The 119,323-nt window shown below is 38.6% G+C and overlaps 1 protein-coding gene and 1 long non-coding RNA gene across 4 annotated transcripts; one reads left to right on the top strand and one right to left on the bottom strand.

Annotated features, from left to right (window-relative positions):
* Positions 1-7,111: 7,111 nt before the first annotated feature.
* On the bottom strand, positions 7,112-42,105 carry ZNF366 (zinc finger protein 366). 3 transcript variants are annotated; one of them, XM_080572913.1, is made up of 6 exons: positions 42,056-42,105; positions 24,610-24,679; positions 20,540-21,862; positions 18,160-18,351; positions 12,088-12,262; positions 7,112-9,423 (listed from the first exon to the last, which is right to left on the bottom strand). In XM_080572913.1, exons 3-6 carry the CDS (start codon positions 21,836-21,838, stop codon positions 8,888-8,890), a joined length of 2,202 nt encoding a protein of 733 aa, XP_080429039.1. In that variant the 5' UTR covers positions 21,839-21,862; positions 24,610-24,679; positions 42,056-42,105; the 3' UTR covers positions 7,112-8,887. The 3 variants fall into 3 exon arrangements, with proteins under 3 accessions (XP_080429039.1, XP_080429037.1, XP_080429038.1); XM_080572911.1 differs by lacking the exon at positions 42,056-42,105 and adding an exon at positions 40,772-42,000 and having other exon boundaries at positions 24,606-24,679; XM_080572912.1 differs by lacking the exon at positions 42,056-42,105 and adding an exon at positions 40,772-42,000.
* On the top strand, positions 18,368-98,488 carry LOC308185144. Its single transcript, XR_013943153.1, has 4 exons — positions 18,368-20,243; positions 20,337-20,461; positions 91,930-92,004; positions 97,103-98,488. It is a non-coding gene; the product is annotated as an uncharacterized lncRNA (long non-coding RNA).
* The last annotated feature ends 20,835 nt before the right edge of the window (positions 98,489-119,323 follow it).

Below are 119,323 nucleotides of genomic sequence, written 5' to 3'. Positions count from 1 at the left end.
CATCTACTTTCAACACCTCTGCCCTGGGCAGGGATGCCACCCACTGGATCAGGCTGCTGAAAGCCCCATCCAGCCTGGCCTTGAACACCTCCAGGGGTGGGGCATCCACAGCTGCTCTGGGCAACCTGTTCCAGTGTCTCACCACGCTCTAAATGAAGAATTTCCTCCTCACATCTAATCTAAATCTCCCATCTTTTGGTTTAAAGCATTGTCCTTTGTTCTATCATTATCTGTCCGAGTAAAAAGTTGCTCTCCGTATTTTATATGTCTCCTTTAAGTACTAGAAGGTTACATTGTGGTCTGTCTGAAGCCTTGTTGTCTCCAGGCTGAATATCCACAGTTCTCTCAACCTTTCTGAGAGGTTTCTCAACCTTTTGTTGACTCTCATTAGGTTCACATGGGCCCACTTATCTAGCTTGTCCAGAACCCTTTGGATGGCACACCTTTCTTCTGTTGTATCAACTGCACCACTTAGCTAGGTGTCATCTTGCTGAGAGTTCACTCGATCCCACTGTCTGCATCATTGATAAAGATATTGAACAGTACTGCTCCCAAGATGGACCCCTGAGGGACACCACGCATGGCTGGACTTCACCTGGACTTAGAGCCACTGACCACAACTCTCTGGCTGCAGCTATCTAAACAATTCCTTATCCACTAAATAGTCCACCCGTCAAATACATATCTCCCCAATTTGGAGATCAGGATGTACTGTGGAACTATGTCAAAGACCTTGCAGAATTCCAGGTAGATGACATCAGATGGTCTTCCCTTGTCTACTAAAGCAGTTACTTCATCATAGAAAGCCACTGTTTACCTATGGTGAAGCCATGCTGGCTGTCTTAGATCACCTCCTTGTCCTGCATGTGCCTTTACATTGCCTCCAGGAGGATCTGTTCCATGCTCTTGCCAGGCACAGAGGTGAGGCTCACTGGTCTGTAGTTCCCCATGTCTTCCTTTCTACCCTTTTTGAAAATGGGAGTGACGTTTCCCTTTTTCCAGTAACTGGGGACTTCATCTGACTGCCAGGACTTTTCAAATATGAAGGAGAGAGGCTTGGCAACTCCATCAGCCAGTTCCCTCAGGATCCTGGGATACCTGTCATTGGGTCCTGTACACTTTTACCTGTTCAGTTTCATCAGGTGGTCTCGAACCGTGTCTTCGCTTAGATTGGGTGCACCTATTTAAGTTGCATTTGTCCCTCAGCTACTTGTTACAGAAGAATGAGCACAAAAGGCTACTTGAGGACTCCTCATCCCATTCAGAGTGAAATTAGGCAGTTTTGCATAATGTTGGGATGATATAATTTTAATTGGACTGATTGTACTGGAGTGGGTGACATTTGTACGATCCATTCACATGATTCATTCTGCTGGCTGGCTGTGGGGTTGTCACCTCCCACATGGTCATGGTAGCAAGCATGTATGAGCTACTGTTATCGTAAGCAATCCCAGCCATTTCTGTAGGAAATATTTGAGAGTGGCATTACTTTTGCCAGTGCCTACTTCCAACTGTTGGCTCATGTGAAGTCTGACTCATGCAGTCCTTGTAAGTACTTGCGATGTAGTTAATCTCAGTTTAATAAAAATTTTTATGAGGGGGTAGTTTTTAATTTTATATTTATTTTTTTCCTTAGTAAAATCACATTTATTTCCAAGCTACTTGGCAGTGTTTGCAAGTGTATTTTTCAGACCTACATTATCAAGGACTTTTCTGGTCTTAGTGCTACTCTCACAGACTTCCAGCTACTCTGCACAATCCTGTTTCAATTCTTGTGTAACTTTCTTTGCAGCAGGACTTCACCATTGTTATCAATTTTCATTATCCTCATGTGACTGGCAGGAGAGCTGATTCTCTCTCTTGTATAAATTCTTTACCTACTGGTTTCAAAAAATTCATCTTGGCCTGTGAAACAACTCAAAGAGATAAAGAGTTACATACTTCTAGGAAAGTCCTTTAATTTGTAGCATAATGTGGCAAGGTCTGTGAAGAATTAACCATCTTGCAGTTTTCCATGGCAAGATATCACTCTTGTACTTTTTTTTTTTTACTTTTTTTTTTTTTAAGGTTTATATCAGCCTCTTATCTTGCTAAATTATCTATATTTCTTTTAGAATCATTTCTGTGATACCTTGTCTATCCTTTTTATGCTGTTTCCATCTTCACTATTTTATATAGTAGCTTTCCTTAGGGTAGGAACGCATTTCTTATTCTCATACAAATATATCATTCTCATTTAGCACACCTTGTCTTTTAACAGGTGAATTAGTGACTCGGTCCTAACTTATTCTTTAATGATTTTCCATTGAGAAAGATAAGGGTAGTAAAGTACTGAAATAAGTACAGTATAAGCAGAAAATCTCATTTCCAAAAACACAGGCAAACATTCTCCACCTAAGTAAATTGGCAGAGGCCTGCTGAAAAAAATGCTCACACTACAAGAGATGTTTCTATGCCAGAAGTAATTCACTGAAAGGGAATGATTTCTGGTTCTATTCAAACTAAATTATTTATAAGACTGGACTGGCTATACAATATTTTTTCAGACAGAGAAAAGAGAATGATAAGACATCAGAAAGTTTATTCACATAGTGGCTTTTCTCTGTTCAGTTGTGTTTTCTTTGTAGGTTGATCACTGGGAAAATTTATGGAATATGATCCAACACTGCATCATATCTGGGTACAGCATTACCAGTAATCCCTTCTTGTTTCAACATCTATAATTCTTGAAATGACTGGCACTCTGTATATGTTTTTGCATGGTCTGTATTTTGAACCAGTGTGCAAACACATTTAGCTGTACCAAACTACACAAGATGCAAAGTGTATGAGTGGGACAAGTTTGACAAGCAGTTCTGTATGCTGTCACGGTACTTAAACTAAAGTTTTAATCTGTTCAAGGTCTACCACCCTGCAACTTCATAGTGACTGTATTCATCGCTCCTGTCAGAGATATCCTATCTTATTGGCAGCTGTGTCAGGTTTTTTTCATTTTAATGGTTCATTAACTTATGTCATAATAGCTGTATTAATTTGTCTGTCTCCATAGCAATGCTTTAGATACACTGAGCTCTTCCCTACTTTTCACTAAGGCACAGAAATGACCTGGAAAAATCTCAAAGGCTCTCTTTCTCTTCTATTTCTTCTTGTTTGTTTGAAGACCCAAGTGAGCACAGTTAAGTTTTCAACAAAAATGAAAAGTAAGACTGTAAAAAGGACCAAATATACATCTTTTCTAAATTATATTGTTGCAACTGAAAAAGAGGAAACTGAGAATCAGTTATACTGAGTCACATGGGAATGAAGCAGGTCATTCCCCAGCTAAAGAAACATATCTTCCTCCTCATGTAGAACTAGTTTATAATCTTCATTGTGTTTATTAATTGCAATCAGAAAGAAAAAGAGAGGAGAGAACGAGAGGGAGGAAGAGAGAGAGATAGAGAGAAGAAAATAAGAAAGAAAAGGTTTATTTCTGTTTCATTTGGCCTCAATGTATTTCTGGTGTTTGTATGACTCTTCTGTGTTTTTTAAGATGCATTCCTCTTAGAATTGGAAACCGAATATCTCTATCTTCTTTATTACTTGAATTATTTCATAACCAGTATTCCAGTTGCTTTCTCTCTGTGTCCAAAAACAAATGTAAATGGTCCCTGTGAAGTCTGATAATGCTAATTCCGTCCAGATCTCATTAAAAAAAACATATCCAATAATTTACTCATCACTTAGAAGTGATGTTTTCCATCAACAAAAGAAACTCCTAACCTCTGAGTTCTGAGTCTTCTGCTTATTCCTGAAATTTAAAGGAATTCCTAGTTCCTTAACTTCAATACTCTAACACATCTGTGTTTTGTTCTCTCTTTTTATAAGATGAATATCTTTGAAACGTCTTTAAGGTAAGGGTTACACCTTTCTTTTTTTAGCTTCTCTAATGCTAAATTAACAAATGTCATGATCATTCCAAAGTATTTTTGTGTTCTCCTTGCAGTCTGTAATAATAAAATGAATTTGCTGTCTCAAGGGACATGGCAACCCTTCTTTCCTTGTCTCCTAACTACTCTTCTGTCATTCTTTTAGGTTTCCCTTTAAAAGGACCACCCTTCAATGGTGCTGAGTGAAGTATGGCCTTGTGAGACCAACTCCATATGTTTACTGTATAAAATAGCTAGGGTGCCAAGAGCTCCAGATCAATTTCAATAGTACAGCAGCATCTCTGGTATATATTTATTTGTTTAAATTAATGCAATGCATCATATATTCTTTTACTATTGAGATGGAAAGAGAGAAAATAAATATTCACCAATAGTTGGTCCATATTTTGAGTTGGGCTTTTAAATTATAGCCCAGTGTTCTGTGTGAAATATATATACACCACATTATCTGCAAAATCTGTTAGAAGTACTAAATGTTAGCTTTGATACATCTAGTTCAGCAAAGCAGACATGGCTTATTTTCAAAACTGTTAATAATTATGAAAAACTTCTTGGTTTAATAGCAATGGTACTTTTATTACTTCTTAACTGTACACTCATAACAACAGAGTCCAGCAGCACAATGTGAAGAGAGTAATCAAAGAATAGCCATGAGACCGAAACAGAGTTAAAAAAAGGCAAGTATAACAGAATTAATTAGTCTTTCTGGTATCTTTCCAAGAGTGTGTTTTGCAATACACAGCACAGGATAAAATTATGTTATAAAATTAAAATAGAGAGTTTTATCGTTTGAGCTGCTGAGCACATTGCAGTTGTCTTTGCCATCACAGGCTAGAGGCTGCCCAGCAGCCAGGAGAACTCCAGTTCATACGGAGATAGCTGAGTCCAGGTAGCCACACACAAAACATCATTTCAGAGTTACCTACAACTCATCTTTCTCAGTAAATAGGTCATATTTCTTTATCCGTAAATTTTACTAACCCAACTTCTGATTTTTCATCCACCTATGCTGTTCTGCAGTGTCTTGCTGAGTTCTCCTTGCTCCTCTTAACAGCAGAAAAATCTCCAGCTTAACAATCTACATGCCTTCATTTACTCAAACTTATGGTGTTGTCCATTTACTTTTACTCAGTGGGTCTTCTTGAGCATCTGGTTTGTAACGTATCTCTGCTGTATTAGTTAGTGGTCATTCTTATTTGCTCTGATGCGCTCTAAGAGAATGAAGTTAGGCTTCTTGTAGTAATGGAGGGAAGCAGTATGAACGTTATTTAATATAGATATTGTCGTGAAGACTGTTTTTCAATTTCATATGGTATCACAAGTTGAAAACTCAAATCACAAAGAAGAGTCAGATAGATGCATTTTGCCTACCATGCTGTAAGAAGAAGGTAGGTAGACTCAGATTAGGAAGGAGTAAAGAAAATAAATAAATAAATAAATAAAGATTGCCCCAAGGTCCAGGAGCAATGGCTCTACAGGACTTCTGGGCCTCTGTTCAAAGCAAAACAAGGAAGCTAATCCCTCAAAAATTAGAAATGGGAAGTAACTTCATTATGAGAGCAAATTTCAATAAAGCATTTTCAAAGCTATTAAAAAGCAAAGGCTGTTACTGTCTGTTCCCAAAATGGTGCCAATGTAAATAGTGTGAAAATAACTTATGTTTGGAAAGCAAGGTGCTTCACAATGAAGGCTGTTATTTCACTTTTAATGTGTCCCCCGGGGCCTCTGTATAACAAGTGTCATAAACTCAGCTGTATTATGTTCTGCAGTTGAGAGGACTATCATCTAATCCTTTTGCCTGGGTCACTTGACACTTGTCTCCTTATCTCAGTACCAATTTTGTTTGCAATTCTTCTTAGGCTTTTGGATGAGTTGTTTACTATTCTAATATGAATTAACCTTGGGTGCTTGTGAATTAGCTTAGTGTGACTATGTGACTGGGCACAGTCTCAAAGTCTTATTGTAATATAATATTCTCTGCTTTCTAGGAAAAATGTAAGAAAAGTGAAGCACATTACAAATTAGTCACAAATAGCACTGCTACTCTCCTGTCTACCTTCCTGTATGTATATGGTTGTCAATTGCTTTTGCTCCAGTGAGATGTGGAATTGGAGTAGATAAATTGGCTGCAGAGGAAGTTAGATTGAAAATGTGTGGGTTAATCATTCAGACAACCAGAATTTTTTCCAGTGATTTCCTTTCATGAGGACACCTCTGGCACTTTTCCTTATGGGGGAAATCCCTGTAGGGGTACTCTGGACTGTATACTTTTAGAATACATCATTTTCATGGTTAGGACGTTATCTGCTACAGATAGATTTTCCACGGAATTCAAGACCAACTCCTGTAATATATAGTACTTTCAACTACAGAGAGAGACTATTGAACTCCACTAGGCATTTCTGAAAACTCTACTCACTAGTTCACATAAGAAAATGGGAGTTGAACTCTGCTGAAACTGACGTCTTTGTTCCATTTTTCTGGAATGGTCTTGATATGTAACCACTTGTTTCTTGATAAGGATTGTCTGCCTGTCCTGTAACATTCTCCATTTTATAAACAACAATGCTTTGCTATGAAAGGGTTGCATTTTTGCTCTACTCCCGGCAGAACTGCAGGGCCTTGCTCAGTTCAACTCATCTGCAATACAGAAATTACAGAAAATGCATTATAATATATATATATATGTATATAGGTTCCAGATTTTGTTGCTTATTTGTTTTATCATAGGAACTAATATGGCTGTAAAGGTGGAGAGGACTGATCTTAAAAAGTGCAGAGCTGGGAACTACACCACCTTAAAGAGACATTTCTGAGAGTAAGTGGGATTTTTTTCTGGCAGAGGCAAGATAATTACAAGGAGGGTAAATGCAGGACTTCGTCCCATTTCTAAGAGACAATCTCATAGATCACGCTGAATATCTACTTGGTCTTTTCCCCTCTAGTCCTAGAAAGAATGCAGCTGAGCATATTACTCTAGAAAATTTTCTGATTCCTCTGCTCAAGATTTCCTTGAAAGACAGCTCCTTTTTCAAATGAGTTATTATGCAGCAAAGAACAAGTTAAATGTATATAATAAAATAGCTCTTCACTGAAAACAATGGCCTGTGTACCTCTGAAATATACCTCATTTTGAAAGACATCATTCAGTTGTCCTGAATTCACTTACATTCCACATCAACTTGGTATAACCTCTTTATTTTTAAAAAAGTATGTACATCAGCTGTAGAGTTAATTACATGTAGAAGAGCAACCCGTACATTAAAGCTTCACACATCAACAGTTTTTTCTCCTTTTCATTCAGAGTCTTTATTATGCCAAGTTTAAATACTGAAAGACGGAACCATCTCCTGCAAGCTCAGAGTGCACAAACACAGTTTTATATGATTGATTAGCTGGTAGGTGTGAGAATTGTTACTTCTGTAAGGTGAGAAGTTTCTTATAATGGTAGAGAGCTGCAGCAACAGGTTTCTAGCCTTAGCAAGCCATAAGAATATGACTTTATATTTAATTATAACTTACTGTATATTAAGCATTACAACAAGGTATTCTGAATCAAGAGCTTGGCAGGTAAGTGAAGAAGGTAGTAATATTTGGAAATGATGTACCATATATAGGGATTTAAACTATTGAGCTGTGATCTCAAAATTACATAGGAATAATTAAATGACTTATTAAATCTTTATTTCCTTATAAGCAATGGAATGGTTTGGGGCCATTTGTCTTATATCTTGAAGATGTGGGAATCAAGGTGCTAGTCAAACAACTCATGCAATTGATGGAGTGTACTTAATGAAATGTAATTTCAACATCTTTGTTATATTGCATGGGAATCACAGGATATAAAGCTGGGAATGACTCATTAAAAACAGCATGAGTGGAATTCTTCTGTAAGGCTTGGAGCTTACTGGTCAAGCTGTGTTAATGAGGGAAAAAATCTGACTCAGATAGGAGGAAATCTAAAAACTGTTTTTCTCTGTCAAGTATTGCTTGCCCTGTAAGGGCTCTTTTTTGGCATCCCTTCCAAAATAAAGTCTGATCAGACTTCGTAATTTCAAGCTTGCTAGCCAAGATAAACTGGAAGAGATAAATGGCAAAATTACATCATTTTCTCAATGAAATGACTCTCTTTGTTTTGTGTGTAATTACAGCAAGACTTGCAAATGCTACATGCTACTGCTGCTCATTAAATGCATTGGTGTGAACAGACATTAGAATAAAATGTCAACATTGTCCATGCTATTTCACTTGAAGAATTGATGAATACTTCCATACTGACTGAAACATAGCAAAATACAAGCATCTTCTTTGCCAGAGGAAAAGCTTCTGCGACCATAACAAAAACCAAGTCTTTTCAAAGCCATAAAAAATTGCACTTCACTATCTCACCAAAAGTTAGCATTTCTTCTTAATTTGTTTCCCATTTTTCACTGTAAGTCGTTAAACTAACATACTCACTGCAGTAAATGAAAGTATGTGCATGTGTTAGTTCTGAAAGGGATAGCGCTTTCGTGCACTACATATTTAACAGTTCTCTTGCTTATGCTGTGAAATGTTTACTATTTTCAGATTTTTTGACACCTATGGTTAGAAGTGTTCTTATATATTTTAAACAGATAATAAATCAAACACTAAAGTATGTTGCTTTTGATAAGTAGAAAATTGTGTATAAGTCTCTACCACCACAGAAAAAGGAAAATAAACTTTTGTACCCACCCCATTGTCTGTTTATACATCAAATGGATAAGTATAAAAATGTTATTCTTTAAAACCTAGTGCATTTCTTTATCCCCTTTAACTGCTTTATTGTTTTCATGTACATATTTTACCTTAATTTATTTTTATTGATTTAGCCTGTTGATTTCTAAAGACTACTACAAAATTTCAGGCTTTGGTAAATTACAGTTCATGCTAAAAGATATCTGTTTCTCGTTTTCCAGCTGTTTTAAAATGTCCATTTAAATGCCTATAAGCATTGTTTGTTTTTCCATTTTTCTTTCCAATAATTCTTTCAAACTTTTGTTCCTGTGCTTGAAATACAAGTAATCAGAGAGAGAATGGCCAAGTCTGGCCTTTTCAAAAGATCTAAAGCTCAGGTGTTCTTTATTGTTTGCAGTGTCTCTCTCTCCTTGGCTCTCCTGGTTGTCTGAATCCCCTATTCTTTTCTCCAGTCCTCCCTCACTTAACATTTCTTCATTCTCATTGCAGTAGGACTCTCTGAAGCCCTTCATCATGCAGTCTGGTTTGCCAGACAGATCTTGAGGTGTATATAGCTTGTTGCTGTCATGATGATACATGCCAGGGCTGTACTGCTCTGCTTCATAGCAGTTGTCTTCCTCTTCTTCCTGGCATGAGCTTCCCTTGGCACTCTCGCCATCTGAATGAAATGAGATTCCTTTCCCTTGGCTCTTCTGGGAAAGATCAAAGGGCTCTTCCTGTTCCAAGCTTCTCAAGACATTTGTCTGGGACAGAGCAATTCTTCCTCTTCCAAAACCTTGTAGTGTTAAGAGGGGGGAGAAAAGGAACAATTTATATATAGCAAATGGTACTATGTGATACATGGTTAAAACAGAAAATTTGAGGTGGCCTTCTGTTTGATATTCTACCTCTGTCTTCCACTCAGCTATCTCCAAACACTTTAATGTTTACATCTCATGACATCCCCTTTGAGATGCTGTTAAAAGAAATGCTATTGGATTCACCTCACAACCAGGTCAAGACACACAAAACATTCTGCTGTTCATGCCAGACATTTGGCGAGAGAGCTAGGAATAAAAGTGAAGTGTCTGGCCTCTTGTAAACTATTTTTGCCCATGAACCTACCCACTTCCTTCTTCCTATTTTTTTTAGTGAACACTTTGATCTAAACCATCACATGCCAAAATCAAAGTTCTAGTTTTTGCACACTCTTTTCCAGAGGAGTGGGAGAGATTAAAAATGTGTTAATATGTTTGTTCTGTGGACACTCCAGTTCAAAGTTACTACACTAAAATGAAAACACAATCCTGTCTTATCAGTCCACTACGTCCTCTCTCCTCAACTTTTTTGCTCTCATCCAGTGCCACTGAAAAGCTTCATGACATAGTTAGTGCTTCAGCTTGAGGAAAACATCATAGCCAAATGAAGATTTTGAACTGCACTGTATAAAACTGCGTGTGGTCCTGGGTCTGTTTTGTCTTAGTATTTGTCAAAGCATCTCCTCTCTGTTCTTGCTAGAAACCGAGTCATTGCCACCAGGATGCAGAGAAGATTCAGATATTACAGGTACAGTCTGCCTTAACTTAAAAAATGGTGACACAACTGGGATGAGGATTTCACTCAGCAGCAAAAATCTATAGCAGAAATTATTTTACTTGCTTAGCTTTTTTTTTTTTTTTTTTTTTTCTTCTCAGTAATTTGATCCATTGTCTGCAGGATTTATACAGCCTCCAGCCTCTCTAGATACAGCTGTTACTTTGCAACTGTGTTGTGTTTGTTAAAACGGCTCGTGAGCAGGTGGCAGCCTTTGCAAATTTTCTTGTGTCTGATGAGCCTAAAGGACTGAAGAATTGCTGTACACTGAAAAGCACTTAGGCTGTCTTCAATTACAAGTAATCATGTAACTAGCATGGTGTGGTAGGAGAGGGGGGGGGGAAGAAAAAAAAGAAAAAAGAGATATTTACAGCATTACTTGTTAGGATCTTTGTAAATTTTGTCCCAAATGTCATTACAAGACGTGTTTTCCATACACATTAGGATGCATTAAAGCCTAAATTTTAGGCTGCAATAATTATTACCCTCAAGAGAGTTATTTATCCAGACAGTCTAAACAAACAAAATACCTTGGATACTCAAATGATCAAAACAATCCTCCCTAGTATCCTAACTTCTCTAGATAGCATGTGTGCACATGATTTTAGGAAGTGTATGTGTTGGGTCAGAGGTAGGAAATACTTTGCCGGATACCCTGAACTGTCAAAAGCCCATAAACTTTGAGATGAGGGAGGATTGCCTTCCTCCATTCACATGTGTCTCTGTAAATTGGATATGAACTTACAGTCTTTGATTAATGTCAGATGCATCGATATGGCACAGAATAAATGCATCTTGAACAGAAAGGCTCCTGTACATAGAGCTATTCAGGCTTCCATTCCAATCTGGAATTCAATAAGCAATGAGAAAGACCAGTGAAAGTTTCCAGACTTTTTTCTTCTGTCAGCTTTGAATGGATTTTTGATTTATTCTCATGTTAAAAACATGTGGATGTACCTCAAGCATGAGAGAAATACTATAAATTCCTAACCAGATATGTCTGAGGAATAATGTGTTCTTGTCAATGGTTGCTAGGGTGTGGTCTGTCAGCATTCAGGAGTCAAACTGGTCCAAAACTGAAAAATTTATTCAGAAATGATGGAACTACACCTTCAGTCAGGAATGTAGTTGAGTCATCCCAGGGAAGTGGTTAAGTCCCTATCCCTGGAGGTATTCAAAAGACATGCAGGTGTGATGTTTAGGGATATGATCTAGTGGTAGACTTGGCAGTGCTAGGTTAACAGTTGGACTTGATGATTTTAGAGGGTCTTTTCTAACCTAAATGATTCTACGGTCAATGCATTTTTAGCTACATCCTCCAAGCATACCCTTGGCCAGCTACATGTGCTAGTCTCACTAAGGATGAGACTCCACCAGCTCACTGTCATTTGTGTGTCAGGGGTACCCACATGCTAGAAGAAGCTCTGCAGTGCTGTGGATATTGCACCATCCCCACAGTGATGAAGACGGGGAGCCCTCTACTTAAGTACAAGAACATTTGGTGTGGCTTCATAAATGCTTTAGCACTACTGACTGTATTCTCCCTAACACCTGAAAATGGCAATATAGTGTGCTGAAATGACTTCCTTTGTGCTCACAAGTGCTGTCTCATTTTTTCTCCGACTATTACTCCATCTCAGTCTGCATCTCTGTCTCATTAGAAATCTAGTTTGATGTGTACCTCTGATCTGTAGCACTGCAGTAATATGGATAGTTAATGATAACCTCCCAGGCATCAGGTTTCAATTTCTTCCAATAGCATTGGATCTATGATATAAGATTGTAGATCTGTGGTACAAAGCCTTTTCAGACTTACTGATATGTGTTTTCAAACCTCTTAGAGAACAATTTTGCTGATAAATATTACCTTGAGAATGAAATCCTCTTTCCATGACCCCATGTTTGACTTTCATGTGCCTTGTTAGGTTCCCCTTCAAGGTGAATTTGCTGGGACAGTAGAGGCACTTGAAAGGCTTACTGTCTGAGTGCAAGTGCATGTGTCCCATTAAATTGTGCATTCTGTTAAACTCCTTTCCACACAGCTGTCAAAAATAGTAAAAATAAAACTGGTTAGTTTTTGTAGGAGTATTTCCAAGGGAGAATATTTTAAAGGCAAATGTAACCTATCCTTCTCATCTTGAGCCTTAGCTGCTTCTGGCTGCATCTTGTTTTTTCAAAGACACAAGTGAAACCATAAAGACAAGAATATGTGGTTGAGTTTGATTCATCTAGGGCTTTCTGCAGTGCTGCCATTTTAAAAATTTGATGACTAGGAGAGACACATGGTCAAATATTCCCTAAAACCAGGGAGTGTTGTTTTAAGGAGGGGGGAGACTTCAGTACGTAACCTGAAAAGCTCTTAACTTGAATGAAATTCAGTTTAACTTTCTGTCTCAGTGAGCTATTTGGTTTGTAGTCTGTAAATCTGGCCTGTAATCAAGAAGAATGTCAGACAAAGATGGAGATACAAGATAAAATGAAAGGTTTTTATGAAACAGTCAAGCAGAATATCACTTCTCCTTTAGTGTAATGGAAATGACTGCACATTTTGCTTAAAGCTAGAAAAAGCAATTCCTTTTTTTTCTTTGCTTCTTGCTCCCCACATTCTTCTCATCTTCTGTTTACCAGCTTTTATGTTTTGGTGTCTCTGGTGAGTAAGCTGGAATTTAAACAGTCATGGAGCCGCAAGAATGAATCAGCTTTCCCTGAAACACATTCCTGACAGCTTGAGACATTGATCCTTCAGGTTTCCCTTTGATGAAACAATAAGTATTATCTTCTTTGTTGTTATTTTTCTAGATGGGTCCTTTTGTAGTCTCCTTCCTTATAAATCAAATGTACTCAAGACATGGAATTTTGACATCACTATTATAAGCTTCTAGTCTTACTTGTCTTCTGGTCTTTCCTTATCAGGATTTATAATTTTATTCATATTCAAGTGGCTGTTTCCATCCCATGTAAACTTCTGTGTTTGCTTTCTACTTTTACCCCTTTTTTGGATTGATTTTAGATAAATAGTCATACCATCAAAGTCATCTTGTTACCATCCCTGTTACTATGTAAGCCAGAATCCCTGAGTAACAGATTAATTTATTTTATTTTAATTTTCAAGGAGTGTACTCTTCTGGGAGAAAATGATTAAAAAGTGGTTACTGAGGTTCCACCAAATTTTGGTCTAATCTGACCAAATTTTGACTCAATTTATTTTGGCAGTAGAGAAGGTCAGGCATAGTACTTTTTGATTCAAATTCACACAGCCATCAGCTGCAATATCTGAATGAAACCTAAGTAGTGAAATGAACCTAGGTGAAGTAGTATTGAATCATTTGCTCTTGAAACCAAAATGGAAAAACAGCTAGCTAATAAAAAAAAAAAATCAGGGGTATTATTTTTAAATAAAAACTAGTGCTGAATGAATGCTTCAGAGAGAAAATTTCTGGAAATACTCACTTGCTTAAAAATATTTTTTCTAGAGCTGCATTATTTCTATAATTTTCTCTCTGTGATTTTGCTAAAATGAATGTTCTAGCAAACAAATTTATCAGCAAAGTATTCACAGAGAAAGTGGGGAAAAAAATAGCCACTGAAAATGAGTTAGTAATCTATGAAAATAAGATGTCAGATTCCAAGAGTCATCCATCCACTCAGGAAAGAGAACTGTCTCTCCTTTGCATTCAAAGAGAGCTGATGACTTATATTCAGTGAAAAGAATGCACCAAAAATCTTCTGAAAGTGCTGTGAGGAAACAAACAGAAGAAGCACTGAGGAGCACAGAAAAATCACAAGGAAGAAGAGCAGCTGATTGGATCTTGACAGCTGCTTAAACTGTATTCAGTGTGTCAATATTTCTCTGTCTATAAGAATGTCAATAATAATACTTCTCTACAACCTCTTAGCAGAAGGCTTCTGGTTACCTGCTTGTATTGTGGCTGACCTGCATTCTCACTAGCTTTTGCTTTCTGATAGCTAGGTCTTCACTTCTTCATCTATATTGTTAAGAAAGGAAAATCCGATTGAACAGGTGAAGGGCTAGAGTACTTCATGAAAACCTATTTTTCACATAAAAATACTTTATGAAGTATTAAGTTTGGTCTAGTAGGAGCAAATTTATATTTTTTTTCTGGATAATCAACATTTATTCCTCTTTCTTTATAAAAAAAATAGAGGGGACCTCCTAGAGGATAGATCCTTACAGCATAACGTTTTTTTGTGTCTGAATAAAGAGGGTAGGCTTTCCATTTCCCAAAGTCATGCACTGTCTTAGAGACACATAATGTGTTACCGTCCTGCAGTGTCCTCTGGGGACATGAGGAAATGGTGCCAGAGTAGAGAGGTGTGGCAGGAAAATGAAAGAAATGCAGATATGGGAATTGTTTTCAGAATGATGGTTCTATGTGGCATGGTATCTGGGTAAGATGTCCCTTTCAAAAGGCACAAGATGAGTTTTGGATGAATGTCCATGATTTAGAGGGTGAAGGGAGCTGTTCTGAAGCTCACATGCTGGAAGACAGCAACTCAGAGCTAGCTGAAATTCACAGCCAGTTCTTAAACAACTGCCTGAATCTGAACACCAAACTAGGAAGGGGAAAATGTTTTCTTCCTCTCTGATGGGACAGGGTTGGGACCACTGGTGAGCAATGTGAAAGATGACCCAGAGCCATGGGAGAGATCTCCAGAAGTCACCACAGAGCATCTTAGCACTCAGAGGGATGTAACGTTCATGCAAGAGAGCTTGGAATAGCAGAAACAACGTAGTTGCTTGTGGACCTTAGGCTTTCCAGTGAAGACAAAATAAAATTCACATCCTGAAGAGAAAAACCTCAGCTGTAAATCTTCTGAACACACTTTGATGCACTGGCTGGTGAAAAAGACTTCAGTATATTTTGCAAGAAATGCTGGATTAGTTCAACAATAGACTTCGTCTTCTTAAACTGCTGCATGGAGTGTCACCCTGCTACTTTTGCCAGTCTTGTTTTGTTTCTTCCAAAAGTACTTATAGCTCATATTTTCTTTGGGTTTAACTCCTGATCTAAACCCACAATTTTATGAGCAATGGGCAGAAGTGGTATGGACTGGAACTTCTGAAAAAACATTACCAAATGGGAATGAAGATGGAATATGCCTCATACTACCTTGCTTCAACACCGGAGCAGAGCCCAATTCATCTGAAATATGTAAGCAACTTCCTACTTGGCAAAGAAGATATTTTGACCTGTGACCATAAACCAGAATTGTTTAGGCTCACCTTTAACTACATATTTACAGTAGTAGAAAGAGATTTCAAAAATTCTGCTGCGAAGTGCATTTGGCTGGCTGCACTGGAGAAAGCTTGATTACTTTCTTTATTATGTGTCTGGAACATTACTGACTGTATCGCTTAAAGCAACTGTTAATTTCAGAGGAGCTTCCTTTACAAATCAGAATTAGCAATTCTGAACCATTTGGTACAACTCTTTCAGAAGTAGTGATTTTGTTTAAAACAAAAATAAAGAAGGAAGCACGGACTCAGGCCTTTAAGAGCTAAAGAGATGTTCACTCTTCAGAGAAAAATCAAACACAGATCCAGGCTGCAGCTGGATGCGGAAACAGAAGGGACAGCTCTTTGCTACTCCCTCATTTCAGATAGTCTGTGCTTAGCTGTGATTAGACACATAGGAATGCCTCCTTTTTTTTTTTTTTTTCCTTTCTTTTTTTTCCTTCTGTGAGAAAAAGGTAAAGAAAACCATTGCATGTGGTGAAGTAGAAAGACTACTGCTGTGCTCTCTTTCCCTTGCATTCTTTTTTTTTTTTTTTTTTCTTTCTTCATAAGAAGGGTGTTCCTTTCCTCAAAGAGAGAGGGAGAGGGAGAAAGACTGTAAACTGTCCAAAAGGACCGTGAGAAAACAGGAAGCTTTGAAAAGTACAAGAGAAAGCAAGATGAAATCTATTTGCAGGCGGTTCCCCGGGGACATGTGAGCCATTGTTAAGCAGGCTGTTCATACAGCTATATCCTTCCTTCTGCCGAGGAGGAGCTTGGTGCCAAAAGGCTGCTATCTGGTCATTGCCTTAACCCTCTGAATACCAGCCAGAAATACTTGTGAGACTTTCAAGGGCTCTGACAGGGAGGCAAGGGATGTTCCTAATGCCATAGAGCAAACCCTGGTTCTCCTTTTTCTTATTGGCAAGATCTTCACTAAGTTCAGGGACACTAATGTTGATTCATAAACCAACAGCCACAGATGAAGCTGGTTCACTGTGCTTACTTGTTTCTTCTCTCCTAGGAACATTGGGTGGGGACAAAGAATTAAAAAATGTATAAGAAAAACAGGTGTTCCGCAAAAGCTTTTGTTACTGGCTGGAAAACATACTGTTGGTACTCCAGTTCCTGACTCACACTGTTGACATCTCCAAGTTTTAATAGCCTGTCATCATCAAATCCTAGCATGAACACAAACTTCCAGCTAACTGACACATTTCTCAGAAATAGCATGGATTCTAATGATTCTGTGAAGATACTACATCCAGAAAAGCTTATCAAACAATAGATTTTCTTTTCCGAAATGTGCAGGGTCAGAGGATGAGTGACCAAAAAGGAAAAAAACCATAGGGTTACAGGTGTATTTAAAGAATGAAAGTCTCCAGCAGACTCGGCATGGAACTACCCAAGTATTTCAGCAACAAAAATTATTTTATCTATATAGAATAAGTGTTAGTATAGAAAATAACATTTTAATAGGATATAAATTTAAATGAAAAAATGGTAAAGTTGAAAGGCTTTGTTTTTACTTTTTTTCAAAGTGAAACACTTCAATGTTATCAAAGCAAAATGAAGAATTCAGAAATACTAATTCTGATATTTTTCTATTAAAACTACTGCTGGAAGCAGTATTTTCCTATGACATTTTGAAGGTCTATAGTTTTCAAGAGAGAATTGTTCCATTACAAATTCTTCGTCCTCCTTTGCTTCTAAATGAAAGACTCAATTTAAGAAAATATTTAATTCCATAAAGATGTTGGATGAAAAAGTTCTAGAAATGGCTTCCAGACCAATCTTCTGTTACTTAGGTGTAAACAGAGTAATATGCTCCTCTCCATATTTACAGCCCTCTTAGAGCAGATAAAAGTGGGAATAAAACTCACAGTCTTTGGCTTCGCAAGGTATGATTACAGTAATGAACCAGAAAGACAGAAAGGAGAACAGATGTAGTGTCCAATACTGAGTAAGAAAATAAACATGAATAATTCATAAGGAAGAGATTAGAGATGACACAGTCAAGAAAACCAAGGCCTCCAAAGTTTATTGGGATGAGAGGCAAGAGGGGATGGAAAGGGAATGTCATCCTCCAAAGTGCTGGAGGAATGTAGCAATCTGGCATTTCCAGACGGTCTTAGAGGCTGATTTGTTATGATACTGATATCCTGCCTTGAATTTTAGTCAGGTAATTACATTTGGCCCATTCTGCACTTCTGTTTTGCTGTGGTTTTCTTTGAGTCTTTTCCTGAACTGTTGCATAGCATCACTGTGTGAAGTGCTGGCTGCTGCTTTTCCATGGTCCTCTGTGGGGTGCAGGATCTATGTGTTTAGTCAGTGTTTCAAGCTATTAAGCACTTAAACTTCTGTTTGGGTGGCTGTACTAGGCAAATGTCAGATATGTTTTTTGTCCTCAAACCTCAGTGGCATTTAAATGCTCACTAAGTGGAAAAAAGAGTACTACAGGACGAAAGTTACTGATATTGAAGGGGAAGGGAGTAAATCACAGATATTTAACTCCATTTTTTTGTGCTACCTAAGCAGAACCTGGATCAAGAAAGGAAACTGGACTATTTTATGCTAATTTAAATATAGCCATAGAATGTGTTAGTGAGTCTTGTTTTTCTAATTCTTTCATATCACAAGGTGGTAATATTCCAGAAACATTCAGTGAGTTTATGCCTCTGCCATCAAAGGAGATACATTTACCTTGCATTTAAAAGGCTTGACATCAGAGTGAACAATCATATGTGCCTTGAGAGTCTGCTTTTGCACAAAGCTCTTGAAGCACAAATGACATTGATATGCTCTGATATTGGTGTGGATCAGGACATGTCGCTTCATGTTGGCCAGCAGAGTAAATTCCCGGCCACAGATTCCACATTTGTGCTCTTTCACACCCTGTAACAGGAAAAAAAAAAAAGGAATAGTTTGTAGATTACATTTTCAGTATGGCAATATATGAATTGTTCATTCTGCATTAGCAAAGCAGGTAAGCAATTATTTTGCCTTTAACATCATTTGCTCTAGTAATGGACATATTTTTTTTCCTGGCAAGTTCTTACAAGAGTCTGAGAAGCAGAGAAGGAAAACAAAATCTAAGCTTAATGAAATAAGGAGTTTTGTTTCCATTGCTAAATTTACAAATCCATGAGACATAGTCAATAGCACAGCTTCTCTTTCCTTCTCTACAGCTTATGTAAGGTACTGGTCAAATGTGAACACTTGTGGACCAAGAATAAAAGTTAACCAGTTAAGAGACTGAAGAAGTGCCTGACTATGGTAGTTTAACATCACTGGCTTCTAACAAAGATCTATCCCTGTTTTGAAGAAACAATTGAATAATCAGAGATAGCTGAGAAGTAGTTAAGCAATATCACCAAATAATGATCTACATATTATATTCACTGAAGAGAAAATAATTTTTACTCTTTGCGGGACTTGCATTAACCATAACGGAGTGACCTGTTTTATCTGGTGTTTACAGGATGTTTCTGTCCTGTTTTATGTGGTGTTTACAGAATGTTTCTGTCACTCTCTTTACCATACAATCAGTTTGCCAATAAACAGGTAAGTATTCTTGGTCATACTTATATGGTCTAACTGCCAACTTCTCAGAGTCATTCACATGCTACAAAAATCAATGAATTTTCCACTAAACCTTTTAGGAATTCGAGTATAACTTGCTGCAAGTAGTCAAGATTTACCAGTGAAGTGCCAAGAGCAATTATTCATCCTGTAGGCCGCATTTACAAAGAAGACATGAAATGCCAGTCTCTTTTGTGCCAGTCAGTGGTTTTTATAGAGTTAATTGCAGATCTGAAACTGTGAACACCCACAGCGACTCTCAGCATCCAGCTATCTGATTTGAGGCTGCATTTGGGCAGCTAAGTACTGTTAATTATGTTCACAGCTGAATCCACCTGCAGCTGTGGACAAAGAAGGAGAAGCTCTCTAAAGGCTCAAGGACATTGCATTTCCTATGACAAAAAACTACGATGTTTTAAATTAATAGAATTTTGTATGGTAAATCCAAAGACCAGGGAATCTCCAAAGAGGGCAGAAATGGTAATAGCATAGTAAAGAAGAAAAAGCAAATGTGGAAGTAGAGGTTGTTCAAAAGAAAATGTGCCTGTAAGACTGAAATGCTGTAGCTTTCTGTATTTTTAATGTTTTTCATATAAATCTAAAATGGGTGTTAAAGGAAAAACATACTCAAAACTAGAAACAATTTTTATAAAATATGTCATTTTTATGCATTTATCACATTTTTATAATGGTGGATAATAATTTCAGACATTCTTGAATGGAGCATTTATATTTTCACATTTTTTTAGGTGGTGTTTTCTGGATGTGTTCCAAAGCCTACTCCTAGTCAAAACTGACATAGCTGTCATTACTGACAGCCATGGTAAGACTGCCACTTAATACAAATTGGCTGGGATTACGGTCCTATTTGTCCACTTCCATTAACTGGCATTTAGAATAATTTCTACACAAACAGGAATTTTTCTTAGGTTATTTTTTTCCCCCTAAATGTCTCATTATAATGATTCTTCAAAATCTGATGAGTAATAATATGCTTTCTTCTGCTGCGTACATACAGCCTACTGCATACCACCTACTTCCCAATTAAGGGAAGCAAAAGAATACATATATATTTCAGAAGAAAATTTCTGTTAAAACTTTTAGGAGTTAGACAGCTCTGCAAAATCAAATTATTTCACAGAAGGTCATTCTGAAAATAAATCCCAGAAACAGAGATGTGAACGCAATTATGGGAAGCAATACAGGTGGTTTAATTGAAGTCCTGTTTATAACAAAATGTTTTTGCATTTTTACTTTTATAAAGTAAACTTACTTTTACTTTTCTGTTTTTACTTAAGATTTTCAGAGACATCTAGCTTCCACTGTTGTCAGTACTGCTAAGACTTCTGCTCTGCACAAAATCCTACTGCCAGCAAATCGCCAGCATGAGGCTTTATAGACTGGTCACCTTCCCTCTGTGGAGGTAGGTGGATCTTTAGCATTCTGTAATCTTTGTGCTACTGTCTGATACAAGGTGAGAAGACAACATGTGATGGCTTACCTTGTGAGTTAGGGAGTGCTGTTTGAGGTGGTGGGGCTGCACAAACTCCATGCCACATTCAGTGCAGATATAGGGACGGATGTCTTTGTGCTTCATCATGTGGTTTTGCAGCTGACTTGGGTACTGGAAGGTCTTATCACATTCAGTGCAATTGTACTGTATTGGGCCACGGTGGGTTGTTAAGTGTCTCTTCAGCTGGGCCAGGGTGGGGAAGTCCAGACCGCACTCCACACAAATGTTCTCTCGGCCACTCTCATGCTTGGACTCGTGTGCTTTCAGCTCGCTGGGATAGGCAAAACCTCTGCCACAGATCCTGCAGTTGTAAGGCTTGATATCACTGTGTTGCATCATGTGTCTCTTAAGGTGACTGGTTTGAGTGAAAGCCTTGTGGCACACCTGGCATTTGTGTGGCCTCGTGCCCTGGTGTGTAAGCATATGAGTGTGCAAGTGGCTCAGCTGCTTGAAAAGCTTGCCACATCGGGAGCAAGCATGTGGCTTAATGCCGCTGTGCCCCAAGATATGGGTGACCAAATTGTACTTGGATGTGTAGGACTTCTCACACATGGGACATTGCCAGCGTTTCTGTTCACCCCCAACATCAACGTAGTAGCTGTCATCTATCTGAAGGTTGACATCTACTCTTTCCACTTTCTGTTTATTTTCACCACTTTCTCTCACTTCTGCCCTCCTGAAGGGTGGCTCTGGAGGCCTTTTCATTTGAATGGGGTTCCTGAAGTGAAGGTTTGGGGGCACAATAAAGGGAAACATTAAGCCAGGATGGACTTTAGGATAATAAGGGTAAGGAGCCTGCATGAATGCTGGACTACTGGGCCATGCCATGTTAGGCTTTACTGGTTCTTGCTTAATGGGCTTGGCTCCAAAATGCTCCAGAGTTCTGTAGAACTGAAAACCAAAGTTGCAGAGGTCAATCATCTGGGAACTGTACTTGGGCTGTACTGGCTGTTGAAACACCAAGGGAAGACTGGAAGACCCTATATCATTTTGATCTTCAGGTCTGTGGGGTGGTGATGAGGAACCCTCAAGAGCAATAGAAGGCGGCATTTTTGTTGGCATGCTCTTGCGTTTCCGAGACCCTCCTTCCAAGGACCCCTGAAAACTTTCCATGTCTCCAATAGGAGGAGGGCCATAGCGGAAATGTGAGAGGTGTTGTCTGAATTCTTCACCAAATGGTGTCGTTCTGTGTGGCTTTGTAACAGGGCTCAGTGGCGGCAGGCAGCGGGAAAAGGGAGAGGCTTGTGTATTGTCCACATTAAAACCTGTGTCTTCGTTCTTCAACATATTTCTTTCTTTCTTTTTTTTTTCCTTAAAAAAAACAAACAGACAAACAAATATATTTATTTCTTCCTGTTCTCCTGGGGTTAACAATTTATTGTCTAGTTCATTGGTTTGGAGGTTGCATTTTTTTTTTAATTAAATAAAACTGAGCACGTCCTGCTTAGGCCCATATAAGATGAAGAACATTTAAAGCAGAATTAAATTGTCTAGTGGAGAAAAAAGAATCTTTGGTCTTCCTGTGGTGCTAATGGTGGTTTAAATCAGGTTTGACTCATACAACATCTTTGAAACATAAACATGTTTTAACATGACACTCTACTTAGCAGCTGATTCCGTGTGGCAACGTTTCTGATTAATTTAATTTAGCCAAGCTATTTGTGGGCAAAGTCCTGTCCTTGGCTGTACATGCACAGGCTCTAGAAATTGGCGGTGCATCTAAAGGATATGGCAATACAAACAATAATGTGCACATTTATTATGGTTGTGACATGAAAAATCAAAGCCAAAAACTTTAAACTTCTTTGTATCATTAGCATGTGCTGCTGTGAGAGAAAACAATGGCCAAGTGATCTAAGGACACTGTGTACCATCAGGTTTTGTGCCGTGTTTCCTGGCTTCTCTCACTTTGTATTGTAATAAGAAGGTGGAGATTAATTTATTTTCTTTGTTTTAATCCCAGCGATATTTACCTGGCAGATTTAGGGGAGGAAAGCCTCTGACCACTGTCTGAACTGCATTATGGACATAATCTAAGTTTTTTTATTTGTTTGTTTTTTTTGATTCTTAGCAGGAGCACAAATTTCAACAATTACTGAGGTTTCCAGAATAATTGACACCTCAGAATGCTCAGATACTTTCTAATGTTACAGTGTGACAAAGATTAATAATTGTCCTCTGACAAAAATTATGTATTCCACTGATTGTATAGAAAGCTTCTTCTGAATTTGGAGTTAATCTAAAATACTAGTTTTGAATTTTGCTTCATCTTAAACAAGGCTGCTACCTTTTGCCTTGGCTCTGTAGCGGTGGTCTTATCCAAATGTGTATGTGTATATGCCTGTGTCTATGTACATGCATCTGTCAAACCAAGCAGGGGTTACTTTGGAAAAGTAGACATATTTTCCCTCTATCACTTGTGTCATGTTGATGCAATTTATAGCACCATTCTTGGCAATGTTGGGTGGAGAGTATGAAGGTGTTTAGAGTAATAAAAACACTCATGTTTCGTTTTTGGGAAGATCCATGCTGGATAAACTGGCTCCTAAAGATAGATAAAAGAACATCTCTGTGACCTAGTTAGGCTGTAGACAACAGAAGGCATCTTAAAAACCTGTTTGCAAACAGAGTACTTCCATTTAATAGAGTAGATTTTCAAACTATCTTTGAAATACTGTGTGAAACCAAGATTCAGTGTCAAAACTTTAAGATGGAAACTTTAGACAAAGGGATCAATTAATGCACAGAAAAGGAACAAAGAAGGGAAAATTGTAGGATCTCTAAATTGATGATTATTAAAACATTTGGGATGAAAGGAAAGGAAAGGAAAGGAAAGGAAAGGAAAGGAAAGGAAAGGAAAGGAAAGGAAAGGAAGGAAAGGAAAGGAAAGGAAAGGAAAGGAAAGGAAGGAAAGGAAAGGAAAGGAAAGGAAAGGAAAGGAAAGGAAAGGAAGGAAAGGAAGGAAAGAAAGGAAAGGAAAGGAAAGGAAAGGAAAGGAAAGGAAAGAATGAAAGGAAAGGAAAGGAAAGGAAAGGAAAGGAAAGGAAAGGAAAGGAAAGAAAGGAAAGGAAAGGAAAGGAAAGGAAAGGAAAGGAAAGGAAAGGAAAGGAAAGGAAAGGAAAAGGAAAGGAAAGGAAAGGAAAGGAAAGGAAAGGAAAGGAAAGGAAAGGAAAGGAAAGGAAAGGAAAGGAAAGGAAAGGAAAGGAAAGGAAAGGAAAGGAAAGGAAAGGAAAGGAAAGGAAAGGAAAAAGACCAATTAAGCCTAGGGTCAACTAAAGCTAAGGTAACTATGTAATAACTGTGCCAAGATGTGACTTTCTGTCCCTAGATCATTGAATTTCAACATATGTATGTGTACACACTATATATATACACATATATGTGTGTGTGTGTTTGCACATGCATATTTAATATATATAAATGTGTGTATGTGTATATGCACATTTCATAACAGTGAGGACTGTTAGGGAGTATGCATTCAGATATGTTTCTTTGTCACTCTAACTCCCTAGGCAGAATAAGGAACAGGTAGATCTTGAAGATTCTTTAGATACAAAGGCTTGACTTATTTAAAAGGGAGAAGTGGAAAGAAATCCTCTGAATACCAAAAAAGATTCCACTTCTTTCCAAAATGGAAAAGTATTTTTTCAAATTTCATTATACGCAATATTAAACTCACACAGTTTGAACATAAAATATACCTGTAGATCAAAATCTCCCCTTCAAAGTATGGGCTTGTCCCTCAAATGTCTTTCATCTTGTGTTTCTGATTCTTTAGCAGCAAAATGAGTATAAAACACTTCAGAAAGCTCACAGCAATTGAGAACCCAGCTATGTTATTTACTGGCTTTGTTAGGTTATTGAAATGCTGCCAAAAATACACAGAAGTGACAGTGAGTTCTGTCTAATTGCTCTCTTGTCTCTTGGCTGCCAGTTCCTCCTTTATTCCACAGTCTATTTTATGCAAAATTTCAATCTATCTGGAACACAGAGTTATGGCAAAAGCTGTAGAACTGCTTGCAGTTTCTAGAAAGTAGTAATTTCCATGCACTACTAACCTTTGGTGGCTTTCACTGAGTGTATGGTTTTATTCTGCTGTCCATGGCTACACACATTGTGGGACCAAGCCTACAAATGAAAGTTTTTAAAGTTAGTGATTAGTACAGTCGGAGTGGTTATGTATAATCAGACAAAAGTGTATCCAGGAGGGGGGGAAATGTACAGATTTACAGTCTAAAAACATATTATCTTGCTGCTTTTATTTTTACCTCCAAAATGCCAAGCCCCATATCGTAGAAATCCTCTGAGAAAAGATTAAATCTGGCCTGTCATTTCATCTCCTTTTCTGTTGGTAGCAAACCTTTGCTGATTTAAATTTGAGACCCGATCTTCACTGTGATCAGAATTTAATATCATAAAAATGTGAGTCCTGAGGAAACGCCAGAGACTGCAGATTTGACCACCATGCAATAAATAGTTCTCTCATACATAAAGAGTCCTAAATGACTACTGTACAGAACTTTAAGCTCTTAATAGTACTTTTACCATTATTTTTGTTTTATCTGATTCTGGAGTAGCTGATCTCATGTTAGTACTTAATGATAAGTAAGGGAGTAGGAAGTGATGAATTTTTGTGTTAAATATCTCCTAGGGACATTTTTATTTATTTATTTATTTATTTATTCCTATATAAGCACTTTAAGGCATTGAATCATTTAGGTTGGAAAAGACCTCCAAGATCATGAAGTCCAACCATTAACTTCAAAAGTCTTTCCTTGCTCAACACGTAGTTATTTAGGATGGAATGCTATGTAGAACAGTGTCGTGATTCTAAACGATGAGTTCAGTTTAAATATGGATAACATTAAACATTCTAACTTTTATGAGCAGTATCCCAGCTTTTCAGTTTTGAAAATTTGGTGTGGAAAGTTCCCTGAGACAAAAGTTTCCATGCAATGTTGGCAGTCAAACATTTAAAAAGCCTAAACCTAACTCTCCAGAGCAAAGGGATAATTTCTTCAGAACAGACAGGCACACTCACACGTCTTTATGTCTACATAAGTAAGTGTATTTTGAAATACATTATTTTGAAAAATAGAGCCACAAATAAGCTTTTTTCTATGACCTTTCAGAAAAGAAGGTCTACAGAGAGTTCAGATAGTTGTGGAGGTATTTCCAAATTAGACTATCTATGCAGCAGCTAATAATGTTAACTTCCCTGAAAGAGGAAGAGATTTTAACACAGAATATGAATCACCATTTACTTTCTCATTTCCAGCCATCGTATTTCTAAAGACAAAGGATAACAAAACAAAACAAAACAAAGTGTGTAAACCATGCTATTCACTCTGCAAGTACACTCATTGTTATAGTCCATAGTTAATATTCCCTACTGAAGTCAACAGTAAAATTTCTTTAGACTTCAGGAGAACCAAGATTCTGCTTCCTGTATGAAAGTGCCTTCTATCTATAGAATAATAATAAGCCCAGTAATACAAATGTGAGGCTATGAAGCTGCTCCAGCTTAAATACAGATTACTACTATTCTGATTTTTTTTTCTTGGGCAGTGGAATTGTTAAAAAAAAAAAAAAAAGGGAGACCAAGATGTGTGAGAGTGATATGTACCTTCTAACAAGGGGAAACAGGTTAATTAGTACAAGGTTTGGATTTGTATTTGCTATTTCAAATGAAGGTGAAAGAGAAGAGTTTGTAAGAAGTTTAAAGGTGGCTGAACAGGCCAGTTTCTCTAAGCTGGAAGAGATATTCTGTGTTTGATGAACATCTATGACTGTAGTTTCCTCTTGGGGCCTGAAAGATTGGCATCTATAAGAAAAGAATGAAATCTAACATCTGTCCCTGTATAGGATGTGGTGAGGATCACTGACAAATAACACTCTATTAGATTCCTTGGGCCAAAGTTGATCAGTTGAAGAGCTTGAGCCTCCTTGAGCAACCATATTATTTTTTTTTTTCAAAAAAATAACTGTTATTACAGAGATGATTACGGTTGGCTTAATAGGTTTTATGGGATCTCCTTCATTTGGTTCACCCTTCAGTCTAGTTTTTGTTTTTAAATGTGTTCAGTCATACAGTTGTTCAATTAAACACCAGTCTTTACTTACTTTTCACTCACGTGTTATTTATGCAAAACTTACATCAGTCTCCAGATCTGACTAATGGGGCTTTACTATGCTGAAATTAATCTCATTTCAGCAGCGAAGCAGTGTCCCCTACCAAATCTATACTTCTTTGAGCTATTTGTCAGACTTTGAAAATCCCAGGAATACGTATACAAATGTGAATATATCCATTACTGGTAATCAGGTAATATTTAGTTGGTACACATCTGATCACGCCTTAAGATTTTCCCTGTTACTTTCCTTCAATGGCAACATGAACCTTCCATAAGCCCCTTTTTTCTTTCCCTTTTTCTTTTTCTCATATCTTCTTTCGTGCTGCTTTGTGTGTATGAGTGAAGTCCCACAATAACGTTGCCGTTCCCCATTTCCTTTTCTTTTGGGAGTTTCATAATTTCAGAGTTGGAAAATAATGAAGTGGATTTTTTAACCTTTAGTTTTCAAGTGTCTCTTATCTGTTTTGCTGTTTTTATGGCCTGTGTTGAGTAAATAGTTGGATTAGATTACGATATTTTTCTGTATCTGTAAAATCCATGCATCTGCTTGTCACTTGTACAATCAGATTGTTATTTGTAGGTACTGCCTCCGTGAACAATGCAAAAGCTGTAAACATGCTCAAAAGATTTAGAGTTATTTCTATACTAAGCTTTCTAGATATTGGTTCAAACTATCACTGTTCTTTGATAACTGGTTATTTGTACAGCTTTTTTCAAATAAAGGCATTTTATTTACTCTAGGCTTTAGTGATTGTACTTACTAGAGGAAGGCCAGAGGTAAAAGATCGTGATCAAATCTAAACCAGAATTTCTCTAAAATCAGAGCCAACCTTACACTCTTAATCATTAAAAAAGTCCATGGAAAATTTGTTTTTCATCTATCTTTTCTGGCTTCAATGTCCACATTTTCTTGCACACAAATTGGAAAAATGTGTTCCATTAACATATACTAAGTATATAGTAATATATTCAAAGTGAGTACACAAGCTGAGTATACGTTATATCCAGATTGACTGTATGTTAATATACAAATCAGCCCTGAAGTCCTTATGCTGTATTATTTGAAGCTAATGTAAAAGATCATCTACATTTTAAAATATGAGAACACTTTTTGTGCCACAAAGTGTAGCAGGGAGGAGGCAAAATTTTGGACTACCTTGCAAAAATAAACATGAATTTAGGGAAAGTATCCAAAATCAATGAGTGTAGATACTGATTAGGGACACACAAATATTGGGGAAGCCTTAAAATAATAGGCTTGAACTTGGAATAATAGACTTTGTGGAGTTTGGTCAACTCTTTTTCAATACCATTTCTACAAATATTTGTTTTCTCTCTCACATTCAAGTAGATCTGGTGTCAGATTAAGTCCATGGTTTAATCATCATCTTAATTGTATTCTGAGATAAGGTTTCTTGTTCCACACCTTTTATGAGACAGATATGTCTGCTTAAATGGAGAACTCTATCAAGATGAAGGTATTGCCATATATATTTCTCTTCACCTTTTGTATTGCCATCATTAATACAATTGGAATTGGGAGCAAGTAAACAATTGTTTGTGAAAATGGTCTGGAATAACTGAAAATGAGAAGTGGATGAGATCAGTTTTTTTCTTCCTACATTAATATGATAGTACTAAGGAGCTCAGTGTCTTTTCACTTCTCCCTGGGAAATTACCTTCATCTGCTGATATCAAGCTTCAGGATAAAACTTCTTCTTTCCAGCAAAAACATATTTGTCTCAGTAAATGCTTAGCAAATTAAAACTAATAGCTTTGGTAGCTCTTAATAGGACGTAATTCAGAGCTCAGTATAGTTTATGGCAAGATTTCCAATGAACTCTGAAAATGATCAATCATGATTTTCCATGCAATTTGTTACGGATTTTGTTGTACGATGGGATATGGAGTCATCTACACCATGACCAAAAATTGATACTTTTGGTAAATGCAGTGTATACATATGAAAAGTAATACCTGCCATCCTGAGACAGTGTGTTAACAGACAGAAACCTTTTCAAACAAAAAATGGAAATCATACAATTACACACCTAAGAAGTTTAACTGATTTAAAAAATCTGACACATTTAAAGTGCTGAACATGACACAGTAAACAGCTGCAACAAAAAGTGAACTTTCAAAGATATCTCATATATATTATATTATCCTTAATTATTATTTTTTTCCTTCAGTGATTCTGTTCTGGCGTATCTTCCTGGCTTCTTGTTCGAGGTTTGATCATTTTAGATACTCTGTCTGCTTTAGGAGCTCCTATAGCCACATACCTGCATTTTTGTAGTCTAGGAGATCATGCAAATGTAAAGAAATGGGTCTCTCAGCAAGGTGTGCAAGAGCTCCCTGCTTTGTTTGAATTTCATCTTTGTTATTCCCAAATTTTAACATTTTAATTTACATCGTTTTTCTTTATTTTAGCTTAGAAATACAAATGTTTGGGAAACATCTTGCCTGCACTTCTGCTAGAGCGGCTTTTGGAATCATCTTAGGTATATGTGCAACTTATTTTTCTACTCAGTTTTCAGGGAGCAAGATGTTATAAGCAATTTTACAGGAGTATAGTTACTTTGGTATCTCTTATAGTAGATAAAAGGCATAAAACAGTATAAAAATAAATGCATCTTTTTTTTCTTTCTTTTTTTTTTTGTAACTTACATATCATTTTTTTGTTTTGATAATAAATTGAAAATATTAAATTAGATTTGAGATTTCCTTTGCTGAAAATCTGGAACAATCCTACCACCTACCCTGCCAAAAGCCAGGGCACTACCGGTGGCATCAGATATGTCTATTGAGTGGTATTATTGCACAGGGTAGTATATTGCATAATTTGCTTTTCAGTGGTGACATTGATTATATTCAAAGAAAATTGCCAGGTGCATTAGGGAGGTAGCCATAGGTATTTTTCTTCCATCCAATATGAGTGGTCTGTTCTCAACGCAAAAGTTTAGCAAAATATTTTGCGTTCACTCTTATTGCTCTTACTTATGTTTTGTCCTCAGTTTAGCCAAACTTTTGCTATCATTCTCATCTTTTTGTTGCTTTTCAGTTGCCTAACAAGACAGTTGGGTGGAGGTCACAGAGCAGTATGACTGGGTTAACCACTGAACATCGGCAATATTGTATTATTGGTAATGACCCTAGCATCCTAGCAGTACTTTACCCTCATGGATCATCTTTAATCACTTCAGTATCCATAAGAAGTGACTTTTGAATACAGTTTAGGCTTGCTGCTCTTTTGGCTTTTATTTCTCTTTTCCTTATCCTCCTTTCTCTCGTTTTTTTTTTTTCTTCCTCTTTGTGAGTTTTCTTAGTTCTTCTCTTATGTTTCCTTCCCTCATCACTTCTCTGTTCCATCTGTGGTTCACACCCTCTCTGCTTCTCTATTCTATCTACTAAAATGGCCAGTAACACATAGATAACCTGGATAATGAAGTGGATGTTAAGTTCACAGGCTTCGAAATGTTAGCTGGTTACATCACCCCAAACCACAAGTATGTATGGTGTGATCCTGCAAGGTACGGAAGATTATGAAGTCTAAAAATGTCTAAAGGGACAAAGATCATATGTCCTCAGCTGAACACCTTAATCTCCCCAATTCTCTGCTACCAACAGAGCATTCAAGGCTATGTTTGGGTGGGGAGGGAGGGAACAGCCATTTGCTGGCAGATGTCTAGCTCTAGACCCACAGCACAGCCATGCCCCACCTCTGCCTACAGCAGGGTAAATTCTGGCCCAAATTCTTGCTTTTCTTTTTCCCTCCACAGATATCTGTTCAGTGTAGCCTAAAATTTAGATGTTGTTGAGATGCAAGAGGATGTAAAAACAGCCATATCAGCTCTGGGTAGTAAAGTAGCTAAACCAAGGTCTTGTGAAGAATATAAGAAACAGGAAAAGGTACAGTGACAACTTCCCAGCATGGTCGTTGGGCCTCCAGCTCTCTGTGGATCAGAAGTTCCCTGACCTAAGAATGGTGTCTTCAGATTTATTTTTTTCTTCTTCCATGAAGGGTGGATTTGGACTAAAGGTACTTAGTATAAAAATGTAAGGCTTTTTTTTTTCTTTTTTTTTTTTTTTTTCTGGTGGGCTGAGGGATGTACAGAGATAAGGAGCAGAGGTAAGTGTCCTGGGGAAGTGAGGTATCTTTGACAGCTTTGATGGAGTGTCTTGTGCCTTCAGAGATTCAGGGAAGTGTCAGGACAGTGAGAGCTGCACTGTGCAGGAGGAGAGGGTGTAGGCATGTCCACTTGCACTCTTCCTAATGTACATCTCTCTGAAACAGTTCTATTTCTTCTCCTTAAAGACCCGTGAAGCCCGTGGATACTGCAAGTCACTCCATTCGTGCCCCACTTTCCATCTCCCAACCACCCCCAAACATCACACCTCTTTCAGTTTCTCCCATCTTTAGAAACTGATCTTTTGCCACTGTACAGCTGGATCATTTTTGTTGATAACTATTGAACTGCATAGTCTGTATTGGTTAGCATTTTTCAATGTGCAAAGCCTGTTTTGTTGTTGTTTTTTTTTCAAGAAAACAAGAAAGCTAAATATATTCATACTGTGACTGAAGGTCACGAGGTTACCTAGTGGTGAACTACTGCCTCAAAAACACTAACAAGCGTGTGGCTCTCAGCTATTTTTGAAGGCATGCACGTGCTTAGGTCAAGAAGAATTGTCTTAGGTACCCCAGGCTAATTTTGTCTATTTTAAAAAGAGAACAAAAAAGCAAGGGCATATTTTCTGAGAGAGTGAATCCAGCAAGGGTGAGTCCTGGAGATGAGGATAAATCAGTCTTTATACTGAAAATGTTTCAGTCCAAGAAAAGTACCTTAGCGAATTGTGCTCAACCACACCAGTCAACCTGAATGACTTCTTCATTGAGAAGAAAAAAAAAAAAAAAAAAAAGAAAAAAAAAAAAAAGGAAGCTGAATATGTAGCCAAGCAATAAGTGCAATCACCCAGTAGGGCGAAGTACCTCAAACTTCCAAGTTTTCAATAGACCTCCTCCGGAAGAGACACATGGAGGAGTGTCCAGAGCTATCTCTAGAGAGGATGGAGTCTATAGCCCATAACTACCCTTCCTGACTTCTCTCTATTCCCTGTCAGTTGGCATTTGCATTTTTGGCTGTGTAATGGACAATGGCATTAGAGCATCCTCCTATAGCCAACAAAGAGCAGGGTTAGCCTCACAGCCTTGGGCTCTAGTCAGAGTGCTCCCTTAAGAGGTTAGGGATGGGAGTCCAAATCCTTCATGGGGGAGGAGGAAAATGAATCAAAGTCTCTCACTTCATCGTCGTTATATTTTGCACTGTATTTGATGCCACGGTTCTATCTTTAGCTTCATATAAATATTTTTGAAGGACTGGGTCCCCAAAAGCTTTTGGGCATAGGCATACTGAATTTCCAGACCCTGTGCAAACTTCAGGGCTGGCAAGAAACGATTGGGCAGGACAGTGGTATCAGGAGCACATACGCTAGAAGAGCTTCAGTTGTGCAAAGCTTAACCTGTGCCAGCAGACTGTGTGGAAATGTAACTTGATTCTACTATCACTAGAAAGAATGACAGGTTGGCCAGCTGGTTTAACTACTCACAGAATCACAGAATCACAGAATCACAGAATCACAGAATCACAGAATCACAGAATGGTTGAGGCTGGAAGGGACCTCTGAAGATGATCTAATTCTTCCTAAGTAACTCTCCTAATTTTTTCCCTGGTCTCATTCATGTCATACTGAAATCTTTATGGAAAAAATGGTGAGTAGCTGAGAACAGGATCTGGGATTTGGCTACTATATAGTGATGTCAATAAGATATATTTCTTCCTTTTTTTAACTTGATAAAGAGTTCTCATGTTAGAGGCTGGAACCATGGATCTGCCTCTGCCTTTATAAAGTATGCGAAGTCACTTTAATCACTGTTTATGGAAGTCCTATCAATTCATCCCTGTTTCCTATCTACTTCCATATCTGCCATTGCAAATTAAAATTGTGCATTTTGGCTGATGACAGGGATCCTAAGTATTAAATAGTTTTTCCTCTGGAAAGTTATCAAATTGCACTAATGAAGTTTTAGGATTTTTTTTTTTTTCTGAATATCAGATATTATGAGACAGGGTGAACTGAATAACAAATACATAATATAAGCATAAAGAGAGATCTGCTGGTAAAATAGTAATATTGAACAAAGTGCTGAGTTCTTGAAAGCATAGTTTGGACAGAATCTTTCCACCTACAAAGCACAACCGTTATGTATGGTAGAGTGAGGCTGAGAAGAGAGAGCTTTACTGTAGTATTACCTCAAAACAAATAATGGATCTATGCAGAACACTCAAAATAAGAACGATCAAAAAAGCATGCCCTTCCATAACCCTCATGCTGTTGTGCTAGGGGTGTTGTTTTGAAAATAAACCTTTCACTAGCATTTATGACCTTTAAAAAGGAAATAGATTGAGCTTTCCTTCCTACTGGAGTCCCAGTGTTGTTATCACCTCTATGGAGGCCAGAGAGATGGTCTGGTCTCCTCCCACCTCTTTGTTATCTTGAAGGGTAGCTGAGGGGCACTTTCAGTCCTGGTTCTTCAAGCCAGCCCACTGGCATGCTTCCATGTCACTAGCAGTTAATGTATGAGAAAGCATCGGCACCTTCTGAATTCTGCATGTCATATGTGTAAAGCAACAGATACCACAAAAAAGAAAGTAGCAGGTAAAATGTGTGCATATGCTTGGACAAAGGCAGAGGAAAAGCGTATAATATAGGAGAGCTTTCATACAAAGTTTCCAAAACAGGTTATATTTTTAATGAAAACTAGTTTTAATTAAACTTGGAGAATGTTGTTAGTCATCAGCAGGACCAAGATATTTTTATATTTATTTTTCTTTCAATTTGTTTCACACAGATCAAAATTCATAGTGAAACTGAAGGTTGATAAAGCAGTAATTATTGTGTGTTCCAGTAAGACACGCTTTATCGTACAAAAACTGAAAGAAGAGGATTTCATCCAGAAATTGACAGATATAGGAAAAATGTGTCTGCTACCAAACACTTCCCTTGGTGTCCAGTTCCTTAAAAGTAATTTCCCGATGATGCTTTCCTAGTCATTTAGTATAAATAGATTTGGTTTCAGTTGAAGTTCGAACAGACTTCTTGCTGGAAAAGCTGCTTTGTTGGGAAAAAAAAATATATTAATCTCTATTAAACTCTGCTAGATACTTCCAGTTAAGGTGGCTCAGTAGAGACTTAGCAATTTCCATCTGAACAGAAGTTTCAAGGAAATACAGCAAAAGAATTAGAGATGTGAGTGTCATTCCTAGGACACCATTGAGTTTATTCCATTGATACCCAAATAATAGTAGAGAACCCAAGAACCGTGGGCAATGAGACAGAGTTCAATATTATTCTTAAGGCAAATTACTGGGGCACTGGGAGGAAACTACCTGTGATCTGTCTCCACTGTGATTAAGGAGCATTGTTTTCCAAATCTGTGTTAAAGCATTCAAACCATGCAGAACTAAAATATGTATTTATTGGTCAGAAAAAATCATCGTCATGTACATCTCACAATTGCATTCAAATGAGGGTTCATTATTTAAAATCAATTAAAATCAATTAAAAATCAATTTATTTTATTTTGTTTAATGAGCATTGTTCTTAGTTCTCAGTACAAAATTATATTTTTGACTATCATATGCCTCCAAGGAAGTAATTTAAGGTAACATCCCCTCTGGCTTTCCCTTCATCTGTGATGCTAAACTTGAATCTTCTCATTGCAAGAAGCAAATAGCAAGAAGCAAATGCTTTTTCCCTCTGATCCCCCAAAATTCATCCAGCATATAGCACTTAATTATTCTGTTAACTTTGAGAACATTTTAAAAATAAGAGCTAGTTTGTTGCCACATCTAAAGGAGATCTGAAATTTAAAACAAATTTTGTATAGCTTCTGTGATTTTGATCACTTGGAAAACAAGCCCCTGTGTAAATCAACTAAAAGGGAGAAATTCTTGAGGTTAATTATTTTAAACTGAAACAGATTTAAAATGCCAGTTTTACTGAATTCAATAAACTAGCATACGGAGTGGGAATGGCAGCTCAGACGTAGCCAAATGTCATCAGCAGATACTGGAACAGAGACTTGAGCTACAAACAAATAAAAAATTACTTTTTGCCAAAAAAAAAAAAAAGTCAACACTGATATTTGAAATGAACACTGAAGTCTGAGATATGAAATTTTCACTTTAACATTAATCCTTCACCATTCGTGATGACAAAGGCTTATTTTGGTTACCAACTCAATTCAGATTTTCATCACGAGAAAAAAAGAAACCAAAAATCCATTACACCAAAGTGACTCCAATATAACTCTCTCAATCCCTTCCTTGACATAAGCTTGAAACAAATCATTCTATTCAGAACTCTTATTCTTGAAAATCAAGCCAAGTGCCATGTACAAAAAGCAGAAGATTTGAGAGGAACTTTTGTTGTATTTTAGTAGGAATGGCAAGTGAGTTCATTCTTACTAAATGTCAGGCAATGGGACAGGTACTGTGGGACAGTACCCAAGGGTAAACATTTATATGAACCACGTTGTGACTTGCTGGCCCAATCACGTTCAGTGCCTTCCACTGAGTGCTTGTGCATGTTTGTTTGTTTTTTTCTGTGTTTGATAGCAAACAAGCTAGTGAAAATCTCTGTAGTTGTTAAAGGGAATCCTGAGTCCTGATCACTTGCCTACGGAATCCAGCAGATTCTACTCAGTGACATTTCTTTATCTGTGGGTAGTGTTAGAAGGGTTTTCCTTTTTGTGGAACAGGAAAAAAGAAATTAACGTTTTTGAGATCAAAAGGCTTTGATTGCCTTTTTTTTTTTTTTTTTTGGCACAGAGTATAGGAGATCTGGAGGAGGGGTCATCCAGCACCAATTCTCTAATGCAAGTGACTGCTTCCATAGCACCTTGACAAAACGCTACCAACAGACATATAACATCTCTGGGAACCTTGATGACTTCATAAACAGACATATAACTCTTCTGGGAACCTTGGTGACTTCATATTGTGAATGGAGCACTACACAGAAGATCGGTTTTATCTAATATTCACACTGGTGCTATTTCTTGCTGTGATGTTACAGGAAAATAATATTTTCCTGCACATTTACTAATGGATAATTTTAGTTACAGATAATGTTATTTTAGTTACAGATAACGTTAAGAGCACATTTTGGTCTACTTATTTTTCCAGCAGTTTCTCTGTAGCTTTCTATAATTCCTATTACAAGACAACAGCAAATAGTAAACTCAGCCTAAAACAACATTGGGTCTTGAATAAAATCATATAATAACTTAAGTTGAAAGGGAACCAAAAGGATCATTTATTCCAACTCCTGGCTCCAGACAGAACCACCCAAAAATCAGACCATGTGTCTGAGAGCGTTGTCCAAATGCTTCTTGAAGTCTGGCAGGCTCTGTGCTGTGACCACTGCCCTGGGGAGCCTGTCCCAGTGCCCGACCACCCTCCAGGTGCAGAACCTTTCCCTAACACCCAGCCTGACCCTCCCCTGTCCCAGCTCCATGCCGTTCCCTCGGGTCCTGTCGCTGTCCCAGAGAGCAGAGCTCAGCGCCTGCCCCTCCACTCACCCTATCAATTTGGACTAATATAGGATGCTCTTCATGTCTTCTGAAATCTGCACCAGGGAAACAACCCAGCCTGGGCTTCAGCGTATCAGACAGTTCAAACAAGTTCTGCTGTTCCCTGGAAGCTGATGGATGCTCTAGAAACATGTCATCTCTTTTCTTTTCATTTCCTGATTTATTTTTTTAATTACACTTATTTCTAAATTCTTGTAAGAAAAAGTAGACAGGTAGAAAAATATTCCTCTACCTGGAATTGTTACATGAAAGACACTCCCTTTTCAAACAGCAGTTTCAAATAATTTTCATCTGGAGGTGAAACAACAAGGGATACTTGCTTTAGAAAGCACCTTAGAGAGACGACTAAACCTGAAATAGTAATTATAATCCACAATGTGTTCTTCCCAGATATCATTAGAGTGGGCTTATTTAAATTTGGTTTAAAATTAGCATATTGGATGTTATTAAGAGCACAGATTCTTTCCAGTTTCAAAAACCTTGTGAAATGTTTGTTTTTCAATCACGTATTTCCAAGAGGAATAGTAGCATATTCAGCATAGAGACTTCCACAAAGCAGAACGATTTTCATCACAGTAAAAGGAGTCTGAGTTACATTGCAATTCTGTCCGCAGAAGGCAAAAGTGTAAGTGGCTTTTGCACAGCTAGGAAATAGCAAGGAACTGGTGAATGTCACTCTCAGCCAACACACTTGTGGCTTTTCTGAGCACCTAGTACCTGGCCCAGGAAGAATAAGCTGCTCCCTGATAAGAGGTGTAGACGTTTGATCCCATCCTAGAGACACTACACCTGCTTCTCTTAGCTCCTCCACCCTGTAAACACCATCCTGTGAAGTTCTGTCTATGCAGAGAAATTAAGTGGTTGCTATTCTTCACCAGGCCTCCAAACAGAGGATTGAATAATTAATGCCTGCTTGCTGCACATTCACATCTCTCATAGTAAAACACCTAAAAATAACAGGTGGAAATGTATGACCCTGCTCATATTGCTTTTAACTTCAGTTCAGTTGTACCTTTCCCTAATTCATTACAGAAAAGCAATGTTATCAAAGTCTGAGACTCAGTTTACCTTGTAGCTTTTTGTAATTAAATTAACCTTCAAATTCAACAAACATTTTCTTTTCTCGGTGTTCACTGATTTCTCATGTTTCTAAAAGGTATGAGGAACTGGAAAGCTGGATGCTTGCAGGTTTACTTTTTATGAATATTATACGTTTTCAGGAAACACACTTTTTGTCCTAAGTTGTTTCTTTTAAATCAAACCAAAATTCATACGCATGAATTCTTGCAAATCCACAAAGTAGAAGGAAAATGTTTCTGTGCTTTTGCTTTCATAGTAGAAAAAGGAGGGGAGAGAAAGCAAGAATAATAGCTTTTTCTTTCTTTGATTCAAATAATTAATAGTGTGCCTTTCTAACATACAAAGCAAGAAACAAGGAATGAAAGTAAAAAAAAAAAAAAGGTATTCGTATAATTTCTTTCCATAACTTTCAAAGCATGAAAATATTTTCTTTTCATATCTGATTACTTAGCTTAACTGCTTCCAGTGTCATTGAAATTCTTTACAACACATTAAGTGTTGTTAGTTCAGAAGGAAAATGTATGCCTTATCAGGGTCAGGGTAACACCAGTATAAAACCATTCATTTTAGAAAAACAAGTCACAAAAATATTAATCTTAGTAGGAACTGAAACAAAGATTAAATAATATTTCTTACTGGGTCACTAGCATTTTATAAGCTAGGTAACAAGGTATGGTGCCTGTCATACCTTGCCCTTACCAAAAAAACAAACAAACAAGCAAAAAAACAGATATCCATCATGAAATTCAATGTATTTTTTAAGTAACAGATATTAACTTTATTAACTTAGACCTCTTCTTTGGGTGAATGTCTAAACATCATGCTTAAAATTCCACTGAAACTTTTACAGTGTTGGAGAACTGCAGTCTTAGTTTCAGAATATCAGTTTTCCAACAAGAAAGAGGATAGCCCTGAGTCACCTTAAATCTTCACATTGTCTCTATAATTCTTTCTTCCCCAAGTTCATTTTCAGTGGTCTTTGTGAATGTTAAAGTAAAATGGGGAAAAAACTGCATTTAGGAAGAAAATGTTCTTTTGCTTTTAATAGCTGGTATATTGAAAACATTTATTGAGGCATAAAATCAGTCCATCAGACTATAGTGGTCTACACAGCAGTTGTAAGATCTGTTTGAAAGAGTAGTTTGTCTTGTTAGATCTATTACTACTGAGGGACAGGCGTTAGTGCTGAGAAAGTATGAATCATTTCTGACCAACTAATAAGAGACATTTCCTTACAATTTGATTGACATGCATCCTTAAATCATCATCACACAAAAACCCTATTATCTTACGCAGCTTTTACTGCTTTTATCTGTCAGGGTAATATTCTACTGACATATCTGTGTGAGTGGAGTGCTCCATTCAGATAGAGATGCCTTTCTGCTTCCTTGAGGCTTTGTAATATCAAAGATTAGAAACAGTAAGTGTTGTCTGGGATAATCCATACCCTTCCACCTCTGTATACAAGGCTTGTTTTGGGTTGCTACCGTGATTCATCTCTCTGTGGCTCTTCCATTCTAAATAATGCATGTCTGTCTGCCCTAAAAGAATCACATGCCAATAAGTGTATCTGTAGGATGTACGTGGTGCCTCTCTGTCCAGCTGTATCTGCCAGACACTGTTACAGCTTTTACCTGTGTGTTTGTTTGAAAGAATGAGAAATCAGTAAAAAATCATTAAAATTCAAAGATTAAAAACCTCCAGGTCAAAAATCTGTATTGGAGACTCCAAAATGTTACTGTGAGAGTAATTCAATGTCAGTATTCTGCATCCAAAACACAAAGTCTCAACGTTTTTCACCATTCAATAATCTGTCCTAACTGTAAGAGGAAAATTGATTTACTGAAAGGCTTCTCTCAGTTTCTGTGCTTTTCACATCAGACCTGTTAACTTGGGATTTCCGTAGGCTAAAAATTCTTACCTTATCATTGCTGCCATCATTGATATAATAATTTTTTTTTTACTTATTTCTCAGAACAAACAAAAATCTGCCTATATTTCCTTATAGTTGAGAAAAAATGATCTGGAAATAATGGTTTTATATAAGTATACGAGAAAATATTAAACAATAAGACATGCATACACTGAGTGACTTCTTACTTTTGTGTGCTATCTATATAGATATGGGTCTTAGCAATAGCAGTAATAAGATTTTAAGTAAAATAAACAAGAACATCTCTATTTTTATTCTTGGTTTATTGTTTCAATTAATTTTATTCTTTTTAATAGCATTGAGGTGAGTAACCAAAATTTCACAAACATTTCATTTGTACTAAGCTGGTGGTGGATCGTTACTCAAACTAGGCTCAGAATATACCCTTCTATGCTTGTAAATATCTGGAACATGTGGGATAAGGATAACACACCAGTCAAAAGTCTCTCTTCCTGACCCCTCCAGAAAGATAGTAGCAGTACAAACTACCATTATACTAAACCACGTTACAGTTATCCTAACAATAAAAAACATAACACGCAAGCAAATAAGCTCCAAATGACTGAAGAAAAAGTATTATTTGAAGGAAAAAGAAACCTGAAAGATGAAATCTAAGAATGAACTTAAAAGATCAGGGTTGATCTTCATTATCAAATTATTTATCTTTCCTATTAAAATGATCTTTCTGTATATTTATTTTTAGGGAATGGGCTTAGAAATGACATTATCTGCTCTTGCCCTCCTAATACAAACATGATTTAATGTATTTTATATACTTCAGACAATCTCCTCCTTTTTACAGCCTCTCAGAGAATAAATGTATCATATGCATGGTCCTAATAAAGAATATATTAATGTTTCATATCTTCAAAACCAACATCTGTACCTAAATGCAGCAACTGGCTCTTACCTACAATGTAAACTGAACTTCTGAACTAATCAAATCAACACATAGAGCTGATTGCAATCTAGAGTAACACTGCAGTTTGAGGAAAACACAACAGAGTAACACAGTGATTTCCAAATACAGAGCCTATATATTTTTGAATGTTTTGGCGATTATTCTATTTGCCACTGGAATTAAAAAGTGGGTGTCCAGGTGTTTGACATGTAACTGTCAAAACATCTGTCAAAGCCCTCTACTTAACATGAATCAATACTAGCCAGGTAAAGCATAATCCCAGGTATGCTAAGGAGCAAACGTGGCAAGTGGTTTGCATGGCAAGATGTGGCATTTTCTTGCTACTAGCAGAGAATTCTCTGTGGGCTAAGTATCATCCAGTAAGCCTAACAACTGGTGCCAAAATAGTCCGAGCGAGACCAAATGCTGAGCTACCACATTCGAGAAACAAATTATTTACACCTCCTGTGGCCGGATCCATCTAATGCTCCTAGAGTGAAGAGAATCTACAACTTACCCAGGAATCGGGCTGAATTTGGGGTAGATCATTCCTTCTTATGGAAAAACTTGCAGACAGACAGAGGGGGAAGAAAGTCTGTTCCACTCATTTGTTGAGCTAGGGGTGAGAGCAGAGGGCTGTCCCAGGATGGAAGCGCAGCCCAGGTGTCCCGGTGGGAGCAGGACCAGGTCCAGGACCAGCACCAGGAGCGGAACTGGGGCCGCTCAGGATGCCTGCCAGCCCTCTGCGATGCCTGCCCACCCTCTGTGATGCCTGCCCACCATTTGGGGCTGCGCTGTCTGGGCTCTGGGCATTCTGTGGAGGATCCTGCACTTCAGAGAGCTTGGGTCAGAAGATGACCAAGCTCTCCCTTCTGCAGAGAAATGATCACCTGTCCCCGTTCTCTCCCCACCACTGCATTCTGCATTTATAAAAGCATGGGGAGAGGATTTTCTCGTCCAGTACTTGAAACATACTCTTGCATTCAATCACTCATTTTATGCTCTGCTTCTGATAGTTCTGCTACATTTATGCCTGACAAGAAAAACAAAAACAAAAACAAAAACCACCTATTTGTATCTACAACAATACAGATGACAAATAAGCAGACAACACCCGAATCCATTCTATTACTGATGCTAGCGATCAGCCTTGATGTTGTTACATACTGTGCAACATGAACTTTTTTTTTTTTATGTGAGAACCTGAAACTGTCTTAGCACATCTGAAATGTCACTGTTTCTAGACTATTCATATAGACGGATGAGTAGAGATAAACACATGGAATCATAAACACAATATATCTGAAGGAGAAAAAAAAAAACTACTCTCACTGTAGCACAGGTTGGTAGGTTGGCGCAGACTTCAGGAGTGGCAGATGATATATGAAATACATCAATCTGCATGTGACACAGCTTCTCTCGTTATTCTAGCAATGGCCCAGTGAAGCTTGCTGAAACAGTCAGGGTAAAGTGAGTGAAGCCTGTAACAAGATTCTACTAGGAGAAGTCCTACATACAAAATACACAGCAGATTATATTATGAATATTATCAGCCTCACTGGAAAACATTTTCTTCCCTGCACTGATTAAAATGCATGTTATTATGACCAGTATCTAAAAAAACAGACTATAGACATCTGTAGAATTACTATATTGCTTGTCAATGCATATGATTATTATCTTCTTATCAGTTAATGGTGTATATGATAAATGTCTTTTCTTATAAAAAGAAAAAAAAATTATATATATATATATCACACTTCTAAAGAGTTAACCATAAAAGCATTTTTACTTAACTTACCAGTTGTTGAAGCTGGAAGGAATCTTACCCTAAATCTAAACTCTCTACCTGCTCTCATGTTGGTAATCTCTCTCTCTCTCTCTCTCTCCCTCTCCCCCCCTGTGCAGAGATTGCAGTAACTTAGAAAACTAGCAGGGACAGTGTTTCAAATGACTTAAGAAAGAGAACAGGAACAATCATTTCGTTCTCTTTTTTTCAGATGAGTACAGTACCTTCAGAAAGAAGGAAGGAAGGGAGGGGAGAGGAAGTCAACAACCCTTTGCTTTCCTGCAAAAAAAATAAGGAAACAGCAGATAGCAATCTCATTTTCTCTCAAACAAAATGTTTGGAAAAATAAATACAACCAAACCAAAAGGAATTCCTCAAGTATTATATCTGCATTATTGGCTTCATAAAACCTACTTTACAGCTTGTTATGTGCAACTGCATTAAAACAAATGAATTTCCGAAGTAGTGTCTAGGAATAAGATGCCCATATCTTATGCAGAACAACCAGTCATAAGTTTGCATAGACAATTCAGGCTTTTGCTTTAGACAAGGAGTGATCATACATGGAGCGATCATACGTGTATACACATATCTTGTTTTCACAGAGATATAAGTACAGATTTCCTAAATCCCCTCTTTACTGTGATTGTAAGAAAATAGCAGGTTGAGTATTTACAGAACGCTGTCAGTTAAAATGGAAGATGGAGGAGACTGTGAAAATGGTACAAATCATAGCTTGATATTGGAGTTGTAGTAACAGGTAATTTATCTCAAAGATTTGCAGTATATAGAAGGAATCCTGATTTATAAAAATACAACAAAACAGTATGTGCTGTGTTCTAGAACACATTTTTACTTTGCTTTGTTTTTTTCTTTCCCCATTAAGCATATTTTGACAACCAGATACTGGCCAGCTGGCTGGAGTTATACTTGGGATAAGTTTAATCCATTATGTGGTTTTGTTTGCTTGTTTGTTTTCCCCCAGCTTTATCTATCATTTGAAATCCACTGGTAGGGAATAGATGCTCCCTTTTTCCCCTAATAATTTGTTGTCATTCTACTGTTCTTGCCATTAAACACCTTCACATTGTTGCCAGGACTCTGTTTTCAATTGGCATTGCAATGCAATACCTAAGACAATGCTGTTCATGAACGAGAAGCTCAGTGCTGAGTTCTGTGAAAGACGGTAAAACAAAAGGAAGGCCATTTCAAATGGCCCTCTCTTATAAATTGTGCATCCGGACTTCACTGTATGTTTAAAAGCTAGAGGAATGCTACTGAAGCAAACTGAGTTACAGCTGTAAATCTATGTTAATGGGAGGACAAGTTGGTACAATATCCCATGAAGATTATCATTTCTTTTTTGGTACAATTAGAAGAAGCTACAAATCATAGGAAGTATATCTTTGGCATCTGTGTTCCTTCATGCAGTTCTTGGTGTTATTTCCAGAAGACGTCTAGCAGCAACTTGAGGAGTCTTTCATTTCAGTATTCAGCAACCAAAAGCTTTGACTGTGAACATCAGCAGCTGACAGAGCAGTTCAGGTGCTATGGATGATCTCTGGACTTGCAGCATCACCAGTGTTTCCTGGTGTTGAGAGGTGAATAGTAAAAGCAAAAGAATGCAGTGTGCTAAAGGAATATCCTGTAAATGTACCTAATAATCCCTTAGGGAGAGAGTTCTAGTGCAAACCAAGTACAAGCAAAATAAAGGGGCACAGAAAGCCACCAAATTAATGGATCATGCTGTGAGGTCAGCCTAATAGATGAAAAAGTTTGATTTTGTTTGAAAGTAGTTTTCAATTGTCACCACGAATTCTTAAAGATGATAGCAGCTGCCAGCTTTTTAAAGTTTATTTTATTTACTTATTTGTCATGTGTTCCACGTTAATGAGACCCTGAAGACTGCCATCAGACATCTTTTTGTTTCTCTTTATTGGGAACACATTGCAGTTTAGTCAAAAACCTACAATGCCCAACCTAGTATTGTTCTCATATAAGTCACTGAGGGTATGTGACTTCATTGACACAGACGTCCCTTACTGAGACAGCAGGTATCACTTTATTGAGGACGGCAAGGCTAAGATGCTGAATGCAAGCATCCATGTTGCAGCTTCACCAGCTTATAAAGTGACTTTGATATCCTGATTGAAGGAGACCAAGAGCCCCGTACTTCATCAAGGAAAGCAGGAGATGTAAGGTCTTTGCTAATCTCATCACAGGATCCCACTCTCAGCAGCCTTTCCACCACCCAAATGTGGAGCTGCTTGTCTCCTTGGACGAGTGTTGTTGCTACTGTCTCATTTCATGCCTGGATGAAAGAGTAGGGTAAAGAAAAATTGTCTCCTCCTGGTAATCTTCCTTGAGAAATAGTGGTACACCAAGTGCTCAGGACATACCTAGTTGCTCCATCCAGTTCCAGGTAGACTAATCTTCCTTTCCAGGGTACAGATGTCGTAGTACTTGCTCTTCTGCCCATCTCTCACCACTGCTGCCATAAAAACACAGCTCAAAGAGGGAGATTGAAACTGGCATTTTCATGCCTTTATATACCTTGAAAGGTCATTCCATGCAATTCCTGACTCTGAAGAAACAAAATATGGCCAAAATCATTGGTATCTGAAGTCCTGCAAATAAGGTCACAATGGATAACTCTGTTTATACTATTTAACCAAATTTTAAGGGACAAGTCCATCTGTTTTTCAGAACATATTTCTGGAAGAAGTTTTATTATTATTTTTCCCACTGTGCTCTTACCAAAATGAATCCATGGACACAAATTCAGAAAAGTACAGCCCCAGCCTCAAAACAGACAAGTGAAAAATGTGAAGTGTAGATACTTCCCATGATCAGTAAACAGTCTTTGTAAGGCAGAGGAGTGGAGTAGAAAAAACATATTTGTGGTCGTGGTCATGGTCAGTCTGTATGATTATATTAGATCTTGAAACAGGCTAACCTCTATGATGTTAAGGATTTGATTATTTCTTTTTTCTTTTCTTCTTTTCTTTTTTTTTCTTTTCTTATTTATTTATTTATTCTCCAGTAGGGAATAAATTGTACTTTACAGGCTCTTTCCAATGGTGGCAGGGAAGCTTTCCTATATGCTTAAAGTAAGAACAAAATGAAACATGTTCAGCATGCTAACAAGAGTGAGGGAAGGTTTTCAAGCAGCACCCTTTGCACAACCATCCAGCACAGATAGCAGAGAATGCACAGGTAACTATAGCAGCAATAGCATTCTGTCTTATCCTGAGAAAATGAGACCAGAGGCAAAAACCAGAGACATTTACTGGTTTGCTTGATTGTTTTAGGACAACAACCTTATACATCTGAATTGTCTGTGAAAAAATTTGTATCTTCCTTCTGGACTATAGTATACCTGTAGCATTTTAACCAAGTAAAAATAATACTTAGAAATTAAAAAAAAAAATCACTTAGAAATTAAAAAAAAAAGACTTAGAAATAAATAAAATAAAATAAAATAAAATAAAATAAAATAAAATAAAATAAAATAAAATAAAATAAAATAAAATAAAATAAAATAAAATAAAATAAAATAAAATAAAATAAATAAATGAAAGACACCTAATTGTTTTCCATACGTCACTCTCTGCTTTGTCTTCTTGTCTTCTTTTCTGCAGTGAACGTTTACTGTTCAGGAACAAGCTGATAGAATGCTAATGAGATCAGAGATGTGCTGAGATGAATCTAAAGGACTCCCTTTCTGTGCTGCAGGATGAAGAAAGTGGCTCTGCTTATCAATACTCAGCGTAGCTCTAGTTACCAATAACCCCTAGTTAACAATATTCAGTTACTGTATTGCCATTTGTTGTATTGCTTTGCATTAAGCCTGCATACATTGTTATGGAATTATGCATTCCCTTTTTTTTTTTTTTTTCAATTGTGAAATTATTATAGTTATACTGCATTTCATTTAGTTTCTTGGATTAGAAAATATTACACAACTAACTGTCTTTCATGATCATGGTATGATCAGAGTATTCTCACAACTATATGTTTGTACAGATAGATTTAACACTGTCATCTAAATATTTTTGATTTTTGAATTGTAATATCTAATCAACACTTTAATGAGCATTTGCAGACTATAACTTTTGGACAAACCATATTTGTCAGTTTTCTGGGGGACAGAACATGGAAATTTGTATTAAAAATTATTAAAGAGTTTCCTGGCAATAGATACCTTACTATAATTTAAAGTGGTCTTTATAACTCATCCCGGGCAAACTCATTTCTGGTAAATGACATTGGCTGCAGTCATTTAAAAGCATGCTTTTCTTGTACCTTGTATGCAATCATCACAAAAACCTTTATTAAAACAATACCATCAAAAGTTATTTCAAAACAAGATGGTATGATTGAGAGGATGTGTTTTCATCTTTTAACGCAAATAAATTTATGTTTGCAGGATTGTGACCCTTATTCTGGTCAACAGTACACAAGAACTTGGCTTTGGTCAACATATTTGAATTTGGCATCATGTGTAAAGATATATAACATGGAAATTTGCCAAAGAACCAGCTAAATATTTTGGTAGTTCTCAGAGCTGGCAATTTGACAACAGTAAAGGCTGCATTTTGTCTTTAGATTAGGAGATTAATGCAGTCTTTCCTGCTGATATTACTTGTCCAAGGGTGTTCATTTACTCTAATGTCCATTAAGTGTATTGTAACACCTGAAATTACTCAACATGTTTACAAGCTCAGACTCAGCGAGTGGTGTTGTAAAATATGTTGCTCTTCGGAAACTTCTGAAAATATCAAGAAAAGTTTGTTAGCATGTTTTTTCCTGTGCATTGATGCTTGTTAACTCCTATAATACAACAGTATTTCATCTGGAAGCCTGACGGTACATTTCAAAATGAATTTGAAAAGCATATGAATTTACCTAATATTTGTGATTAGTCTGCAATTGCAGCCTTTTTCATTTCAGATATTTCACTCATCATCAGACCTGTCTAGTGTACTTTCTTTATCTTATATGAAATAGAATGGTAGTAATTTTTGAAAGATATCTTTGTCCTTTAGTTTGTAATATTTTTCCTAAGTATTCAATGGCCAGACTTTGCTATAGCTGAAGTGCTTTGAGTACTTCAAAAATGCCATTTCTGGAAGTAAAATAGAGCAAAATTCTGAAAACCCACCACTACTTCTACCAAGCAGTGCATTTCTGATTTATAGCTGTTAGGCTGTAGATCCAGGAAAATTCTTGGGAAAACTGTACTGCACACTTGAATGAATGATGATAAATTGTGTCTCTAAGCCTTTTAATATTTTTGTGCTTTAGAGGAAGAAAGATTCCTTCAATTTTGTGTTTAGGTTGAGGGTTGGAGGTATTTGGTTGGATGGTTTGGGTTTGGGTTTTCTCGCATTTTGTGGTTTTTGTTCCCTGTGGAAAATACTAGGCAGAGAAAACGCTGTTCCCCTGCAGTCCTTTTTCATTGAATGTTCCCACTGACTGCTGTAAGATTTCTTCATAGCTGAAGATAATTGTGTTAGGTCCCACATGCACTGAAGACTATAGCTAGTAGTCAGACAATGTGAACTAATTGACTGAATGTGACAGAGAATAGGGATTGACACATGAGCTCACATGAGCTCAAACCAATAATCAATAAATAAAAAGTGAGTGTTAAGATATCTAGCCTAGAATAATTAGGGGAAAAGAAATGCAGAGCTCTTAGGTCTGTTAGATTTCCTCTGCTCTTCAAAAAGTTTAAAGGGGTTTTGGTTTTGGTCCTTGGTTTTTTGTTCTTGTTGTTTGTTTGGTTGGTTGGTTAGTTGGTTTTGGTTTGGTTTGATTTGGTTTGGTTTTTAACAAAACACTTTTGCTGTGATTGTTATTATTTTGTAGAAAAGCATTTGGTTATAACTTAAAGCACAGGAAAAACCCCTATTTACAGGAAAAACCTCAGACTACACTAGAAGTCTTGCCACTGGGATTTCTTCAGCTGTACAGTTCCCTTTTGCTCATCAAGGCTGCTCACTTCAGTTCACACACCAGAAACATACCCTGATTCAACACCATGGTGGTCATTCTGTATATACATAATGCCAGAATACCCCTTCTAAGATGTCATTTGTCAGTAAACATTGTTGCATGGTTCCTTAATGTTTCTGGAGAAATCGTGTATGTACTTGTGTCTGTGTACGTTTATAGTGACTGATATCAGGGTTGTTTGAAGGAGTTTTAATAATAATTTAAAGTCAGGTGAGATTTTTTGTATGGCAAAAAATGATATCCTTCATAAAAGTTGCTGTTAGGTCTGATTACTTTACGCTGTTACAAATCTAATTTCATTGGACTGACTCCTTCTTTCTCACTAATGTATAATGCAATTTTTCCCTTTTCACAAGGATAGATTAGCCCACTAGAACATCATCAGTGCTGCTGTATGGCGTACTCATCACTGAACTGTCCCTTTGAGAGACATTCTTAATAGTGTAAACTATAGTCTAAAGCAATATTGGGCCTTGAATAAAATCATGGAATCATAAAATATCCCAAGTTGGAAGGGTACCAAAAAGATCTTGATTCCAACTCATGGCTCCACACAGGACCACCCAAAATCCAAACCATGTGTCTGAGAGTGTTGTCCAAATGCTTCTTGATCTCCACCAGGCCCAGTGCTGTGACCACAGCCCTGGGGAGCTTGACCCAGTGCCTGACCACCCTCCGGGTGCAGAACCTTTCCCTAACACCCAGCCTGACCCTCCCCTGTCCCAGCTCCATGCCGTTCCCTCGGGTCCTGTCGCTGTCCCCAGAGAGCAGAGCTCAGCGCCTGCCCCTCCGCTCCCCTCGTGAGGGAGCTGCAGGCCGCCATGAGGCCTCCCCTCAGCCTGCTCTGCTCTGGGCTGAGCAAACCCAGGGCCCTCAGCCTGCTCCTTGTACATCTTACCCTCTAAACTCTTAACCATCTTCGTAGCCCTCTCTAATAGTTTTATGTCCTTCTTATACTGTGGCTCCCAAAACTGCACACGGTGCTCGCAGTGAGGCCGCACAGCACAGAGCAGAGCAGGACAATCCCTTCCCCCGACCAGCTGGCAGTGCTGGGCCTGATGCACCCCAGGGTAGGGCTGGCCCTCCTGGCTGCCAGGGCACACTGCTGGCTCGTGTTCAGCTTGCTGTCGACCAGAACCCCCAAATCCCTTTCTGTGGGGCTGCTCTCCAGCCTCTCGTCCCTCATCTGTACATATAACCAGGGTTGCCCCATCCCAGGTACAGAATCTGTCACTTGCTCTTGTTGAACTTTATGCAGTTGGTGATTGCCCAGCCCTCTAACTAGTCAAGATTCTCTGCAAGGCCTCTGCCCTCAAGGGAGTCAACAATGTCCTCCCAGTTTAGTGTCATCTATAAATTTACTTAGTATACCTTCGAGTCCTATATTGAAGTCATTAATTAAAATATCAAAGAGATCTGGCCCTAAAATGGAGTCCTGAGGAACACCTCCTCCGCCCCCCCCCCCCCCCCCCCCCCCCCCCCCAGGGACTGCACACCAGCCTGATGTAACCCCATTTACTCATTTACTAAAACACTTTGGGCCCTACCCATCAGCCAATCGTTCACCCATCACATTATGTACTTGTCCAGCTGTATGCTGGACATTTGCCCAGAAGAATACTGTGAGAAACAGTACTAAAAACTTTGCTGAAATCCAAAACCTCATCAACTAGCTGATCATAATTCCATTTCTTTTGTTTGGTTGTTGCTGTTTGTTTGTTTGTTTAAGACTGAAGATTCAGAGAAAGAAGCAATCTAAGTCTTTGCAGAAGTCTTCTAGTCTCCACCCTCAGGTGCAGAAGCTGCTCCCCAGCCCCTGATATGCTCTGCCTGCATTGCTTTTCTGATTAAGAGCAAGACCCAACCACACAATAGGAAAGGGAACGCAGACATAAGCCCTGGACTCAGAAACTGGTGAGCTCCAGTATGTGCCAGCTTGTGGAAAGTTACCTAAAGCTGAACAGTCTGTCTACATACCGCGTTGGCCTTTTCAGTTTGTCATAAGGCATCTGACAGTGTGTAGGTTAATAAGCTGGGGAAAGAGAAAAGAAACCCAAATGAGCTCCTGAATCATCCCTTAGCGTGGGGAAGCCATCAGACAAGCCTGTTGTTTGGTTCTCAGACATTCTGTTTGTCTTTCTTATATTTGTCTGAAACCACCTACGTTGCAAAGATTGGTAGCTTGCATAATAAGACAACCTACATTCACCAAGCTGTGGGCATGAAAGGGGGAGAAGGAGAAATTGTGTGTTCTCTGCTTGGCAGCTGTCCCATCCGCAGTGGTTATATCTGCACAGTATGTGCCCAAGTGCTTCCAAATCAGATGGTTAACAAATAGCAATAGCATAAGGAATGGGTTTCTTCTCTGTTCTTTTTCTTAATAACTATAATGCCACAGCTCAGGTTGTGGGAGTGAATCAGCACTCTCAAGACAATACTGTAAATAGCTGTCAACGGGGTGCAACTGGTAGTGAAATTATTCTCGTGCTCAACTGCAATATTGCTTTTGTTAATTTTCCACATATAAAGTTACAATGTGGATTATGCTTTTTATAATGCATGGCAAGATTGATTCCAGCCTGCCCTATATAACTGTGAAGCTGATCTTAATCTCTTACATCAGCATGAGTCCTTTGAAGTCAACTGAAGTATTTTGAATTTACTGAGTGTTTTTGAATTTACTGTGCTGCTAGAGCATTGAAAAAAACATCACCGATTGTTTTTATTTCTTGTAATCATTGTTTGTCTCCACATCTCAAGAAAATAAAACCATGGATATTAAAAAATTAATTTATACTGCAGAAATGGCATAACAACTAATCCAGGTTTTCTTTGGCTCCTGAACTGACTGTTTTTAACAGAAAATTTTTAGATCACGTATGAAATTTTTCCTTTTTATTATTTCAGTCTTCAGTCTAAGATGAGCAAAAACTTAAGCTTAAATTGCTAAAACTTAAAGACCTAAAATCCCTTTCAGGGATGTTATATAGACTTTATCTCCTAACTCACATGCATTCCCAACCAACAAGCCTGAGCTTTGATTTTGTGTGCAAGAGGAATGTATATTCAGGCTTATGACACATCTCTGCATGGCCCGTTTGGATGTGTATTTTTCACAGTGACTGAGCTCACTGAAAATCTCTGTGCTATTCTCAGCATCTTCCAGCTTGTGTGTATGCTAGGAACTTGGAGCAATACACCTGGCCTTTCCAACTGCTAGCCTGTACAGAGATTACATTGAAAAAGCTAGCTGATTTACTGAAATTACTGTTTTTCATGTGAAGTCTACTTTCAGGATGAAACCAAATCAGAAACCAAATGTCTGATGCTGACTGCATCTTGATTTTCTTCACTCTAAGTAAACAGAACAATTCTGGAGTCACACTGGAAAAAAAACAAAACAAAACAAAACAAAAAAACCTGTAGCATTAAAACGTCCCAGCTGAGGGAGAGGGAAGGTCCCAGAAGGGAGTGAGTGGTTCTTGCTAACAACAGACATAAAAGGCAAGACTCTTTGGGGTGGATCTAGTTCTCTTTCAGAACCTAGGAAACAGATTCTCCATCAGTGAAAACTGTCACATGCACCTTGCAACAGCAGGGCATATGCCCTAAATCTGAGTGAAGGGGAACAAGAAAAAATTCATTTTCCATAATACTGTCCAAATGGCCAGAGGACTAATGCAGCAAAAGAAAAATATCAGAATTTGTTCTTTAAAACTTATACAACTCAAATCATTCTGCAAGTAGGGTCAGGGAGCTAAGGTCAGGAAAGATTTTGCAGAGGAAAGAGGGACTGTCCTTGTAAGATCACATAATTTGCAACTCTTTCCACAGGATGGCATTTTCAGGAATGCACATTGAATATGATTCAGCACAGGATTAAAAATAAAAAAATAAAAATACAGCAGCGACCAAACAAACAGACACTCAAAGAAGCTGACTTATTTCCAGTGTCCAGAATCACCGATGATCTTCATACCATGCTGAGCAGGGCACATGGGGAATGGAAGGTCATAGCCTTTAGCAGACAGTTGCCGGTGCAGATTTGTTGAAACCACATGGTGCAATGGCTGAACCACACCTTTAGTGCACACCTTTAGTGTGAATTAACACATGCTCAGACATCAGGGGAATGCCACTGTGTGTCTGTGTAAACAAGGGTCGCTGCTCCCCAGCAAGGGACAGTCAGGCACTTTCAGAGCAAATGCAGCTAACAATTTTTGCACTAGCAGATCCAGAAGAATTTGATTCTTGAATTTCACTAGCATTTTTTCAAGTCCATATGCTTTTGATTGTTTCTCATGTTTGCCTAGAGTTTGTCTTTATTCAGTTCAGAAATATTAGATTAATCAGATACACTGTTATTATAAATCAGGTGTGGTATCATTAGTATCGTATCTTACAAAATCCAAGGCAATTATCGTCTTTCAGTGACATGTTCATCTACAAGATATTTCAATAGTTTTTAGGTTCTGTAAACTTTTATTTTATTGTTTTTAGAGCAGTAAAATCTGAATTTGAACTACCCATCAATTACTTTCAACATTTTGGTTATGAGTAGAAATAGCACGCTCCTAAAATTTCTTTACAGTACTAATAAAATAAAAAAATAAAAACAAAAAAAAAACACAGACTATGAAGACATCTTTCTTTTCTATTCAGTCCCTTGACTGCAATGTAGATTCCCTTTCCATCTTCTTTGCCAAGAGCTGACACTAAAACAAATACATGGAGAGATCAACCACACAGGGATCTTCCATGTGGGAGTACTAATAATTTGATCCTGTAATCCACTAAGCAAACAGTCCTCTTAGTCTCCAGTGTGTCTCATCATTTTCACAAGCTTCAGAAAACGCAGTGTCACCTAAGGATGAGATTTGAAGCACTTTGCACTTGTAAGACATATCACATCCTATTAGAGAATAAAGCAGGAGCTAAGCACTTCATAAAAATAGCACCCATTGCTGGAAAAGACTAAATAAGCTGTTGTGCTAATCTTCTTATTGTTCTCTCTGGGACTTTGGTACAGCAGCCTGTGCAGTTTCCTTGCAGGATAACAGAACCTTGAGCATGTTTTTTTGTCTTGTTGGTGGTAGTGGTGGTGGTGGGTTTTATTTTCACAGGGAGGCAATCTGTCCAGGTGAGCTCTGCAGTGAATGTGTGAGAGCAAACGCTCAGCAGTGGCTACTGATGGGGAGACCTCTACTCCTCTTGGCTCCATCCTGCTCATGGCAGGGGCAGGGGCATCAGGAGGGAAAGTACCAGGCACCAAGCTAGCAGCTCCAGCACTTGGGCATGATTCAGAAAAGCAGAGCTGTGTGCTGTGCAGCTGTGCAGCCTCAGAATTTTGGCCCACTTTGGGCTTGTAACAGAGGGAAATGACACCAAAGAGGTGAGCCTGGAAGCCTGAGCACTCTACAGTGGTAATGGAGAGGGAAAGAGAGATGTTCAGGAGACTACTCAGAGCACATATACTAGATACCTAAAATTAGACAGTGTAAATACATCTCTTGTGAGTTATTACTGTTTCAGATAAGCACTAATTGTCAATGGAGGGGACTAATGACAGTTTGGAAGACAAACCATGCAATCAGTGCGATTCTGCCCAAAGAACCCTACTTTTCTTGTGGCATGTCGTTTTTGGGGTCGCTTCCCTCTTAACCTGGCCCTAAGACGACACCATGCTCCGCAACTCGCTGGGACATGAGAAAGCGCACTGTGGAGCCCATGTATGCACGCACGCGAAATTACTACCACGCTCCCCCTGCTGGCAAATGTTTTTCCAGCCAGGCTGCAGAGAGGCAGGGAGGCCCTGACCCACTCCTCAGGGCAGAAAGGGTCCCACAAGAGGTGCTGGGGTGCTGGGACTGAGTTACACAGTCCCACCCGCCGCAGTGATTCATCCATCCCAAAGCAAAGGAACGGTCTGTGTTTGCTGGGTCTCTTGGAAACCGCAGCATTGCCATGCAGCATTCAGTGGGAGGGAACGTGCTTGCTTTTTTTCCACCCGGGATGAAATAGTCGGCTATATTTTGACACTCTTACGAACGGGAAAGAAAAGACAAAGCTATGAAATGCAATGTCATGCCTACCTGAACGACAGCCAGAGTCTGACACAAGGGAAGTGGCAGGAACACGCAGGGAAAGGGAGGACGGAAAGCACAGGGCCATTGCTGCCAAGGTCAGCATCGTCTTGGATCAGCTAAAGATCAGCTGGATCTCACTTGGATCAGTGGTGAACCCTCGCCCTTGGTACCACTTGCACTTGCCAGGCCAGAGGTTTGCTCCCTGGGTATCTTCAGCTGTTTAATGTGATGACAGTCCTGCTTCTCTGCAATGTGCACAGGCACATCCCATAAAAATGCAGGGAATTCCCCTCCCCGCCAGCTCAGCCTTTCTTCATTTTCAGACCCATTGTATTCCTTAATTATTTTGGATTCCTGCTACCTTTATTGGCTTCCTTGCAAGCCAAATCAGATTTAAATACCACATTGTACTTTTTATGATGCATAATCAGAAAAGGGGAAAAAATGAGTGGATATTCACCTTATCACCTGTAGTTTTGTCAAGATGAAGGCTAAGCATGATACCTGGAAATGATAGAATAAAACAACCTGAAGACAGTGGGCTTCAGCCTTTGCAACATCCCTCATACCATTAGCTTTAAGAGTGTTAACTAGTATTTCAACAAATTTTCTGGTGTTCTGGGAGGGCAGGTTTCAGGAAAAGTATACTAAAACCAGTGCCTACTACATGGCAGGACCACTGCATAGGCTATGTGGCAGGAGGAGCACAGTCTGGAAATCCTGCTTCAAATCCTCTTCACTGCACATCACCAGACTACAGCTCTCACCACTCAATCAATTTGGAAAACTCATTGCTTTTGCAATGGCTATAAAATTGCAAGTTTACAGCAATAATTCAAATTAGTATTTTAACATATTCATCCCTTTCTGCCATGCCTGCTCGTTGTTAGGTTAGCTCAGAGATATTAAAATATTATTTTTATTTGCTGTTGCAGTGCAGTGAGCACGCTGCCAACATTAAACAAATAGTTATGATGATTACATTTTGAAAAACATAGCCTTAAGTGAACACTGTCATAATCACATATTGCAGTTTTTGCCTTTTATATGCTTGTTTGCAAAAGCAAAGCAATTACATTTTGTCAAGATGTACTTGTGGTGCATTGTGCATTGTGGTGCATTCCCTAATGAATCAGTAAATTTTGTTAATGTGTTTTGGATAAAACCTTAGATAAGTAGGTTGCAAAAGGTGGTCCTAGTGCTTGAAGTATCAAAAACTTGAATTTGAGTGCACTTAGAGAATTCTCCTGCTACAATTTACTAAAGGAATGTTTCCTTCATTTTACAGCAAATTACAGTAAAACGCAACAATGTAGTTCCCTAAACACTACCCTGTGCTCTCAAGGTGCTGAATCCCCTAATCCCCATTGGAAAGAAGTGAGGATGTTCAGACACTTGCTTGTTAGGGGTCTTTGCTGTTACCAAACAGGGAACCTGTTACTTGACGAGTCAACTGATGAATTTAGTACCCAAATATGATTTGCTGTCTTCACCGCCACAGCAAATGCCCCTGCTTGAGGTTTTGCGTAGTCTGCGGTTTCCTCTCAACAGCCTTTAAAAGATGTCCAGCTTGTTATACGAAATGCTTAACTCAACATTCAAGTACACAAATACTGGAATACAGTGACATATTCAGTACAGATGATTTGCATAAGACTGCTGTGCTAGTTCTTCTAGCCTCCAACCTGCCTCTGATGAGCTGTCCTGTCTTCCTCATTTTAATACAACAGATGTTTTTTGGTTCTGTGTTTGTGTGTGGTTTGTCCTAAAGCTACATACCCGATAAAAATAGTCCTCTATTGCTACCAAAAAGAAACTCTGTATCTTTATATTTATCCTTCTCCCATAGTTCCTCTGATTCTAGGAAGAGATTATGCTAAAATAAACACAACTGCTTGTTCAAAATCATTATCTGTGTGGTCTTAAAGAAAAAAAAAAAAAAAAAAAAGAGGAATCAAGGAATCCTCCTGTTAAAAATCTAGTTCTGAGGCTGGAAAGTAGCAAAACATAAGAACTTGTAATAGTCTTCTTCAAAGAAATAAATGTAGAACTTCCCCCTTTTCAGGATGACATTTTAAAGAATTAATAGGGCATCCCTTATGATTTGAAAGGAGTCATACCGGCAAAATGGAGGAAAAAAAAATGTTTAAAACCTACCAGCACAGAAGTACTAACAGTAAAGTTTGTGTACTAAGCCAGTTTGTGATGACTCCCCTGAGAGGCTGGCTTGTTCCAGCTACTAACCTCAGGCTTTACACAGTTTCCTTGTCACAATGAACCCAATAAAGAAAAAAATATTGCAAAAACTGTACTTGTTTTGGACCCAAATTCTCTGCAGGGCCTCAGAGAAATCAGATTTTCTACCTTCCACTTCCTTCCCTGCTTTCCTTTTCTCCAGACAAGACCCTTCCCACTTCACCTGCAGACCTGGGAGCACTCTTTCCACCTGCAGTCCTTCAGTGCCTCATCCCATCACCAAGGATGTGAGATGGACCTGTGCTCTCCTGTTCCATCCCAAGGCCAGGGTCAGCATCTTTTCACAGCTCACTTCCAGATTAAATCTGCCCTGCTGGGATGAGCTAGGAGAGGTAGCTACCCAATTCTCTTCGGTGTGCCCAGTGCTTGAAGCTGCCCCACGTACCCAGTTGTACACAGAGAGGGAAAAGCCGTGTTTGCCACAGCTCTGCATTGTGCAGTGCTTCTCTTTGCTCTAGGGCAAACAAGCATGAATGTAAAATAATTTTTGGCATCCCTGTTAAAGAGCTAAGTTTCAACAGTAGGTATTTGCCATGCTTTGTATACTTCTTAAGGTCAAGTCATTTCTGAAGATGAACTGATCTTTACCCAGAGATCTTAAAGAAAACAAGCATATTTTAAGTATATAGACTATTTAATTTCAATTAGAGTTTTGTTATTTTTTATTTTATTTATTTCTGTAGGTGTTTATTTCTCTAAAGAGTTGGTTTAGTCCTCTTGGGTCTCAGCTGATACTGTTCTGACTTTTTTGAAATCAAACCAGGGATTAACGTAACATATGCAGCAAAAATGTGGGTTTCCACAGAGCAAAATTTTTGACACAGTTACACATCTTAACAAAAAATTCCTATACCAATACATTTCTACATCAACAGAGCTTTTTGTTTTCATGCAGAAGGTTTAGGAGTTGAACTAATTCACCAATTATTTCACTCAGTGTCTGAGATATAACCAACGCAAACACCATATATTAGAAATATTGTGCAATGCTTTTTGAGAAGGGAAATGAAAAACAACACAGTTTGAAACTACAATAGAATTAAATGTCAGTGCAAGAGAGGTAAATAATAATTTAACCAGGACAACAATGACAATCTTTTATTATTTCCAAAAGTGTTAGTGAGTTTTAGCCAAATCTACAAGTTCAGTGTTTCATCACCATACACGGTCAAATCCTTACTTTGCAGTATAACCTGTTATTACTAAATTGCAAGCAATAAGATTTTGGCATAATTTGTCAACCACTTAAAAAAGAGTCGTGGCCAAGGAGTTTCACAAGAAGCCCCATAAAACAGTGGGGATAGTTAAATGTAGCAGTACATTTTCAGAAAAAGAAGTGACACAATGTCTTTAGCATGGAATAGCAGTAAATGTTCTTTTAAAAGGTTTAGGGTAGTGAAAATCCACTCTACCTTTTGTTTGTCGTGAACTGCTTATTTATTTTCAGTTCTGATTCACATTTTCTATAGCACCAGCATTCAAAAAAACTTATCATTTCAAAGTTGAAAGAAGATTTTTTAGAGTTGTGTGACGATAGTTCTGCATTTACCTCCTAGGACAGGGGTAAATTCAGGTTCCCTTTTCTTTCCTCAGCTTGCATACACAAGAAAGTACAACCCCAGTCTGGCTTTAGTTGTGGGAAGGAATTACTTTCATGGGTGTTTAATTAGAAATAATGAGATGAAATTAAGAAAAGGAAATTTTAGGATGAATGTCAGGAAAACCTTCTTGACAGCAAGAGATTTTAAATTGTGAAATCGTCTCCTAAAGGAAATGGTGGAAACTCCAGTACTTAGGATGTTTAAAGGTGACTGGACAAAGCAGTGGAAACTATAATGTAGGAAACAAGCAAGCTATGCAGGCAGAAAGGCATTAAGCACAACGCAATGCTTATTCCCTACTTCCAAATTTGATTGTGTGCGCCTCCAGTAGCACAATGCTGCAAGCCGGCACCAAACCAGAGTGATGACAATCTGTAACAGCATGAGAATGAGAAGACTGCAGCTGTAGTGAAATGACTGCACAGCTGGGATTAGTGGTAGTGCAGAGACATCAATCAGGCCACTTCCAATATTTCCTGCTCACCATATATGTGGACATCTCCCTTCACACTGTTAGACCTTCTCTTCTACAAAGGAATACATCTGCAGTCTCTTTCCCCTGTGTAAGAATGATAAAAAAATAAAAATAATAAAAAAAATAATGCTGTGCTACACCTATTCCTCACAGTGTCATTATTTGGGTTTGTGGGAGTCTATATAATGTCCAAGTACTTTGCTTGATGTTGACTCTCTTCTACAGTGATTTTAGGCAGTGAAAGTTAACTTCAAGAAACATGTACGTATACAGAGGCTTAGTAAAGCTAATGAGAAAACTGGTGTTGTTGCCCCTGAATGTGGCTCCTAAATGAACTTTCTAGGTTTCCCAAGAGCACCTTGGCTCAACAATAAAAATATTGTGCCCCACTTCTCCTGACCTGGAACTGATGTGTCACTGAAAATACAAGATGAGCAGAGCACAGACACTGAGATGTCTCTGCATGAACATTCCCCTCTGAGAGAAAAGATAGAGCTGAGCTGATGTTGTGAGCATGTTAGGAGCCTTCCTATCCTGTTTCCAGATGCCTAATGAAAACACAGAAATACAGGAGTCAACCAAGCACTTCAGAGCAAAACAACATTTGTATTATATACTATTGAAATCACTGCTATTTCTCCATGAATTTTTAAACTTCCATGAGCCTCTCATGACAGTGTGTGGTTATTTTTTCTCCTGGACGTGCTCTACAGTATGTCAGTGATTATCTAAATATGACCCCTAGTGTTCAACCTGGATGGCAATAATTAAAAAAAAAAAAAAAAATTAAAGCTGTTGCTAGGTATCCCTTAGGAAGAGGGTCTCTTTTTCTGTTTATCTCCTGTCTATTTATTGAGATAGGTTACTCACTCTCAATAATCATAACAACAATAATACTAAATTATTCTTGCTTATGGAGGAAAAATTGTTGAAGGCACACTTTATTCAAGGCATAAAAAATGAAGAAACACATGAGAATTTGAGAGATAATTGTTACAGGCAGAGACTTTATCGACACTGATTTTTTTTTTTATTTCAACATTACCCCATTTTTAGAAAAACAAGATGTTAAGCAATGAAGTTGCTAATGGTAGCATACCAGTGAAAGCAGTCATGCACAGCTATGCTCCACATTACAAGGACAGTGATGATGACTATGGTACAGTGGCTAATATAAACTGTGAGATAGAACTATTTATTTTATTTCATTCCTGATCCTGCCACTAATTTTCTGGTATGCTTTTGAGTAGATCATTTAATTTCTCTGTTCTTTTTCTTCCATCTTGACAAAATGTGGGGTGACTTTTTTCATCTGAGGTTTCTATGTTTTAACAATTGTCTGTAAATTTGTGTGAAACATTGAATGAAAAACAAAACAAAATTGAGTTGCCACCTGCTGTTTTTTAAATATAGGACAGAGAGAATCTACATATCTTTTATTAAGTATAAGCTGTCAGAGGCATGGTCTGGCACAGGCTGCAGAAGTGTGCAAGGTCATTAGGTACCACTGCCAGTTTCATGATGTTAAGGGAGAAAGGGGAAAAGTGCAGTGCTTTAGCATCTGCACATAAAGTGGAGATGTCTAACTGGTACCGGTTCTGCTTTGAGAAAGGACACACACAGTTAAATTAATGCTTGGCTGTGTTCCTATCTTCTTGTTTTCATCCTTGCTATATTGCTATGTGTCTTTTAAAAGGACAAACAATAATAGTATGGGCCAAAACAACGGTCACTGAAAGCTTAGACAATCAGCAGTGACAAGCTGGTTTGCAATGCAGTCTTTTGCTGATTGTTTTAAAGTATGTCAGACTGTGGACATAAACTAATGATTTATTACATCATGGTGTAAAGCAGAATGTATGACATGTATCATGTAAACACATAATAAAGGGCCTCCTGCTTCCTGATTGCATTTGTTAGCTCTGTGTGCACAAGCATCTTGCAAACTTAACTACTTTACATCTTGTTCAGATATGGAATAGTTCAAATAGACTAATTTCTTCTCTCATCTGAATGCCTTAAGCATTAACATGTATCTCTGAAGTGCTCTCAATGCTCTGTAGTTCATTAGCTTGAGTAGTGCTATCACCAGAAAAAATCACTGCCACCATCTCTGGCCTACAGATCTCTTCTGCAGTATGCTGCTTCTTACTCTTATGTTATGTAAAGGTTTCTTTGTGCCCATTCACATCTGGCCTCCCTGATAGGAAAAGATGCATCTCCAGGAGGCAGAAGTCAGATATTACTTTTAATTTCAGTGCCATGCTCCTTTTAATGTTCCTCTTAATGCCTCACAATGGAGTGCTACAACTTTCCACTGCTTCCATCTTAATTGCCTTTGGCAGTGAGACAGGAACGAGGTCCAGCCTGCTACTTTGAAAAGAGACCACCCCCAAAAGCTGGTAGATGTTGTAGAGCAATTCTTCTTTTCTCACCTTTACAACCTTTTCCTTGATCACTCCTGCACAAGCAGGAAGGAAACACAGGAGCATGCACACGGCTTGCATACCAGGGTAAACATGCTCGTGCTTACCGCCCTAGCAGGTACAGCATTCAGGGCTGAAGTTTCATTTTCCAGTTGGTATAGCCAGTGTCCTTTCTGTCCGAGGATAAAACTCACTCCAGGAATACATGCTGTGGGGAGCCTTTTCCTCTTCAGGGTGTGCAGCTGAAGGAGCGCATCTCTCATGCTGCATTTGATGGCACCAGAGCAGAAACTTGTCACCAAGGACAGCATTTTTGGTAGCTTCCCCTGCAAGGCCACACCGTGCTGCAAGACCCATATTGAGAGGACTGCAAGGAAGGCAATCCACCCTGTTTATTTCTCCTGACCTGACTATATGCTAATACAACCAGTGTTGGTGCCCCTGTGCGAGACTGAGTCAGAAGGGGAGGAGAGAAGACTCAGAAGAGTAGCTTCAGGGGAAGGTATGGTCCCACAGACAACATGGAGGGCGTTGCCACCAATAGCGCACACAGGTTTCACCGTGGAGAGTGACACCAAGTGAAGGAGCACCATCTACACCAGTATGAGCTCCAGGGCCAAAAGCCATCCTTATGGAGCCACTGGATTCTGACTGGTAAATGTGACTTTACGGGAAGTTTGGTCAGCTGCAGAAACACAGAATGATTTGATCAGGTACAGATCCTGGTGGCTGGCTGTTGAAGGGAAACCTGGCTTCAAAGAGAGCAGGAAAAGGCCCCTCCTGTCTATCTCTTGCTTTGGACAAGGATGATGGAAAACATGCAAAAAGCAGTAAGATTAATGCATTTGGAAGATAACAGCAGAATCTGTAGCTCTGCGCACTGGCTCTGGGGCAGGCTGGCAGCCAGACAGCAGGGGGTTTCTGCATGCTGAACACTCCCAAACACTGTGGAAAAAATCTTCCTATCTTTTTTTTTTCTTTTTTTTTTTTTTCCCAAAGGTGTTTTCTTTCCGAACCGTGATCCCGTGTTGGTGACACAGTTCTGACTGCTGGAGTGTGCGTAGTCCCATTTGTGCTGTAGCTTTCCAAGGTGACAGGAAAGCTATCTTAATTCCAGAGCTCCAGCTTTCACCTTCTCTCAGTCCTGAACTGTTATTGCCAGTGGGTGTCATGGACCATACTGTCATATCATCTATACTGTGCTCACCCTTGCTAATCACAGAATCACAGAATGGTTTTGGCTTGGAAGGGACCTTTAAATATCACCTAGTCCAACCCTGCTGCTGTCGGTAAGGACACGGTGGATAATGCCTGGTAGTGACCATAGCTGCAACTCCACACGATTTTAAGGCAGAGTGAAAAATGCCACAACAAAGACAGATCATGTAACATCTATGTAGTCTCCAAAAACCCACGTTGTCTCTTTCTTGTCAAATGTCTATAAGTGCATCTAGCGTTTACCCAAAATTTTGGCTCCCCCACCATGTGTCTGGTGCAAATCTGGCATAGCATCTGTGTCATCAGAAGGGTGTGACGCTGTCTGTGGGCTGCCTGAACAATACATCTGCACACAGCAACCTCCATGCCTGTGCCTGAACATCCCCAGCAAAGAGGGCAGTGAGGGGCAGGTTGCATGGTACAGAAGGAGTGTTGACAGCTAGCTCCAGTCACTGCATCTGTCTTGAGATGTATGTTTTTTATGTGTGGGGTTTTTTTTTTGCTTGTTTAAGTGGTGGTTATTATTTTTTTTAGAGACTTGTGCTTTGCCCATAAGAAGTAGAATGGAGGCAGAAGGCAGAATAGACATTTTATTGTGGCATTCTCCCCTCAATGGAAAGCAAAGGTGATTGCTATAGACAGAATGCTGCTGGCACTTGAACTACCTCAGGTATTTGTGCAGGAATAACACAACAAAACAAGAAGGACTGTTAATGTACTGGTGAAAGAGCCAAGACATGACTGTGCTTTGGATCTGGTGTAATATCCACAAATATCCACAAATCAAAAGCAGTGACCTTAAACACCAACAAATGGAAATGCTCAGTTCATGCATGAATTTTGAGAAGGCCTAGAGATTTATATTGTGGTAAAGACAATTCAATGTTTAGAGGCATGAAGAACACAATATTCTATATATAAGATAGATGTGAACTAAAAGAACTATTTTGCCTTTCTTGTTTGTTTGTTTGCTTTCACACTCAGAGGAATACAACTTTTAAAATCTGCACTTTGGCTCTGGAACTAGAAGGGAAAGATCATTTGGCTGGATTAATTTGTTATTTCAAATTTGATCAAAAGGTTCCACTGATGTAAATTAGGCTGTGCTGACTTATAAGAGCAGAATTTTGGCCCAGGAATTTAGTATAACATCACAGATGGCATATTATCTGTGATTTGACAGTAGCTTGCAATTCCATTACAGTGTGAACCACAGTTCGTTAAATAAGACATAAAACCTACATTTTTCTCAAGTTCCAGAAAAATGAACAGATGAATTCAGAAAATAATGACTACAAAGCTGAAGTGGTTATGCTTCACATTAATAATAATAAAAAAGATTTGTACAGTCTCCTAAGCAGAGCTTCTGTATGTCTTTCTGCTAGAGATTGATGGTACAGATAAAACTTAATGTCACAGAGAGCAGGATTTCCTTGAGCGATACAAATGTGAAAGACATGTTATTAGCACTGCATTGCATTCAGTCAGAAGGTCAAGTTCAGTGTAATGTTTTCCATTAAATGAGACCAGAAGTTGTATTGTCCCAAGCCTGTACATTTCACAAACAGTGTCAGATTCCATTGGCACACATTACCCTCTGTCTTTGTATAATGTACACACTGGCAACAGGCCAAATGCAGATCTGAGGACTTAGTGGTAAAGCCATCTTCTGAGATGTTGTCAAATCAGGCTCTGAGCCCAGCTGGTATCTTGACAGGTGAAAGTGCCGTAGACTAACATAACATAGCTCCATGGAGGGACTGCAGAAAATGGAGACCACGCAGCAGGAATTCAAATGGAGATTTGTATCCAATCCATAGTCCTTTGCTATCTTGCATTTGAATCAAACATGCCACCTTGGTACTAATATCCCTCTCTTCCACAACACAAGCACGACAACATGTTAAAGGCAAGGGAAAAACAGGAAAATACAGGAAAGGAACCCTGGTGGTTGGTGACACTCCAAGCAGCTGTGTCTCTCAGAAGGCCCCAGCATGAAATGAGCAGTGATGGCAGAAACATGACCTATTTACCTGGAGAAATGAGAGACTACTGTTGTGTCTGGCTAGTGCTATCACTGCCCCAGCAGTGGTTATAACAATCATGATCATTGTCATGCAGGCCACCACAAAGCTCCCCTTTCTCACCTGGATGACACTTTGCTCAAGGGCTCTCTGCACAGAAATACAGAGACACAGTACAATGTGTGTAGAGGATGATGAATGCCTTCCAAATCAGACCAAAATGAAAGGAAACATTAGAAAAACAAGGCTATGTCAATGTCTTCCTTACTAAAGAAATAGTATCAGTGATCAGAAAAACAAAAGCAAAAAAAAAAAAAAAAAAAGCATACAGTTTGTTGAGAACACCTTGGATCACACATTCTGTTACCTTGGAGCATGTTCAGCATAAGCCCATTTAAGTCAACAATTTTTATTTTCAGGGGGGAGTGGGAGACAATTGTTCTTGTTCTTTTGCTTTTTGCTTTTTCCCCTCTTTTTTTTATTTCTCTACATGCTTTTTTCTTCGGCACTGTCTGGCCTAACATGATACCTTTGAGCCTCTTCAGGCCCATTTTAAGGGTTCTCCAAGCACAAAGACTGAGATCGCTCTTCAAGTCTGCAAGCATCCATCATTGGACAGAGACAGCACTGATGAGTGAAGAATCCCCTCATTTTTTGGCTCAGTTTAGCTGTAAGTACAAAATGTGACAGGTCTGAAACCATCCACTAAAAAACTTAATTGTGAGCATTATCAAATTAGCCACTTGAGCAAATACGCATCTGTACCTGGATATGTGTGCATGCATTTTATATTAATGTTGTACTGATAGATTTAAGGATGATCATTTTGCTGTTGATTATTAAACCAGTTTCCTTGTTTCTTATTGCTCTGAGGAAAACACTGCATCACAAGTTGAAGTCAAAGAAATCACTGATGTACTCACAAAGACATTTTTATATACTCTAGCTGCACTGTCATTTTTGTATTTCATTTTCCTCTTGTTTTCTCATTTTCAATATTATTTCATATAAGAACATCAATAAATGTCTAAGGTAAACACTTCATTTTTTTCTTCTTGATTATCAAACATTACCATCACCTTCCCATGCCTGTGCATAGTCACAGGTCTTGCAGGTAAGAGAAAGTCCTGTATTAACTCCAGCGAGTGCTGCAACAGGCCCCATCTGAAAGTTAATCCTTTGGTGGATGGACTTTTTGCGAAGTTCAGTTTTAGGCAGACCTGAGTTGAAAACAACAGCAACAACAGCAACAACAAAGTAGACCTGCTGGATTATTTTTCATTCATCTTGAGACTGAGGTGAGGAGAATGGCTGGTGGCACTGACAAGTGGTGCAGTGAGTGGGTGAGTGCACATCTTGCCTTCCTCCCCTCCCCTTACAAACACATCCCTGAACTTTGCATGGAACTTGCTTTGAAAATGTCTGCAGAGGACCAAGGTAGGAAGCTGCATGGGGAATCTTACCACATTTTCTAAGGGATATCTACTCCTGATTTTCTCTTTGGTTGCCTGGGAACTGTGTGTGAAAAGGCCGTCAGAAACAATGTCCTCAAAAACTCTCGTGAACCAGCTACTTTCTGGTTCATTATCTGATTTTTTTACTGGAGTATATTGATGAGAGTTTTGTTTTCATTTTGCTCCCAGTCTTCAACTATAGAAAATTTCTGTAGTGGTTAAAAGAAAACCAAGAGCCAGGACATCCAGGTTCTGTTTCTCCATCAGCCACTGCTTCAAGTTTTTTAATTCATGTCACTATTCACACTTAATTTCTTCCTTATAGAATAACATTACTTACTTCTAGGCTGTGCTTGTAATGCTTAATTTATTCATGTCCATGAAGCCCCTAAAGATCATGAAATAAAGGTCATTATGTAAGTGTGGTGTATTATTGATATTTTTCTTACTTAGTATTCATCTTAAATGAGGATGGAAGGGAAGCCAAACAAGTTTCCTGAACATTACAATGTTAAGTTTCAATTGAGTTGCTAAAAATAGCCAAGAAATGTCTTTCTGAAACCATCGTTCCAAGGTTAGCTATCTTCTTTCAGTATGAAGAAAAGATTTGATTTAGAAAATCAGGGCCTGACTCAGTCAGTCCTCCCACATGTAGGTAAATTCAGTGTGATTGGATAGATAGCTATACAAGAAAGGGGCTGCAGAATCAGAACCTTAATGTTTTTACTTGTAATTGCCTGCAGTAGGGTTTGTTTTTCAATAAATTACTTTAATTTAAATGTGTCCCAGGGTGTATTATCTCTTTGAGGCATATATACAATTAATGTATATTTGAGACTTAAGAGCTCACACCATAAAGCTACTACAGACTCTTATCCTTGATTCTGATGTTTCACTTCAGTATGATTTCCACTGAAAGAGAAGTATATTATATGTTTAATCTGACCAGGCTCTTTGTACAAGAACATCTTACTGGTTTTCAAATAAAAATTCACCAATTGCCAACCATTTCTATTCTGTGAGTTTGATGAGGAGGTGACGCTAGAATCATGCAAGCTTGACATTAAATAATATGATGTACATATTGAGAAATTGCTATCATGTGCAAATTAAATATATCTTTGCTCTGAAAAGTTGTCTGGATTTGACAGAAGTAGAATACAAATTTCATTAAAGCTATTATAATTTGGAGGAAGGGACAGACATGAAGATAATGAAATGAGTTCTGGTGCCTACAATATTTCTTTGCAGGCTGATCTGATGCTTCTTAAATTGTAAGTTTAGTGATTGTTGTTAGGAAAAAAAAAATAATAATAGTATATAAAAAAGTACATGCCCTGAAGCTGGGTGGTTTAGGTAAGGAGGCTGAGACTGAGGACTGAGAAGGGACCTTTTGATGAGATGGCATTTGGAATGGGATACCTTACATTCTTTGTCCCCAGCTGAGCTGAAAAAAAAAAAATAGTCATTTTCTTGGTGAACACCCTCAGGACACATGGGACAGAAACAGATATACTATTATTTTAGGATCTTTTCTAGAGAAGTGGCCCAAAGGTATTTTCCTTGAACATTTTCCTGTGGGATAGCTTCAAATGAAGGTGGGTGTTTCACATCTCTTTGTCCTCCCCTTTAGGGAGAATCTCATATCTGCCTGCAACTCTAGAGTGAAACTAAGGAATATTTCTCATCTTCATTTAGGATTTCTGACTTTGGCTTTTCTGTTATGAGTTTCACAATATTCTGTGCTTTCAAAATCATATTGTGGTATGAACCTCAATGTTCTTTTCTGAAGTTGCTTGAACTATAAGATACAGAAAAAAAGGCTTGAAATGGAAACTGTATGTGCATTGACAACAGCTGGATACACCTAAAGAAAACACTTCAGCCATGTCACTCTGCTGGCTCGTCTTTCTGTACCCACATAGGACTTAAATTGCCCATCTTCTTCACTTGTCTTCCATAGCCTTCATCTCACCCATTCAGCATGACAAGACTATTTCCCACACCTGATTTCTCATGAGGCTATCTTACCTTTCTCCAGTGCTGGATCTTCACACAAGCCCTTTTCTCCTTTATGTTTTGTTGCTCTATTTGTTGCTATATTTCTCAGGGGCTCCTCTGCTCAGCCTCATAACCTGTCTTCTTAACTCTGGTACCTACAAAACCTTCAACCTTCCTTAGAGCTAAGTTCCTCAGAATTTTTCTCATCAAGCTGCTTCTTTTCCCTTGTAGTTCTCTCTCTGACAATACCCATTTTTTTGTTTTGTACTAAGCATTTCTCTTTGGATAATGAAGTCTCTCTGTGCTGTTTCTACTGCATCTAGCTGGAGGTTTTGGATCACCAGTTTAGTTTTAGTTCCCTAAAAAGGAACATTAGGCACAGAAACATTACCTACGGGCATGAGAACTGAGAGTGCCAAGGTATAACAGGTACCACGGGTATTATTTACTGAAAGAACATGTGGTTAGACTTTACAAAAGTACATAGGTACATTGAGAAATGTAAGAAAATAAAGTACACGGAAACGGAAGAAAGAGGGACAAGAGGGAGGAATAGGACAGAGGTGAATAAGGAAGTGTACAGGAGAAGTGAAGAAAACAGAAAGGAAAATTTAGAGGGAAAGTGGGGAGCAGAAAATGAAGAACTAGAGGAAGTCTGGGGAGAAGACAACAGGAATAACGCCAGTCTCTTGGATCTCTGAGTGTTGATTTCACTGATATACCAGTATGCCAACCACTGGATTAGGTCGAGCTCATGCATAAATTAGACCGCTTGCCACCTTTTTTCTCTCTTTTAGAGATTCAAAAAAAACATCTAATTCCATATATGAGCATTTCTCCTATCAGCCCAGCCTGGATCTCACAGTTGATAGTATCCTGTCCTGGGTGACTGCTGCTGCTCAGAGCCAGTCCCTTTGATGTACCACTGTGTGTCTATCTACGCTTTCCATCTACTTCTTGGCACTGCACAGTTAATCTTCAAGAGTCTTTTTAGTTCAGATGTTCCCATTCTTTCTTCTCCCATTTTTTTTTTCTGTACAAACAACAGATTGCATTGCATCTGACATGTTGGTTTGATCTACAAAGGGAAAAACAAACCAATAATGCTGCTTTGCTGTTCCTTCTGTCAGGCCTCCTATGCTTCTCTCTTTTGCCAGATGTTTATTCTTGGACTTCCTCCTAAAGTTTTCTGTTTCATTTTCTGTACAATTATTTAACTTGGCTTTCTATTGACTGTCTGTGTTTTAGCACTTCTGCAGTGCTTTATAAACGCCCTGCTAATTCTTCCATTCTCTTTTGAGCAAAGAGATATTATTCCCATTTCACATACAGGGAAAATGAAGGAGGGAGGTTATGAAGTTCATAGAAAGTACTCTGCTTGCACCCACACCACAAAACCACAGAACAGTCTTTTACTGTTGCTGTAACCAGTTCTGTGTCAACCTCTCACTCCTAAATTTCCCCTTCTGAGTATCACAGACGCAAAGGCTGCAGTGACTATTTCCCGTGGTCCTGACCAACTTCCTTTGAGTCTTGCAGACAGTGAACTTCATAGGTCAGGAGGCACTTATGTGAATCTCCTATTGCCTGGTAATGCAACTGCAAAATCAACTACAAGTGCTGTGCCCTGGGGAACTGAATAAACTCTTTTGCTTCTCTCTGTTTTATTTATTTATTTATTTATTTATTTATTTATTTATTTATTTGTTTGTTTGTTTATTGCTAGAGCAGTGCAGTCTTGGAGGCATGAAGGCGTTGTTTGCTTTTCTTTCTTATTTTTCCTATTTTTCATTCTTTTACCAAAGGGAAGCAGAGAGAAGTTTCAAGAAATAAAATGGAAGAGCAAAAGCTGCTACTTCAGCTTAAAACACTTGAATCTAGAGTTAATTTCTGTAGAGATGATTGAAAGCACTAACACATAAATCAGTATGCGTTTGATGACCAAATAATGTATCTGTTTTTTGCCAAACAGTGTTCCAAAACACTGTTACATCTATTCCAAAATTAGTTTGCTCTCATCTCTATAACACTCCCCCCAACCAATAAATAAATAAATAAATAAAAATCCAAAAATAAACTGAAAACCTCCTACCAAATATATATATAAGTATATATATTCTAATTTCAGTTCAAACCTAAAACCTGCCAGTGTTTACACATGGAAGGATTTCTCTTTATATACGCTATTCCCTTCATACTTCATATATGACATTGCTTTCTAGATGCTTAACCAAAAATTGAATCTCATAGTCCGTATCAGTTGTGGATGCCCCATCCCTGGAAGTGTTCAAGGCTAGGCTGGATGGAGATTTGAACAACCTGGTCTAGTGGGAGGCATCGCTGATGACGGCAGCGGGTTGGAACCAGATGTTCTTTAAAGTCCCTTCCAACCCAAACCATTCTGTGATTCTCTGACTCTATGAAAGGATCGCACAATGAAGAACAGAAACTATATTACTGCCATGACTTCACCAATTCACAACTAAGTAAAATGGCTAAAATTGAACTTACTTCTGTGTGATCCCTAAAGTAAATGGCACAAACTGAAATAGGCTAAATAAATTTGAGAAAGATCTGTTCTTGGACATTTCAGAAACAGGAACTAATTTCTCAGATTAAATTGCTCAGTCTTATTGGTCCTTTACTAATAATGTATTCTGGACAATCATCCTATTTGTGGTAAAGCACACAATTCTTATTCCACTCACAGTCAGGTACATTCCATTCCTCTCTTTAAATTATATATAGAGAAAAATACTTGCCCTATTAAAATGTCATTTTTTAAAGGATTTTTTAAATCTAAACCCTTTACTAAACCCTGCCTGTGACGCAGTGTGGTGGAAAAGGCTACTTTGTCTCCAGAAATGCTACAAACAATTTGGATGGCAGATTTGATCAGAAGATCAGTAATGAAGTGGTAAGTTATGGGAAAGCATTTTCTTTCATCAGCAGTCTCTCATTTTGCCTTAATCTACAGCATCCAATTTTGTATTATTATGCAAACAAGTTATATTTATCATATACCTAACAATATATGATTGAATCAACTTTCTAGCAAAATCACCATTAATACTGGTAGTCATTGAAAAAAATCCTTCTAAATAATAATGAAGAATCATTCATTATTGAACATCTGAGCACACAGTGCCTGTTGCTGACTCATCTAGTCTTTACGAACATTTGTATCCCCAAAACACAGATCTTCTTTCCTTGTGTTTTTTAAAGTTGAATTTACAAAATACACATGCATAAAAATAGTGTCAGGTCTGACAACCTGAAACGAGACACACATCTCTCTAACACAGTTCTACAATGCATCAATGCACAGAGAGCTGTGAGAGCTCAAATTACTGCTTTTGGCAGTAGAAGTGTGCTGTCATGAAATCTCTGTGGCTTTCAGAGGTTTCCCAAGATTAGATAAATTGAAATAAGAAATTATTATGTTTTCTGAAAAGAACCTGTCATTTCAAAGATTCAGCTAGCAGAAGGACCTGAAAATCCCACAGTACTCTTTGTCTTTGCAGCTACAAATGCATCTAGTTTTATATCTGTTCCCAACACTATTACTGTACCCATTTTTCCAGAGGACCATATAGTTAACACATTTCATGTTAATATTTTCTGTGGGAATAAGTTTCAATTACATTTGGCACTGAGGATTTTCCCCTGCATACAAATCTTAGCATAGTAATGGTCTGTGCCGAAAAATTGACATTGTGATTGTCATGTTCCAATAATTTCTACAGCAAGAGAGCTTTCACAAATTTCTGCCAACAGTTTGACTGCATAGCAATCTCTACTATAATCTAATGTGCATGCAAATGAATGCGGTCCTCTCATGTTGTTGCCCTAGGATCTGTCGTTGCCCTGGGATCACGCTACTGCAGCTCCTATTTATCCGTATCCTCAGGATGCTCAAAGACACGGTGATGCTTGCCAAGACCACTAATGTCTCGAAGCTGGTACTACAAATGGCACAAAGTCTGTTAGGCTAGGTTATTCATGAAATGTTTATGTTGTACTCAACAAATCTGGACTTTCATTTCTTGATAAAAACAGTTATTTTCCACGTTCAATTTTATTTAAATTTAAAGTAAAATTTCTCCCAGTTACTTGCAAACGTGACTGCTTGTACTTGGTACCCAACAGCTGCACTGTCTGGGTGTTTTTTATTGATGAGTCAAAGCAAGTTTTTAGGTATGTAAGGTGAATTTGCATGTAGGTCAGATGCCTCCAACTGGGAGCGTACCAGGATGGCCGCAGTGCCTGTGTGGTTGATGGCTTTGTCATTACAAGATGGTGAGGCTCACAGCTCAGAGGCTGGCAGTAAAGGTGCCTACCTTCACAGACCCTTCTCAGTAAACTTTCTACCCATGACATCTGAAAATGGGGGCCATGAAAGTTCCTCCACTACTCCATTTCCTTCTGTTTATTTCCACAAAACCTGATGAACACAATGAGACCTGCAGCAGGACTCGCATGTATAAATAACTCTCTGTCTAGGGTACCTGTGTTGAAGTATCCCCAGAGACCCAAGTACACAGCAGCCAAAGTTTTTAATTAAAGACCAACATCTACCAGGAAGGTAGCTGGAGCGAGGCTTTTCTGTGTTTTTACAAAGCTCCTCTCCCTCACCATCAGCCTTCCTTTTCCCCAAGCCCTTTAGTTGTTATTTTATTTATTATTTACAAAGTGGCTAAAGTATCTGAATCATCTCTCAAACAAACAAAGACATGGCGGCTCACATCAGGAATTCACAATTTAAATAATGAAGCCCTGGGGCCAAATCCATTGCTGACACAGGCAGGCAGAGCTTCACCGAGTTCAGCTGAGTTGTGCTTGCATATTCAAGCAGCAAAAGCTTAATCTTGTGTTTGCAAAATCAGATGTTGCTACTGAAATAGTTTTGATGTAGTGAATTTGATTAAGTGATTTTACAGCAAGAGCAAAAGATTGCTTTGCTTTGTAAGTGTCCTTGCCTGTTTGAATGGAGGAACAACAGTGATCTAAAAACTCAAGTAATTAGATACTTGCATCCGGAAAGGCATGCAACATAAAAATCAGATTATTTACGTCCTTTTCTCCTTTAATTTGCAAAGTGGGGGTCAGAAATGTAAAAGGTAAAAGAAAGTGAAGTTGAAACAGTGTAATCTATGCCTTCAGGTGAACCAGAGCACACCATGTGGTCATTTAGACTATTCATTTTTCTTGAATGGCACCAACCATCTTGACTCACCTTTCAGCATATCCTTCTGCCATTAACCTGACAGAAGCAAAAAAGCTTTAATTCCTTATATTCTTCCTGTTGTCGCTACACACTTAATATTGCAAGCATAAGCATTAAACTTTGAAATGTGTTGACATCTGTGGGAATGAATCTCTTCTCAGTATCCATACCACTGAAAAATAACAGATTTTAGGTAATTCTTACTTGCAGTGGAAATACATAACTTGCAAGACAACTGTCTACATGTGGGAAACAGTAGAACAAAGACCATGTATTTTTCAGATCAAATCTTCAGTGTTTGACGGTTTTGGACAGTTACGGTGCTTGGTTTGTTTAGTGTGCACCGTCTTTTTCCTTGATAACAGAGTTAATTTTTATTTTTGTATCAGATTTTGTGCTGAATTTATAAGCAGTGGTGTAAAGGTTGGTCTAACCTAGGTTTAAGCCAAGCTATGGAGCAAACATTTAAGAAGATCCATCACCATATACCTCATTGTACTGCAGTGATTTTGGCTGTCCAAAGAGGTATTTGGGAAATCAGGTGCAGTGAGGGAATACAACGACATAGTTGTTATGATACAGACAGCTGGAACTAGATGATCTTTGAGGTCCCTTCCAACCCAAGCCGTTCTATATGTCTATGAACCCCGGATCAGATGCTGTCCTGGGATGTCCAGGCAGGACCATGGGCACAGGAGCGTGCTGAGGCTGGGACGGCGTGGGTGCCTGGTTTGAGGCCATGGCTGGGCAAAGGCAGAACAGCAGGGCCAGAGCATATCCCCACCAGAAAGTGCTCCCTGAGGCCACCAGGAGTCCTCTGACCAGAGTCCTGCAGCCGTGCCAAGCTGGCCCCAAGCTCCACTGACAAATGTCCCAGTGGGGAGACATGGTCAAGGCCCAGACAGAAAAGGCAGTGCTTATCATTGCTCAGTAATGTCAAATGCCTCAAAGTGGAGTAGTGAGGAGATCCCGGAGGACACTGTAATGGTATTTCACAGAACAAAGCTCTTTCCCCATCTCTTCAACATTTTTTTTCCCTGCAGAGGATAAGAAGGCTCTGATTTTCAGTCCACCCGACAGAAAACCCAGCTGGAGCATGTGGCTGCACTGGCAGGAGACAGTGCCACAGAGAGTCACTTTGGTAGGGAGCAGCTCTGAACGAAGGGAAGGAGTCTTACTTATATCTCACTTTCTTATATTTAGTGCACTTAGAATAGTTTTGTTGTAATTAATGGTGGAATCAATGGTGGAATCTTCCCTGGTAATATGAGTTCAAGTAATGTGGGTTTTACCCTAGAATTCTGAACTACAAAGACAAATTTAATCTTTCCGTATACCATGTAGTATTTTCAGCTATTTTTCAGACTGTCACTATTCCTAGCAAAAAAAAAAAAAGATATTGAGTCCTGTCTTGAATAGTCATATATTAAATCAAGAGTGACAAATGTAATCCCCAAGTTCTATCAGATTCTTCTCTCATTCCAACCCCCATGATTTTATTACCTTTTTCTTTACTGAGCATGAAAATATGAAACTAATTACATAATGCTGAAAAATATGCTAAATTAAATTAAAAGCACAATTATCGATGTTTTTTTTGTGATTTTTTTCTAATTAGAAAGAGCATAAATCTATTGTCCTGGGATCTACCATGCACATTTACATTCTGCCAGCTGTTATCGTTGGAGACTTAAACAGACCACACAATTTCTGAGCCTTGTACTTGTGAAAATACTCCCAGAAGCTGGAGGGCTGTGCGAGTGACAGCTGTGTTGCCCAGCAGGCAGGCAGGCAGGCAGGCAGGACTACTTCCCAGCCGAGCTGTGCTGTGCTGGGCCGTGTGCCTCCTCCCAGCCGCTGGGTGTGCAGAGCTCGCGGCATGTCTGCATGTCTCACACACGTTATCCACTCATTGAACATAGTTAACTGGAAGTCCTAAGTGGTTGTTACTCAGTATGGGCAAGACCAGCAAAACCTGGCTCTGAATGAGCACATGAAGGACCTTTCTCTGTCTCCTGGGAATAAGTCCTCCTCGGTGCAACGCCATCTGCTTAAACCAGTCCCACACTCCCTCACGCCAGCATAAACTTGGCCAGTGGTCAGGTTAGGGTTTTGTCATAATAAAGCACAGATTTCTACATCTGCAACTGAGCACAGACTCTGTCCCATGTGCTGGTGAAATCATCACATTCCAGACAAGTTTTTAGGTCACTTCTCTTCGAGGGTTTAACATACTTGGCATCTCAGCAGCGAGAAATATTTTGTTTGTTTGTTGGTCTTTTTTGTTTTGTTTTGTTGGGGGGGGGGGGGAGGAAGGGTTTTTTTGTTCTGTTTTTGAATGCTGAATTTAGAGATTAATCACTGCCAGCATTTGGCCAGCATGATATCATTTAGACTAGAATCTCATCTATTGCACCATCATGTCTCCAGAGTAAATCTAAATGGGCTCAAAGAGGCTTACAACCAAGCAAAAGCATGTGTATGTAAGAATGTTTATATATATTCTGATGAACAAGTGTTTAAATCATATTGGAATTCAGTTGTCCTGTTTGCATTCTTAACGTGGCTGGTAGATACAGTATGCAATTAGAATCTTATTTCATGTTTTGCTTTGATCTGTACATTTCTTTTCCTGCAAATTAGATCAAAGCCTGAAGGATCAGAAAAAAATAAAATGAAACAATATAGAAAAGGCAGGCTGATTTTGTGAAGATTTTTCCATTATTATTTCTACAGTCGGTTTATTTGAAGAGATGGGGAGATGTGGTATGCATACACAAACAATGTATAGGCCCAATTTATAACTAATTATGGGTAGAATCTGGCTCGCGAGGCTCAGGAAAACAGCAAAACGTAAGACCTTTCCTTTTATTTTATGAGTAACATGTTGTACTTTCTGTTAACTCCAAAAGAAAACAAATACTGTTTTCCTGCAGAAATCTTGATGGACTGGAAAAACAATGGAGGGATGATCAGAAAAGCAAACAAATTCCACCAAGTGGATGTTGATTTTACCTCTCTCTGAACTGTGTCCAGGAATTAAATAACTGAACCATGATGTTATAGCAAGTAGCTGGAACTCCTTAGAGCTAGATATAATCATCTTTGTTTCCATGCATTTTCTAACCTGCAGTTACAAATTGAAATGAATGAGTAAATGCAGTTGTTCACAGAAATAGGTTTGTGTTTTTTTTCTAGCAGTGCTTGCAATTCATGGTCCATGGACCCTGGGGACCTGCCAGCTATTTCTAGGGTTTCTGAGATAAGGAGTTTAGGTTGGTCACTCTTCAGTCAATAGGTTTATTTTCTATTGATATCCCTGGGGAAATTCTTAGCACCCCTGAAGCTGCACCTGGTAGAACCCTAATTTTCTATATCCCAGAATTAATATATCTCAGAAAAGACACCACAAATAAATACAAAAATCGGCCATGGTTTCAGTTTTGGAGTGCTGGGGGTGTTTCCATATTTCCTTTTCCTAAGGAACAGCACTCTGATCAACATGCTAAGCCCTAGGGCAGGTTTGTACAGTGGTACAAAATACCCAAGTCCCCATGCAACCCTTGCACGCTGCCTTCTTTCTTGCCAGCAGTGCGCTGCATACTCCTGCTGCACGGGTCGTAGCTCCTCTGCAAAGCCAGGGTGCAGCCCAGGGACTTTCAGGGTCCCTGGTTCCCATCTCAGGTCCTCAAATTCCTGCTGCAGCTAATGTCACTGGGGCTTCCTCCTAAGCCCAGCATCCCCTACCTCTGCTGTCCTTCCCCTTCCAGCACACTGGAGGGCAGAAGGTTTCAGCCTGCGGGATGTTGAGATGGGAGTTTGTCACGTTAAGGGGTGTAGCAAATTAATCATTATGGGTCCGGTCAGATTTGGGGTACTGAAATATCACAATCGTAGATTCACCAATAACGCATTAACCAATATGGGTCTGGTCGGATTCACCGAAGTGTCTCCACTCCGCTCCATGCTATTCCTTAGAGTCAGCACACCAGGTTCCCCCAGTGCAATTGCATCTAAGGTTGGAAGCCTAGGGAACGCACAGGTAATGCAGCTACGCCCTACCCTGAAAACCTCTTCAATGCTGTACATTTTCTTTAAAATGTGAATATTAGTTTTATTTTCCTAGTTACTTTAGGCAGTTACACCACATAATCCACCTCGTGACTGTGCACTTAGTCATATGGTCTGAATTTTTGGGTAGACCTGTGTGGTGCCAGGAGCTGGACTCGATGATCCTTGTGGGTCCCTTCCAGCTCAGGATATTCTATGATTCTATAGTCACACAAGCTTCACGACATTTGGAATATGTCAGAGATATCACATACATTCTCAGGATGAGGTTTATCGAGTGTATGTACATTGTGTAGGGATGCTAAATGTTTCATCATAATCCAAAGTTTAACATAAAAACTAATTGTAAGCATCTTGTTGAGGATTCATGTGGCAGCTGGCGACCATCCAAACAAAGTGTCCCACCAATGGTGTTTTTCATCTCTTAACTCTTTCCATCACTTGATGTATTTCTTCTATATCGTGGTGGACAGTAATCAGAGTCTTTCACCCATTTTCTCGAACTTGTTTCATCAGCTGCTTCAGGTCTTCATGTAACAGTAACTTCTTCACCAAAGTAAGGTTCATTCCAATAGGAGTAGGCAGCAGATCATGAAGCAGAATATAATTGGACGCAATAAGTTGATAAGAGGTGACAGGAGCTGAGTAACTAAAATCACGTCCTAGAATTTTGGTAAAATTACAAACAAACATTAGAGTGATTACTGCTATCTACAATAGTATTATCTATGACTATAGAATCGCAATGGGTTCTCATGCAAACACAGTCTTTCCCAATATATACAAGTACAGTTTCAGGGGTTTCATTAGGATGTATCTCAAAGAGGCAAATATTTTGTCCAGTGTAAAGTCTTGGGCTTCAAGCGTGCTACTCTCACAGATGAAGCCTTTTTGTTCACACACAATACATGCACATACATCAATTGTTTCCCACTTTCCTCCCTTTTGATGGGCCCATACTTCATGCTCCTTAGGATAAAGTATAGTTCCATTATGACTGAGTTCGAATGCAATGATTGTATATATATTGTATATGGTGGAATTACTTATGGTAAGTATAAAGGCAATAATTTTATCACTTTCTGCATAATAGGTAAAGTTGACTAATTGCCACCATGCTTGAAACTTCTTTTCAAATTCTGAAGCATTATCCCAAATCAATTTTCAAATGTCAGTGGGTAAAGTTCCTCCTTCTCCCTCTCTAATAATAGCTGCTGCTACGGATTGTATCCATAACTGTGCTCTGATGCAGCTCAAGGCAAGGGAGGTATTGCTTTGAGTTTTTCCAAGGGCATTTACAATTAACTGATCATTTTCTTCAATTTGTTCCTGATGGGGTAAAATGTCTGATAGAAGCCATTGACTTGCTCCTAAGGCCAATAAGAATGATTTTATTGGTTGTTCCAATTTCCTTAGGTCATCTGTAGTAGCAGTTATTCTACTCATTAGGACTTCGGCATCAATGCTACTTAATATACCTAATCCTGTTCCCAATAACCCAGTTGTATCCTGTGGCATGCGCCGAGATTGTTTCATAGAACGTCCATGTAACCATGCTAACCAGCCGGTGTGACAATGCATGGTTAGATGTCACGGTGAAACACCTCAGCTCCATGCACAAACACAGCAGCTAAGTTTAATTTTTCCTTTAAGGCCTGTGTTTCCAAAATTCCGGTGTATTTGACATAGCCTTTGGACCACAGCCATCCTGGGTCTCCTTGGCTATAAACCGGAAGGGATTGCATCAAGGTCAGGGTAAAGAATAGTATTATTAATCCAAACTGTTGATTCGTCATCCTCCAGCTGTCCATACGCAGTTCACTCAGGATTCCTGTGAACACAAAAGAAAATAAAATATGCTCGGTTGTATTCAACCAGAAGGGTTAGAAAGAGGGTGAAATAGCAATCTTTGACTTCCCATGTGTAGAGATATCTGGGAGTAGTTAGCACTATTGCTACTGTTAGATGCACAGAAGGCTTTCGCTATCTCTGCCATGTTTGGAACTGCGGCAGTCAAAGGTGTGGTGTTAGCATTTAACTGTCTGTAATCCACTGTAAAATGCCATTGCCTGGTTGGTTTCTTTACTGGCCACACCAGTGAATTGTAAGGTGAATGAGTCCTTTTAATAATGCCTCTTTCTTCCAATTCTGTTACCACCCTGTCAATCCCCATAGGTACTGCTGCTGGCAACAGATATTGCTGAACATTAGTGATTTTAGCAGGGGGTAAGGGTATGGATGTTTGTAACAGACTTAGTTTCACTGTGTCCAAATCCCTTTTATGTGTTGCGAAACTCCACACAGTTCCATCCGGGAGTTTCCACACATGCCTAGACAGTATGTCAAATCCTAAAATATTAGTATATGCAGCACCAACTAATACTTCTGCTCTGGTTAATTTTTGTTCCCCTAGCAGCCAGAGTGAAATTTTTGCGGTGGGGCATTGTTTTTCCACACCATTGATTTCCATGAATTTAACCCTGCATTGACCAGGTGTTATGCCCAGGGTTTGCGCTGTCTCATCTGTAATTACTGATATTTGGGCCCTGGTGTCAATAAGAAAATTTACCAATATTTTTTGGGGTCCAACAGGAATAGCAATGATAGGGTCAGAGTGTTCATTAGAGAGCCACTGAATTGCTAATACCTGCTGAGCAGGGTGGCTCACTGCCCTCCCCGGGTACAGGAATTTTTTTGATGAGATTCTGCTTTGTCAATTAGGCTTGGTGCAGAAGGTGTACTTTCGTTACGGATTGGGGGTTTTTCAGTTAGGCAATTCTCCCCATCTGGAATATTTTTCCTACCCAGAGATCAGACTAATGCATGGAGGTCCTCCATAGAGGCACCATGCAAGATTGGCCGGGGTGCACCCAAAGCTAGGGCCTTAGGCCACAACTCCCCCCGTTCTTTAATAAATTTGAACCTCTTTTTGAAATTGGGGTATCTGGGATTTTGAGTGTGAATTTGGCAGACTTGCTGAGGGTGGTCTTGGGACTTAATACTGGATGAACTAATATGGCCCAATCAGCATCTGTACTTATCTATGTCTTGTACAAATTCACTCCAGGTTGGAATGGGGGAGTTCGGCTTTCGCCACGACCATGATCACCATCCCTACGAGCAGTTTGTACGCAATCCTGGGTATTTGCTACAAACATCTTAAGACAATCAGGGTGTCCACAGATGAGAGGGGTTAATCAAGCTGGGTCAATAGGAGCCAACATCGGGGATTTCCTGAATATATCTCTTTCATATATTGCCTGAATGTAGGCCGCTTTCTGTACTGCTACAGCCAGGTCAGAATAGCTTGTGGCTCTAATTTCCAGGAGTTCCCCTCTCTCCTGGGGATCTATACCACCTGCCCAGTATGCCACCCGTGCAGTTATAGAGTAATTATGGTATCCTGGTGTGGTAGTTAAAAATACTCCAGGTCCCCAAAAGCCTCCTGCCTCTTCCTCACTCAACATAATTCGATCTCCTCCTTCAAGAGAAACTCGCCACACATACTCAACTTCTGATTCTCCTGACCACCTTGAGAACTTCTCCAGTATTTTAAGCAACTCTGCCAGTGACCATGGAATCATTTGCACAATAGTGAGGATTTCATCGTCATCATCAACAGTAGTCTCAGTTTTAACCAAAGGTCTCGAGGAAATATATTGAGGTTCAGAATCAGCAATCTCTTTGACATCATCATCACTGTCAAACCAAAAATCACCATCCCAGGTTTCAGGTTCTGCACTATGCATCAATCTACGAACCTGCTTAACTGGAGCAGAAGGCTGTACTTTATTTAACAGGTGACTAAACCTCTCCAGTAGTTGTTTAAGATGACTATTGTCATTCACAAGTTTGTTATTCTTATTCAAAAGTTTATCACTTTCATTCAGAAGTTTATCCACTCCGATTCCTAATGTTTTCCCGTCTTCCTTTCAAAGGCCAATGATGCCTTCAACACCTTGATCTCTGATTTCAAAGCTGTATATTCTACATCAGAAATTAGTTCAGGAGCAGGAATTTCCTTAGCTTCTCGCTGAGCACAAGACAAACAGGCTCCTAACACAGCACAAATCGCACCTTTATCCTTTTGTTGTCCGATCTTTCATCAAGCCTGACACTGCTCAATGCCTTCTACCACTTTCTCTTGACTTTTCCAAAATTTTTGGGTCAACTCCTTCCCCACCTGGGAAGGGACACCTTTGCATTTTTGCAGCAGTTTATCCATAGCAATCCTGCTGACTACGCCAATTTCTCTGTCGTGTTAAGGAGTGTAGCTTATTAACCATTACGGGTCCGGTCGGATTCGGGGTACTGAACTATCACAATCACAAGTTCACCAATAACACATTAACCAATATGGGTCTGGTTGGATTCAGAGCACTGAACTACCACTGTCACGGATTCACCAATAACGTATTACGCCCTTACTCTAGTCGCGTTCAATGAGAACTATCATGGCTAGGAACAATGCAGTTAAGTGCAATTTATTACAGCAATAGGTACACAGGTTCTTTGGATTGCCAGCGATAATTTACTGTCTGCAAAAGCAAGCTAGCATGCATGAAATACACAGGTGGACAGCCTGCAAACGAATGTGTTAAAAGGCACAAAGACTCTATAGAGATTTCTAAGTTTCCACGGCGACACCCAGTATAACCAAATGTTCAAATCTCACCCAAAGGCGTCCCAAAGTGTGTGTGGGGGGGGGGGGGGGGGGGGGAGGCTCAGCCCATAGACTGATTCCAGAAGTCAGGAGGTCCTCGTGATGGTATATTCCCTTGTGACGGTATCCTCCCTAACATCCTGACAATGGTATCTTCCCTAACATCCTCTCTCTCTTAGGCCAATTTATAGTATTTTCTATCTTTTAGGTGGAGCTTGAGTGACTCTAGTCAAGCATATCTTAGTTATGGTTGGTGAAAAGATTTCCCATCTCAGTTTAAAGGTATAGGCTCTGAGAAATTCAGAGTGCGTGCTCAGTGAGGGGCAGTCGCACCTTGGAGGCAGGTAGCTTTTGGGATGGAGGTGTGTTTTGTTATTTTAATGACATTATAATGAGCTAAAGTACATTAGAGTACAGCATTTTGTCAAAAACATGACAGGTCATTGGCTCAAGCTAGCAAAAGTGCAGCTTACTGGTCTCAGTGTGCACAAGAACAATCGAGTCCCCACCTGGTCACAGAGCCTAGCCGCGGCGTCTCCACTCCGCTCTACTCTCCATACTTTTCCTTAGAGCCAGCACACCAGGTTCCCCCAGTGCAATAGCATCTAAGGTTGGAAGCCTAGGAAACGCACAGGTAATGCAGCTACGCCCTACCCTGAAAACCTCTTCAATGCTGTACATTTTCTTTAAAACGTGAATATTAGTTTTATTTCCCTAGTTACTTTAGGCAGTTACACCACATAATTCACATGATAAGAAGGCGGCAGGTTAATCAGAATGGGGTTCCCGCTCTGGTGATTTACGTGGCACAGGGTTGCCAGCTGTGGAGGAGAAACCCTCTTGTAGTGCATGTGTCTACACCATATGATTTCTGTATTTCCCTGCAGCCTGGAGCTGTGTGGCCCAGCCAAATACCAGAGCAGGGAGAGTGTGTAAATAAATGCAGAGAAAATTATTTTTTCTTTTGTAAGGGAGAGCTGCAACAGCTGTGTTTGTATTTGCTCTGTACACATATGATTGGGTTGCAGTGGCTAGATTTTGGGGAGGTTTGGGGGTTGTATCTTCTGCTGTTCTTCCTTTTTTTTTTTTTCCTTTTTTTTTTTCCTTTTTTTTCCTTTTTTTTTTTTTATAAAGAGCAAAGTATGGTTTTAACTTCCCTTTTACACTCCTGTTGACCATATTTTATCATTAGATTTTTTTAAGCCTCTTTAAGCACGTCATCAGATATCTAAGAAAAGAACATTATTAGATCTTGTACACTTTCCCAAAACATGGGGAATTTTTACAGTGTCAAGGGATGGGCTGTCTTGAAAACATGATGCCTTCAGAGTCATCATTTCTAATATGGAAAGAGAACATACTGTTGTGCACAGCAGGATCCATGCAATGCTTGTACACTGGAACTGTGACTTCATGGATACCATATTTTTTAATTACCTGCTTGTTATATCCTATTATCATTCCTTAATGTTGAAAGAAAAACCCATGCTACTCACATTCTGACCCAGAGAAATATTAAGCTGTTCCCAAAAGTCTTGTTTTCTATGTTGCTCATTTTTAGTGTGTTGGTATTAATACACTAGATAGAGAAAACCGAGAAAACCTACATTGTCTGAGAAAAGTAATGGAACTCCCAACTAAATTAGCCTTTTCTTGATAAACCTCGGTTTCCACAGAGGACAGTGCTGCAGAATATACCACCAGCTCAGACCCTGAGCTGTGTGGAATGTCTGTCCCATGCAGCAGGGTAAAACTGAGTTCATTAAAGGATGCATCACCTCCCTTCCTATCACATCTTCATCTTCTCTTGAGAAAAACAAGGCTTTCGTGTGCTGAGCTGCTTCATGGGAACCATGCAGCTGGCACTAACTTCCTCTCTGGGTAGTTTTTTTACACACTGCCCATACCAAAAAGATTGCAGAGTGCACACTCCACAATTTATTTTTAAAATTATGACCTAAGCTGAACTCCAGCTGTCTTATGTTACTGAAGCATTCTCATTAATAATGGGATTTTTTCAGCCTATGTTTACTTAGTTGGCTATAACTTTTTAATTTAAGTGAGTGTTCAGATCAGATGTTTGAACCCAGCTAAGAAATAAGTTCAGGAAGAGTTAGACAGGCAAGAATAATTAATATCTGTTCCTAGAGTACTTCTTTGAAACAGAAGTCTTGTTGTTCCGGTAATTTTATTTTTCTTTTCCTTTTTTTTTTTTTTTTCTTTTCTGAATTATGGTCAATCTGAATTTCCAATTATGTGTTTGGAACATTTGTCCACAGTATTTTTATTCATAACAGTCCCAGAAATAATTTAATTATGGAATATTTGAAAGTAGTAGCATTTACAATAACATCATGTTATGTATATAATTAGATGCATGATAAGTGAGTGACATAGAAATAGTAGCATCAGTTCCTTTATTCATTCCAGTGCCTGGAAGCACTGATTAGTTTTGTCCTAGCATTTTAGCTAGCATGACTACATCTGAAGAATGTTCATAATCTAATCCAATATAATGGAAGACAATTTAATTGTATAGATCCTTTAAGAAGTATTTAACCCACACAAATATATGTGAGACTGATAACTATTTCATCGCACATGTCCATGCTATCTTGCACATAAGAATGTTCCTGAAATTATGTAAGATCCATTAGATCATGTCATAGAGATTACTGAACTCCAATTATTAAGAAGAGTGAATTTATAATCTGTGGAAAAAATATTTTTTTCACTGAACACTTTAATTTTTGTTTGTTTGAAAAATAAAGTGTTTTGACTAGAAGAGAGAAAACTCCATTCACTGTTTATATGTGCAGTGAAAAAACGCAATGTTTTGAAGGAAGTCGATCATCTCATGAAAAATTATGCTTGCAAAATCAAAATGTTTGATTAGAAGCTGGTGATGAGTTTCTTTAAAGGACAGTTACACTAGCTGAGATTAGAAAGCGGTTTACAAGGTGAATGTCATTGCTAATGTAATATTCCAGAAAATCTGGCTAGCGGAATTGTTCTTAAGAGACTATTGCACAGCACGATATAAAGCAGTTTTGAATTCTAGCATCTATATTTCTGATATTTTTTTCTTTTTTTTTTTAGAGTTTAGACTTACATATCCATTATCAAGGAGCTTATATCAAATTTTTGTGGAATTGATTTACATTGTCTGTAGAACTCTACTTAAAAGCACAAATCATTTTATTTGTGAATTTTCTTTTAGATCATAAAGGCTGTTAATAAAACCCACAGTCTGGCTGACTGATTAACTACTAACCTGCAGAGGAAGTGCTTGCTCCTGCTACAAAATGGTATTTTTTACGTGGTAAAATAAGTGGGTTCCCCACTCCCCACAGCATCCACACTCCCCATCTTCTAAGCTCCGTACAGGGAGTTTGCCCGTAAGACTTACTAGTCTTGAGCAGTTATTGAAGCTTTTCCACAGTATGAATGCTTCTCATACTCCTCTTTGGCACAGTCTTTGGCATAGTACGGGTCCTTCTCATAGTTGTCCTTGGCAAAATAAATTAAACCACACAATGACACCGTTGATGTAACATAAATGTGACCACAAGAGGAGCCAGAGCACAAAAACTGTTGCATTACACCCCCTCTGGACTATTTACTTTAGCAATGTGCCAGACTGAGACATACAGCGCTGTAAGACAATGCAGGAGCTACGATGCATTTTTGCATGGTGAGGGTGACCAAAAAGAGATGAGCAGAGTTCTGTAATTTTTATTATTATTATTTATTTATTTTTGCTGAGCCAAAAGCATTCCCAGCTGATGAGATGGGAGCTGTGAACTACTATGGGAGGCAAAGGACTTATAATCCTGGCCACCTGTGAACACATTTGAAAGAGCTGTGGCCTTACTGCTGGTGGCTCACATTCCAGCCTGCTTATTTTTGTGATGCTATGGCATTGTGTGATTCCTGTTAGGATCTGTTGTTTAACATGTTGTACTGGTAAGGCCCCAAGATACAAGTGGCTGGACCATAGGCTGTGCATCTGCTTTTGGGCCAAACTCGTGTAACCCTACAGCCCAACCTGAACTTGACATAATTGCAGTTGTGGCATTTTTGAAAAGCAAGGCAAAAATTCTCACTAGCCTTCACATTTCATTCAGTGTACTTATACTGTTAAAAATATTGCAATCAAGGAAACTTTATGGAGATGGACTCGGTGGAAGAATGGTGGGTCCGGAGGCCCCAGGATTAGTGGGAATATGAAGATGATCCAGTACCATCTTTGTCGGGGTTGCTTTGGTGATTCATATCACTGCTTCTGCTCTTCAGCTGGGGAGGAGCTGCCACGATTAAAGCACTTCATTTTGCCTGGCTAGCACAGCCAGCCTAGCAGAGATTCTTTCGTAACACTCAAATGATTTACAGCAGCAGCAGCAGCTATGACTACAACTGGACTAAATCCAGTAACCAGCTCTTAAACTACCCAGTGTAAACCACAGCCAAATTCCACATACCACTTAGAAAATTCACACAACATAGTGATCATCCAAGTGCTTAACTTGAGTGTTCTGATACCGACAAATATATTCAGTTATTCCATTTTAATTTGTTGCAAAGTCTTGGCAGAGCTTGAAATATATTCACTTCCAGACGCAGAACCACTACAGCCTGGGGTAGGCAGCAGATAAGGCTCTGTTCACACGATACCTTTCAACACCATCTATATTTTTCCTTGGGTTGTGAATATCTAACTTGCCTATAGTCTGAGAATAGCCTGTTGTTTTTAAGTTTTAAAGTGCTGTTTATTATGTTTGTAATAAGACAGATTCTCTGCCCTTGTTTCACTGTTTTCTTAACTTAAATACATATATATATATGTTATTGCTGCTGATACAAAAATATTTTCATCAGAACTTCACTATAGATAAAACCTGAACTTTTAATTAATTGATTTCCTGACAATTTTCTTAGGTTAGAAGCACAAGATGTGTATTGTGCAATGCTCATCTCTCACAATTACAGAGAGGTCTGAGGCTGTGATATGCACCACTTGCTCAGCAGGAGTACTCACAGTAGCTGCTCAAGACCCGTTCTTCACTTCTCATTACTGAGAAGGGTTTTTTTATTATTTTTGTGTCTTATAGTCCATGCAGTGCAGTCCCTGATTCAGTGTACAAAGCACTGTAAGTTTCAAACTGGCTCTGTGCATTAGATTATTTTAAAATAGAAAAAGACATAATTTTAGTCAAATCATTATAAACTAAGAGCTTTTGTAACCCAGCTGATTCAAGGGCTTCATGACATCTTCGTATTTGTGAAGAAAGGAGGAGATGACTCTGCTGTGGACTAATGTGGTTGTGAACTAAAGCATTTAAATATTAACTCAGATATAGCCATTTAACTAAACAGTCAACAAAAATACAACATGAACATCTCATCATTCCCTTTTCTGCACGGCTGATGGAGATTGTCCACTTAGAGAAATTTACATGTCTCAGTTAAGAAGAACCCTGTGTAGTATATTGGAGTCACATATTGAGAGCTATGCAGATGTGACACAGTGGTAGGTTGTGATAGAGCACCCTATTACATCATAACAAACTTCAGCAACATTACTTATAGTTACATGTATATTTACATATATATGTGTGTGTGTGTGTGTGTGTATTTATAGCTTCAAGCAAGAAATGCCACCTTCTTAATTTCTTGGTAAGAAACCATTAAAGCTTGATAAGGGTTAACCATTAAAGTTAAGAGAGGCTATTAAAATGGAACAGATTTGCTAAAATATCAAGCAGTTTCCTGTTCTGGTTCCCTAAATGGCAACAATCGCATGCTGGGCTATTTTGAAAATTGGGCTCCATTATGTAAGATCTACGCTTGTAGGCTGTAAGAGTCTTTGCAGGTTTACTCTGTGCAGTGAGTGAGCAGAGGGATGCTGACATTTATTTCCAAAGCCATGTGATTCACTTCAGAGATGTCGTAGACAGGGCGCCTCTGCTGAGTCACAAAATGGTAGAAGCTGGACGGAGCTTCTGGAAATAATCTGGTCCAACCTCCTGCTCAGGAGAGGGTCACCTACAGCAGACAGCTCAGGGCCATGCACAGTCAGCTCTCCAAAACGGAGACCCCAGATCTCCTCTGAGCGACCTGTTCACTGATCTATGTGACCCTATAGGCTTTTTTCAGAGTAGAGGTTTCACTGATATCAATAGTATATTTTCTTGTAGCCCCCACGGACATAAGAGAGAAAAAGTCATCTGAGATAACCAACAGCCAGCTAGGAAAAATTGAATAGTCCCCAGCCATACATATTAATACCAAAACATGGGAACCAATTTGCAATATTAAATACTTAAAATTTAAAACGTATTTTTAGATGCTGGCTGGGAAGATTCTTTTATAATATATAAGTGCAAACTACACTTTTACTATCACTGAATTCTGCTGAGAGTTACATTATATTTCATTCATATTGCAAGCTTTAACCCTTTAATTTCTGATCTTCTCTATCTTTTCAAAACTGTTTCATCCCCAGTCCAGTTGGTTCTTGATTAGAGATATACAAGGCAAACCTACAAACATGTTTTCTACTAAGAAGTATATAATACGCAATCTCAACATTTAGTCTGATTCTAAATCTTCAGCTACTTCAGCTTTTATGGTTATCAGGATGATTTTCTGGACAGGACGAGCAGAAATGTTGTAAAACACCCTGTCTTTAAAGCTTTTTAAAACCATTTTTCTCCGTTATCATGGTCCTGGAATTTGACGGTTTTGCAACAACAGCAACAAAACTCTACCCATATATCTCAGCTCTATACATGAAAGCTTCATAGCCTGTCACTAGACTCATGATAGCAGCAGCTTAGCAGAAAATACCTGCTTTCCTTCTAGATATGTAGGGCTTATTGATTTAAAATGTAGTGATTTTGAGAAGTCATTAAGATCGAGATTCTGTCTTTTGCTTCAGCTTTTAATGTCAATTTCTTATGTCATCACTTGTTACAGTCAGCTCCAGGTACAGCCAGCAACTTTTAGTAAAGCTCTTTTAAAATTAAATTAAAACAAGACATTACACACTACAAATGACCAAAAAATTATCTATTTTGAATGAAATTTCCTTTTTTTTTTTTGTGAATCAGAAAAAGGGGATAACTCATTGCATTTTTTCATGAAAAATTGTGTGTGAGGTATGACATTTCCCAATGGAAAAAAAAAATAAGAAGAAGAAGAAAAAAAAAAGAAAAGATATAAAATTTTAAGATGGATAAGCTGACTAAAAACTCCTGCTAATATTTTCTAAATCCAAAAAGAAAATTACAGCATAAGAGAGAGTGACTTTCCTTTTTAGTGACAAGACATGAAAATGGTATCTAAATCCATTCCAGCTGGAGATATACCTGAATATTTATATCCATACCCAGACTGCTGTTCACAGTACAAATGACTCTACAATAAGAAAACAACTTCTATATGAAACATTTTCAATTTTACTAAAAACAGGATCAACACTTTGTCTTCTGCTCAGTTATTGTAGCCCATTGTAAAATGGCTGCTGATGTCTGCAGAGCTGAGCTCTCAGGAGCAGAGAGCAGCAACATACTAAAAGCAGAAGCAATCAGAGTGGCATAAGTCATGCTCGCTAAATCCCGATAGCAGGAGTTTCAGTAAAATCATATTTCAGTACAAATTTTCAGCCCTCAAGGGGGAAACCCAAAGTTTTGGAGCATGTCTTTATGGTGGCATAGTCATTGAACTCAGCTTCTACACCTGAAGTTTCAGTGATCATGTCCAATGTAACCATTTATGGCCAATTGCTATTGCTCTATTGCTTTAAGCAGCCTTGCAGGTCTTTTTTTTTTCTTTTTTTTTTTGTCAGCTTCAGAATATGTCGAAGTGTCAAACCTAATTTTTCTCACCGCTCCTGCATGCCAGTAGTTTGCAGTTAAAAATGCTATCGGACTGAATCATGATGCTATTTCCAACACCAAAACGTACAAAGTGCTGTAGGGAATAGTCTCTTCTGCAAACAGGTGGCAAATGTTTCTGAGAAATGCAAAATGTAGTGCTTCAGCAGGACAGAGTACTACAGAGTTTCACAATCATTGCTGTGTTTTATGCTGGTAGTTGTGTTTTACGACAATTGCTTACAAAATGTATCAAAAGTTAAAGTCCCATCAGAATGAAAGAAGAACTTGAGTTGCACATGACCTCATGTTGCCAATTACAAGTAAACTTCTATAAACTATCTTGGCAGGTGTTGGCAACTCTATTGTGTAGGCATTTTTAGGGCTTTCATCCGAATTTTTGCACTTTGGAGCTGCATCTGGCAGAGGGCCACAGCAGTACCAGGAGCTCGTGATGCTCTCTGTGTGTCTGTGCATGTACATGTGCATGCGAGGAACTGGAGGTCCCGATAGCACAAGTCTGCTCCCCTAGGTTTCAGCAGAGACCTGGGCATGTTGCTCCAGCACAGTGTCAATGTCGACTGTAGGGACACATGAACTGACCTCTGACCAGCTGTATCCTCTCTTTTGCCCAGAGCTTACCACCTCCATGTGGAGGAGGGTGCAGGCATGGAGGGTTACGAGTGATGGTGAACCTCTCAAACGCACAACCCCACTGTCTGCATGGGGATGGCAAGCCTCTGGCATGGAGACCAGCTTGAGCAGCTGGAACAGAAACACCTGAGTGTTTTCTGGAGCTCATTCATGTGGACAACCTCTGCCAGAATCCCACATGTCAATGTCCATCTGGAAAGTAACAAATGTAGTCTAAATCTTACAGAGCAGAATAATGCCTAACTGTCTCTAAAAATACAAGTCCTTGTATCCACCTCAGGGATTGCTACTGAAAGGTTCTCTGTGTTATAGTGGCTATGTTAGCCATTAGGAGTTAAATAAATACTTAAGAAAACAAGATAAAATGCACATCCTAAGAGAACCTGTGCACCAGTAACAACTTCTAGTTCATTGTTATCTATGTGGGCCCTTCAAAACGGCTACATGCACATTCACCTTTGCTCAAGCTCGAGGAGGGGTGAAGGGGAGAGGGAAAGGTTGGGATGAGAACAGGTCATGGGGGAAGTAGAAATGTTGTTACTCCTTTTGTAGGCACATTTTAGATGCCTTTAGTATATGAACTGACAATTTTAATTTGTCTCTGTGCTTAAAAAAAAAAGTTGAAACTAGTTTCTTTGCCATCACATATCAAACAGATCTCAGGTGATGGGTTGAGCAGCTAGAGCTGAGGATTTCAGAATTTTTTTGTATGAGGATTGTCCAAACATGCATATAGATACCTAATTCCTTTATCACTTTCAAAAGTACTAAGGTAGCAGTTTCTGTACACGCCTTTGCAAGTGCAGTGATACAAACTGTGCATGTAAATAATTGTAAGTATAGGGATTTAAGCCTATATAGCATTGTCGAAAAAAGAATGCAAATATCATGTTTCTATGGGGTGGCACCAAGAAAAAAATCTTGCTCTTAAAGTGCTACTGTTTTGAGTGGTTTTGTTTGTTTGTTTGTTTTTCTGTATTATTTTGTAGACAACAGAAAGAGAAGTGAATTTAGTGGAGCAGAAAATAAACAAGAGATAGAAAAAGTAAAAAAGCTGTACAGTTTATTTTGAAAGGAGATAGTAAATATATTCTTGTCTCATGTGAAAATCAATGTTCAAGGACAAACAATCTGACCAATCCAAGAAAACTTTAAAAGTTTGTAGGGAAGTAAGTAGGTATGTATCTACACGGGCACACAGGCACACATGCATATAACTTACACGTAGAAACATTTTCATGTGACAAGATGCCATTTAATCTGTTTATCTTGATGAGATAATGTGGTGAGGTAGACAGGATTGTAAAAGAGATTTTGGCTTTTCATTCCTGGCCCTGATACAACGAATGTCAACATTATTGTGTTTTCTTCTTACTCTTTGTTTTCTGTTTAGGTAATAATGTAAATTTTAAGCTCTTGAAAGAACTTGCTGCATATTTGCAGAATGTTTTACTCTGTGGGTTCCCAAATTAGTTGAAATCTCTTGGCTTTGATGTAATAACAATAGCAGATAAACCCAACCTATAATTTTCATAAATGAAAGTATATTTTCGAGAACTAAATGTCACGGTTTCCTGGGTGCTTTGCAGATGAGCTGTGGTATACTACCCAAATTTACCTTTATGTTAAATTACAGATCTTTGCATGACTTCTCTAACGCTTATCAAAGTAAATTCTGCACAATATGCAGTAGGTGACAGGAAAGATTGAACCAGCTAGCCAAGCTCAAGTGACAGATTTCAGCTGCACTGTAGGACAAATAATTTGATCCATTGCCTTTTGATCTAACTTTTGCTTTTTCATTTTACAAAATTTTCATTGGAACCAACAAGACCAACAAGTCAATCAACAGAGTGATGTATCCCTTGGAGCAACAATGGGAAGCAGAACAGAGGCCTTCGTATCAGGTGAAATATTTAACAAAACATAACTTACTTATCAATGGTGTTTCTACCACTGAGGTTAATAAATGTAGTGATAAAAGTAAAACTGGTAGCCTGAACAGGCTTCTGTGACTTGGGTATTTCATTCTCTGAACTAATAATGAAGAATAATTGCCTTTTGAAGTGTTCATTATCCCTTAAAAAGATGCTTGGAGGTCTAAACAAGACAATTAAATTAAAATGAACATTCAGTAAAATTGAACCAAATAAAATTAATCAGTGAAATGCGAGGAAAATAAGACAATAAGAAAAATTATTCTGCATCTGGATCTTCCAAATTCTAAGCCTAAGTTGACACAAAGGTGGTAAATCCTTAATTGTTAATGGGTAGCATCCTTGGAACTACTGAGTAGTTGGTGAAAAGTTCTGTAAAAGAGACATTCGATACTTTCAGATACAGACTGTATAAAAAACAAAATCCACATGTGTAACTTACTATCTCTACAAACTAATTGTCTTGTTTCTCAGATGCACTGAAATTTACCACAACCTTGCAAAAGATTTAGCAGTCACTGAATTGTTTAATTATGAATGTTTGAAAAACATTTTTAGGCATCCGTGAAGGTATCTTCCCCACTGATGCCATGACATAAATCAGATTTAACATGTTATGTCCAAGTCAGACAAGATATAAACAGTTTGCAGTTGCATCATCTCTTTGTATGGACTTTCTCCATGAACAAAGAACGTACTTCACAAAATGTTTAAGACAGATTCAGTTTGTGGTTTTATGATTTGGATGAGTGCTTGGAAGCCTAAAAACTCCAGAATTCCTCAGAAATAAATGCATTTTCACAGGCAATGCCGTTGATTACATTTTCAGAAGAAAGAGGAAGAGATACTGGAGGAAATCGTCCCATATACTATCTCTAATGTGAGCTTCTCTCACATCATTTCTTTAAAATTATTGGTCAAAAACAAAGATTATCTTCACTGCGCCTTGCAGCTTGACAACCTATTCCTTCTCCATCTTTGTGCCTAGTGCCCTACCTGACTGCAGACATTGGGAGAGAAAAATCTAACTTGCCACAGTCCATTGTCTATTACCACCTCTAATGTGCTTAGTAAGATACATTTGTTTAATTTGCACTTTGAACTAATGCTGTACACCGGTGTGTCTTCACATGAAGACCACCACAGGGTTGAGAGCAGACTGTCTGCAGAGCCCCAAGGTTGCCTTGTTGCCCTATCAGCATAAGCTGGGAACTCGCCAGCACACCCAACACTCTAGCTTCCAACCAGGACACTCTGCATGTGCCACTGCCTGAATGGGGGGGGCAGGGGTGTCTATCTTTTTACACTTTTGCACAATTCCATGGAGCACAGCTTCCCACCAGGATGCTGCTCTGTTTGTTTTAATTCTTCAAGGGTTATTCCCAAGGAATGCTGTGCTGCAAGCTGTGCCTTCCCCAGGGGACTAGGTTGAAAAGGAGCTCAAGCACATGAAATGTACCATTTACATATAGCTTGTTTCCACCTTTCATTCTCTGAGTGGCTATCACAGATATCCACTGAATTATATGCAGTGGAATTGCTCTAAGCAGTTGTTACCTCCTGAGTAACAAAGTAAAGCTCAGGCCAAGAATTAGGCTAACTGATTTATACATCTTCAGTGCAGAGAATTGCTCTGCTGGCGTCAGAAGCTCAGAGGTCTTAAGAAAGTATACTGGTAGGCAGTGGGCATTAAATTTAACTAATCCATTGGCATTTAATTTAGGCTAGTGGAGCAAGGAATTAAGGCAAATTTAGACCTGGGGAGCATGGCCAAAGTTCCTTTATCAACTTGACTGCTGTCTGTACTAGTGATAGAACTAAACAGAAGTGTTTTTCCAAGTAATTTGTCACTAGTTGTAATGATGATAGCAACAGTGACACTGCAATACCCAATAACTGATTCATCATTTAGGCTAGGGGTAACTGGCTTTTTGATCCATTCATTCATATTGGCAGAAAGTCAGCTGCTTTGATAGGCATGCTATAGTCTCTGACTCCTAGATCAGCACGCCACCCTTTGAGCTTATATCTGGAATATGATGAGCACTCTCTACTTTAAATGAGCCCCAATTACAGATTACTTTTCATTAAATTTTAATGTGCAACCAGAGGAAGTTGCTCATTTATGACACCTTGTTTGGTATAAGGCTCTTTCAGTAGGCACAAACTACATATTGAGACAAAGAGAAAAAAATAAGAACTGGGTACAGCTGCACATTTTGTCTCTGGGCTGATGAAATGTGGGATATTTCCAGCCTCAGAGCTCTCCTGGGTTGTCTGTTTTCTTGATTTGTTACTGTTGACACTAGGACAGGCTTGGTCTTCACAACAGCATAGCCCATTGCAAAATGTCAGTCTGCAAGCTGACTATGGTGTTGGAACTGTTGAATGGCTGCCAGAGAAACTGTGTCTCTGCAACTATTGTACACGTTATAAGGCTTGGGATTGACTAGACAAACTGTTCATTCCATTCACTCACATGCTACTCAAATTAAGCAGAAGTTTATTCTGCAAGTGCTTTTAATGTTTTCAAGAGGCTAGTCATGGCGTAAGTACTACTCAGGATGAGTAACACAAGTTTGGCTTTCTATACAGAGTGATATTTTGCAGCTTTAGTCTTAATAACGGAATTTCTTACATGAAAATTATGCAGACACTCTGTAGCCGGTTTTAGCACAACTTCACTGTGTGGGTATTAAAGAATTCAAAATTAAGGCAACAACATCCAAAATTCTGCAATAACACTTTGACTATCTGAGAACTCTGTTCATCTCACATTATAAAGCTAGAAAATTTTAAAAGACTATTCCCCAAGGATGTTTGAAAATTTCATCTTTAGAGAGTCTTACCACGTACGTTTTGTGAGTTATTTTTTTCAGCTGTTTCTTGCACAAGTTTTGACAGACATATGATGAAATTTGTATTTCTGCCCAGAATGCAAAATAAGTCCCAGCTCTTAGATTGGCTTTCTGTGACTCCTTAAAGTATTTTCTCTTCATAACTGCCATTACAGTACTACACTATAACTTTCACACATATTTGTCATATATGTTAAAGGTCTCAAACAATTATAATTGCATTATTGGTCTGCTTCAAGATGTGTTTTACTGTTAGAGGGCATTTCATGTTTTTCTTTCTCAAAATTTGTGTCATTAACTCTTGCTGTCATGTTGCTGGACAGTTCTCTGTAGCTCCATATAACATGTTACCACTGTAAATTCTGTGGTATTTAAGAGCTGCCAGTAAAAGAAAACACATGAGTTCTGGCAGGAAGGCATTTGTTTTGTTGTTGAACTATAAGCAAAGTTGAAGAACTTCCTTACCCCTTCCAAATAGCACTTCAACAGATGATTAATTTCACAGAATTTTATGTCTTCAAGTAAAATGTCATACATTTAAAAAATAACTAACTATTTTGGCCTAAGGGATACTATAAACTGGCCTGCCATTGACATAACTACAGGAGTTCAGGACTTATTGTGCTGATCATGGACTTGCTGGACGTGAGCAGAGACTGTTTGGTTGAGCCCCTAAGATGGCAGCAATACAAATAGACAAGACTAGCAGCTGGCACTGTCTGTTTCCTTGTGTTCTTCAAGAATAAATATGACATTCAGAATGCTTTTATGTGCTAGCCAGATACCTTACTGTGCCTAGAGTCGGGAAGAAAAACATATTTATCAGAAAGTCAGAGAAAATAATCAAATTGTGGCAACAGAGGGTCAATTTTACTTTCCTACCAGATGGAGTGAGAAACAATAAGGAAGAGCTTGCCCTGGTGTATTCTCAACCTCTTTTGCTTCATTCTGACATGAGTTTCAAAACCATAAATCACTGTTGGAGTTTCTGGGGCATTTTTTTTTTGAAGAGTTTCATTTAAATTCTCTTAAAATTTCTGATAAATCTTCCATCTAGGCAGTGAGCCAAGAAATGATCACCAGGCGACACTGAAGTCCAGTCCCTGACCTCGAACATAATTTCAGTATGTCCCTGGACTGTACTGTGATAGGATGTGACAGGATGTTTGTGTATGTAGACACAGTATGGACTAGGGCACTAAGCACGTGGCTGGGAGCTAGGAGGAAGAAGAGACACGGCACCTTTGAGAATGTATACACAATATTCGCAGGACATGACTGAACCACAGTCTAGAACACAGATTTCCTGGGTGCATTAATAACTTCTGGTGTTTTCTCCACAGGAATACTTCTCATTATACTCTTATGGAAAAAAATAAAAAATGAAAATGTTATAAAACATTATACTCCTGTGGGAAAAAAAAATATAAATAACTGAATGATTTCTGTTTTGTTTGTCATATATGTCACATGTGTTTCATAGCACTCCAGGGAGAAACCTTAGCTCTGAATTCACTTTCTAATGCACTGAGTTTTTTTAAAACTACATTTGAACTTTCAATATTCTATGCAGCCCCCCTCAGATCTCATTTGGCCTTCCCTACTCTCACATGGTGCTGACAGAGACACCGGTATACCTGACTCTTACTCTCCAGTTTTCTGTCTCTCTTTGGCCATGCTGCCTTCTTGTCCTCCCTCTGTTTAGATCTTTTCCAGGGACCCAGTTTATCTGTAATCTAACAGACACATTAATCAGCCGTCTTCACCACCCACATGTTTAAGATGAAGCAAGTGAAAAGAAGAATGGTGACATTTTCTATGGGAGTGTCAGAACATCCTACCTTTCCTGCATTTGTTTCCTAAGTAGTTCAGACAGAGAGACTTGAGTCTCTGTTTTTGCCATACAACAGTAAATTAACAAAGATAATCAGTAATAATTGAGTTGCTACCTAATTCAGAATAGTCTGAAGGTGTGTTGGTTGTTGTAAACAACATGCATGTTGCATTGATATATGTTGTACGCTGTGAAAATATAAAGGAATGTTTGTTATGAAACTCCCTGCCTCAGAGAGCTTATAGTGTGAGCCTTGTGGATATATTTATTTATTTATTTAAATTATTGATAGGAATAAAAATCCGTGGCTTTAACACCAACCTAACAAGGTGGTTTTTTTTTTCTTTTTTTTCTTTTTTCTGGAAAATGGGATGAGTTGTACTGGCTGAGGCAGCAGGGACTTTATCATCTAATCCCCTGGAGAATCTGGGAACCTCTGAGCACTCAAAGACTACAAATCAGAGTAACTCTCACTTCAGCAGAAGAGGGTAAAATTTGACTCTTTCCAGCAAACATTATCGCCATTTCTCAGCAACTGCTGGGAAGAATACTATCAGTAAGTATTCCTGTTTTCTTACTTGTTGGGGATTGTGTGTGCCCTTTGAAGCCAGGTGTTTCTGCTGACAGTAAGGAGGACCATTCATTTGTAGCATCTCCTGCTGCAGCAACTCCAGTAATGACTGCAAAGGCAAGGGACCCAAAACAGCTGCACATCAAAATCTTAAAACACAAAGTTGAAAATACTGTAACTTACTTGGAAGGTTCTTTCTACTACAGCAAGGATGCAATGTTCTATTCTGGGAGATGGCTGTTTCTCCAAAATGTTCTTGTTTGTCTAATGCACTTGCTGAAGGATAGGACATTATCTGCCTACGCATAAAATGCAGGAGCGGTGTTATTTCTCCAATTTGCATTATTCATCCAGAACAAGAAAGCTTTTCTTGTCAAGAGGAAGCTGGTTGGGCTGGCTTGCTCTGCCTATTATTAATAAATAACTGAAACATCTTTTTAGTCATCTAAACATAGAACAATGTGTTTTGTTTGTTTAAAAGCCAGGGCCAATTTAGTAACCAAAAGTTAACTTTGGTTAAAAAATAAAAATAATAATAATAATTAAAAACAAAAAACAAAAACAGTAAGGTATACAGATAAGCAAGTTGGTTACAACACATTTTCACCTGCGGAAAGGAAAAGTTAAAAAAAAAAAAAAAAATTAAGAAGGACAACAGAGTTTTAACTCTGTGGAGGGGACTGTGGAGGGGACCTTCAGAAAATAGCCTTTGTTAAAACAACAGGGCTTGAAGGCAGACTGGAGAAGAACAGGATCAAGCCTGGCCAGGAGCAGGGCCATATGACCAAGTGCAGAGTGGGCTCTCAGTCATTCATTGCTACATTCCCTAATGCTAGAATCCAGCAGCAGCAGTTCAATACACCTTATAGGACTGTGACATTTGGCACTGGCGGGTTTAACATACGAAGTGTTATTTCCACATTGTACAGAAACAGGTATCAGCGATATTCCCCAGCCTGGTATGGGAACTAATTGCACAGAATTTAAATGCTTTCCTTTCTGGTGTGCTGTATTTTAACACCATTTTACTATTCTGCTTTACCTAATTAATTCAGAGTTAGATTTTGAAGGTGTGGGAAGAAACCTTCAAAAATACTAAAAGCAGCTCTTCTCCAAGATTATTTAACTGTGGCTTTGCCAACAGTCAAAAGAGATTAGTAGGGCTTTTCTCCCTTCTACCCATTCACATGGTGTAACCTCCCCAGCACGGCTGCAGCTGTCACAGCTGTAACACAAACTTCCTGAAGTGTAGGAAGAACAAGACTATTTTTATTGGTGGTGACACTGTCTTTAGAGTTCATCACATGCTAGCCTAAATCTCTCTGCCAGCCTCCCTTCTGTAGTGTTACATTTATTTATTTTATTTTATATTATTTGTGCAAGTGTTTGATATTTAAAGATGTAAGAGAGTTATATTAAGGAAAGTATTTATAATTATTATTTGATACTTAACCATGCAAGTTTAGGGTAAACTGTGTTGGCCAAGAATTTTGTTCCTAACATGTCTGTCTTCTGTATTTCCGACAATCTGGTATACATATGTGCTTTTGTAGTTATGGTTGCAGTGATATGTTGCAGTGACATTATGCCTGTTAACAAGTTGTTGTGCCAGTTTTGCGTGACACACATGACAGCAAATGATTGGATAGATGAACCGTCTGCCTGAGCCTACTTGCACCAGCTTTCCAGTGGGAAGTCCCTTCTGTTTGATATTAATGTCATAGTGATGTACTGCGGCTTTGACGGTAGCTGTGAATATTCATGTGATATTATGTATTTGTACTTTGCAAGGTGCTGAATTCATGGTCTATAAGGATTACAGATGACTACATTTTATTTCTTTATTTCTGACAAATCTAATAAGAGAAGTGAAAAATCATGTGGTGCACTGATAGAAATTCTGCAAAGTAAGTACGACAAATTTAAGCAATGGCTTAAAAAATAAAAATAAAAAAATGGCTCAAATGCATAAATCCAGGAGTTATTAACTTGCCCCCAACTCCCTACAAAAAATTATAGATAAAGATATTTTCCTCAAGCTGGCATTTGATATTCAATATTTTTCTGTAAGATGATAAAAATGGTACTTTTTTATTATTATTATTCATAGAATCATATAATATCCCGATTTGGAAAGGAACCAAAAGGATCCTTGATTCCAACTCCTGGCTCCACACAGGACCACCCAAAAATCAGACCACCCAGAAATTAGACCATGTGTCTGAGAGCTTTGTCCAAAGGCTTCTCAAGCTCCAGTGGGCTCGGTGCCATGACCACTGCCCTGGGGAGCCTGTCCCAGTGCCCGACCACCCTCTGGGTGCAGAACCTTTCCCTAACACCCAGCCTGACCCTCCCCTGTCCCAGCTCCATGCCGTTCCCTCGGGTCCTGTCGCTGTCCCCAGAGAGCAGAGCTCAGCGCCTGCCCCTCCGCTCCCCTCGTGAGGGAGCTGCAGGCCGCCATGAGGCCTCCCCTCAGCCTGCTCTGCTCTGGGCTGAGCAAACCCAGGGACCCCAGCCGCTCCTCAGACATCTTGCCCTCTAGACCCTTCACCATCTTTGTAGCCCTCTTTTGGACACAAATAGTTTTATGTCCTTCATATACTGTGGGGCCCCAAACTGCACACAGTGCTCACAGTGAGGCCGCCCAGTGCAGAGCAGAGCAGGACAATCCCTTCCCCCGACCAGCTGGCAGTGCTGGGCCTGATGCACCCCAGGGTAGGGCTGGCCCTCCTGGCTGCCAGGGCACACTGCTGGCTCGTGTTCAGCTTGCTGTCGACCAGAACCCCCAAATCCCTTTCTGTGGGGCTGCTCTCCAGCCTCTCGTCCCTCATCTGTACATATAACCAGGGTTGCCCCATCCCAGGTACAGAATCTGTCACTTGCTCTTGTTGAACTTTATGCAGTTGGTGATTGCCCAGCCCTCTAACTAGTCAAGATTCTCTGCAAGGCCTCTGCCCTCAAGGGAGTCAACAATGTCCTCCCAGTTTAGTGTCATCTATAAATTTACTTAGTATACCTTCGAGTCCTATATCGAAGTCATTAATTAAAGTATTAAAGAGATCTGGCCCTAAAATGGAGCTCTGGGGAACCCCATTAGTGACTGCACACCAGCCTGATGCAACCCCATTTACAATAACCGTTTGAGCCCAACATATCAAACAGTTGCTCACCCATCGTATTACACGCTTGTCTAGCTCTATGGTAGACATTCTGTCCAGGAGGATACTGTAAAAAACAGTATCAAAAGCATTGCTGAAATCCAAAAAGATCATATTTGCTGGCTTCAGGCATCACATCTATTTATCAATGCATTGAGTGTAAATAATTTATATTTCAAGAAAATGGAACATGATACAGTGAAAACATGTTGCCGTCTTTGTGTTCCAACATACATAGTGGTTGATGACTGTAGTGGCAGGTCTAACTCTAAGGTAAACATAAGACATTAATTCTTTGAGGAAAACTAGTAAAATAAACATGGTTATGGCAGAAGCCACTCTCACAATTATGTACAGGTAAGTGTTTCTGTCTCAGCAGAGAAAAACACCTGTGTGGGGGCAGTTGCTGTGGCATCCTCTTGGCAGTGCCCATCTTCCACCTAGCAATCCCAGGAGAACAGATCACAGTTACTCCAGGGAAGCATCTCTGCTCAACACAGCCAATCCACTGCAAAGGGACTGAAAAACTCTTCTGACACTGTTTTATGGATATGGCAGGAAGTTTCTTCACTGTCTCCATCCCCAAAATTCAGCAATACCATTAATGTTTAAGACAGAGATTCACATCTATGTATGAATCTTGAGTGAGTTTCCTCACTGCCACCATCCTCATGACTACATTTGGCATGTCCATGGGAAAACTTTAATTACCCCCCCAAAAAAAAAGAATTTGTGTTTTTCAGACTCTACCTACCATATCAAAGTTGTATCAGGATGTATCAATTCTGCACATGGATTTTCTTAATTAAAGATCAGCTTTGTAGTTGCTTGACCTTCAGCCTTGCCTCTGAACACAGCTTGTGCACAAGTTCTTGGAAAGGAGTAAGTTTCTTTGCTTCCTTACCAGGACTCATCTTGACTTATCTTTTGGCTTCAGGAGATCTGTCTCTTCCTAGCATGGCCCTAGTAATTGGCCGTCATTGTCCATACCTAGAATCACAGAATTACAGAATATCTTGAGTTAGAAATGACCCACAAGTATCATCAAGTCCTACTCTATAACTAGTTCCCTGATGAGTTTGTTCCAGTACTATTTAAATAAATATTGCCTTGCAACATGAAGCACATTATGGTGTTACTTGTGCCATGCCGAAAATGCTATAGTTAATGCTTTCACTTGTTCTCTTTTCTTATGTAAACTTCCATCCAGCTCAAGGTAGCTAAAGGAGTCAGTTGCTAGAGCACCTGATATGATGTGGAATGAAATGCAAGTGTTGACAGGCCAGGAAATTGTCTGAACAGTTTTTTAACACACCTCCATACTCTTCAAGTCAGAGTGGGAGTTGAGATGCCTTTCATCACGGTGAAAGTCCTAAAATGACAGTCAGAACAGACCTTTTTCTTTGCAGCAGCTTTATTACCCTTCATTGGCTTTTCTGCTCTTTCAGATATTTTTGATGGGAAAGAGACTAACAGAGAAAAGAATCGAACAGGGTATGGTAATTCTGGCACAAACAGAACAAATAGGTTGTTATGGTGCTATGAGCAAAAACATCATTCCCCCAGTCTGTAGAACAGAAGTGGCTTCTGAGAAATTTCTGAAGTCAACTTTGTATACCAAGTGATCAGTCTTCTCATTTTTCTGCCTTCCAGCTCTCCCATACTCAGTTGCACATATGCTTGTCCATCAAGCAGTGGGTTTTTAAAGCACAGGGCTAGCTGGTGTGAGAAGGTACAATGAAGATACCTTTTCCAGCATTTCATCATGGTTGGAGTAATTGTCTGGAGACTTACGCATTTGAACTTCACTGAATGCTCAAAAGAGCACAGCAAGTCCATGCCAGGACAATTTCTGGGCGCAAAATCACATTTACCCTCAGTGAACCTAGTACCTGACTAATGAGAACAGCTAGAGCAAAGGTTAGACCAAATTTTTCTTTCTTCTTTGGAACAGATAAGGAGTCTTATAAACCCTCAAGGAGCCCTGGCAGAGGAGAAGGCTCATAAACTCAAAGAGATACTATGATTTATTAGCAGTCTTACCAAGGCAATTTAGTGATGGGGTTGGAGTGAAGATTTTAAAGCAAAAGTTTTCCGTTTCTGCTCGTCCTGTGTAATACACACATATGTTCATGAAAAGGAAGAAAAAAATCCACACTGTCTGGCAATACACCAAATCACCAATGTGTGTTTGCTAATATGCCCATAAAAAGAATTGTGCAATCCTAGGTGTGTCAGTGGTGAGGAAATAAAATTGAATTTAGTACTCTGGTTATTACATAGAAAGGTCTATGCTATCAGAAGACAGCCTGCCAAATAGCCAGTACCTGAACTGGTACCACCTTTTCTTTCACAAACCAGACCTTTTCACATTCTTCAGCGTTCTTGTTTATGAATCCTTTGAACATCATAGGGATCAGAAACTTTGGCAAGTCTTTAGGAAGATGTTTTCCTCGGAGTTTTGCTGCATGCAGGATGGTTCAAAATTGGCATCATGAAGTTTCAAAAGATAGAAAGAAAATAGGGATAAAGGTAGAAAGTGAGTAGATGAGTGTGAGACAAAAAAAAAAAAAAAAAGTGAAATAGTATTTTAGGTAATTAACTATACCTGTCACATTAGTCAGCCTCTGGTACCTCATTCTCCCAGTAAAGCAAATATACATATTTATGTTCTATTAAGTCTATGCAATTATGTACTCCTGCTTTACCATCTATCTAATTTATTCCCAACAATTTCCTTTCAGATGGAACTTTCCATAGTTGAATGGTTTATAACTTTAAAATTTTCATTCTGGTTCCATTCAAAACCTCACAAACTCATCTTTCATTGCCCCAAAGACTCATATTAATCATTCAGTACAGGGCCAGTGCAAATTTTTGAATGAATTAACTGAAAATAAAGTCAAGGCAATTTGTCTAAAACTGTTTTTTCATTCTTATGCTCAAGAGAAACTTTCACAGATGATGGTACATTACCATTTTAATAATTAACCAGTCACTCTAGTGTACAGACTTGCTTTGGTTGCCATATTAATTGCCAGAGAGCTATAAACTAGGGAAAAAATGCTAGCATTTGGAATTACAGGAAGCACTTTATGAAACACTGCAATTTTCTACACCCAGATTAGCAATAGGAATTCTTTATCATCTTAGGTCACAAAAGTATCATAGAATTCAGGTAAATTGAATCCTGCTTTTTAAAGTTTTATTTTATTTTATTTTATTTTATTTTATTTTATTTTATTTTATTTTATTTTATTTTATTTTATTTTATTTTATTTTATTTTATCATAATATTAGTTTTCATAATATATCTAGGCATTTAAAGGCTATATGAACATTGTTTTAAATGTCTCAAATGCCTGTATAAAGAAAGTTTTTGAAAAAGTAAATGAACTCTTTATCCAGCAAACAAAACACAGAAGTGATCAGTAAGATTAATGATATAACTTAAATATTATTGCAACTAGCAGGAAAATAACAAATTCCTTAAAAAATAATAAAAAAATAAATAAATTGAAATGTCTATATATTTTAGCAAATAAAATAATGCAAACCTCCTCTATTAACAAAATGGTGTTTCTTATCTTCCTTTATGTTTTGTTGTTGTTGTTGAGTATATTATGTTTCAAAACATTTTATAAAAAGTTAGTTTTAATAAATGACAGCTATTCTATTTTTAGAAGATAGATAGTATCAAAGCAACTAGGCCAATGTGTTTGTGTGTGTTGGTCTGAAATGATTTTTAAAATAAATAAATAAATAAAAGATATTTCTTATACTATGGCAAACATTCTTTTCACACACTCAAAAAGTAAAAGAACCAGTAAGTAGGATAAAATATGCGGTAGAAGTAAATATGGCGTTCTGCTACTGATGTTAAAAAAAAAGGAGTTCAGTTATGCTATTGTCATCTGACCTTCATGACAGGCTACTTTTATGATTTATTTCATTAATTTATTGTCACTATAAATCTATTTTTTCTGATTGGAGAAGGAAAGGAAGCTTTGCTTTTTTATTTATAGTAAAGACTGTTTTCTTAATCACGTTGTTAAAAATAGCTTCATGAATGGACAAGGAGTACAGAATATAACACAGTGCAGTCTGGGTGAGGGTCATCAACAGATTACCGCCAGATTATCCAGATTATGTGATTACCACTGTGAAATGTAGGTGTGTTACAAATTAAATATTAATCAGATTTTACAAAAACTATAATTAAGTCAAGATAGCAACAGTTGGCCTACTCTATTTAAGTTGTGGTGCTTTTTAGTGCGGATTTCATAATTAATATAGCGAAGTGGAAAAAGGCTAGTAAAACTTCAATTATTAAATTCATTTGAAAAGACCTTACACTGACTGTAGCAAGTATTCTTGATGAGGGAGTTTTGTTGTTACCCAGTTCAACTCCAAATGAATTTCAAATATGTCTTTATCTTGACCACTTTCCCCTCCTCCAACATTCCTCCAACAGCTTTAACAAAGCCAACTTCATTTGCGTTTGGCAGCTAAAAGTCTAGTTCTTCCTGGAAGGTAGTGCATACACACATGCATTTTCCCAGCTATATGAAATACAGCACAATGGGTCAAAACGGCAGTAAAGAGAAGTGTCTTCTCTGGATATCCTTTTGTGAACCAAGATGCCCCTTCTGCAAGACTTCATGCTCTGGATGGAAGAAGTAAGCCTAATCCACAGGATTCTCAGAGAAAGTCTGATGCGTAAAATAGCTCTACTCACCAGCAGGCGACTGCAAAACCCACCGGATTTCTCGGGAAGAAATAACATTGGGAAATTATAGGGAAGACACAGTTTTGCACTGTGCAGATATCTCAAAATCCATACTCTCAGACATTGAAGTCTTTCCTGCATCTATCACATGACAGAAGTGACTCTTTGACTGGGGGACTTGAAAATAAAACGAAACACTCATTCAAAATTAAGGTTGAAATTTGTTTGCATTCTTCACCAGGAACACACTCCATATTATGATGGTAGCCCTAGTATCACTAATTTAACAAGGATATGTACAGGGATATGTAAGCACGTAAGTGGCCACTGTTGCTCTGAATCCACATTGTGGAACCCATGCCCACTAGAGGAACTAAATTTAAATGCTGACTGAGAAAGAAAATATCAAATTCATATTAAAACAAATGTAAAACCAATGGAACCAGTCAAAAAAGCAAAGAGTGGAATGACACATAAAGTAGATGGAAATTATATCTTCCTGTATTTAATCATTAAATAGTCGACGTGAAAGGAATTGTATTTCTCCTGCCCAAATAACGACCTTCCATAATATGTAGGTTAGCAAGGTTAATACAGAAGCACATTAATGGATAATGATGGAGACGATTTGAAAGCTCCTCCATGCACAGCTAATAACTATTTGCTATTTGTTACTTACCTATGGATGATTCAGGATTTCATTACTTCTAATGCACTCTGATTAATGTTTATATATTCACCCCAAATATTCTCTCTGTTATTTCTTTTAATCTGCACAATACCTATGACTATGGAAAATAATATTCACCTTCCCAGATGTGATCATTAGGAAGTACTCTGTCAAAGGTGATGGCAGTAAGAGCAACCTCAAAAAATCCTGGGAGAGACTGAGAGCGTCACAGGTGGTTCAGGATGGATTTGTTCCTATAATAGCCTGGTCATGATAGTAGCACAGTAACAAAATTCTGTTTTGTTTGTTATTTTCCCTGGTCCTGGAAAGAACATCCTCAACTCTTTTTGACTCATAGCCTTGCAAAAAGTACAGAACTTGCTAGTTATTTAAGCTTGGAAGTCTTCTGTAAATTGTAATGAATTAGGAGCCTTTAATCTTCAGTGTGGTAAGCTGCATTGAGACGTTCAGTGTGTACTGCCAGCTCTCAGATATACCCAATGAGTTTAGGAATGCTTGTATATTAGTGGATCTACACAGAATCTTTCAGGATTGCCTCTTTGTCCATGAAAACGCCAAGGGCCTGGCCTTTATTGCCCCAATAGTATTTTTTGTTTCAGGTTTTATGGGAAGAAAGGCAGTTGTATATTTCACCGTTATGAAATATTAATAACTGGAAATAAAACATCATTGTTAAATAAAAATTTCTATCATCTGTTACTTTGTTGCTTTCTTGATTTTTATTATCATTATTATTAAAAGGAAAATATATTGGTAGACTTCCTCTGTGATACTTTAATTGTGACTGTGGATAGGATTACTGATACCATTTCATGGCACCAGCACATACGTCTCCAGGATTTATAACTCAGTTCATGGCTTCTCTCTCATGGATTTCATCCAAGAGATGCTTGAACACAGAGCTCTTGAAATGTCTCCCTTGTGGTGGTTGAACTGCACTGAGCTGCATCAGCAAATAGCATTGACACTCACCACGGCAGCAACTGTTACATTCCAGCATAGTTTGATTTAGTGCAGAATCTTTATAGATGTATTCTGCTGTAACCCTTTCTTATCCATTACTTAATTTATGCTAGGCCTAAAAATCAGTTTCATGGAGTTCAAAAGCCTCTGGCATTCCTCTGGAATTTTATCTTGCAAATATGTTAAGTATCAGCACAGATATGGACTGTCCTGTGAAGAAAAATAGAAACATATTAATTTTTAAGTCATGCTTAACCATTTAGAGGAAAATGGTAAACAAGTTAATCCTAACTGTCAAAATATTTTTAAAGATACTTTGAAACAGGTAAAATCAAAAATCATTTCTAGAAGGTGAGACATGGGACCTGTACACAGCTTTGCATCTATGTCTGCATATTCAGCTTCAGTGATGAAGCATAGAAATTGAATAGCATTTAGTAAGTTTGCTGCATGCATGAAAGTATGAGGATTTCATTCACTTTGTGAGTGAAAAGTTGGGTGTGGAATTACAAAAATGTCATCAAATATTTGGAGGTAAGCTTTAAATGGGTATCTCAACATGCAGTGAAAAGACGGTCAGTGTATAGGATAGGACCAGTGTACTGCTAGTTCACTAATAGGACACTGGCCTCTTACCAAAAACAGCTCTCAAATCTCATTAAACTGCTCCTTATCTATGTGGGGGAAGAGTGCACATCAAGCTGCCTTTGTTGAAGGACAAATGGTATAGAGATGTCACGGTTCTCAGCAATGAAAGGGAAGAACAAAAATGTAAACACAAATAGCATCTGCCAGGTGTAATATTTTGATTATTAAAATGGGCAACACTGGAAGGAGAAAAGACAATGGATGAAATCTGGTGACTAATAAGAATGAAGAACTCTGTGGTTTTAAAACACAGGTCTCAGAACAGATAGATTTAAGTGATGTTGGTGGCTCATCCAAAGACTAGATGGTGTTACCAAGTCACCTAGGCATCTATTTTCAAAATTCTTTATTTAGATAAGTTTGAAAGAAGTAGAAGATAGAAGTGATTGGCAGCTCAGAATATCTTGTTCTAATTCTCTCAGATAAAGCCCCACAAACTGGTAGTCTGTAATGCATTAAAAGTTAATGGACACTCAGTAGAATATCTGTTACCTGAGGTTTCCCACCTGCAAATTGGATGCAGCTTCAGGTTGCCAAAATGAGTCAACAAACATTTCTGGGACCATCTTCACCTTCTAATACTGTAGCATCATTCTTCTTGATCCATGTAATTTCACCTTGTATTACGTGCCTTCCTTAGAAATATTTATTGAAACTCTAAACAGACAGGCTTTGGTGGCCGTTCTTACCTTGTAAACACCTCTCTGTCTGCAACATCACTGTACAGGCTGATGTCTAATATGCACAGGGAGGTAATGCTCAGCTTGTTCCACTATGATTGTTTAACCTCTTGAGGGTGGTGAGGCACTGGAACAGGCTGGACAGAGAAGCTGTGGATGCCCCATCCCTGAAAGTGTTCAAGGCCAGGCTGGATGGGGCTTTGAGCAACCTGGCCTTGTGGAAGGTGTCCCTGCCCACGGCAGGGGGTTGGACTAGATGGTCCTTAAGGTCCCTTCCAAACCAAACCAAACCATTCTGTGATTCTGTGATACTATGATTCACTTTCAGTGCCAACTTGCAGTCTGACTGTGACCTCCTTACTGACACAGGCAGTCCTAATTGAAAGAATTATAAGTAAAAGAACAAGTTGTACCTGTAAAATTCACGCACCGAAGTGAAAATATGAAAAAAAATCCACTACCTGTTTGAACACCCAAGAGCATACTGTTCTGTGAGTTCCATTTCTGTTTTCTTCCACCCCGTTCCATAGGTGATGTAACACTATCTACTGTGGCAAAACTTTCCCAATTACAATTTCAAAACAACATATGAACTTAAAGACAATGTTAGAATGTGTATGTACTGTGGCACTGGAGGTGGGAAATTACCTCAAGTTATATACTTCAGGTTATATACTTCAGGTTAAACAATTAAGTAAATCTTGTTATGTATGATTTTAGAAAGGTAATTAATAATAATAATAATAATAATTCCCAGCACAATGTTGTTTTATTTTATTTTGTTTTCTTCTCTTTTGTATTTATTACAAAAATGTTTATAATAAAAATAATGCAAGAAAACAATTTGTTATACATAGCCAGCAATGTGATCTTGCCACAAAGAAGGCTAGTGTTATCCTTGACTGTATTAGCCAAAGTATTGCCAGCAGGTCAATGGAGGTGAGTTTTTTTCCCTCTGCTCATCACTGTGTCCAGCTCTGCACTCCTCAGGTACAAGAGAAACATGGACATACTGGAGAGAGCCCAGCAAAGGGCCACAAAGATAGTGGAGGGGCTGAAGCACCTCTCCTTTGAGGAAAGGCTGAGAGAACTGGCACTGTTCAGCCTGGAGAAGAGAAGGCTCCATGGAAATACCATCAATGTCTATAAATACCTGAAGGGAGAGTGCAGAGAAGACAGAGCCAGGCTCTTTCCAGTGGTGCCCAGTGACAGGACAAGAAGCAATGGGCACAGACTGGAACACAGGAGTTTCCCTCTGAATATCAAGAAACACTTTTTACTGCATGGGCAACTGAGCACTGGTACATGTGCCAGACTGCAGTGTCTCCCTCCTTGGAGATCTTCAAAAGACATGTATGTATACGTGGTCCTGAGCAACCTGCTCTGGGTGTCCCTGCTTGAGCAGAGGCTTGGACCAGATGGCCTCCAGAGGGCTCTTCCAATACCAGCCGTTCTGTGTACACAAGTTGAAAAAGATCTGCAAAAGAAAATAAGTAATTTTTGAAGCTAAAATGGAATTATATTCTATCATCTATTCAGAAAAGAGATTTTTCTCACCTAGAACTGACTGTCATGTTTCTTTCTTCACAGTAATTGATCTGTCCATCAGCTTTAAAACTCAGCATAATAAATGAATGAATTAAATAAATATAACGATTTATTTTACTTACACACATTTTCTCTAATATATATCTTTTATATCGTAAGTCAGTCTTGAAGAATTATATCTAGAAAGGAATCATTAGTATAGTTCTTAAAGAAACAAAGACAAATACTTCTGTAGCTGGGCAGTAATATAAAACATAATATAAACATAACTTTCTTTGTGGAAAGAGACCGGTAATTATTTTTTTTTCACTGCTGGAGAAGTGAAGATGCTTGATGAATATAAATGTTATTTAAAGATGACAGGCAGAAAGGACTCTAACCTCCCCACGCAGCGTTAGGAAAAAATATATTCACTTGTAAGCAAGCATTTTTTTAATGAAATTGAGGTGCTGCCCATCAAGCTCTGTTACCAGATGCTGTTAGGGAAACAATTTCCAAACTGAAAGCACTGATGATCCATGTGGGCATGATAATTGGGTATAGACATACAGGGAGCAATATAAAACAGGGAAAAATGATTTTAAAAAGTAATATTAAACTGTGCAAAACAAGTTACAAGAAAATTTGAAGGCTGGCAGAAACCTGCCAATTCAAAAGGCTGTGGTAAAAAGAGCTTGCAGTAATGCCAGGAACTGAAACAGATCCTAAGGTCTGCAAAATTAGTAATAAGTTCCACAGTAATTTGATATCCATTTATGACAAGAGGAGATCGATATAAACTAAATGTACGATCTGAATATGACAACATGGGAAATCCTCCATGTAGAATGCCCTAGAACTGTTAAAAACTTAGAGAAGAGAAATTTGGTTTCACAACCTTGAAAGAATTTGAACTAGAAATGTTGGTATTTACATTTTTCTTGCTTATATTGATTGGCTTTAACAAAAAATAATCCTGAATTATAAAATTCTGCTAACTGTGGCTGTTTGTTTTTCCTTTCAACAATCAACACTACAAAATACCACTGTATAAAGATCATAGGAGCCTTTTATTGTAGGCCAGTGAAAGAGAGCCACAGGCCTTGTATAAAAATAGATTAAGAGTATAGACTTTCTCTTTGTAACTGAAAACATTAGCTAATAAGACAGTGCTGCTAAGATTGAAAGATACAAACAGCTGACTTTCATCCCTTATGGGGCACATTCCTTTTCTCAACTCCCACATCTCTGAGGGAAGTATGCCTGGTGCAGTACAAAATACCTCTTTCAGAACTCCTGTGAGCCTTTCTGGAAGCATCCTTTCTTACGTCCAGGCTTGCAGAGATAGCAGGGAGAGGACCATGGTCACCATGTCCTTCCTCCCCACTCTTCCACCTTCCAGATGGAGGAGTGACCTAACAAACTTCCATGGCCAAAAGATAAGCAAAAGGACTAAGAGGGCACAACGTAGCATCCACCCCTCCTTCTGCGTCTGCAGTAAGATCAGGCACAATTTGGTCCTGAACAGAGAAATTTTTACTACTTGCAAGCTGCAGCAGAAAGCAGAAGAAAGGTTGTGCAATAAATGCCTTCAGTAATCTCTGGGATGATTCTGGCCAGCAGTCAGAATGCCTCTGGGGATCATGAAGAAATACATGCCAAAGAAAGAGATCTTTTTGCCATTCAACCAAACTAAATACCTCAAATACTGTAAATTAGCTTTAGTTCGTTTTAACAACAGCTTAGAACTGTGAGTATTTTTCTGGACCATCTCTACTTACACTTTTTAGAGAAATTTAGGGGGATATTTTGTCCAGGAAAGGTCAGTTAATGCCTTTCCAAACTTGTTTCCTTAGCAAGAATGTTTACAGCCTGTACTGGAACACTTTCCAGTGTTTCCAGTCCTTTGATAATTTTCCAGTATCTAAGGAAACACAAGTCCAATTACTCATTCTTTCTTTTTCTTTTTCTTTTTTTTTTTTGAGAAAGAGTAATTTTTTCTCTCATGCCTAAAATGTTCACCGTTCTATCTTCTATTTTGAAATCAGCTTTGAATTCCCTGTGTTCAGCAGCTGTTTTTATTAGGGATTAAATAGAGTGATGCTTTTTAAATTGTACTGATAATTCCCTCTTCAAAAAAAGCTATTATATTTTTCAAAAGTGGCTGTTATAGCTGTATTTTAATCACACAGAATTCCTTTGCAATATTTTTTCTAGGTTAGACATAAGTATTTTACTAAATATTTGACCTCATTGTTATATCTAAGTGGATACATGTTAAATATATTTGTGCCTTTGAGAAACCTAACTCTTTGGCCTTTTAGTCTCCACAGGGCAATGAGTGAAATCCTAACACCATGTAAAATGTGGGAATGTTACCTATGCTTTCTATTAAGTCAGAGTTAAGTTAGGGATGATGTCATGATTTTATTTTTACCATACATCTTCCCTGCCTCTCCACACCTGGATATGACTTGGATATTGTAATACTTTTGAAGCTGTAATTGTAAAACACATACAACAACTTATTTGAATCTGTAAGTATAACATAAATATTCAAAACAAAAGAAAGAAGGAACCTCACCTCCTGTTCATAATACTGAAATGTTTAACAATAAATTTTTTATACTTCATGTAATTTACACTTGTCATCTTATCATTTTGGCTTTTGGTATTAAGTTACTTATAAATATAACTTGCTCAAATGCAAGTAATCAATTGTTCTATTTTTATACCATGGCTGAATGCTTTTGGACTGTGTATTCTAATGGATCAGTAACTGTATTTCTTTTTAAACAGACAGTATTAGAGGACACATAGAAATTACAGATTTGTAAAAACTAGCACAATCTAGCCAACTCAATTATAGGTGGAATTTGGTGTTTTTTCATTCCCTAGCTGGAGATTTGTTGACTTGTCTTTGAGAAGAGTTCTGAGAAAGAAAAATAATTCTTTATCTTGGGCAAAATACTGCAATATGTATTTTTATCAAAACATTTTGGGGCACATACAGCTATGCCGTTGGGTCTCCCTTGCGTGCACACCCTTGAAACTACCCTTTATCCCTTTCTGAAGGATTCAGTAATCACACTAGACCCAACAGATGGCGCATTCTTTGTTTGGGGGACCTACAGCTATCACACAATCCAATAAATAACCTCCTCAAGTACTAGTCCAGCCTACAGCAAACACTTTTTAGGCAAACTCTGAAAAATTAGTAGTCTTCCATAGATTGTTGTGTTCAGCCTCCAGACCCATCAACACCTCTCATTTGCAGCTGTGCTGCAGTTCCTAGCAGAACTCACACCCAGCCAGGCTCACCGGGGGCAGCACTGCTGCAAACCCTGCCCTGGCTCCCCAGCACCCAGGGGCACAAGGAGGGACACATGGGCTGAGTCACCAGGACCAAGGCGGCTTCGCTGGGTAAGCTACCCACCTCACCTGGGTTTATATCTCACTGTTTGAAAGTTGGTGCTTTATGACATAACAATTTATAATTGTAGAAATCAGGGAGCAATAAAGAAAGTTATATAATACCTTATTCTAAGAAATAGTTAGATAAATTAACAGGAGGAAGAGAAAACTGGCCATCGTCCTGCTCTTGCCTTTCTCTGGGTCCTTTTTACTCCCAATTCCACTGCCCCTATAACCTGCATCTACCTGGCATCCCCACTATCTTCTTCTCTCTTTTATCAACCTTCTTTTAGTTCTTTCCTAGTACCTTTTATCACTTTTTCACCAAGACTTTTCATCATTCTCAAGTCAACCAATCTCTGATTTCTCAGAACTTCTGTTCTTTCAATCTCTTCCAGCAGTGCCATCTGGGAGATAAACCTTTCAATCACAGTGAAGACAGAAGTAAGGGGTCTCAACCTGTGTCTCTACTGAAGTCATAGAATCATTCAGGTTGGGAAAAAACATCTAAGATCATCTAGTCCAACATATAACCTAGTACTGACAAATCTACCACTAAACCATGTCACTAAGTTCTATGTCTACACTTTTCTGGAAGACCTCCAGGGATGGTGACTCAGCCACTTCCCTGGGCCAATACTGCACAACCCTTTCAGTAAACAAATTTCTCCTAATATCCAACCTAAACCTTCCCTAGTACAACTTGAGGCCACTTCCCCTCAACTTAACACTTGGTGCTTGGGAGAAGGGCCCAATCTCTACCTCGCTACAACCTCCTTTAAGGTAGTTGTAAAGTACAATAAAGTTTCCCTTGAGCCTTCTTGTCTCCAGACTAAACTGCCCCAGTTCCCTCAGCTGCTGCTCGTAAGACTTGTTTCCTAGACCCTTCACTAGCTTTGTTGCCCTTCTTTGGACATGCTCTAGCACCTTGATGTCTTTTTTGTCACGAGGGGCCCAAAATTGAACACTATATTCAAGATGCAGCCTCACCAGAGCCAAACAGAGGGATAATCACTTCCCTGCTCCTGCTGGCCACACTACTTCTGATACAAGCCGGGATGCTGTTGGCCTTCTTGGCCACCGAAGCACATTGCTGGCTCATATTCAGCTGGCTATTGACCAATACCCTCCAAAGTCTTCCTAATTTTGTCATTCCCATATATTAACAAGAACAAAAAAAGACAAATATTTTCTTTGTCATCGTTTACATCTTTTCTGCTGTTTCTACTACTGTCACTTCTGCACTCAAAACAAAGGAGGTGGAAACTCATAAAATGCAGTGCTAGTGGCAACCTTCTCACTGTAACTCATTCAACTCCTTCAGATGATCTCCAAAGATTTCTTCTCTCTATGAATCCCTACTGTTTCCAGATGGGCAGCCATAAGCTTTATGAAAGAGGAATTCAAGAAGATATAGCGTTCTATTCAAAAAATTTGTCTGGCTAACAAAGAAAAATACGAACATGATATAAAGTGTTCATGAGAATTTTCTGTTAAAAATGATACCTGGGCAGATGAAAAGGAGTTGAGGGTTGGTACTAGATAATCTTTAAGGTCCCTTCCAACCCAAGCCATTCTATGACTAATTTGTTTATGGTACTTTTAACTCCTACCAGTCTTGGTTTACATGTTGATGGCCTGCTTTACACCTTTTCTCTATTTTTTTATGTACCAGCTTCTAGCCTTTCCATTGTTCAACCTATCCAGCGAAAATATATCCTTAACGGTGAATAGTTTGTTTTAAACACACTAATGTCAATACACTTTTACCTTTACTACAGAACATTTATATTTTAAATTCCACTTAAAATGTACTTGGCATGCTATGACTAATCTTGGAGAGATGGCTGGTGCAGATTGCTTGAGGCAATAACAACTTTAGTTGCTACTGTTAAATTTATCTTCAATTGTAAATCAAAACCTTTAGGAAGGCAGCTTATTCTTTGTAGTGATACAAAACAGAAAGTAACTCAAGACAGATCTCAACAGCTAACACTAAACACCATCTTGCCTATATGTAGTTGAAAAAACATTTTTAGTTAAGAAAAGGAAGGATGAATTCTCACAAGCAGCTACCTAAATGTTAAAAGTTCATGTGTCATTTCTGTTAACAGTGAGTTCATTAAAACCCTAACCTAACAGAGATAGTCTATGAATTTAACTAAAATGAAATACCCTTTAGATAGGAAAAATAGCAGTGACATTTTCATATTCTTGTAGACAATGAACTAATTAAGTCAGTCATTTTACACATACTGAAGGTCAATGGAAAATTTTGTCTATGAAATTAATTAAACTATGATACTTTCTGTCTGAGCAGCACCCCCAGTTAATCGTATGTTTCTCATAATTAGTGACCAGGTCTTTGCCAGGTTACTTCTCATGTATCATGTTCTTGTGCATAGTGCTTCCAAAAGGTGTAAACTGCATATTGTTGAACAAACCTTGCTGTATTTTATTAGCATCCTTAAATATTTCCCTTCCCTTCCCTTCCCTTCCCTTCCCTTCCCTTCCCTTCCCTTCCCTTCCCTTCCCTTCCCTTCCCTTCCCTTCCCTTCCCTTCCCTTCCCTTCCCTTCCCTTCCCTTCCCTTCCCTTCCCTTCCCTTCCCTTCCCTTCCCTTCCCTTCCCTTCCCTTCCCTCTGTCCTCATTTTTGTTAGATTTCTTTATCTCAGTTATTTCTTCTCTAGGGGACACACTAACTGCTAGTACTCTGACAGATCCACCAACGCTAAGCAAGAAAAAGCATCCCAGATAATAGATGTTGGAAAATTACACAATACAATTTTGTTTTGCCCCCTTATTTGATGGTCAACAAAGCGATGATATTAACATTTAAATGTGGCCCATATACATTTGAGTTGATACCTCACTCTATCAGTTTGAGAGTAACACATCTTCAACCTGTTGATTTGGAATTTGCAAACTCAGGCAAACTTTACAACATCTTTACATCTAATTTTAAGGTTTTCTTCAGTCCTAACTTTAAATGTAATTATAAATAGAAAACTTGGAACAATCTTAGGACACTTTATCACCATTTATAGAACACCTCAGCTTGATACCTATTTCTCTGTTGAACAAGGCAGAAATTCAGTTAAGTGAGCCAGAGAACAAATTTGCATGGGAACTGCATAGCTTCCCTTATGACTAAGAAAACTGCTCTTGCATCCAGATGACTTATCTACACTGCCTGATCCTGCCAAGGGAAAACAGATGTTCAAAAGGCAATTGACTAGGATAACAAATGACAGTGAAAATAACCAAAGCTGCTCCTAAAAAGAGAGATCTGCAGTCATATAGAGGTTCAGCCTCTGATTAAAGAAAAATTAAGTCCTAGAAACACAGAATCATTTGGGTTGGAAAAGACCTTCAAGATCAAGTCCAACCATCCACCTAACCCTACCAAGGCCACCACTAAGCCATGTCCCTAAGCGCTACATCCACACGTCTCTTAAATACCTCTAGGGAGGTGGACTCCACCACTGGGCAGCCTATTCCAATGCTTGACCACCCTCTCTGTGAAGAAATTGTTCCTAATGTCCAATCTAAACCTCCCCTGGTGCAATCTGAAGCTGTTTCCTCATCTCCTGTGACTTCTCATCTGAGAGAAGAGACCAGCACACATCTTCCTACAACACCCTTTAAGGTAGTTGTGGAGAGTGATGTATGTCTGTATAATGTACACGCTAGAGCAATGTAGAGATGGATAAGCTGGTTCCAAATAAATTTGGAAATTGTCTAACATGAAACATTGAGACTTGTTTTCTCAGGCTACCTTTTCCTGCTGACAGGTAAATCAAAAGTTTTGCATCATGATGTCATGCCTCGGCTGGCTTTGATACCCAGGTAACTCCCCACCATGATACACTACAGTGCCTGTATATTGCAAATGAACATGGAGACAAAGATCATTTTTCAGTAAGCCACTTCCATCATGCATTCTTGACAGGACATCAGAAGTCAGCAACATCTTAAATGGATGATAAGGGCAGAATTTTCCTGTGTATGCAAGACATCTTCATTGGACCTCTTCAGATAATGTCAAGTGTGCATGGAAAGCAGAAGCCATTTAAATATATTTTGGTGTTGTTTACCATTAGAGCAAAAGGGAATATAGAATACAGTTTTGCTGGCCTTGTTTAGGTAGCAGCAGCCTGAAGTCTGAAAGTGTATTTCAATGAAGCCTAGCTAGCTGCTTTGGAAAATGTACTGCTTGCTTAAAAATCTTGTATTGTATTATAACAGAAAAATCTTAGGAAAGCTGACAGAAAGGTAGTACTCTGTATTTACCTCAAGTCTGACTAAAATCCGGGAAAGGTTACCCTCATCTTTCATTCCTCCCTCCTTTAGTCTCTATCCAGTGAAAGGCCCCTAAATGCAACAGCCTTCAAAAAGGCTGTTCTGACAATTGGGAATTTGAAGCACAAGGGCAGTGTGGCCACACTGGCTTCCCAGTCACTTTTAGCAGAAATACCTGAGTAGTAGATTATGCCAGTTTTGTAGCTTTCTTATACTATGGACTGGTTTAAAATACCTGTAGTAGGAACCAGAACATAACACTGTAACAAGAGTATTTCTAGTTCCCGCTCATATCCACTAAACCCTCTGTGTTATCACAAGCTTCTTCCCACATCTTTGCAGTGACAGCAGGGCAAGAAAGAGTATTATGAGTTTGATTTTAAATTACATGTGTAGGATGGACTATCCACTGTGTTAGTACTGACGAACTGGCAGCATATCAGACAGACGGAAAATATCCCTTCCTCCCACACCTTCCAACATCATCTTGTTAGTACAGCCCCTCTCCTCTACCTGGCTCCTTGCTGTCTGTCACAAGACTTGAACTCAGTTATCTTTTCCAGACCTTCACCTGTGAGTCAGATTTGATTGCAGCTGACCAGCAGACTGAAAACTTTTCAGGAAAAAATAATAGAGAACTGGACTTCCAATCAGATAATGGAATCACATAGCATTGTGTCATGAGGAAAACAGGCCTTCATTTGACTGATGCCATATGAAATTCAGATCTTTCGTGAATGAACTACTGAAGTGTGAAAGCTGTGGTTCTCTGGGCTTGAATCAGCTGCTATATTTGCAGTGTCTATTTACACTTTATTTCTCGGGTTTTGTGTGTTAAATGTAAAAAGTAAAAAAGCTAATGGGCCCATTTCACTTGCATATATATACATCGTGTAAATGTGCACCACATATCACCATATAAAGCATACAGTTTATACTGTGCAAATATATGGTAGATGCATTTTTATTACTGTTTAACCTCCTTTTGACTGGAATATTTGCTTTGTTTCTTTTATATAATAAAGAATTATTAAACAATTTTAACAATTTCTATCAGCAGCTTTTACTCTGAGCTATCAAGTTTCATGACCTGTCAAGTCTCAATATGAGGCTGAAGAATTTGGCTCTTATTTCCTTTTTTTCATGGCATCTGCAACTAAGATATCTGCATCCTAGCACTACTATCCCAGCACTTGCCTGCTGTAGCTGTGGCTGGCACATAGCTGGCTTGTGGCTCTGCATTTGGAAAGGCTGAACTGGAAGACACTGACCAATGTACCCACCTTCATGTTAGCTGAGAGGTTGGGTTTCATTGTGAGATCATGGATCTATACTGAGGTCATTGAGGGTATAAGTATTGAGCTATAATTCAGTGTAGAGCAACTAAGTAGTCTATAAGGACAACACAATCGGATCTGATTATTATGCATTAAAATAATACCTGTGAAAAATATTAGGTATTTAATTGGACTGTGTGGGCAGGGCTTTTTATAAGGGGAAGCAGACTTTTGAATGTACACAAACAGATCTTTCAGTACAAGGAGATCTAGACACAGTGCTGAAATGTTAATACACGATTACTAGACACCTCTCATGGAAGTAATGGCGCTGGTGTAAGTGTTGGAATAACAAATGATGAACTTGTCTATGTGTATAAACTTCTGGTGTTCAGCCCAGTCATGTTTTCATGTTTTTCTCTGCAATAATGAGTATTAGAAAATGACCTTTAAAAGTAATTAATATTAAGCTTTAAAATATTGGAAGTAGCTAGGGTTGATGTAGTGAAGCCATATTGGGGTGCTGCCTTACACAGCTGTCTGGAAAAGCAGCTGTCTTTATGGATGACACCGGTGAGTGATTTTGGTAGCTGTGAAATGATGACGGTGCAATGATGACGGTATGTGCACGCAGGGA

This window comes from Anser brachyrhynchus (assembly GCF_964034855.1).
Source record: "Anser brachyrhynchus genome assembly, chromosome: Z".
Lineage (NCBI taxonomy): Eukaryota > Metazoa > Chordata > Aves > Anseriformes > Anatidae > Anser > Anser brachyrhynchus.
This window is presented reverse-complemented; position numbering and strand designations above follow the sequence as displayed.

What these genes read in the sequence shown, in the direction of transcription:
- ZNF366 (XM_080572913.1), bottom strand. Translation starts at nt 21,838, where the DNA reads ATGTTGAAGAACGAAGACACAGGTTTTAATGTGGACAATACACAAGCC. An exon ending in AGCACTCCCTAACTCACAAG is followed by an intron (nt 18,352 to 20,539) that starts GTAAGCCATCAC and finishes TTCCTGTTACAG; the next exon opens with GGTGTGAAAGAGCACAAATG. An exon ending in TCAAGCCTTTTAAATGCAAG is followed by an intron (nt 12,263 to 18,159) that starts GTAAATGTATCT and finishes TATTTTTGACAG; the next exon opens with CTGTGTGGAAAGGAGTTTAA.